This window comes from Aegilops tauschii, chromosome 6 (assembly GCF_002575655.3).
Source record: "Aegilops tauschii subsp. strangulata cultivar AL8/78 chromosome 6, Aet v6.0, whole genome shotgun sequence".
NCBI lineage: Eukaryota > Viridiplantae > Streptophyta > Magnoliopsida > Poales > Poaceae > Aegilops > Aegilops tauschii.
The window spans coordinates 228,410,256-228,554,434 of record NC_053040.3 but is presented as its reverse complement, the minus strand read 5'-3'; positions in this window follow the sequence as shown (position 1 = coordinate 228,554,434).

The following is a 144,179-nucleotide window of genomic DNA, read 5'->3' as shown; positions in this document are numbered from 1 at the left end:
TACTCGTAGTAGTGGCTGCGCCAGAGCTCGCGTTGGTACTCCACCATCGATTCTGGATGGTCAGACTCTTCTCTACCTCGGCCTCGGCCTCGGCCACACGCAACTCCTCCTCCCGGCGTTCCTCGATCTCCGCCGCCTCCTGCATCTCCAGCTCCCGTTCGCCGAGCTCATGAGGAAGCAGGTGCTCCATGATCACCGCTGCCTTTTCGGACGTGGGTTGCATGCTGGAGTCCGAGGTGGCCTGGAATATCTTGGCGTGTGCATCCTCGATCATGGCATGGATGGCCCCGACCGGGCCAGGGTGACATCGACGGCACGGAGGCAGCTCGAGCACTCTCGGCGTTTGCAGCCGCCATCGCAGCAGCTGCTGCAACCGCCATCGCAGCAGCTGCTGCAGCCGTCTCAGCTGGTGGAGCTGCCCTGTCGGCTGCCACAGACACCCTCTCGGCGGAAGCGGCTACGCTCAATGTGGATACGACGGCACTCTCGGCGTAGGCGGCCGCGCTCTCGGCACAGGCGGCCGTGCTCGGGGGGGGGGGGGGCGACGGGGCCATCGTACGGACATTCACGAAGTGTTTCCACGGCGTCATCTTTGCAAGAAGGGGGTGCGGGAATGGGGATCAGGATTCATGGATTCAGGGGTTGCCGGCACTGGAGCAGATGAGCCGGCGAAGGTTAAGGAGGGAGAACTAAATAGACCCGGATATTTTCATCGCAAACGGTTCCTAGAAAACAACTGTGTGTGATGTTGTAGATATTTTTTATTAGCTGTGAAAGACAAATTTGTAGTAAAGTGGCAACGGATGGTGTTTTAAATGTACGAGAAATTTTGTAGTACTAATACAACTGTCATGTCAAATTTTGGAAAATTCCAGGGGTCATTTGACCTTTTAAGACATTTAAGTGATTTTCTAGCCATTTAGTGACCGTAATTGAAATTTGAACTACATGTACATGCAACAGCTAACCATAACAATTTGAAAACTCATATTTTGTCTACTTGTCAGATTTAATTCCATGGACACATGCATACGTATGCATGGAGTGACATGACATTTTAATTCCAAAAAATTAAAAAAATGTCAGAACCACATGAAACCTTGGTTGATGTAATGTCATGCCACCAAGATGATGTGTTACAAAAATTGGCATGTTTGGTGAAAGTTTGGACACACACCCCTCACAAACCAGAGCAACTCACTAGAAGCCTCTTGGTTCCGAGAGGGAACAATGCATGTTTGATGACGAACAGGAGATAGCTTCCTCTTACGGTCTTCAATTTTTTTTCTACGTCTAACGTGCACTACTACAACTGTAATGGGAAATTTTGGAAAATTCTAGGGGTTATTTGACCTTTTAAAGACATTTAAGTGATTTTCTAGCCATTTATTGACCGTAATTCAAATTTCAACTACATCTACATGCAACGACTAACCAAAACGGTTTGAAATATCATATTTGTGTACTTGTGTGCGAGTTAATTCCATGTGCAGTAAATTAGAAGGAATTTTCAAACATATTTGTCTCACGACATGGACACATGCATATGTATGCATGGAGTGACATGGCATTTTAAGTCCAAAATATTTAAAAAAATATCAGAAACACATGAAACCTTGGTTGATGTAATGTCATGCCACCAAGATGATGTGGTAAAACAAATTGGCCTGTTTGACGAAAGTTTGGACACACACCCCTCACAAACCGAAACAACTCACTAGAAGGCTCGTGGTTCCGAGAGGGAACATTGCATGTTTGATGACCAACGGGAGATAGCTTCCTCTTACGACCTTCAATTTTTTTCTACGTCTAACGTGCACTACAACTACTGTAATGGGAAATTTTGGAAAATTCTAGGGGTCATTTGACCTTTTAAGGACATTTAAGTGATTTTCTAGCCATTTATTGACCGTAATTCAAATTTTAACTACATCTACATGCAACAGCTAACCAAAACGGTTTGAAAAATCATATTTGTGTACTTGTGTGTGTGTTATTTCCATGTGCAGTAAATTAGAAGGAATTTTCAAACATATTTGTCTCACGACATGGACACATGCATATGTATGTATGGAGTGACATGGCATTTTAATTCCAAAAAATTAAAAATATCAGAAACACATGAAACCTTGGTTGATGTACACCAAGATGATGTGGTAAAAAATTGGCCTGTTGGACGAAAGTTTGGACACAAACTGGAGCAACTCACTAGAAGGCTCGTGGTTCCGAGAGGGAACAATGCATGTTTGATGACGAATGGGAGATAGCTTCCGCTTATAGCATTCAATTTTTTTTCTACATCTAACGTGCACTACTACAACTGTAATGTGAAATTTTGGAAAATTCTAGGTGTCATTTGACTTTTAAAGACATTTAAGTGATTTACTAGCCATTGAATGATCGTAATTCAAATGTGAACTATATCTACATGCAACACCTAACCAAAACGGTTTGAAAAATCATATTTGTGTACTTGTGTGCGAGTTAATTCCACGTGCAGTAAATTAGAAGGAATTTTCAAACATATTTGTCTCACGACAAGGACACATGCATACATATGCATGGAGTGACATGGCATTTTAATTCCAAAAAATTAAAAAAATGTCAAAAGCACATGAAACCTTGGTTGATGTAATGTCATGCCTCCAAGATGATGTGGTAAAGAAATTGGCCTATTTGACGAAAGTTTGGACACACACCCCTCACAAACCGGATCAACTCACTAGAAGGCTCGTGGTTCCGAGAGGGAACAATGCATGTTTGATGACGAACGGGAGATAGCTTCCTCTTACGGACTTCAATTTTTTTCTACGTCTAACACTCACAACTAAAACTGTAATGTGAAATTTTGGAAAATCCTAGAGGTCATTTGACCTTTTAAAGACATTGAAGTGATTTTCTATCCATTTAATGACCGTAATTCTAATTTGAACTATACATGCTACGGCTAACCAAAACGGTTTGAAAAATCATATTTGTGTACTATGTGCGAGTTAATTCCATGTGCAGTAAATTAGAAGGAATTTTCAAACATATTTGTCTCACGACATGGACACATGCATATGTATGCATGGAGTGACATGGCATTTTAATTCCAAAAAATTAAAATATATCAGAAACACATGAAACCTTGCTTGATGTAATGTCATGCCACCAAGATGATGTGGTAAAAAAATTGGCATGTTTGACGAAAGTTTGGACACACATCCCTCACAAACCGGAGGGACTCACTAGAAGGATCGTGGTTCCGAGAGGGAACAATGCATGTTTGATGACGAACGGGAGATTGCTTCTTCTTACGGCCTTCAATTTTTTCACGTCTAACACGCACTACTACAACTGTAATGTGAAATTTTGGAAAATTCTAGGGTCATTTGACCTTTTAAAGACATTTATGTGATTTTGTAGCCATTTAATGACCGTAATTCAAATTTTAACTACATCTACATGCAATGGCTAACCAAAATGGTTTGAAAAAAAAAATCATATTTGTGTACTTGTGTGCGAGTTAATTCCATGTGCAGTAAATTAGAAATAATTTTCAAACATATTTGTCCAACGACATGGACACATGCATATGTATTCATGGAGTGACATGGAATTTTAATTCCAAAAAATTAAAAAAAAATCAGAAACACATCAAACCTTGCTCGATGTAATGTCATGCCACCAAGATGATGTGGTAAAAAAATTGGCCTGTTTGACGAAAGTTTGGACACACCCCTCACAAATCGGAGCAACTCACTAGAAGGCTCGTGGTTCGAAGAGGGAACAATCCATGTTTGATGACGAACGGGAGATAGCTTCCTCTCACGGCCTTCAATTTTTTTCTACGTTTAATGCGCACTACTACAACTGTAATGTGAAAATTTGGAAAATCCTAGGGGTCATTTGATCTTTTAAAGACATTTAAGTGATTTTCTAGCTATTTAATGACCGTAATTCAAATTTGAACTACATCTACATGCAACGGCTAACCAAAACGGTTTGAAAAATCATATTTGTGAACTTGTGTGCGAGTTAATTCCATGTGCAGTAAATTAGAAGCAATTTTCAAACATATTTGTCTCACGACATGGACACATGCATATGTATGCATGGAGTGACATGTCATTTTAATTCCGACAAATTAAAAAAATATCAGAAACACAAGAAACCTTCCTTGATGTAATGTCAGTCCACCAAAATGATGTGGTAAAAAATTGGCATCTTTGACGAAAGTTTGCACACACACCCCTCACAAAACGGAGCAACTCACTAGAAGGATCGTGGTTCCGAGAGGGAACAATGCGTGTTTGATGACGAACGGGAGACAGCTTCCGCTTACGGCCTTCAATTGTTTTCTATGTCTAACGTGCACTACTACAACTGTAATGTGAAATTTTGGAAAATTCTATGGGTCATTTGACTTTGAAAGACATTTAAGTGATTTTTCGGTCATTCAATGACCGTAATTCAAATGTGAACTATATGTACATGCAACGGCTAACCAAAACAGTTTGAAAAATCATTTTCGTGTATGTGTGTGCGAGTTAATTCCATGTGCAGTAAATTTGAAGGAATTTTCAAACATATTTTTCTCACGACATGGACACATGCATACGTATGCATGGAGTCACATGACATTTTAATTCCAAAAAATTTAAAAGAATGTCAGAAACACATGAAACCTTGGTTGATGTAATGTCATGCCACGAAGATGATGTGGTAAAAAATTGGCCTATTTGACGAAAGTTTGGACACACAACCCTCACAAACCGGAGCAACTCACCAGAAGGCTCGTGGTTCCGAGAGGGAACAATGCATGTTTGATGACAAACGGGAGATAGCTTCCTCTTACGGCCTTCAATTTTTTCTATGTCTAACATGCACTACTACAACTGTAATGGGAAATTTTGGAAAATTCTAGTGGTCATTTGATCTTTTAAAGACATTTAAGTGATTTTCTAGCCACTTAATGACCGTAATTCAAATTTGAACTACATCTACATGCAACGGCTAACCAAAACGGTTTGGAAAATCATATTTGTGTACTTGTGTGCGAGTTAATTCCATGGGCAGTAAACTAGAAGGAATTTTCAAACATAGTTGTCTCACGACATGGACACATCCATATGTATGCATGGAGTGACATGGCATTTTAATTCCGGAAAAAAAAATATCAGAAACACATGAAACCTTGGTTGATGTAATGTCATGCCACCAAGATGATGTGGTAACAAAAATTGGCCTGTTTGACGAAAGTTTGGACACACACCCCTCACAAACCGGAGCAACTCACTAGAAGGGTCGTGGTTCCGAGAGGGAACAATGCATGTTTGATGACGAAGGGAGATAGCTTCCTCTTACGACCTTCAATTTTTTTCTACGTCTAACGCGCAGTACCACCACCGTAATGTGAAATTTTGGAAAATCCAAGGGGTCATTTGACCTTTTAAAGACATTTAAGTAATTTAATAGCCATTTAATGACCATAATTCAAATTTGAACTACATCTACATGCAACGGCTAATTTAATGACCATAATTCAAATTTGAACTACATCTACATGCAACGGCTAACCAAAACGGTTTGAAAAATCATACTTGTGTACTTGTGTGCTAGTTAATTCCATGTGCAGTAAATTAGAAAGAATTTTTTAACATATTCTCTCACGACATGGACACATGCATACGTATGTATGGAGTGGCATGGCATTTTAATTCCAAAAATTTTAAAAAATGTCAGAAACACATGAAACCATGGTTGATTAATGTCATGCCACCAAGATGATGTGGTAAAAAAATTGGCATGTTTGACGAAAGTTTGGACACACATCCCTCACAAACCGGAGCAACTCACTAGAAGGATCGTGGTTCCAAGAGGGAACAATGCATGTTTGATGACGAAGGGAGATAGCTTCCGCTTACGGCCTTTATTTTTTTTCTACGTCTAGCGTGCACTACTACAACTCTGATGGGAAATTTTGGAAAATTCTAGGGGTCATTTGACCTTTTAAAGACATTTAAGTGATTTTCTAGACATTTAATGACCGTAATTCAAATGTGAACTATATCTACATGCAGCGCCTTACCAAAACGGTTTGAAAAATCATATTCGTGTACTTGTGTGCGAGTTAATTCCATGTGCAGTAAATTAGAAGGGATTTTCAATCATATTTGTCTCACGACATGGACACATGCATACGTATGCATGGAGTGACATGACATTTTAATTCCAAAAAATTAAAAAAATGTCAAAAACACATGAAACCTTGGTTGATGTAATGTCATGCCACCAAGATGATGTGGTAAAAAAATTGGCCTGTTTGACGAAAGTTTGGACACACACCCCTCACAAACCGGAGGAACTCACTAGAAGGATCGTGGTTCCGAGAGGGAACAATGCATGTTTGATGACGAATGGGAGATAGCTTCCGCTTACGACCTTCAATTTTTTTCTAGGTCTAACGTGCACTACTACAACTGTAATGTGAAATTTAGAAAAATTCTAGGGCCATTTGACCTTTTAAAGACATTTAAGTGATTTTCTAGCCATTTAATGACCGTAATTCAAATATGAACTACATCTACATGCAACGGCTAACCAAAACGGTTTGACAAATCATACTTGTGTACTTGTGTCCGAGTTAATTCCATGTGCAGCAAATTAGAAGGAATTTTCAAACATATTTGTCTCGCGACATGGACACATGCATACGTATGCATGGAGTGACATGGCATTTTAATTCCCAAAAATTACAAAATATCAGAAACACATGAAACCTTGGTTGATGTAATGTCGTGCCACCAAGATGATGTGGTAAAAAATTGGCATGTTTGACAAAAGGTTGGACACACACCCCTCACAAACCGGAGCAACTCACTAGAAGGCTCGTGGTTCCGAGAGGGAACAATGCATGTTTGATGACGAAGGGAGATAGCTTCCTCTTACGACCTTCAATTTTTTTCTACGTCTAACGCGCACTACTACCACCGTAATGTGAAATTTTTGAAAATCCTAGGGGTCATTTGACCTTTTAAAGACATTTAAGTAATTTAATAGCCATTTAATGACCATAATTCAAATTTGAACTACATCTACATGCAACGGCTAATTTAATGACCATATTTCAAATTTGAACTACATGTACATGCAACGGCTAACCAAAACGGTTTGAAAAATCATACCTGTGTACTTGTGTGCGAGTTAATTCCATGTGCAGTAAATTAGAAGGAATTTTCAAACATATTTTTCTCACGACATGGACAGATGCATACGTATGCATGGAGTCACATGACATTTTAATTCCAAAAAATTTAAAAGAATGTCAAAAACAGATGAAACCTTGGTTGATGTAATGTCATGCCACCAAGATGATGTGGTAAAAAAATTGGCCTATTTGACGAAAGTTTGGACACACAACCCTCAAAAACTGGAGCAACTCACTAGAAGGCTCGTGGTTCCGAGAGGGAACAATGCATGTTTGATGACGAACGGGAGATAGCTTCCTCTTACGGCCTTCAATTTTTTTCTACGTCTAACGTGCACTACTACAACTGTAATGGGAAATTTTGGAAAATTCTAGTGGTCATTTGACCTTTTAAAGACATTTAAGTGATTTTCTAGCCATTTGATGACCGTAATTCAAATTTGAACTACATCTACATGCAACGGCTAACCAAAACGGCTTGGAAAATCATATTTGGGTACTTGTGTGCGAGTTGATTCCATGTGCAGTACACTAGAAGGAATTTTCAAACATAGTTGTCTCACGACATGGACACATCCATATGTATGCATGGAGTGACATGGCATTTTATTTCCGGAAATAAAAAAATATCAGAAACAAATGAAACCTTGGTTGATGTAATGTCATGCCACCAAGATGATGTGGTAACAAAAATTGGCCTGTTTGACGAAAGTTTGGACACACACCCCTCACAAACCGGAGCAACTCACTAGAAGGGTCGTGGTTCCGAGAGGGAACAATGCATGTTTGATGACGAAGGGAGAAAGCTTCCTCTTACGACCTTCAATTTTTTTCTACGTCTAACGCGCACTACTACCACCGTAATGTGAAATTTTGGAAAATCCTGGTGGTCATTTAACCTTTTAAAGACATTTAAGTAATTTAATAGCCATTTAATGACCATAATTCAAATTTGAACTACATCTACATGCAACGGCTAATTTAATGACCATATTTCAAATTTGAACTACATCTACATGGAACGGCTAACCAAAACGGTTTGAAAAATCATACTTGTGTACTTGTGTGCGAGTTAATTCCATGTGCAGTAAATTAGAAGGAATTTTCAAACATATTTGTCTCACGACATGGACACATGCATACGTATGCATGGAGAGACATGGCATTTTAATTCCAAAAAATTACAAAATATCAGAAACACATGAAACCTTGGTTGATGTAATGTCATGCCACCAAGATGATGTGGAAAAATTGGCATGTTTGACAAAAGTTTGGACACACACCCCTCACAAACCGGAGCAACTCACTAGAAGGCTCGTGGTTCCGAGAGGGAACAATGCATGTTTGATGACGAAGGGAGATAGTTTCCGCTTACGACCTTCATTTTTTTTTCTACGTCTAACGCGCACTACTACCACCGTAATGTGAAATTTTGGAAAATCCTATGGGTCATTTGACCTTTTAAAGACATTTAAGTAATTTAATAGCCATTTAATGACCATAATTTAAATTTGAACTACATCTACATGCAACGGCTAATTTAATGACCATAATTCAAATTTGAACTACATCTACATGCAACGGCTAACCAAAACGGTTTGAAAAATCATATTCGTGTACTTGTGTGCGAGTTAATTCCATGTGCAGTAAATTTGAAGGGATTTTCAATCATATTTGTCTCATGACATGGACACATGCATACGTATGCATGGAGTGACATGAAATTTTAATTCCAACAAATTAAAAAAATGTCAAAAATACATGAAACCTTGGTTGATGTAATGTCATGCCACCAAGATGATGTGGTAAACAAATTGGCCTGTTTGACGAAAGTTTGGACACACACCCCTCACAAACCGGAGCAACTCACTAGAAGGATCGTGGTTCCGAGAGGGAACAATGCATGTTTGATGACGAATGGGAGATAGCTTCCGCTTACGACCTTCAATTTTTTTCTAGGTCTAACGTGCACTACTACAACTGTAATGTGATATTTAGAAAAATTCTAGGGTCATTTGACCTTTTAAAGACATTTAAGTGATTTTCTAGACATTTAATGTCCGTAATTCAAATATGAACTACATCTACATGCAACAGCTAACCAAAACTGTTTGACAAATCATATTTGTGTACTTGTGTGCGAGTTAATTCCATGTGCAGTAAACTAGAAGGAATTTTCAAACATATTTGTCTCACGACATGGACACATGCATACGTATGCATGGAGTGACATGGCATTTTCATTCCAAAAAATTACAAAATATCAGAAACACATGAAACCTTGGTTGATGTAATGTCATGCCACCAAGATGATGTGGTAAAAAATTGGCATGTTTGACAAAAGTTTGGACACACACCCCTCACAAACCGGAGCAACTCACTAGAAGGCTCGTGGTTCCGAGAGGGAACAATGCTTCCGATTACGACCTTCAATTTTTTCTCTAAGTCTAACATGCACTACTACAACTGTAATGTGAAATTTAGAAAAATTCTAGGGTCATTTGACCTTTTAAAGACATTTAAGTGATTTTCTAGCCATTTAATGACCGTAATTCAAATATGAACTACATCTACATGAAACGGCTAACCAAAACGGTTTGACAAATCATATTTGTGTACTTGTGTGCGAGTTAATTCCATGTGCAGTAAATTAGAAGGAATTTTCAAACATATTTGTCTCACGACATGGACACATGCATACGTATGCATGGAGTAACATGGCATTTTAATTCCAAAAAATTACAAAATATCGGAAACACATGAAACCTTGGTTTATGTAATGTCATGCCACCAAGATGATGTGGTAAAAATTGGCATGTTCGACAAAAGTTTGGACACACACCCGTCACAAACCGGAGCAACTCACTAGAAGGCTCGTGATTTCGAGAGGGAACAATGCATGTTTGATGACAAAGGGAGATAGCTTCCTCTTACGACCTTCAATTTTTTTCTACGTCTAACGCGCACTACTACGACCGTAATGTGAAATTTTGGAAAATCCTAGGGGTCATTTGACCTTTTAAAGACATTTAAGTAATTTAATAGCCATTTAATGACCATAATTCAAATTTGAACTACATCTACATGCAACGGCTAACCAAAACGGTTTGAAAAATCATACTTGTGTACTTGTGTGCGAGTTAATTCCATGTGCAGTAAATTAGAAGGAATTTTCAAACATATTTTTCTCACGACATGGACACATGCATACGTATGCATGTAGTCACATGACATTTTAATTCCAAAAAATTTAAAAGAATGTCAGAAACACATGAAACCTTGGTTGATGTAATGTCATGCCACCAGGATGATGTGTTAAAAAAATTGGCCTATTGGAAAGTTTGGACACACAGCCCTCACAAACCGGAGCAACTCACTAGAAGGCTCGTGGTTCCGAGAGAGAACAATGCATGTTTGATGACGAACGGAAAATTCTAGGGGTCCTTTGACCTTTTAAAGACATTTAAGTGATTTTCTAGACATTTAATGACCGTAATTCAAATGTGAACTATATCTACATGCAGCGCCTAACCAAAACGGTTTGAAAAATCAATTCGTGTACCTGTGTGCGAGTTAATTCCATGTGCAGTAAATTACAAGGGATTTTCAATCATATTTGTCTCACGACATGGACACATGCATACGTATGCATGGAGTGGCATGGCATTTTAATTCCAAAAAGTTACAAAATATCAGATACACATGAAACCTTGGTTGATGTAATGTCATGCCACCAAGATGATGTGGTAAAAAATTGGCATGTTTGACAAAAGTTTGGACACACACCCCTCACAAACCGGAGCAACTCACTAGAAGGCTCGTGGTTCCGAGAGGGAACAATGCATGTTTGATGACGAAGGTAGATAGCTTCTTTTTCTACGTCTAACGCGCACTACTACCACTGTAATGTGAAATTTTGGAAAATCCTAGGGGTCATTTTCACTTTTAAAGACATTTAAGTAATTTAATAGCCATTTAATGACCATAATTCAAATTTGAACTACATCTACATGCAACGGCTAATTTAATGACCATAATTCAAATTTGAACTACATCTACATGCAACGGCTAACTAAAACGGTTTGAAAAATCATACTTGTGTACTTGTGTGGTAGTTAATTCCATGTGCAGTAAATTAGAAGGAATTTTCAAACATATTTCTCTCACGACATGGACACATGCATACGTATGCATGGAGTGGCATGGCATTTTAATTCCAAAAAATTAAAAAAAAGGTCAGAAACACATGAAACCATGGTTGATGTAATGTCATGCCACCAAGATGATGTGGTAAAAAAATTGGCATGTTTGACAAAAGTTTGGACACACATCCCTCACAAACCGGAGCAACTCACTTGAAGGATCGTGGTTCCGAGAGGGAACAATGCATGTTTGATGACGAAGGTAGATAGCTTCTTTTTCTACGTCTAACGTGCACTACTACCACTGTAATGTGAAATTTTGGAAAATCCTAGGGGTCATTTTCACTTTTAAAGACATTTAAGTAATTTAATAGCCATTTAATGACCATAATTCAAATTTGAACTACATCTACATGCAACGGCTAATTTAATGACCATAATTAAAATTTGAACTACATCTACATGCAACGGCTAACCAAAACGGTTTGAAAAATCATACTTGTGTACTTGTGTGGTAGTTAATTCCATGTGCAGTAAATTAGAAGGAATTTTCAAACATATTTCTCTCACGACATGGACACATGCATACGTATGCATGGAGTGGCATGGCATTTTAATTCCAAAAAATTAAAAAAAAGGTCAGAAACACATGAAACCATGGTTGATGTAATGTCATGCCACCAAGATGATGTGGTAAAAAAATTGGCATGTTTGACAAAAGTTTGGACACACATCCCTCACAAACCGGAGCAACTCACTTGAAGGATCGTGGTTCCGAGAGGGAATAATGCATGTTTGATGACGAAGGGAGATAGCTTCCGCTTACGGCCTTTAATTTTTTTCTACGTCTAACGTGCACTACTACAACTCTAATGGGAAATTTTGGAAAATTCTAGTGGTCATTTGACCTTTTAAAGACATTTAAGTGATTTTCTAGACATTTATTGACCGTAATTCAAATGTGAACTATATCGACATGCAGCGCCTAACTAAAACGGTTTGAAAAATCATATTCGTGTACTTGTGTGCGAGTTAATTCCATGTGCAGTAAATTTGAAGGGATTTTCAATCATATTTGTCTCACGACATGGACACATGCATACGTATGCATGGAGTGACATGACATTTTAATTCCAACAAATTAAAAAAATGTCAAATACACATGAAACCTTGGTTGATGTAATGTCATGCCACCAAGATGATGTGGTAAACAAATTGGCCTGTTTGACGAAAGTTTGGACACACACCCCTCACAAACCGGAGCAACTCACTAGAAGGATCGTGGTTCCGAGAGGGAACAATGCATGTTTGATGACGAATGGGAGATAGCTTCCGTTTACGACCTTCAATTTTTTTCTAGGTCTAACGTGCACTACTACAACTGTAATGTGAAATTTAGAAAAATTCTAGGGTCATTTGACCTTTTAAAGACATTTAAGTGATTTTCTAGCCATTTAATGACCGTAATTCAAATATGAACTACATCTACATGCAACGGCTAACCAAAACGGTTTGACAAATCATATTTGTGTACTTGTGTGCGAGTTAATTCCATGTGCAGTAAATTAGAAGGAATTTTCAAACATATTTGTCTCACGACATGGACACATGCATACGTATGCATGGAGTGACATGGCATTTTAATTCCAAAAAATTACAAAATATCAGAAACACATGAAACCTTGGTTGATGTAATGTCATGCCACGAAGATGATGTGGTAAAAAATTGGCATGTTTGACAAAAGTTTGGACACACACCCCTCACAAACCGGAGCAACTCACTAGAAGGCTCGTGGTTCCAAGAGGGAAAATGCATGGTTGATGACGAACGGGAGATAGCTTTTTCTTACGGCCTTCAATTTTTTCTACGTCTACCGCGCACAACTACAACTGTAATGTGAAATTTTGCAAAATTCTAGGGTCATTTGACCTTTTAAATACATTTATGTGATTTTCTAGCCATTTAATGACCGTAATTGAAATTTTAACTACATCTACATGCAATTGCTAACCAAAAATGTTTGAAAAATCATATTTGTGTACTTGTGTGCGAGTTAATTCCATGTGCAGTAAATTAGAAGGAATTTTCAAACATATTTGTCTAACGACATGGACACATGCATATGTATCCATGGAGTGACATGGCATTTTAATTCCAAAAATTAAAAAAATATCAGAAACACATCAAACCTTGCTCGATGTAATGTCATACCACCAAGATGATGTGGTAAAAAAATTGGCCTGTTTGAGGAAAGTTTGGACACACACCCCTCACAAACCGGAGCAACTCACTAGAAGGCTCGTGGTTCCAAGAGCGAACAATCCATGTTTGATGATGAACGGGAGATAGCTTCCGCTTACGGCCTTCAATTTTTTTCTACATCTAACGTGCACTAGTACAACCGTAATGTGAAATTTTGAAAAATTCTAGGGGTCATTTGACTTTGAAAGACATTTAAGTGACTTTCTAGACATTTAATGACCGTAATTCAAATGTGAACTATATCTAGATGCAGCGCCTAACCAAAACGGTATGAAAAATCATACTCCCTCCGTTCCACAATATAAGGTGTATTGGTTTCTGTGCAACTCAACCATTTGAAAGTTTGACCAAGATGATAGAACAAAATAGAAATATATGCAATACCTAATATATAAAATATGAAATACCTCGTGATCGACCAAATGATATAAATCTCATATTGTGGATATTGATATATTTTTCTATAAACTGGGTCAAACATGCACTCGTTTGACTTTTCAAAAAACAAATACAACTTATATAAAGGAATGGAGGCAGTATTTGTGTACTTGTGTGCGAGTTAATTCCATGTGCAGTAAATTAGAAGGAATTTTCAAACATATTTGTCTAACGACATGGACACATGCATATGTATCCATGGAGTGACATGGCATTTTAATTCCAAAAATTAAAAAAAAATCAGAAACACATCAAACCTTGCTTGATGTAATGTCATGCCACCAAGATGATGTGGTAAAAAAATTGGCCTGTTTGATGAAATTTGGACACACACCCCTCACAAACCGGAGCAACTCACTAGAAGGCTCGTGGTTCCAAGAGCGAACAATCCATGTTTGATGACGAACGGGAGATAGCTTCCTCTCACGACCTTCATTTTTTTTCTACGTCTAACGCGCACTACTACAACTGTAATGTGAAATTTTGGAAATCCTAGGGGTCATTTGACCTTTTAAAGACATTTAAGTTATTTTCTAGCTATTTAATGACCGTAATTCAAATTTGAACTACATCTACATGCAACGGCTAACCAAAATGGTTTGAAAAATCATATTTGTGTACTTGTGTGCGAATTAATTCCATGTGCAGTAAATTAGAAGCAATTTTCAAACATATTTGTCTCACGACATGGACACATGCATATGTATGCATGGAGTGACATGGCATTTTAATTCTGAAAAATTAAAAAAATATCAGAAACACATGAAACCTTCCTTGATGTAATGTCATGCTACCAAGATGATGTGGTAAAAAATTGGCATGTTTGACGAAAGTTTGGACACACACCCCTCACAAACCGGAGCAACTCACTAGAAGGATCTTGGTTCCGAGAGGGAACAATGCATGTTTGATGACGAACGGGAGATAGCTTCGCCTTACGGCCTTGAATTGTTTTCTATGTCTAACGTGCACTACTACAACTGTAATGTGAAATTTTGGAAAATTCTAGGGGTCATTTGACTTTTAAAGACATTTAAGTGATTTTCCGGTCATTCAATGACCGTAATTCAAATGTGAACTATATCTACATTCAACGGCTAACCAAAACGGTTTGAAAAATTATTTTCGTGTACTTGTGTGCGAGTTAATTCTATGTGCAGTAAATTAGAAGGAATTTTCAAAAATATTTTTCTCATGACATGGAAACATGCATACGTATGCATGGAGTGACATGACATTTTAATTCCAGAAAATTAAAAAAATGTCAGAAACACACGAAACCTTGGTTGATGTAATGTCATGCCACCAAGATGATGTGGTAAAAAAGTTGGCCTATTTGACGAAAGTTTGGACACACACCCCTCACAAACCGGAGCAACTCACTAGAAGGCTCGTGGTTCCGAGAGGGAACACTGCATGTTTGATGACGAACGGGAGATAGCTTCCTCTTACGGCCTTCAATTGTTTTCTACGTCTAACGTGCAGTACTACAACTGTAATGGGAAATTTTGGAAAATTCTAGTTGTCATTTGACCTTTTAAAGACATTTAAGTAATTTTCTAGCCATTTAATGACCGTAATTCAAATTTGAACTACATCTACATGCAACGGCTAACCAAAACGGTTTGGAAAATCATATTTGTGTACTTGTGTGCGAGTTAATTCCATGTGCAGAAAATTAGAAGGAATTTTCAAACATAGTTGTCTCACGACATGGACACATCCATATGTATGCATGGAGTGACATGGCATTTTAATTCCAAAAAATAGAAAATATCAGAAACACGTGAAACCTTGGTTGATGTAATGTCATGCCACCAAGATGATGTGGCAAAAAAATTTGGCCTGTTTGACAAAAGTTTGGAAACACACCCCTCACAAACCGAAGCAACTCACTAGAAGGCTCATGGTTCCGAGAGGGAACAATGCATGTTTGATGACGAACAGGAGATAGCTTCCTCTTACGACCTTCAATTTTTTTCTACGTCTAACGCGCACTACTACAACCGCAATGTGAAATTTTGGAAAATCCTAGGGGTCATTTGACCTTTGAAAGACATTTATGTGATTTTCTAGCCATTTAATGACCGTAATTAAATTTGAACTACACCTACATGCAATGGCTAACCAAAACGGTTTGAAGAATCATATTTGTGTACATGTGTGTGAGTTAATTCCATGTGCAGTAAATTAGAAGGAATTTTCAAACATATTTGTCTCACGACATGAACACATGCATACGTATGCATGGAGTGACATGGCATTTTAATTCCAAAAAATTAAAGAAATATCAGAAACACATGAAACCTTGCTTGATGTAATGTCATGCCACCAAGATGATGTGGTAAAAAAATGGGCATGTTCGACGTAAGTTTGGACACACACCCCTCACAAATCGGAGCGACTCACTAGAAGGATCGCGGTTCCGAGAGGGAACAATGCATGTTTGATGACGAACGGGAGATAGCTTCCTCTTACGGCCTTCAATTTTTTCTACGTCTAACGTGCACTACTTCAACTGTAGTGGGAATCTTTGGAATGTTCTAGGGGTCATTTGACCTTTTAAAGACATTTAAGTGATTTTCTAGCCATTTAATGACCGTAATTCAAATGTGAACTACATCTACATGCAACGGCTAACCAAAATTGTTTGAAAAATCATATTTGTGTACTTATGTGCGAGTTAATTCCATGTGCAGTAAATTAGAAGGAATTTTCAAACATATTTGTCTCATGACATGGACACATGCATATTTATGCGTCGAGTGACATGGCATTTTAATTCCAAAAAATTAAAAAATATCAGAAACACATGAAACCTTGCTTGATGTAATGTCATGCCACCAAGATGATGTGGTAAAAAATTTGGCCTGTTTGACAAAAGTTTGGACACACACCCCTCACGAACCGGAGCGACTCACTAGAAGGCTCGTGGTTCCGATAGGGAACAATGGATGTTTGATGACGAACGGGAGATAGGTTCCTCTTGCGGCCTTCAATTTTTTTTCTACGTCTAACGCGCACTACTACAAATGTAATGTGAAATTTTGGAAAATTCTGGGGTAATTTGACCTTTTAAAGACATTTATCTAATTTTCTAGCCATTTAATGACCGTAATTCAAATTTTAACTACATCTACATCCAACGGCTAACCAAAACGGTTTGAAAAATCATATTTGTGTACTTGTGTGCGAGTTAATTCCATGTGCAGTAAATTAGAAGGAATTTTCAAACATATTTTTCTCACCACATGGACACATGCATATGTATGCATGGAGTGACATGGCATTTTAATTCCAAAAAATTAAAAAAATATCAGAAACACATGAAACCTTGGTTGATGTAATGTCATGCCACCAAGATGATGTGGTAAAAAAATTGGCCTGTTTGACGAAAGTTTGGACACACACCCCTCACAAACCGGAGCAACTCACTAGAAGGTTCATGGTTCCGAGAGGGAACAATGCATGTTTGATAACGAATGGGAGATAGCTTCCTCATACGGCCTTCAATTTTTTTCTAGGTCTAACTTATGTCTTCTACACAACCTTATTCTTGTAGACCTTGTTGGGCCTCCAAGTGCAGAGGTTTGTAGGACAGTAGCAGATTTCCCTCAAGTGGATGACCTATGGTTTATCAATCATTGGGAGTCGTAGGTTGAATATGGTCTCTCTCAAACAACCCTGCAACCAAATAACAAAGAGTCTCTTGTGTCCCCAACACACCCAATACAATGGTAAATTGTATATGTGCACTAGTTCAGCGAAGAGATAGTGATACAAGTGCAATATGGATGGTAGATATAGGTTTTTGTAATCTGAAAATATAAAATAGCAAGGTAACTAATGATAAAAGTGAGCACGAACGGTATTGCAATGCGTTGAAACAAGGCCTAGGGTTCATACTTTCACTAGTGCAAGTTCTCTCAACAATAATAACATAATTGGATCATATAACTATCCCTCAACATGCAACAAAGAGTCATTCCAAAGTTACTAATAGCGGAGAACAAACGAAGAGATTATGGTAGGGTACGAAACCACCTGAAAGTTATCCTTTCTGATCGATCTATTCAAGAGTCCGTAGTAAAATAACACGAAGCTATTCTTTCCGTTCGATCTATCATAGAGTTCGTACTACAATAACACCTTAAGACACAAATCAACCAAAACCCTAATGTCACCTAGATACTCAACTGTCACCTCAAGTATCCGTGGGTATGATTATACGATATGCATCACACAATCTCAGATTCATCTATTCAACCAACACAAAGAACTTCAAAGAGTGCCCCAAAGTTTCTACCGGAGAGTCAAGACGAAAACGTGTGCCAACCCCTATGCATAAGTTCACGAGGTTACGGAACTCGCAAGTTGATCACCAAAACATACATCAAGTGAATCGTGTGATATCCCATTGTCACCACAGATAAGCACATGCAAGGCATACATCAAGTGCTCTCAAATCTTTAAAGACTCAATCCGATAAGATAACTTCAAAGGGAAAACTCATTCCATCACAAGAGAGTAGAGGGGGAGAAAGATCATAAGATCCAACTATAATAGCAAAGCTCGCAATACATCAAGATCGTACCACCTCAAGAACATGAGAGAGAGATCAAACACATAGCTACTGGTACATACCCTCAGCCCCGAGGGTGAACTACTCCCTCCTCGTCATGGAGAGCGCTGGGATGATGAAGAGGGCCACCGGCGAGGGTTCCCCCCTCCGGCAGGGTGCCGGAACAGGGTCTCGATTGGTTTTTGGTGGCTACAGAGGCTTGCGGCGGCGGAACTCCCGATCTAGGTTATGTCCTGGTGGTTTCTGTATATATAAGAGGTTTTGGCGTCACGAACAAGTCAGGGCGGTCACCGGGCTGTCCACGAGGTAGGGAGGCGCACCCAGGGGGGTGGGCGCGCCCCCCACCCTCGTGGGCAGCCCGGGACTCTTCTGGCCCAACTCTTTTACTGCATGGCCTTCTTCTGGTCCAAAAATAAGTTCCGTGAAGTTTCAGGTCAATTGGACTCCATTTGGTTTTCCTTTTCTGCGATACTCAAAAACAAGGGAAAAACAGAAACTGGCACTGGGCTCTAGGTTAATAGGTTAGTCCCAAAAATCATATAAAATAGCATATAAATGCATATAAAACATCCTAGATGGATAATATAATAGAATGGAACAATAAAAATTATAGATACGTTGGAGACGTATCAGCATCCCCAAGCTTAATTCCTGCTCGTCCTCGAGTAGGTAAATGATAAAAACAGAATTTTTTATGTGGAATGCTACCTAACATATTTATCAATGTAATCTTCTTTATTGTGGCAAGAATATTCAGATCCATAAGATTCAACACAAAAGTTTAATATTGACATAAAAATAATAATACTTCAAGCATACTAACCAAGCAATTATGTCTTCTCAAAATAGCATGGCCAAAGAAAGCTTATCCCTACAAAATCATATAGTTGGGCTATGCTTCATTTTCGTCACACAAAAATGCTCTCATCATGCACAACCCCGATGACAAGCCAAGCAATTGTTTCATACTTTAGTATTCTCAAAGTTTTTTCAACTTTCACGCAATACATGAGCGTGAGCCATGGACATAGCACTATGGGTGGAACAGAATATGATGATGGGGGTTGTGTGGAGAAGACAAAAAGGAGAAAGTCTCACATTGACGCGGCTAATCAACGGGCTATGGAGATGCCAATCAATTGATGTCAATGCGAGGATTAGGGATTGCCATGCAACAGATGCACTAGAGCTATAAATGTATGAAAGCTCAAAAAAGAAACTAAGTGGGTGTGCATCCAACTTGCTTGCTCACGAAGACCTAGGGCATTTGAGGAAGCCCATCGTTGGAATATACAAGCCAAGTTCTATAATGAGAAATTCCCACTAGTATATGAAGGTGACAAAACAAGAGACTCTCTATCATAAAGATCATGGTGCTACTTTGAAGCACAAGTGTGGAAAAAGGATAGTAGAAATGTCCCTTTTTTCTCCTTTTTTCTTTCTTTTTTTCTCTTTTTTTGGACCTTTTTTGGCCTTTCTCTTTTTTGGGGATAATGCTCTATTAATGATGATCATCACACTTCTATTTATTTACAACTCGATACTTAGAACAAAAAATGACTCTATATGAATGCCTTCGGCGGTGTACCGGGATGGGCAATGAATCAAGAGTGACATGTATGAAAAATTATCCATGGTGGCTTTGCCACAAATACGATGTCAACTACATGATCATGCAAGGCAATATGACAATGTTGAAGCGTGTCATAATAAACGGAACGGTGGAAAGTTGCATGGCAATATATCTCGAAATGGCTATGGAAATGCCATTATAGGTAGGTATGGTGGCTGTTTTGAGGAAGATATAGGGAGGTTTATGTGTGATAGAGCGTATCATATCATGGGGTTTGGATGCACCGGCGAAGTTTGCACCAACTCCCAAAGTGCGAAAGGGAAATGCACGGTACCGAAGAGTCTAGCAATGATGGAAGGGTGAGAGTGCATATAATCCATGGACTCAACATTAGTCATAAAGAACTCACATACTTATTGCAAAAGTCTACAAGTCATCAAAAACCAAGCACTACGTGCATGCTCCTAGGGGGATAGATTGGTAGGAAAAGACCATCGCTCGTCCCCGACCGCCACTCATAAGGATGACAATCAAAGAACACCTCATGTTTCAAATTTGTCACACAACGGTTACCATACGTGCATGCTACGGGACTAGCAAACTTCAACACAAGTATTTCTCAAATTCACAACTACTCAACTAGCATGACTCTAATATCACCATCTTCATATCTCAAAACAATCATAAGGAATCAAACTTCTCATAGTATTCAATGCACTTTATATGAAAGTTTTTATTATATCCCTCTTGGATGCCTATCATATTAGGACTAAATTCATAACCAAAGCAAATTACCATGCTGTTATAAAGACTCTCAAAATAATATAAGTGAAGCATGAGAGTTCATCTATTTCTTCAAAATAAATCCACCGCCGTGCTCTAAAAGATATAAGTGAAGCACTAGAGCAAACAACAAACTACTCTGAAAGATATAAGTGAAGATCAATGAGTAGTCGAATAATTGTGCAACTATGTGAAGACTCTCTAAAATTTAAGAATTTAAGATCTTGTTATTTTATTCAAACAGAAAGCAAAACAAAAGAAAATAAAATGACGCTCCAAGCAAAACACATATCATGTGGTGAATAAAAATATAGCTCCAAGTAATGTTACCGATGAACGAAGACGAAAGAGGGGATGCCATCTGGGGCATCCCCAAGCTTAGGCTCTTGGTTATCCTTAAATATTACCTTGGGGTGCCTTGGGCATCCCCAAGCTTAGGGTCTTGCCACTCCTGATTCCATAGTCCATCGAATCTTTACCCAAAACTTGAAAACTTCACAACACAAAACTCAACAGAAAACTCGTAAGCTCCGTTAGTATAAGAAAATAAATCACCACTTAGGTACTGCTGTGAACTCATTCTAAATTCATATTGGTGTAATATATACTGTATTCCAACTTCTCTATGGTTCATACCCTCCGATACTACTCATAGATTCATCAAAATAAGCAAACAACACATAGAAAACAGAATCTGTCAAAAACAGAACAGTCTGTAGTAATCTGTATCAAACGTATACTTCTGGAACTCCAAAAATTCTGAAATAAATTGGTGGACCTGAGGAATTTGTCTATTAATCATATGCAAAACGAATCAACCTAAAAGCACTCTCCAGTAAAAAAATGGCAGCTAATCTCATGAGCGCTAAAGTTTCTGTTTTTTACAGCATGATCATAAAGACTTCACCCAAGTCTTCCCAAAGGTTCTACTTGGCACAAACACTAATTGAAACATAAAAAGACATCTAAACAGAGTATAGATAAATTATTTATTACTAAACAGGAACAAAAAGCAAGGAACAAAAATAAAATTGGGTTGCCTCCCAACAAGCGCTAACGTTAACGCCCCTAGCTAGGCATGATGATTTCAATGATGCTCACATAAAGGATAAGAATTGAAACATAAAGAGAGCATCATGAAGAATATGACTAGCACATTTAAGTCTAACCCAATTCCTATGCATAGGGATTTTGTGAGCAAACAACTTATGGGAACAATAATCAACTAGAATAGGAAGGCAAAACAAGCATAACTTTAAAACTTTAAGCACATAGAGAGGAAACCTGGTATTATTGCAATTCCTACAAGCATATATTCCTCCCTCATAATAATTTTCAGTAGCATCATGAATGAATTCAACAATATAACCAGCACCTAAAGCATTATTTTCATGATCTACAAGCATAGAAATTTTATTACTCTCCACATAAGCAAAATTCTTCTCATTCAAAATAGTGGGAGTATCATAAGAAACTCGAATACTATAAATTGTTTCCACATTAAAAGAGTAATGTTCAGAAAGAGGGTAATCATAATCATGACAAGTTTTATAAATATAATCATCACTACCTTTTATAGCATAAGTGTCATCACAATAATCATCATAAGTAGCAACTTTGTTCTCATCATAATCGATTGAAACCTCTTCCAAGATAGTGGAACCATTACTAAATTAAGTCATGACCTCTCGAAATCCACTTTCATAATTGTCACAATAAGATTCAACACCCTCCAAAATAGTGGGATCATTACTTCCGAAAGATGACACTCTTCCAAACCCACTTTCATCAATATAACCATCATAAATAGGAGGCATGCTATCATCATAATAAATTTGCTCATCAAAACTTGGGAGGCTAAACATATCATCTTCATAAAACATAGCATCCCCAAGCTTGGGACAAACATTAATTTCAGCAAATATATTCTCAAACTTGTCATTCTCATCAAACATAGCATCCCCAAGCTTGGACCTTTTCATATCATAAGCATAATCACTCTCATCATTAATAGTATGGATAGCACCAATAGTATAGCAATTATCATCATCACAATGAGTAATAGGAGCAACATCATTTGGGAGGGATACCTTTCCACCTTTGCTTCTCCGTCTTTTCTTTTTCTTCTGCATATCATGTGTGGGTTTAACCCTCTTTTTTGAGATCCTTACTAATGAGATTGGTTGAATAGAAAGCTCCTCCTCGTTACCTGATTCATCATAAGAAATAATAGGAGGATATTGGGAAGTCTCTTCCCTTTCATTAGTATTCTCTCCATCTTCTATTTGTTTTCATTTCTTTATGTAATTGGCAATATAAGGATTTTCAATGCAATTCACCGCACAATACATAAAAATTTCTTCTAGATCAAAATCAAGAACTTTATCAAGGACAAATTCTGGCATTTCCTTAGTTATACGTTTCATTTCTTCATAACCCAAAAGCAAACTAAGTTCATTATGATGTGCAAGGGAAATCAAGTCATCACAATTTTTGGACACGATTACATCATGAAACAATTTGCATTGGAGATTTAAATGATCACGTTCATTACAAAGTTCACAAGGATGTCAAAGAAATTTTAAATTTTCAGCACAAACATCTAGCCTTTCTTGCAACCGTTTAGTTTCTAAATACTTATGCCTCTTGCAAATCTATCTTCCCTATTTGGTGTGTACTTGCAAGCTCTATGTATTCCACAAAAGTTGACATGCTTATAAGAGACATTTTCATCATGACTAGTGCAATCATGATTAGTACTATGGATATTCAAAGAGTTCATACTAACAACGTTGCAATCATGCTCATCATTCAAAGATTTAGTGTCAAACATTCTAATGCATTCTTCTTCTAGCATTTTGGCACAATTATCGGAATCCTTATTTTCATGAAAGATATTAAAAAGATGAAGCATATGAGGCACCCTCAATTCCATTATTTTTTGTAGTTTTCTTTTATAAACTAAACTAGTGATAAAACAAGAAACTAAAAGATTCGATTGGAAGATCTAAAGATAAACCTTCAAGCACTCACCTCCCGGCAACGGCGCCAGAAACTGCTTGATGTCTACTACACAACCTTATTCTTGTAGACCTTGTTGGGCCTCCAAGTGCAGAGGTTTGTAGGACAGTAGCAAATTTCCCTCAAGTGGATGACCTAAGGTTTATCAATCCGTGGGAGGCATAGGTTGAAGATGGTCTCTCTCAAACAACGCTGCAACCAAATAACAAAGAGTCTCTTGTGTCCCCAACACACCCAATACAATGGTAAATTTTATAGGTGCACTAGTTCGGCGAAGAGATGGTGATACAAGTGCAATATGGATGGTAGATATAGGTTTTTGTAATCTGAAAATATAAAAACAACAAGGTAACTAATGATAAAAGTGAGCACAAACGGTATTTCAATGTGTTGAAACAAGGCCTAGGGTTCATACTTTCACTAGTGCAAGTTCTCTCAACAATAATAACATAACTGGATCATATAACTATCCCTCAACATGCAACAAAGAGTCACTCCAAAGTTACTAATAGCGGAGAACAAACGAAGAGATTATGGTAGGGTATGAAACCACCTCAAAGTTATCCTTTCCGATCGATCTATTCAAGAGTCCGTAGTAAAATAACACGAAGCTATTCTTTCCATTCGATCTATCATAGAGTTCGTACTAGAATAACACCTTAAGACACAAATCAACCAAAACCCTAGTGTCACCTAGATACTCCAATGTCACCTCAAGTATCCGTGGGTTTGAAAAATCATATTTGTGTACTTGTGTGCGAGTTAATTCCATGTGCAGTAAATTAGAAGGAATTTTCAAACATATTTGTCTCACGACATGGACACATGCATATGTATGCACGGAGTGACATGGCATTTTAATTCCAAAAAATTAAAAAAAAAGTCAGAAACACATGAATCCTTGGTTGATGTAATGTCATGCCACCAAGATGATGTGGTAAAAAAATTGGCATGTTTGATGAAAGTTTGGACACGCACCCCTCACAAAACGGACCAACTCACTAGAAGGATCGTGGTTCCGAGAGGGAAAAATGCATGTTTGATGATGAACGGGAGATAGCTTCTGCTTACGGCCTTCAATTTTTTTCTACGTCTAACGTGCACTACTACAACTATAATATGAACTTTTGGAAAATTCTAGGTGTCATTTGACTTTTAAAGACATTTAAGTGATTTTCGAGCCATTTAATGTCCATAATTCAAATGTGAACTATATCTACATGCAACGCCTAACCAAAACGGTTTGAAAAAACATATTTGTGTACTTGTGTGCGAGTTAATTCCATGTGCAGTAAATTAGAAGGAATTTTCAAACATATTTGTCTCACGACATGGACACATGCATACATATGCATGGAGTGACATGGCATTTTAATTCCAAAAATTAAAAAAATATCAGGAGCACATGAAACCTTGCTTGATGTAATTTCATGCCACAAAGATGATGTGGTAAAAAAATTGGCAAGTTTGACGGAAGTTTGGACACACACCCCTCACAAACCAGAGCGACTCACTAGAAGGATCATGGTTCCGAGAGGGAAGAATGCATGCTTGATGACGAATCGGAGATAGCTTCCTCTTACGGCCTTCAATTTTTTCTACGTCTAACGTGCACTACTACAACTGTAATGGGGAATTTTGGAAAATTCTAGGGGTCATTTGACCTTTTAAAGACATTTAAGTGATTTTCTAGCCATTTAATGACCGTAATTAAAAGGTGAACTACATCTACATGCAACGCCTAACCAAAACGGTTCGAAAAATCATATTTGTGTACTTGTGTGCGAGTTAATTCCATGTGCGGTAAATTAGAAGGAATTTTCAAACATATTTGTCTCAGGACATGGACACATGCATATGTATGCATCGAGTGACATGGCATTCTAATTCCAAAAAATTAAAAAAAATATCAGAAACACATGAAACCTTGCTTGATGTAATGTCATGCCACCAAGATGATGTGGTAAAAAATTGGCCTGTTTGACGAAATTTTGGACACACACCCCTCACAAACCGGAGCAACTCACTAGAAGTCTCGTGGTTCCGAGAGGGAACAATGCATGTTTGATGACGAACGGGCGATAGCTTCCTCTTACGACCTTCAATTTTTTTCTACGTCTAACGGGCACTACTAGAACTGTAATGTGAAATTTTGGAAAATTCTAGGGTCATTTGACCTTTTAAAGACATTTAAGTGATTTTCTAGCCATTTAATGACCGTAATTCAAATTTGAACTACATCTACATGCAACAGCTAACCAAAACGGTTTGAAAAATCATATTTGTGTACTTGTGTGCGAGTTAATTCCATGTGTAGTAAATTAGAAGGAATTTTCAAACATATTTGTCTCACGACATGGACACATGCATATGTATGCATGGTGTGACATGGCATTTTAATTCCAAAAAATTAAAAAAATATCAGAAACACATGAAACCTTGGTTGATGTAATGTCATGCCACCAAGATGATGTGGTAAAAAAATTGGCATGTTTGACGAAAGTTTGGACACACCCCTCACAAACCGGAGCAACTCACTAGAAGGTTCGTGGTTCCGAGAGGGAACATTGCATGTTTGATGACGAACGGGAGATAGCTTCCTCTTACGGCCTTCAATTTTTTTTCTACGTCTAACGCGCACTACTACAACCGTAATGTGAAATTTTGGAAAATTCTAGGGGTCATTTGACCTTTTAAAGACATTTAAGTGATTTTCTAGCCTTTTAATGACCGTAATTCAAATGTGAACTACATGTACATGCAACGGCTAACCAAAACGGTTTGAAAAATCATATTTGTGTACTTGTGTGCGAGTTAATTCCATGTGCAGTAAATTAGAAGGAATTTTCAAACATATTTGTCTGACGATATGGACACATGCATATGTATGCATGGAGTGACATGGCATTTTAATTCCAAAAAATTAAAAAAAATCAGAAACACATGAAACCTTGCTTGATGTAATGTCATGCCACCAAGATGATGTGGTAAAAAATTGGCATGTTTGACGAAAGTTTGGACACACACCCCTCACAAACCGGAGCAACTCACTAGAAGGATCGTGTTTCCGAGAGGGAACAATGCATGTTTCATGACGAACGGGAGATAGCTTCCTCTTACAGCCTTTATTTTTTTTCTACATCTAACGTGCACTACTATAACTGTAATGTGAAATTTTGGAACATTCTAGGGGCCATTTGACTTTTAAAGACATTTAAATGATTTTGTAGCCATTTAATGACCGTAATTAAAATGTGAACTATATCTACATGCAACGCCTAACCAAAACGGTTTGAAAAATCATATTTGTGTACTTTTGTGCGAGTTAATTCCATGTGCAGTAAATTAGAAGGAATTTTCAAACATATTTGTCTCACGACATGGACACATGCATACGTATGCATGAAGTGACATGGCATTTTAAGTCCAAAAAAATAAAAAATGTCAGAAACACATGGAACCTGGGTCGATGTAATGTCATGCCACCAAGATGATGTGGTAAAAAAATTGCCATGTTTGACAAAAGTTTGGACACACGACCCTCACAAACCGGAGCAACTCACTAGAAGGATCGTGGTTCTGAGAGGGAAAAATCCGTGCTTGATGATGAACGGGAGATAGCTTCTGCTTACGGTCTTTAATTTTTCTCTACGTCTAACATGCACTACTACAACTGTAATGTGAAATTTTGGAAAATTCTAGGTGTCATTTGACTTTTAAAGACATTTAAGTGATTTTCTAGCCATTTAATGACCACAATTCAAATGTGAACTATATCTACATGCAACGCCTAACCAAAACGGTTTGAAAAACCATATTTGTGTACTTGTGTGCGAGTTAATTCCATGTGCATTAAATTAGAAGGAATTTTCAAACATATTTGCCTCACGACATGGACACATGCATACGTATGCATGGAGTGACATGGCATTTTAATTGCAAAAATTAGAAAACAATCAGAAACACATGAAACCTTGCTTGATGTAATGTCATGCCACAAAAATGATGTGGTAAAAAATTGGCATGTTTGACGAAAGTTTGGACACACTCCCCTCACAAACCAGAGCGACTCACTAGAAGGATCATGGTTTCGACAGGGAACAATGCATGCTTGATGACGAATGGGAGATAGCTTCCTCTTACGGCCTTCAATTTTTTCTACGTCTAACGTGCACTACTATTACTGTAATGGGAAATTTTGGAAAATTCTAGTGGTCATTTGACCTTTTAAAGACATTTAAGTGATTTTCTAGCCATTTAATGACCGTAATTAAAAGGTGAACTACATCTACATGCAACTCCTAACCAAAACGGTTTGAAAAATCATATTTGTGTACTTGTGTGCGAGTTAATTCCATGTGCGGTAAATTAGAAGGAATTTTCAAACATATTTGTCTCACGACATGGACACATGCATATGTATGCATCGAGTGACATGGCAATTTAATTCCAAAAAATTAAAAAATATCATAAACACATGAAACCTTGCTTGATGTAATGTCATGCCACCAAGATGATGTGATAAAAAATTGGAATGTTTGACGAAATTTTGGACACACACCCCTCACAAACAGGAGCAACTCACTAGAAGTCTCATGGTTCCGAGAGGGAACAATGCATGTTTGATGACGAACGGGAGATAGCTTCCTCTTACGGCCTTCAATTTTTATCTACGTCTAACGGGCACTACTACAACTGTAATGTGAAAATTTGGAAAATTCTAGGGTCATTTGAACTTTTAAAGACACTTAAGTGATTTTCTAGCCATTTAATGACCATAATTAAAATTTGAACTACATCTACATGCAATGGCTAACAAAACGGTTTGAAAAATCATATTTGTGTACTTGTGTGCGAGTTAATTCCATGTGCAGTAAATTAGAAGGAATTTTCAAACATATTTGTCTCACGACATTGACACATGCATATGTATGCAAGGAGTGACGTGGCATTTTAACTCCAAAAAATTAAAAAAATATCAGAAACACATGAAACCTTTGTTGATCTAATGTCATGCCACCAAGATGATGTGGTAAAAAAATTGGCCTGTTTGACGAAAGTATGGACACACACCCCTCACAAACCGGAGCAAGTCACTAGAAGGTTCGTGGTTCTGAGAGGGAACATTGCATGTTTGATGAGGAACGGGAGATAGCTTCCTCTTACGACCTTCAATTTTTTTCTACGTCTAACGCGCACTACTACAACCGTAATGTGAAATTTTGGAAAATTCTAGGGGTCATTTGACCATTTAAAGACATTTAGGTGATTTTCTAACCTTTTAATGACCGTAATTCAAATTTGAACTGCATGTACATGCAACGGCTAACCAAAACGGTTTAAAAAATCATAGTTGTGTACTTGTGTGCGAGTTAATTCCATGTACAGTAAATTAGAAGGAATTTTCAAACATATTTGTCTGACGACATGGACACATGCATACGTATGCATGGAGTGACATGGCATTTTAATTCCAAAAAAATAAAAAAAATCAGAAACACATGAAACCTTGCTTGATGTAATGTCATGCCACCAAGATGATGTGGTAAAAAAATTGGCATGTTTGACGAAAGTTTGAACACACACCCCTCACAAACCGGAGCAACTCACTAGAAGGATCGTGTTTCCGAGAGGGAACAATGCATGTTTCATGACGAACGGGAGATACCTTCCTCTTACAGCCTTTATTTTTTTTTCTACGTCTAACGTGCACTACTATTACTGTAATGTGAAATTTTGGAACATTCCAGGGGCCATTTGACTTTTAAAGACATTTAAATGATTTTGTAGCCATTTAATGACCGTAATTCAAATGTGAACTATATCTACATGCAACGCCTAACCAAAACGGTTTGAAAAATCATATTTGTGTACTTTTGTGCGAGTTAATTCCATGTGCAGTAAATTAGAAGGAATTTTCAAACATATTTGTCTCATGACATGGACACATGCATACGTACGCATGGAGTGACATGGCATTTTAATTCCAAAAAATTAAAAAAATGTCAGAAACACATGAATCCTTGGTTGATGTAATGTCATGCCACCAAGATGATGTGGTCAAAAAATTGGCATGTTTGACGAAAGTTTGGACAGACACCCCTCACAAACCGGAGCAACTCACTAGAAGGATCGTGGTTCCGAGAGGGAAAAATGCATGTTTGATGATGAACGGGAGATAGCTTCTGCTTACGGCCTTCAATTTTTTTCTACGTCTAACATGCACTACTACAACTGTAATGTGAAATTTTGTAAAATTCTAGGTGTCATTTGACTTTTAAAGACATTTAAGTGATTTTCTAGCCATTTAATGACCATAATTCAAATGTGAACTATATCTACATGCAACGCCTAACCAAAATGGTTTGAAAAACTATATTTGTGTACTTGTGTGCGAGTTAATTCCATGTGCATTAAATTAGAAGGAATTTTCAAACATATTTGTCTCACGACATTGACACATGCATATGTATGCAAGGAGTGACGTGGCATTTTAACTCCAAAAAATTAAAAAAATATCAGAAACACATGAAACCTTGCTTGATCTAATGTCATGCCACCAAGATGATGTGGTAAAAAAATTGGCCTGTTTGACGAAAGTATGGACACACGCCCCTCACAAACCGGAGCAAGTCACTAGAAGGTTCGTGGTTCTGAGAGGGAACATTGCATGTTTGATGAGGAACGGGAGATAGCTTCCTCTTACGACCTTCAATTTTTTTCTACGTCTAACGCGCACTACTACAACCGTAATGTGAAATTTTGGAAAATTCTAGGGGTCATTTGACCATTTAAAGACATTTAGGTGATTTTCTAACCTTTTAATGACCGTAATTCAAATTTGAACTGCATGTACATGCAACGGCTAACCAAAACGGTTTAAAAAATCATAGTTGTGTACTTGTGTGCGAGTTAATTCCATGTGCAGTAAATTAGAAGGAATTTTCAAACATATTTGTCTGACGACATGGACACATGCATACGTATGCATGGATTGACATGGCATTTTAATTCCAAAAAAATAAAAAAATCAGAAACACATGAAACCTTGCTTGATGTAATGTCATGCCACCAAGATGATGTGGTAAAAAAATTGGCATGTTTGACGAAAGTTTGAACACACACCCCTCACAAACCGGAGCAACTCACTAGAAGGATCGTGTTTCCGAGAGGGAACAATGCATGTTTCATGACGAACGGGAGATACCTTCCTCTTACAGCCTTTATTTTTTTTCTACGTCTAACGTGCACTACTATTACTGTAATGTGAAATTTTGGAACATTCCAGGGGCCATTTGACTTTTAAAGACATTTAAATGATTTTGTAGCCATTTAATGACCGTAATTCAAATGTGAACTATATCTACATGCAACGCCTAACCAAAACGGTTTGAAAAATCATATTTGTGTACTTTTGTGCGAGTTAATTCCATGTGCAGTAAATTAGAAGGAATTTTCAAACATATTTGTCTCATGACATGGACACATGCATACGTACGCATGGAGTGACATGGCATTTTAATTCCAAAAAATTAAAAAAATGTCAGAAACACATGAATCCTTGGTTGATGTAATGTCATGCCACCAAGATGATGTGGTCAAAAAATTGGCATGTTTGACGAAAGTTTGGACAGACACCCCTCACAAACCGGAGCAACTCACTAGAAGGATCGTGGTTCCGAGAGGGAAAAATGCATATTTGATGATGAACGGGAGATAGCTTCTGCTTACGGCCTTCAATTTTTTTCTACGTCTAACATGCACTACTACAACTGTAATGTGAAATTTTGTAAAATTCTAGGTGTCATTTGACTTTTAAAGACATTTAAGTGATTTTCTAGCCATTTAATGACCATAATTCAAATGTGAACTATATCTACATGCAACGCCTAACCAAAATGGTTTGAAAAACTATATTTGTGTACTTGTGTGCGAGTTAATTCCATGTGCATTAAATTAGAAGGAATTTTCAAACATATTTGTCTCACGACATGGACACATGCTTACGTATGCATGGAGTGACATGGCATTTTAATTCCAAAAATTAAAAAAAAATATCAGAAACACATGAAACCTTGCTTGATGTAATGTCATGCCACAAAAATGATGTGGTAAAAAAATTGGCATGTTTGACGAAAGTTTGGACACACGCCCCTCACAAACCAGAGCGACTCACTAGAAGGATCATGGTTCCAAGAGGGAACAATGCATGCTTGATGACGAACGGGAGATAGCTTCCTCTTACGGCCTTCAATTTTTTCTACGTCTAACGTGCACTACTACAAATGTAATGGGAAATTTTGGAACATTCTAGGGGTCATTTGACCTTTTAAAGACATTTAAGTGATTTTCTAGCCATTTAATGACCGCAATTATAAGGTGAACTACATCTACATGCAACGCCTAACCAAAACGGTTTGAAAAATCATATTTGTGTACTTGTGTGCGAGTTAATTCCATGTGCGGTAAATTAGAAGGAATTTTCAAACATATTTGTCTCACGACATGGACACATGCATATGTATGCATCGAGTGACATGGCATTTTAATTCCAAAAAATTAAAAAAATATCAGAAACACATGAAACCTTGGTAGATGTGATGTCATGCCACCAAGATCATGTGGTAAAAAATTGGCCTGTTTGACGAAATTTTGGACACACACCCCTCACAAACTGGAGCAACTCACTAGAAGTCTCGTGGTTCCGAGAGGGAACAATGCATGTTTGATGACGAACGGGAGATAGCTTCCTCTTACGGCCTTCAATTTTTTTCTACGTCTAACGGGCACTACTACAACTGTAATGTGAAATTTTGGAAAATTCTAGGGTCATTTGACCTTTTAAAGACACTTAAGTGATTTTCTATCCATTTAATGACCGTAATTCAAATTTCAACTACATCTACAGGCAACGGCTAACCAAAACAGTTTGAAAAATCATATTTGTGTACTTGTGTGCGAGTTAATTCCATGTGCAGTAAATTAGAAGGAATTTTCAAACATATTTTTCTCACCACATGGACACATGCATATGTATGCATGGAGTGACATGGCATTTTAATTCCAAAAAATTAAAAAAATACCAGAAACACATGAAAACTTGGTTGATGTAATGTCATGCCACCAAGATGATGTGGTAAAAAAATTGGCCTATTAGACGAAAGTTTGGAGACACACCCCTCACAAACCGGAGCAACTCACTAGAAGGTTCGTGGTTCCGAGAGGGAACATTGCATGTTTGATGACGAACGGGAGATAGCTTCCTCTTACAGCCTTTAATTTTTTTCTACGTCTAACGCGCACTCCTACAACCGTAATGTGAAATTTTGGACAATTCTAGGGGTCATTTTACCTTTTAAAGAAATTTAAGTGATTTTCTACCCTTTTAATGACCGTAATTCAAATTTGAACTACGTGTACATGCAACGGCTAACCAAAACGGTTTGAAAAATCATATTTGTGTACTTGTGTGCGAGTTAATTCCATGTGCAGTAAATTAGATGGAATTTTTAAACATATTTGTGAGACGACATGGACACATGCATATGTATGCATGGACTGACATGGCATTTTAATTCCAAAAAATTAAAAAAAATCAGAAACACATGAAACCTTGCTTGATGTAATGTCATGCCACCAAGATGATGGGGTAAAAAAATTGGCATGTTTGACGAAAGTTTGGACACACACCCCTCACAAACCGGAGCAACTCACAAGAACGATCGTGCTTCCGAGAGGGAACAATGCATGTTTCATGACGAACGGGAGATAGCTTCCTCTTACAGCCTTTATTTTTTTCTATGTCTAATGTGCAGTACTAGAACTGTAATGTGAAATTTTGGAACATTCTTGGGGTCATTTGACTTTTAAATACATTTAAATGATTTTCTAGACATTTAATTACCGTAATTCAAATGTGAACTATATCTACATGCAACGCCTAACCAAAACGGTTTGAAAAATCATATTTGTGTACTTTTGTGCGAGTTAATTCCATGTGCAGTAAATTAGAAGGAATTTTCAAACATATTTGTCTCACGACATGGACACATGCATACGTATGCATGGAGTGACATGGCATTTTAATTCCAACAAATTAAAAAATGTCAAAAACACATGAAACCTTTGTTGATTAATGTCATGCCACCAAGATGATGTGGTAAACAAATTGGCCTGTTTGACGAAAGTTTGGACACACACCCCTCACAAACCGGAGCAACTCACTAGAAGGCTCGTGGTTCCGAGAGGAAACGATGCATGTTTGTTGACGAACAGGAGATAGCTTCCTCTTATGGCCTTCAATTTTTTTCTACGTCTAACATGCGCTACTACAACTGTAATGTGAAATTTTGGAAAATTCTAGGGGTCGTTTGACCTTTTAAAAACATTTAAGTGATTTTCTAGCCATTTAATGACCGTAATTCAAATTTGAACTACATCTACATGCAATGGCTAACAAAAACGGTTTGCAAAATCATATTTTTTTACTTGTGTGCGAGTTAATTCCATTTGTAGTAAATTACAAGGAATTTTCAAACATATTTGTCTCACTACATGGACACATGCATATGTATGCATGGAGTGACATGGCATTTTAATTCCAAAAATTAAAAAAAAATATCAGAAACACATGAAACCTTGCTTGATGTAATGTCATGCCACAAAAATGATGTGGTAAAAAAATTGGCATGTTTGACGAAAGTTTGGACACACGCCCCTCACAAACCAGAGCGACTCACTAGAAGGATCATGGTTCCAAGAGGGAACAATGCATGCTTGATGACGAACGGGAGATAGCTTCCTCTTACGGCCTTCAATTTTTTCTACGTCTAACGTGCACTACTACAAATGTAATGGGAAATTTTGGAACATTCTAGGGGTCATTTGACCTTTTAAAGACATTTAAGTGATTTTCTAGCCATTTAATGACCGCAATTATAAGGTGAACTACATCTACATGCAACGCCTAACCAAAACGGTTTGAAAAATCATATTTGTGTACTTGTGTGCGAGTTAATTCCATGTGCGGTAAATTAGAAGGAATTTTCAAACATATTTGTCTCACGACATGGACACATGCATATGTATGCATCGAGTGACATGGCATTTTAATTCCAAAAAATTAAAAAAATATCAGAAACACATGAAACCTTGGTAGATGTGATGTCATGCCACCAAGATCATGTGGTAAAAAATTGGCCTGTTTGACGAAATTTTGGACACACACCCCTCACAAACTGGAGCAACTCACTAGAAGTCTCGTGGTTCCGAGAGGGAACAATGCATGTTTGATGACGAACGGGAGATAGCTTCCTCTTACGGCCTTCAATTTTTTTCTACGTCTAACGGGCACTACTACAACTGTAATGTGAAATTTTGGAAAATTCTAGGGTCATTTGACCTTTTAAAGACACTTAAGTGATTTTCTATCCATTTAATGACCGTAATTCAAATTTCAACTACATCTACAGGCAACGGCTAACCAAAACAGTTTGAAAAATCATATTTGTGTACTTGTGTGCGAGTTAATTCCATGTGCAGTAAATTAGAAGGAATTTTCAAACATATTTTTCTCACCACATGGACACATGCATATGTATGCATGGAGTGACATGGCATTTTAATTCCAAAAAATTAAAAAAATACCAGAAACACATGAAAACTTGGTTGATGTAATGTCATGCCACCAAGATGATGTGGTAAAAAAATTGGCCTATTAGACGAAAGTTTGGAGACACACCCCTCACAAACCGGAGCAACTCACTAGAAGGTTCGTGGTTCCGAGAGGGAACATTGCATGTTTGATGACGAACGGGAGATAGCTTCCTCTTACAGCCTTTAATTTTTTTCTACGTCTAACGCGCACTCCTACAACCGTAATGTGAAATTTTGGACAATTCTAGGGGTCATTTTACCTTTTAAAGAAATTTAAGTGATTTTCTACCCTTTTAATGACCGTAATTCAAATTTGAACTACGTGTACATGCAACGGCTAACCAAAACGGTTTGAAAAATCATATTTGTGTACTTGTGTGCGAGTTAATTCCATGTGCAGTAAATTAGATGGAATTTTTAAACATATTTGTGAGACGACATGGACACATGCATATGTATGCATGGACTGACATGGCATTTTAATTCCAAAAAATTAAAAAAAATCAGAAACACATGAAACCTTGCTTGATGTAATGTCATGCCACCAAGATGATGGGGTAAAAAAATTGGCATGTTTGACGAAAGTTTGGACACACACCCCTCACAAACCGGAGCAACTCACAAGAACGATCGTGCTTCCGAGAGGGAACAATGCATGTTTCATGACGAACGGGAGATAGCTTCCTCTTACAGCCTTTATTTTTTTCTATGTCTAATGTGCAGTACTAGAACTGTAATGTGAAATTTTGGAACATTCTTGGGGTCATTTGACTTTTAAATACATTTAAATGATTTTCTAGACATTTAATTACCGTAATTCAAATGTGAACTATATCTACATGCAACGCCTAACCAAAACGGTTTGAAAAATCATATTTGTGTACTTTTGTGCGAGTTAATTCCATGTGCAGTAAATTAGAAGGAATTTTCAAACATATTTGTCTCACGACATGGACACATGCATACGTATGCATGGAGTGACATGGCATTTTAATTCCAACAAATTAAAAAATGTCAAAAACACATGAAACCTTTGTTGATTAATGTCATGCCACCAAGATGATGTGGTAAACAAATTGGCCTGTTTGACGAAAGTTTGGACACACACCCCTCACAAACCGGAGCAACTCACTAGAAGGCTCGTGGTTCCGAGAGGAAACGATGCATGTTTGTTGACGAACAGGAGATAGCTTCCTCTTATGGCCTTCAATTTTTTTCTACGTCTAACATGCGCTACTACAACTGTAATGTGAAATTTTGGAAAATTCTAGGGGTCGTTTGACCTTTTAAAAACATTTAAGTGATTTTCTAGCCATTTAATGACCGTAATTCAAATTTGAACTACATCTACATGCAATGGCTAACAAAAACGGTTTGCAAAATCATATTTTTTTACTTGTGTGCGAGTTAATTCCATTTGTAGTAAATTACAAGGAATTTTCAAACATATTTGTCTCACTACATGGACACATGCATATGTATGCATGGAGTGACATGGCATTTTAATTCCAAAAAATAAAAAACAGAAACACATGAAACCTTGCTTGATGTAATGTCATGCCACCAAGATGATGTGGTAAAAAAATTGGCATGTTTGACGAAAGTTTGGACACACACCCCGAAGGCTCATGGTTTCGGGAGGGAACAATGCATCACTTGTGCGCGTCGGTCCTAAACAAACGGTTTTTAACCCCTTTCTGCGATGGCATTCGGAACCGTCGCCAAGTGAGTATGGATAATAGGGGGTCTTTCCCACACTACCCAGAAACCATTGGGGATATGCCCTCCTGGCACACACGCTCGGCAAAATGAGGTCATGTGCGACCGGCGAGCACTCAAATGCAGAAATACGTACAGTAGTGCTAAAAAATACAATTATACATGTGAAATCATTTTCGGTCATAAGTACATCCCACACAGTCAGTCACCACTAAACGTTTCCGTTCGTATATACATCCCACACAGTCACTACAAGGAACAAGTTTGCGCAAGGTGGCGTAACGCAAACAGTTTTGAAGAGAATGTAGTGTGTGATTGTTCATTGATCCAACACGGTTTATTCCTAGAAACTATGTGCGTTGCCTGAGGTCATCGCCCACGGTGGTTTCTCATTAACCGTTTGCAATAGGAAAACCCAATTCTCAAGCTAATTGGCCAATTAGCGGGCTACTTGCCCTATTATTAATAATCCATTTACTAATCTAATTGACATTCATATTAAGCACATAATATATTCCATTTCTGTCGTGGAATTGTGACGGTAGATGTCCTAGAGTGAGGACTTAGTCGTGGAGCCATAGCAACGTGATTAGCTTAAAGGGGTTAAGCAGGACAAAGGACACGAGGAGTTTATACTGGTTTGGCCCTTGTGGTGAAGGTAAAGGCCTAATCCAGTTTGAAGGTGGTATTGCTAAAGTTTCGACGACCAGGGAGCAAATACGCTTAGCCCGGTTCTCGATGTGTTGTTTCTTGTACTAGGTCGCCGCCGGGTCGTCCCCTTGTATACACGGGTTGACGCCCTGCGGTTTACAGAGTCCCGGCCGGATCATACAACGTGTCCGGCTCGGTGACTTATCTTACTTGCCTTACAACACAAGTCTACTTATACATGGCGGTTTATAACCATGGGCCTTAAGCCGCCTTTGGGCTTGGGCCCTCTACTCAGCCTATTTATGAACTGCCATTCTGATTACGCTCTTGGGCTTCATAGAGATGAATCGTCATAAGGATGACCCGGCCCCTCCTGGCGGGTCATGCCTGATAGTCATATCCCCAACATTACGCCCCGGGTTGATTTGAACTTGTTCATGTCAATCTTCAATATTAAGAAAAATCCTTCCTCATCTTGTCTGTGAAATATTGTAACCCGCCATGACGTCATCTCCTGAATTTTCAGTAACCCGCTGTGACGTCACCTGTCATTAATGCTTCACAAAACCAAAATCTTAATAAATCTCTTACTTTACTGTCTTTCCGGAAATCGAGGTGCCCGCGTCGTCACTTATCCATTTTTTGCCTCCTTGATTTTCGAGCCTGTCGTTTGTCCTTCCAGGCTTTATAAATAAGACCTCGGGCTCTCCTCTCATTCCCCCCTCTTTCCTTCCCATTTTCTTCTTCCTCCTTGCGACGCGCCGACCTGCACGAGCTCCGCCGCCGTCGACCTCCGCCTCCGTCTTCAACTTCGGCCGCTGCATCACCCTGAACGGACCAGAGAACCGCGACACCTCCCCGCCATCTCATCAGCACCGATAAGCCCTTCTTTCCTCCACCATAGATCTGGCATTAGGGTTTCGGTGTTCTTCAGTGTTCGTCGGTGCTTGTCAGTATACATCGCCGCCCATCTTTATTATTTGTCTACATCCATGGATTAGATCCACAAACCACACAAATCTCGCGCAATAGTAGTTTAGCATCTATTTTTAATACTAGAATATACCCTCATCGCTGCAGATCCCCTTTAGAGCACCTATGCTTTTCCACTGTCACCTCTGTAGGTTTCAAATTTATTCCCTTTTTCTGCACAGTTTCAGATCCAAATCCCTAACTGTAATCTGTGAAACTTGTTTGTCCAACACTTAGTAGAATTTTACCCTCTGTCAAATTTTGAATACCTAGACCCTTCATGGCAGCTTACACATCCGGCTTACAATTATTCATATACCATTAGTCCTCACTTAAGCCGCCATCCTGAATGTATACTGTCAGCACTTAAACTGTGATTTCACCGATTAACTTAAACCGGCAATTTTTCTTTCCTTTAGGTTTTCTTTCACAATGCCGCCCAAAACAGTGTACACATGCAATTGGGTCCCTTCCATCGTCACCGAGAGCACTTTCAAGGACTTTTTCAAAACCGGGTATTTGCCCACCAAGAGTGTGATGCATTATCGTGCTCCTAACCCGGGCAAAGAGAGACCTCAGCCGAAGGACGGTGAAGTCATTGTTTTTACTTATCACGTGAGCCGGGGCTTCTCACCGCCCGGCTCTAAGTTCTTCCGAGACGTTCTGCACTTTTTTCAGCTCCAACCTCAAGACATCGGACCCAATTCCGTGTCAAATATTTGCAGCTTTCAAGCTTCTGTGAGGTGTACCTTCAAGAGGAGCCTAGTGTTGAACTCTTTAGAGAGTATTTTTACTTAAACCGCCAGATTGAATTCACCAATGGTCCTAGCTTGGAACTCGGCGGAATTTCAATTCAACGTAGAAGAGATGCCATCTTTCCTTATGCCTGCTTGCTGAGTCACCCCAAAGACTGGAACCAGACGTGGTTTTATTGCAAGGACACTTCTCCGGCTGATGAAAATCCACTGCCGGGTTACCGTGTTTAGCGCCTGAACCCAAAACATAATCTTCCTGAAAAGCTTACTGCTGCTGAACGGAAGAAGATTGCACCTACTATCATGAAGGTCAAAGCTCTACTAGGAAACGGGCTGACCGGTGTTGATTTAGTCAGGTGTTGGGTTTCTTGGCGGATCATCCCGTTGAGCCCCCGTACCGGCTTAATGTGTACCTACACTGGTGATGAGAAAGATTCACTACGCCAAAGCTCCACGCCATTAACTGAGGAAGCAATCAATGAAATGGTGAAGTATTTTCTGAATGAAGACCCGGAGGATTGCATCAAAGTGGGTCTGGCCCCTTTCAGCAAGCTTAACCCGCACCAGATGTAAGCCTTTGAACTTACTTTATCTTCACCTTATGATTTGAATATCTTATTAACTCGACCTTTGATAACTTTTGCAGGCTAAGTCGGAGTTCTGGAAAGTGGAGTATGATCACGAGGCTGCTAAGAAGGCCAGGGCTACCAAGAAAGCTGGTAGGAAAACCGCCAAGAAAACCACCAAGAAGAAGAAGAAACCAAGCGCCTCTGACATGCTCAAGCTGGATGATACCTCTGACTCGGAGGTAGCCCTTGACTCTCTTGGCTTGTTTTTCAACCATCTTATTGACACTGATTATTATCAGGCTGACACGGGAGCCAGCCAAGCAGCTGAAGAAGAGGTAACTATTATTTCCTCCGGCTCAGAATCTTTGCCAAGACAGAAACTTTGACAAGTAACCCGGAAAGTAAGGTTTTCACACCCCTTGGCTTATTTAGATCCTCACTTTCTTTTGAAACAACAGCAACACGAAAACCGTCGTCAGACTCGGACTAGTGGAGGTGATGAATTGTCCTCCGGCTTACCGAACACCCCTGCTCCTCGGAAATGTCGAAACGAGGTGCTTTCTTAAACCTTGAAATTCTTCTCATCTGCTGACGGGTCTTACTTGTCTGTCACTTAACTCTTTTTAATGATCATTGACTAGGAACTTGCTCGTTCTTCTTCGGACGGCTCATCACAAACTGAGATGCCGGCTTTCAAGACTGCCCCTGGGTAATAACAATTAGTTTTACTCTATAACCTCGTATACTCTTATATTAATACTAACTTGTCATAACCTCTGCAGCGGCCAAGCAAAGCCAAACAAGAAGCCTAAGGTGATCAAGCCAGCAGAGGCACCTGAAATTACTGAGCCGAAACAACAAGTCCCTGTTCCCGAGGCTTCTGATAAACAGCCGGAAGAACCTGTTACTGTCACCCCGCCTGAGATTCCAGATCTTAGTGTTGATGGCACTGCTATTAATCCTTCAACTTCTGTCCCCTCGGTTCGCCTAAACCGTCAGGACCTCAAGATGATGATGTGTTGATTACTGGCACCGGCTTTGTAGAGCCGGGAAATCCAATAGCTCTGGCCAAACATACTGCCAAGCAAGAAGTTATTAGGAGGCGGAAACAGAAGTTTGACATTTCTCATTACACGCAACTGAGCAGTAATGAGATCTTCTCCGGTTATCTCAGCCCGGTCCACTCCAGTCGCAACCTCGAAATTGACATGGTGAAGCAAATGCACCAAAAATATGAGGAATGACCTTCAACTTTAAGTAATTTATACACATATCCTGCCAGCTCCCAAGTCTACTGGCTATGACAAGATTGAATAGGTTGTAGACTTTTAGAAAAATCCATAACTTCTGTCCTAGAATCCCTCCTTGGCTGGTTTAAATGTAAACAGGATGTTTACACAAGGTGAGTTTTCCGTCCGTAGCCCCCAAGGGCCGGTTTAATCCACATGAATGAGTCGGTCCTATTTGTCTTTGTACAAGAAGAAAGATCTTGACTGCATAGCCCCCATGAGTCGGTTTGGACTGTTACATCACTTCCGGCTCATGATGAAGAAAAACAAATGTTATGCATTAGCCCCCAAGTGCGAAGTAGTCTTGCTTGCAAAGTACTTGGGACTTAATTCATGAAAGCCGTTGTCTTGAAATTTTTTCATTGATAGACATTAGCCCCCAAGTGTCAAGTGTTGTTGCTGGCAAAATATTTGAGACTTGTACTCTTATAACCTTGATATAAATGTTGATATCTCTATACTTTATATAGGCTGGCACTACTGAACTAGAGTGCCAACTGAATGATGCGAAGACCCGGCTGGCGACTCAGGAAACTGCGACCCGGAAGGCGGAGTCAAAATTTCACTTAAGTGTGGCTGAGTCGGAAAAACTAAAAACTAGCTTTGAAGCAGAGAAAAAGACATGGGCAGATGAAAAGACGGCTTTGACCCAACGTGCTGAAAAGGCAGAGGCAGCGCTTCAAGAAGTGGCCAATGAGCTTACCGGTTGAAAAAGTCGTGTAAATCACATGGTTTCAGCTATTTTTGGTGAGTCACCTTGCCAAGCATCAGAAGTGAATCATTATTGTAATCATATAACCCACCATTTAATCATTCCGCGATATGTCCAGGTCCCAGGAGCAGCAATCTCAATCAAGACATGCTTGTGAAGCTTAAAGTTGTCTATACACTTGTTGAGAAGTTGTACACCTGGACTCAACGTGCACTAGCCGCCATTTCACCAACAGGTCAAGCACCAACTATGCTGATAGATGTCTTGAAAAAACTCTCTGTGCTGCCTGTTAGATTTGATGAAATAAAGCGATCATCTGCAAGAGCCGGCGCCGTGACAGCTTTGAGCCGGGCCAAGGCATGGGTACCAGAGCTTGACCCGTCTGAGGTAGCTACTGGTTACCCAAGTTTGAAAGAAGATGGTATCATTTTTGATCAGAAAGACTTCTCAGCCTGTGTAAAAGAAATTCGTCGAACAACCACGATGATTGCCAATGACTCAGACCTCTCCAAGTACCATCCAGCTTATGATCAGGAGAATAAGAAGATGCCAACTCTGGCTTACAAAGTGATGGACTTAATCCCGCCAATCTGTAAGCACACCTTTGCTCCTGAAGTCGATCCGTCTGAGCTTATAGATGATGAGGCTGAATTTGAAGCTTTATTTGGCATCGATTGGTCATCACCAACTTTTCAGCCAGCGGAAAAAGACGAAGAGCCGGCAAAGGATGATGCAGAAGACTCCGAGCATCAGGGCCAAGAAGACTGAACCGCCGGGCGGCTCTAAACACTTGAGCTTTTGAAAAAACACTTTGATCTCATTTAGCCCGTGGAGGCTTGTAATAGAGTAGTAAAACTTTGAATATGTCGTGCCATCGTGCACGTTCCGCTTTGCATGAAACTGCCAATTGAATATCTGCCACTGATGTTTATAATATCAGCTTTTTGAATCTGTTCGTGTATACAAAAACAAATCACGAGTGTCCCACGGTTTACTGTAGGACGGTTCATAATGCCCAATATATAAAGCTATAGAGAAATAGTCATAAGTTGTAACCAAAGCTGGACTTAGGAATAACCATATATTTGAGCATATAGCATACCCGTAATATTTGATCACACTGTTGGTTTATCAAGCCAGTGAAATAAGGGTGATAACCCAAAATTTGAGCACGGGTAAGTATATATTGCTGGCTTATGAACAAAACTAGGCCGGGTTAATAAACACCGGATATAATGTTACCTTATACTGGCGACTTATAGTAAAAAACCAGGCCGGGTTAATAAACACCGGATTTTACCTTAGAGCATCTCCAGCCGCCCCCCAAGTGCCACCCCCAAGGCCACTTTCTATGCGCCGACATCGTAAAAGGGGCAAAAACAGCCCAGCCATGCCCCCCAAGCGCCCCCAAGACCTCATATTAGCGCCGGCTAACCCAGCGCGCTTGGGGGCTCCTGGGGGCGCCGGCGGAGGCAACGGCCAATCCTACTCCATGCATTCTTTTTCCTGGCCCACTCAATCACTTTGTGCCTAGCGATATTTCTGAGGACGCCAACAACTGGAAACAAGGGTTCATGAAGGCGCCGGTGGAAGCGTTTTGCCCCCAGGACGAGCTATTTTCGGTCCGGCGATTGTCCTGGGGGCTCCAACGGCTGGAGATGCCCTTATCATGTACTAACGACTTATAATCGAAAGCCAAGCCGAGTTAATAAACACCGGCGAATTGTGATAATAAAACCTTATAATCCTTAAAACCTCAAAAAGTTGTCGAATAAAAACCAACGAAAAATGAGGCTTTTCATGGGCTGCCAGGCCGAAATCCGAGGCTTTTCACGGGCTGCCAGGCCACTGAGTTAAACTGTTTTACAAACCTTATAAGATGGACCTCACATAACCAATCGTCGTTTTAACTTTGACAAGTTTAGGGTCTGCAGTAGATTGACTTGTCAAACGTTCGGCGGGTCATACCAGGAATACCTGGGCGGAGTGGCTTACTTAAAAAGGCAGGATAACCCGGGGTTTTAGGTGAATACACCTGGCTTCCAAGCCTGGCTTTTAAGCCTATCACAAGGGTTATAGGAACTCTGGTTCTTTAGAACAAAAGAGCCCCCAACCAATATTTCTGAGCTATGCTCCATGGGCACCTATGTTTGAGTTATGCTTTCGCAACAAACTCTCTTTGGTCCCTTTAATCTGGGTAGCAAGCCCCCAATTTTTTTTGTGGCCGATAAGCCGGATCAAAGGGTAATCACAACTTTGCTCTATAAAGCAGAAGCCCCCAAGTGACCAAAAACTCATTATTTAAGAGAAAACGACAGAGGCCCTGCTTTAACAGGGATGCCGACTTTATTATATTGATCATAATATATACATTATCATAATATGTACATCAGAAGAGTCGGTGGCTGAAGTGTAATAAGGTCGAAGGGGAGCAATATTCCAGGGCCGGTGGGTCTCCTCCTCCGACTTACGTGAGTCTTTGTGCTCTCGAACATCGATAAGGTAGTATGACCCGTTGTTCAGATTCTTGCTGACCACAAAGGGTCCTTCCCAAGGTAGGGATAACTTGTGCATATCCGTCTGATCCTGGATGAGTCGGAGCACTAAATCGCCTTCTTGAAAATTTCTGGTTTTAACCCGGCGGCTGTGGTAACGGCGCAGATCTTGCTGGTAAATCGCTGAACGAGCCACTGCGATGTCACGCTCCTCGTCTAACAGGTCAAGTGCTTCCTGACGTGCTTTTTCATTGTCAGCTTCAACATAAGCCGCCACACGAGGTGAGTCGTGACGGATGTCACTAGGCAGAACTGCCTCTGCTCCGTAGACCATGAAAAAAGGTGTATAACCTGTAGACCTATTGGGGGTGGTATTAATGCTCCATAACACAGAAGGTAACTCCTCCACCCAACAAACCGGTGTTCGCTGCAAAGGAACCATAAGCCGGGGTTTGATGCCTCTCAAGATCTCTTTATTGGCTCTCTCCGCTTGGCCATTAGATTGGGGGTGAGCCACTGATGATATATCAAGCCGGATATGCTCATGTTGACAAAATTCTTTCATAGCACCCTCGGAAAGATTAGTGCCATTATCTGTTATAATGATGTGTGGAAACCAAACGGAAGATCATCTTCTTCATGAATTGAACCGCCGTGGCTGCATCACACTTGCTGACCGGCTCTGCCTCGACCCACTTAGTGAACTTATCAACCGCCACCAAGAGGTGGGTCTTCTTATCTTTGGACCTCTTGAAAGGCCCAACCATATCTAGCCCCCATGTTGCAAATGGCCAAGTGATTGGGATCATCCTCATCTCCTGAGTCGGAACATGAGCTCGACGTGAAAACTTCTAACAACCGTCACATCTTTTGACCAAGTCCTCAGCATCAGCATGAGCCGTCAGCCAATAAAACCCGTGACGAAAAGCCTTGGCCACCAGGGATCTAGAGCCGGCATGATGACCACAATCTCCTTCGTGGATCTCACGTAGAATCTCACAGCCTTCTTCAGGAGAAACGCAACGCTGAAACACTCCTGTAACACTGCAATGGTGCAACTCCCCATTGACAATTGTCATTGACTTAGACCGTCGGGTTATCTGCCTGGCCAAGATCTCATCCACAGGTAACTCACCCCGAGTCATGTAAGCCAAATAGGGCACTGTCCAATCAGGAATAGCATGAAAAGCCGCCACCAATTGTGCCTCTGGTTCAGGAATAGCAAGGTCCTCCTCCGTAGGCAACTTGACCGAAGGATTGAGTAGAACATCCAGGAATGTATTCGGTGGCACCAGCTTACGCTGAGAGCCTAGCCAGCTTAAATTACCAGCCGCCTCATTCTTCCTTCGATCGATATGTTAAACTTGGTAACCCTTGAAGTAACCTGCAATGGCATCGACCTCTCGACGATAAGCCGCCATAAGCGGATCCTTTGAATCCCAAGTACCAGAGACCTGTTGGGCTACCAAATCTGAATCGCCGAAGCATCTCACCCGGCTTAAATTCATTTCCTTAGCCATCCGAAGACCATGGAGCAGGGCTTCATACTCAGCTACATTGTTACTACAAGACAACTCCAGCCCCCGAGCCCTCCAGCTGTCTAGACCCGTCAAAGTGAATAGTCCAATACGTGCTATCCGGCTTTTCCTCTGGTGCTTGCAACTCTGTCCAATCATTGATGAAATCCACGAGTGCTTGAGACTTGATAGTCGTACGAGGCACATATTTTAGCCCATGTGGTCCAAGCTCAATGGCCCACTTAGCAACCCGGCCAGTTGCTTCCCTGTTTTGGATGATATCCCCCAAAGGAGCAGAGCTAACCACAGTGATTGGATGACCCTGAAAATATTGCTTAAGCTTCCGGCTTGCCATGAAACTCCATACACAAGCTTCTGCCAATGTGGGTACCTCTACTTGGACTCAATGAGCACCTCACTGATATAATAAACCAGCCGTTGAACCGGATATTCCTTGCCTGCCTCCTTCCTTTCTACCACAATGGCCACACTGACAGCCCGGCTATTAGCAGCCATGTATAACAACAGAGGCTCCTTATCAAAAGGGGCAGCAAGCATGGGCGGCTCAGCCAACTGTTTCTTTAGATTGTCAAATGCTTGGTTAGCCGCATCACTCCAAACAAAATGATATGTCTTCTTCATCATTTGATAGAGGGGGATAGCCTTCTCACCCAGCCGGCTTATGAACCGGCTCAAAGCTGCAATACGACCCGCCAAACGCTGAACATCATTAACGCACGCCGGTTTAGCCAAAGAAGTAATAGCTTTGATTTTCTCCGGGTTAGCTTCAATGGCTCTGTTAGAAACCAAAAAACCCAAGAGCTTTCCTGCGGGCACGCCAAAGACACATTTAGCCGGATTAAGCATCATCTTGTAGACCCGGAGATTATCAAATGTCTCCTTCAAATCATCAATCAGTGTCTCCTTCTTTCTTGATTTCACCACAATGTCATCGACATAAGCACGAACATTGCGCCCAATCTGATTGTGAAGGCAATTTTGCACACACCGCTGATAAGTCGCCTGGGCACTCTTGAGCCCAAAAGGCATAGACACATAGCAGAAGGCTCCAAACGGAGTAATGAAAGCTGTCTTCTCCTGGTCCTTAACTGCCATCTTGATCTGATGATAACCAGAATAAGCATCCAAAAAACTCAGACGCTCACAACCCGCCGTAGCATCAATGATTTGATCAATACGAGGGAGAGCAAACGGATCAGCCGGGCAAGCCTTGTTCAAGTCCGTGTAATCGACACACATCCGCCAAGTGCTATTCTTTTTGAGTACTAGCACCGGGTTAGCCAACCATTCAGGATGGAAAACTTCAACGATAAACCCGACTGCCAAGAGCCGGGCCACTTCCTCTCCAATGGCCTTCCACCTCTCCTCATTGAATCGGCGGAGAAATTGCTTGACCGGCTTAATCTTTGGATCAATATTAAGAGTGTGCTCAGCGAGTTCTGTCGGTACACCTGGCATGTCTGAAGGTTTCCATGCAAAGATGTCCCGGTTCTCACGGATGAACTCGATCAGCGTGCTTTCCTATTTCGGATCCAGATTGGCACTGATGCTGAACCGTTTCGATGAAGCGCCAGGAACAAAATCAACCATCTTAGTGTCATTTCCCGACTTAAATTTGAGCGGAGGATCCTGCTCTGTGGTTGGCTTCTTTAGAGACGTCATGTCCGCCGGGTCAACATTATCTTTATAAAATTTTAGCTCCTCCGTTGCACAAGCAGATTCAACATAAGCAGCGTCTCCTTCCTCACACTCCAAGGCTATCCTCCGTCTCCTATGCACCGTGATAGTTCCCTTGTGACCCGGCATCTTGAGTTGCAGATACACATAACAAGGCCGCGCCATGAACTTGGCGTAAGCCGGCCGTCCAAACAGAGTGTGATATGGGCTGTGGATTTTGACTACTTTGAAGGTCAATGTCTCCGACCTAGAGTCATGATCATCCCCAAAGGCAACCTCCAGAGCTATCTTACCAACATGATAAGCCGACTTACCAGGCACCACACCATGGAAAACGGTGTTTGACGGCTTAAGGTTTTTATCTATCAACCCCATGCGGCGGAAGGTTTCATAATAAAGGATATCGATGCTGCTCCCTCCGTCCATGAGTACCTTGGTGAACTTATATCCTCCGACCTGAGGTGCGACTACCAGAGCCAAGTGAGCCGGATTGTCAACCCGGGGCGGGTGATCATCCTGGCTCCATACAATGGGATGCTCAGACCAGCGCAAGTAACAGGGAACCGCCGGCTCAGCGGCATTGACTGCCCTTTTATGAAGCTTCTGGTCGCTCTTACATAAGCTAGTGGTAAATACGTGATACTATACACTATTCAACTGCTTCGGGTTGCTCTGATAACCAGACTCTTGCTGTTGATTCCCCTGATTATCCTGCTGATTGTAACCACCCTGGTTGCCATGATTGCCTTGATTTCCTTGAAACCTGGAGTTAGAGCCGCCACCGCCATAACCCGGTCCATGAAAGTCGGATCTTGAGCCGCCACCCGGCCCATGACTGTCTTGGAAAAGATTCAAATTTTTGAACTCTTTCATATTGAAACAATCCTTCTAGAGGTGCCCAGATGGTCTTTCTCGCGTCCCGTGTCTTGGGCAGGGTTGATTTAACAGCTGCTCAAGATTGATGCCTGATCCTCCATTCTGTGGAGGCGACTTACCCTTACGACGCTGACCATTATTCTGCGCATTGGCGTTAGCCACAAAGTCAAAACTATTATCAGCCTTGCGCGTACCGTTGCCTCCCTGGTTCGCCGGGTTATGCTGATGCCCCTTGCCGTTGCTGCTCTTCTTTCCCTTCCCCGGCTTCTCGTCGTCAGACTCGGGGTCCTTGGTACCATCAAAGTCAGCATACTTAACCAGAGCCGCCATGAGTGTCCCCATGTCATTGCAGTGGCGTTTGAGCTGCCCTAATTTCTGCTTTAGGGGCGTGAACCGACAATTACTTTCCAACATTAAGACCGCTGAGTCGGCCTTGATGCGATCCGACGAATGCAGGATCATTGAGACCCGGCGCTCCCAATGAGTCGTTGATTCACCTTGTTCTTGGATACAGGAGGCTAAATCCACAATTGACATGGGATGCTTGCATGTATCCTTAAAATTCTAGATAAACTGGGCTTTTAACTCGGCCCATGACCCAATAGAGTTGGCGGGGAGCCCCTTCAACCAAGTACGGGCCATTCCTTCCAACATCAGGGGAAAAATTTGACACACGCCGCTTCGCTAACATCCAGCAATTCCATGGCCATCTCATAACTCTTGATCCATGCCTCAGGAGGTAAGTCGGCTGTGTAGGTAGGCACTTTGCGAGCCCTTGAAATCCTTGGCCAGTCGCTCATTGCGCAGAGCCGGTACCAAACATGGCACGCCCAAATTCCTAGAGGTCATGCCCGGCTCTACCGAAGTCGTTGGACGAGCTGGAGAAAATTGACGGGCCGCATATTGAGCCGCCAGCTCGGCCTCCCGACGTGCTCTACCTTGATCCACTACGTTCTGAGCATCAGCACCCCCACCCGCCGGGTTATGTCCATGGGGCGGGTTATGGTTCCGTCCACTGCTTGACACAGCCGGCTCATCAATATGCCTGATGTAACTCCGGCTCGGGCGAGGGGTGGAATGAATCATGTCACGACTGTAAGAATAAGCCTGCTGCTGAACCAAAGCAGTCTGAAGGAGCTCTCTAGCCCTCCGTGTTTCAACCGTCGTCAGAGATTTGCCTTCAACCGGGAGAGCCGCCAATCGCGACGCCACAGCGATCATGTTATCCAAAGGGTTAGAGTAATGACCCGGTGGCGTCGGCACGTGTTGCGGCGGGTTATTGCTCTGAGGAGGCGGGTCCGTCGTACGTGGCTGAACCGGCGTGCCCGTCCCGGGTGTCTCGACCCGGTTTACCACTGCCGGGTTACTGGTTCCTGCTCTTGGCGTGTCGAAGAGATTTCTTGCCTCGTAAACCGGGGGCAGATGACTCGGATGCCTCCTTCTCATGACATCATTTGAAGCGTTCTGATCTAGCATGAGCCGGTACAACTCCGACTGAATCTGCTGCGCCTGAGCATTGAAAGCGGCTCGCTCCTCAGCCATCCTCGCGTTTTCCGCGTTTAGTTCCTCATTGGCCTGCGCTATCTCATCATGCAATTTTGCAACCGCCGCATTGTGCTGATCCCGATCCGCCGGGTTAACCATCATTGTTAACAATGCTGTCAACTTATCCAGCAGGTCAATTAAAACCTGAGCCGGCGGGCGCACAGGGCCTCCTGCCCCGGCAGCCGTCGTTGCTGCTGACCCGGAAATCAGTGCTGCTGCAGTCAATGAGTGCAGCACCGGCTGTGTACCGACCATAAAGAGCGCAACCCGGTTCGGCGGCTCGTAGGGGTCCGGAATACTGTCACCATCGGAAGAGCCCCCAAGCCGGCCATCTTGCAGTTGGTACAATGGCTCGGTCTCACCGGTGGATGATTCTCCATCTGAGTAGACAACCGTCTCGCCATTAGATATCGATTCAGATTTCCCACTGTTAATGAATCCCACGAAGGCACGCATCATGGCGGGCTGAACTCGTGCAGGTCTTGCACGCTAAGCCATCTCAATGATGTCCGTGCAGATGTCCGGCTCAGGGCCCGGTTCGCCGATCTTGCCAATGAAGACGTGAATTCCACCGAAGGGGACCCGGTACCCGTACTTGATTGAGCCGGCCTCGGGACCCTAGTTTGCGTCGTCGATGTAGAGCTTGCCGCGACGACTCTTAGTCATCCGGCCCACAACGTATCCCTTGAGCCCTTTGAAGTCGCCCTCTAAGAACCTGAAACCATCGTGCGATAGCCCCACGGTGGGCGCCAACTGTCGTGGAATTGTCACGGCAGATGTCCTAGTGTGAGGACTTAGTCGTGGAGCCATTGCAGCGAGATTAGCTTAAAGGGGTTAAGCAGGAAAAAGGACACAAGGAGTTTATACTGGTTCAGCCCCTTGCGGTGAAGGTAAAGGCCTAATCCAGTTTGAAGGTGGTATTGCTAGAGTTTCGATGACCAGGGAGCGAATACGCTTAGTCTGGTTCTCGATGGGTTGTTTCTTGTCCTAAGTCGCCGTCGGGTCGTCCCCTTATATACACGGGTTGACGCCCTGTAGTTTATAGAGTCCCGGCCGGCTCATACAATGTGTCCGGCTCGGTGACTTATCTTACTTGACTTACAACATAAGTCTACATATACATGGCGGTATATAACCGTGGGCCTTAAGCCACTTTTGGGCTTGGGCCCTCTACTCAGCCTATCTATGAACCGACATTCTGATTACGCTCTTGGGCTTCATTGAGATGAATCGTCATAAGGATGACCCGGCCCCTCCTGGCGGGTCATGCCTAATAGTCATATCCCCAACAATTTCCATATTAAGGAAGCATGATTTCATAATTAAAATACATCGGAGTACAACATGATATAGCTTCAGCACTCAGCTACCCCATTACACAACTGCACCAGCTGCAAGTTTCACATGCAACATCTAGAACCTTTCGAAATTAGCATCATAGACAGTACATAGAGAGATGCATCTCATCTGGAGAACTGCTAAAGCGAAAGGCGAATATTGAGCCTTCATTCATGTTGAAGGTCTTTGCAACTTTAGGCCAGTGCCTGTGGATGATTGACCGTCCATCCTTCAACCTCTTCAGGAACACTTCAATATTGAACCGTGGGTGTTGTATGAAAACTTTCCTCGCCTCCTGACCACAGAGGTGGTTTGAGAGGTAATCGTCAGTGAAGCCCGAAAACAAGGATGTGCATAAATATCTTCTCTATATTGGAATCGAGGCAAAGGAATACAAAATGGCAAGGTATAATAGTTAGTACCATCTTGTAAACCTCAGAGCTTCCCATTGTTTCCCTGCAACACATATAAGGTAGTTAGTCATCAGGTTAAGTAAGGGTTCGCATGCTATCAGTAAAATATGTTGATGATAAATAAGCACATTGCAGATTCATCAGATTAATTCAAGCCACATGGAAAACCCATTTATCCAAACCAAGCATGATTCAGAACTAGGAAATATAGCACTGGTATATGTTTCTCATGTATTAAGTGCAGCCAAATTTGATTTATTCTTCACATGGTATACAATAACAGAATGCAGCCACAACAATTGAACATCACATTGTAGAATTGAACCAAGTAGTTAACTAAACACCACAACAAATGAACCAAACGTTAACTGAGCACCACATTGCACAATATAACATACTCCTAATAGAAGACCAGACAGTTAACCAAACCAAGCATGCTTAACAACTTGGAAATATAGCAATTGTATTTGTTTCTCATGTATTTAGTACATCCAAATTCGATTTATTCCTCACATGGTATACAATAAGAGAATGCAGCCACAACTTTGAACATCGCATTGCAGAATTGAACCAAGCAGTTAACTAAACACCACAACAAATGAACCAAACGTTAACTGAGCACCACATTGCACAATATAACATACTCCTAATAGAAGATCAGACAGTTAACCAAACCAAGCATGCATAACAATTTGGAAATATAGCAATTATATTTGTTTCTCATGTATTTAGTATAGCCAAATTCGATTTATTCCTCACATGGTATACAATAACATAATGCAGCCACAACAATTGAACATCGCATTGCAGAATTGAACCAAGCAGTTAACTAAACACCACAACAAGTGAACCAACCCACAACAAATGAACCAAGCAGTTAACTAAACACCAATTGAACAATATAACATACTCCTAATAGAAGATCAGACAGTTAACCAAACCAAGCATGCTTAACAACTTGGAAATATTGCACCCTGAAGAATTTAACATCACATTTGCAGAATTGAACCAAGCAGTTAATTGAACACCACATTGCACGACATATAGAACATATACACTATAGCAGAAGATTGCATGGCGAAAGTAGATAGCACAATTCACTAGAATTTGTTAAGGAAAGGCAGTAGCTAGCAAACTGAACAAGGGTCCTTATAGTGAGCTAATAAGACAAGCTACTCCTCATTGTCGGAGATATCAATGACGATTGGCTCCTTGCACATGGAAGAGGGTGAGGCCTCCGCATCGTGGGTGCCTCGTTGTAGTGGTGAGTTGCCTGAGCCGCTCCGGGCACCAACCTTCTGGCTCTCGAGATGAGGTAAGCATGTGCACGCTGAGAAAACACCTCGTAGTCTTCGTTGAAGGCACCGACGGTGGCCTCGAGAAAACGCCACGAACTGTCGTTTAAAGCAGCCAACCGCGTCGCGGCGTCAGCATGCGAGGCATCAACGGTGGCCTCGATAGCGAGGTGCTCCTCCAAGATCTAGGGGTCGGCACGAATGGCAGCCATCGCGACCTCATCCGCGCGTGCGGCCGCGATTTGCTTCTCCGCTGCCAAATGCTCCTTGTGGTCCTGGCTATACTGCGTGCACCATGGCTTAGGCCGGCGCTTATTTGGTGGAGGGGTCGGTGATTTGGGTGGAAGGTGTCGCGCTCGCGCCGGCGGCTGGGGCATGTGGGATGTGGAAGGAGGAGGAGGATGGGGGTCGGGTGTGGATTACCTGCTTGGATGGGCGAGGCCGAGCAGCATGAAGGAGGGTCGCCGGCGAGGAGGCGGCGGCGCTGCAAGCAAGGAGTGAAGGTTTCAACTTGGAAAGGAAGGCGAAAAGAGGGGAAATGTGGCTTTTGGTAAGGGGGCAGGGGGCAGGGAGGTAGATATTTCCGCGGAAGCCAAAAATTTGGAATCTCTTCACCCAAAAAACTAGCGCGCAAAGTGTCATCAGACACGGTCCCTTATTCAAACACGGTCCAAAGATATTTTGTGCTGCATCTCACATGGTTGGTTATAATAAACTATGTGGGATCTACTTGATTTTTGGTCTTGATTTGAATTACATAATGGGGTCACAGCGGCCATGGACGGTGTTTGAATTGCTAGACCTTTTATCTGCAGTGATCATAAGAGAGTTGGAATTATTTAGGGTTCGTTTGGACATTTTTATGCATTAAGTGAGTTTTCAATGCATTTATGTGCATAATTCAAATTTGAACTACATGCACATGCTCCAGTGCATATATATTCGTTGAAAAATCAAATCTTTGTCCTTGGGTGCATGCTTAGGTCCCATGCAAGAAATGGGAATGAATTTCAAACACCATGGCACCATTGATTGCCAGCAACACATTGAGATGCCTGGTTTGTTAATTCCACTAAATCCAAAACTCGTCTGAAATTCATGAAACTTGGCATGCTATCATGGAAGGGCACCCAACATTTGTCCCATTTGGGGCAGGTTTGGGTATATGCTTCTCACAAACTGGAGCTTCTCACAACAAGCATGATGGTTTTCGGTAGGGAACGTCCCACCTTTGGGGACGAAACGATATCCATTGCCTCTTACTGCTTTCAAATTTTCTTCTCGTGTCAACATAGAACAACAGGAGTGTTGTGTGATTTTTTGTGATTTTTTGGGGTTCGTTTGGACATTTTTATGCATTAACTGAGTTTTTAATGCATATATGTGCATAATTCAAATTTTAACTACATGCGCATGCTCCAGTGCATATAAATTTGTTGAAAAATCAAATCTGTGTCCTTGGGTGCATGCTTAGGTCCCATGCAAGAAATGGGAATGAATTTCAAACACCAGGGCATCGTTGATTGCCGGCAAAACATTGAGATGCCTGGTTTTTAAATTCTAGTAAATCCAAAACTCATCTGAAATTCATGAAACTTGGCATGCTATTATGGAAGGGCACCCGACATGCTATGGTATTTTTCTAGTCCATTTTGAGAGAAGGCGCACTCGAATAATGACAGCCAACAAAGGCATTTTGAAAAAAATAGCTGCCACTTTAATATCTTAAATGTTTGTATAATTCAAATCATGTGTGTTCGGTTAACCATTCACGTGACGCCACGTGTCTTGGTTTTAATGGCTATAGGAGGTGTCGTGTGGACAGCTGCTTGACTGAACGGGAGGCGTGCGAGCATAGTCCGGTGCGCAGGTTCACCAGGAAGCATACAAGCTGTTCAACGCAGGATCTGTGCATCTCTTCAACGCAAACGGTTCAGATTACGGTATGCAAATTAAGGCCAGACTTCGGCGCTAAGCCAAGAGACACTGTGATTTGTCAAAATATGCAACTAAAAATCAATATCACTATCTATTTTTTGCAACTAAAATTCAGTAATTAAGCATAGATTTCATTCATACTAGAGATTAAGAAGTCGTACTCACTGGGAAGCGAGACAGCCTTTGTCACGCCCAAGATGCGACGCTATCCTAAAGGAACTCGAAGGTCCCACCAAGGATAGAAGCGCATCTTGAAGACGCTTTTGCAAGGTGGATATCATTACATCAAACCATTACATAATAGTTGGGGATACATACATAAGGCACAAACGCCCCAAGAATACATCAACATCATACATAAGATCAACATCCGACTACGGATGAAACACAAACAGAAGCTCAAACGACATCCACCCTGCTAGCCCAGGCTGCCGACCCGGAACCTAACCCAAGATCGACGGAGAAGAAGAACTCCAACACGAGTAAACATTGCTCTCGCGTCATGATCATCGGATAACCTGTACCTGCAACTGTGGTTGTAGTAATCTGTGAGCCACGAGGACTCAGCAATCCCATTACCATGGGTATCAAGACTAGCAAAGCTTAATGGGTAAGGAAGGGGTAAAGTGGTGAGGTTGCAGCAGCGACTAAGCACAGTATGGTGGCTAACTTACGAAACAAGAGCGAGAAGAGGAGCTAAGCAAACGGTCGCCAACTAGTAATGATCAAGAAGTGATCCTGAACTCCTACTTACGTCAAACATAACCCAAAAACCGTGTTCTCCTCTCGAACAACCCCGAAAAGAGACAATCACGGTTACGCACGCGATTGGTGTATTTTAGAAGAGTTTACTTCAAGTTTACTACAACCGGATATTAACAAATTCCCATCTGCCACATAACCGCGAGCACGGCTTTCGAAAGTTCAAACCCTGCAGGGGTGTCCCAACTTAGCCCATGATAAGCTCTCACGATCAACGAAGGATATTCCTTCTCCTGGGAAGACCCGAACAGTCTCGGAGTCCTGGTTACAAGACATTTCGACAATGGTAAAACAAGACCAGCAAGACCGCCCGATGTGCCGACAATCCCGATAGGAGCTGCACATATCTCGTTCTCAGGGCATCACCGGATGAGACAGACTACGAGTAAAACCAGACTTTGAGTTTCCCCAAGGTGGCCCCGCAGGTGGCTCGGTTCGGACCAACACTTAGAGAAGCACTGGCCCGGGGGGGCTAAATAAAGATGACCCTCGGGTTAATTACTCCCAAGGGAAAGGTAATAGGTTGTTAGGCAAATGGTAAAACCAATGTTGGGCCTTGCTGGAGGAGTTTTATTCAAGGCAAACTGTCAAGGGGTTCCCATAACACCCAACCGCGTTAGGGATGCAAAATCCGGGAACATAATACCAATATGACGGAAACTAGGGCGGCAAGAGTGGAACAAAACACCAGGCATAAGTCTGAGCCTTCCACCCTTTACCAAGTATATAGATGCATTAGTAATATAAGAGATATTGTGATATCCCAACATGGAGCAATCTTCATCTTCACCTGCAACTAGCAACGCTATAAGAGGGGCTAAGCAAAAGCGGTAACATAGCCAAACAACGGTTTGCTAGGAATGGTGACAAAGGTTAGAGGTTCATGGCAATTTGGGAGGCTTGAAAAGCAAGTGGTAGGTAACGCGGCATAGCGATAGCATCGAGGCAACTTGCATAGCAATGATAGTAATGAGATCCAAGGTGACGGTCATCTAGGCTGACATCCCACTAGGAAGAAGAACGAGTCCATAAAGAAGATGAAGCCACGAGCGAACCAAGCGTAGACGAACGAATCCTCACGATCGCAACGAAATGGGAACTATCGAGAAGAAGCACACAACATGGTAAACACACCACACATGAACAAGGCATGATGATAGAGGCAAAGGTGTCCTGTCTTTCGATGAGATGATGGATATCGCTTTGATGGAAGTCGACTTTGACGATCCGACTACGAACGTGCGAGGACGTCGCTCCTTAGCAATCGCTAAACTAACTCCGAGAGGTTATTGACCACGCCGGAGCACGATCAACCTGACCACGAGGGTCTGTTTCCTGCGAGCAAACGAAGAACAAGCAAGAAACTGAGACTGCAATCTGGATATTGCGAATATAAGATGAAAGCTTTATTGATCAAGGTGGGGTTCTGTGACGCCTTTGTCTGGTCGTTGAACACAAACGAAGTACGCGAAGTTGCAGCTATGGCAAACTTTTAATCTAAACAAAACCCAAAGCCTAAACGGTGCCCTAAGGGCTGTATATATGGAGGAAGAGGGGGGAATTTCGTGGCCCTTGGAGAAGGGGTCCGAAACCAACCCTATCTCTTGTTTCCCCACACATACGGACTCTAAAAACAGCCTATACTAATGTATTTCGAAATTACATGGGCCCGGCCCAATAATAAGGTGACGCAGCACCTGGAATAGCCTCTGGACGAAATTTATGAAGTGGCATCTTGTATATTTCGTCCAAGGCTTCAGTCACTCCTTATGGTGGCTTCAAAGTCCTGAAATCCTCACTGGTAACTCCGTTCTTGTTCCCCTTGCGCATGCCATCAACTCCATGCTTGTTCTTGCTCCAATGTTCATCCTTCTCCAAGCCAGGCCCTTCATTTGTAAGCCAAACAAAAGTATCCAATTTAGGCAGCATCATATTCTCATGAACATTAGAATCATTACCAAGAAACGAAAGTACCTGGTAATTTAATTGGCGTGCGCGAGCTCTAGTAGTTGGTCCATTATATGTAACAGTAGGGGTTGTGGGTGTAACAATGGTATTGATGTCCTCATCATCCTCCCCTTCTTGAAATGAAGTCGTCCTCGACGGAAGCTCATCTTCCTCACCCAAATAAGGCTTCAAATCTGCAATGTTAAAAGTGGGACTAACCCCAAAATCTGCAGGTAGCTCAAGTTATATGCATTATCATTTATTTTCTCTAACACCTTAAAAGGACCATCAACACGTGGCATTAGCTTTGATTTGCGCAAATTAGGAAATCCATCCTTACGCAAATGTAACCAAACAAGATCTCCAGGTGCAAACACAACATCATGCATTTAGCATTCATACGCTCAATGTTATCCTTAGTTAACTCATGCATTTTTAAAATCAATTCAGCACGTTCTTTAGCATCAAAATTAACCTTCTCCGAAGATGGAAGAGGCAACAAATCAATTGGTGCACGAGGTAGGAAACCATACACAATTTCAAAAGGGCACATCTTAGTAGTAGAATGCAATGAACGATTATAAGCAAATTCAATATGAGGCAAGCATTCTTCCCACATTTTCTTATTATTCTTCAAAACATCCCTAAGCATAGTAGACAATGTTCTATTGACTACTTCAGTTTGTCCATCAGTTTGGGGGTGACAAGTAGTACTAAAAAGTAGTTTAGTCCCCAACTTAGCCCATAAACATCTCCAAAAGTGGCTAAGAAATTTAGTATCACGACCTGAAACAATAGTATTTGGCACACCATGCAAGCGAATAATTTCACGAAAGAACAAATCAGCAACATTAACAGCATCATCACTTTTATGACATGGTATAAAGTGTGCCATTTTCGAGAATCTATCCACGACAACAAATATGCTATCCCTCCCCTTCTTTGTTCGAGGTAAACCTAAAACAAAGTCCATAGGTATATCCTCCCAAGGAACACTAGGTACAGGCAAAGGCATATATAAACCATGAGGATTGAGTCGTGACTTAGCTTTTTGACATGTAGTGCAGCGAGCAACAAAACGCTCAACATCCCGTCTCATCTTTGGCCAAAAGAAATGTGTAGCAAGTACGTCCTCCGTCTTCTTCACACCAAAGTGTCCCATTAATCCTCCTCCATGCGCCTCCTACAACAACAAAAGACGAAGAGAGCTAGCTGGAATGCATAGCTTGTTAGCACGGAACACAAATCCATCATTAATGACAAACTTGTTCCAGGTTCTTCCTTCTTTACAATTCTGCAATACATCTTTAAAATCAGCATCATGCACATATTGATCTTTGATGGTCTCCAAACCAAAAATTTTGAAGTCAAGTTGTGAAAGCATAGTATAGCGACGAGACAATGCATCAGCAATAACATTTTCTTTACCCTTCTTGTGTTTAATGACATAAGGGAAAGTTTCAATGAATTCAACCCATTTAGAATGTCTACGATTCAGTTTAGCTTGACTTTTAATATGTTTCAAAGATTCATGATCAGAATGTATAACAAATTCTTTGGGCCATAAATAATGTTGCCATGTTTCTAAAGTCCGAACAAGAGCATATAGTTCTTTATCATAAGTAGAATAATTCAAACTAGGCCCACTCAATTTTTCAGAAAAGTATGCAACAGGTTTGCCATCTTGTATAACACACCTCCTAATCCAATTCCACTAGCATCACATTCAAGCTCAAAAGTCTTATTAAAATCAGGAAGTTGGAGTAAAGGAGCATGTGTCAACTTATCTTTCAATACCGTGAAGGCTTCTTCCTGTGCGGTACCCCAAACAAAAGGCACATCCTTCTTTGTAAGCTCGTTGAGAGGTGCAGCAATGGTGCTAAAAGCTCTCACAAAACGCCTATAGAAACCAGCGAGTCCAAGAAAACTCCGCACTTGTGTGACCATTTTGGGCTGCGGCCAACTCTCAATAGCTTCAATCTTGGCTTTATCAACTTCAATTCCCTGTGGAGTAACAACATAGCCAAGAAAAGATACTCGGTCGGTGCAAAAGGTGCACTTCCCAAGGTTACCAAACAAACGTGCATCACGTAGAGCAATAAAAACAGCATGTAAATGTTCCAAATGTTCTTGCAAAGATTTGCTATAAATCAGTATATCATCAAAATAGACTACCACAAATCGTCCAATGAAAGCACGTAAAACTTCGTTCATTAGTCTCATGAAAGTACTAGGTGCATTAGTTAACCCAAATGGCATGACTAACCACTCATATAAACCAAACTTAGTTTTAAATGCAGTTTTCCATTCATCTCCCAATTTCATACGAATTTGATGGTATCCACTACGCAAATCAACTTTGGAGAATATTGTAGAGCTACTCAATTCATCAAGCATATCATCTAGCCTAGGAATAGGATGACGATAACAAATAGTAATATTATTAATGCCTCTACAATCAACACACATACGCGACGTACCATCCTTTTTAGGCACTAGTATAATAGGAACAGCACAAGCACTAAGAGATTCGCGTATATAACCTTTGTTGAGCAGCTCCTGTACTTGACGCATAATCTTCTTCGTCTCCTCTGGATTGGTACGGTATGGTGTACGGTTTGGTAGCGATGCACCGGGAATTAAGTCAATTTGATGCTCAATCCCTCGAATAGGTGGTAATCCCGGTGGCACGTCTTGTGGGAAAACGCCAACGAACTCCTGCAAAATGTTAGTGATAGCAGGGGGCAAAGAGGAAGGCACGTCCTCGAATGAAAATAATGCCTCTTTGCACACAAAAGCATAGCAAACAGATTTGCTGAAATCTAGCTCATCAATATCAGATTTTGTGGCAAGTAAACATGCACTTTTCAATTTAATTTCAGAAACAACACTAGATGGTTTATTATTAGGTTTCATTTGTTGCTCAAATTCTTTTGCCACAATCTGGTTTTCACTCTTATTTTTCTCCTGTTTTGCTTTATTAGCTCTATTAATGTCATCTTTCAAAATGGAATCAGGAGTCATAGGAAGCAAAGTAATATTTTTATCCTTATGAACAAGAGTATACATATTGTTTCTACCATGGTGTACAGAATTTTTATCAAATTGCCATGGTCTACCAAGTAATAAGGAACATGCTTGCATGGGTACCACATCACAATCAACATAATCAGCATATGTAGAGATACTAAAATGCACACGAACAGTACGTGTTACCTTAACCTTGCCGCTGTTGTTGAACCATTGGATGTAGTAAGGATGTGGATGTGGTCTTGTGGTGAGAGATAGCTTCTCCACCATCTCCATGCTAGCCAAGTTGTTACAGCTCCCTCCATCTATGATGACGCGAACAGAACGTTCCTTCACAACTCCCTTTGTATGGAACAAATTATGCCTCTGCTTTTGCTCTGTTTGTGTGACCTGCACACTCAAAACACGTTGAGCAACTAAACATTCATACATGTCAGCGTCTTCAGGAGCCATGTATTGCGTCTCATTTTCAGAATCATCTCCACCATGTTCTTCACGTGTAATAAGAGCCAAAGTCTCCTCATCATAGTTTCTAGCGGACTCATACCCACCATCCTCAGTAGCAATCATTACACGCTGAGATTTGCATTCTCTCGCATAATGTCCTCTTCCCTTGCAACGACGACAAATAATATCACTTGTGTGCCCTGTCGATGCCATGGAAGAAGAAGAGCTCTGTGCAGGACCGGCAGGTGCGCTCTTGGCAGATAGTGGTGGTTGTGCCTTCTTTCTTGTATCACGGCTGGAGGTGGAACCTGATGGAGGTGCTGGTGCAGTGGAAGTAGAAGATGCACGCGGTGTCCATGATGAAGGTCGACCTGCAGAAAAGTTAGTTCGCGCCAATGGCTGTCGATCCTGCACTTCACGTTCAGCTTTCCAAGCAAGATGGAATAAACGAGTGATATTATTATAATCCTTATACTCTAGAATGGTCTGAATCTCTTTATTTAATCCACCCATAAAACGTGCAAGCATAGCTTCATTCTCCTCAACAATACCACATCTAATCATGCCAGTTTGTAATTCCTGATAATATTCTTCTACAGAAATTTTTCCTTGTCTTAAGCGCTGCAATTTTTGAAGTAATTCACGTTGATAATATAGTGGAACCCAACGAGTACGCATAGCAGTTTTCAAAGCAGCCCAAGTAGCTGGAACAGGATATAATCTACAATGTTCAGACCACCAAACACATGCAAAGCTAGTGAAAGCACAAACAGCAGCAGGAACACGTCTCTCCTCAGGATATTGTAAACATGTAAATCGTTGTTCAGTTTCTAACTCCCAAGTAAGATATATATCAGGAACATATCTACCCTCAAATGGTGGAATATTCAATTTCAGTTTAGGGAGATGGTCATGATCTCGTACCTGAGGTGGTGGTGCCGGCCTACCATTGCGAATATATACCTGAGGTCGACCTGCTGGTGGTGGTGCTGGTGGCTGCACGTAGTTCTAATTTTGATCAACCTCATCCTCATAATCGCCCGCATAATTGTCATCCTCCTCAGCCGCCGCAGTAGCAGGAGCCAAAGAAGCATCAACAGTAGGTGCAGCGGCACCCGAATTTTGACCAGTCTCAATTGGAACGCGATGTGCTCGTCCCACTTGATTTGGAAGGCGGCGTTGGAGATGTGGTTGTTGTTGTTGTAGAGGTGCGACATGTGCAGCCGGTGGTGGTTGGGGAAGACGCTTGAGTAATTCAGTAAACTTGTTATCCAGCTTTGTCTCGAACGACTTCTCCACGGCATCTATCTTCTCCATAGCCTCTTCAAATCTGTTTAGCACATCTCCCACCTGGTCACTCATCATTTGCTGAAATTTATCATGCAACTCCTTGTTCGTCATGTTCTCCCAATCAGTCTCATCGGCTTGTGATCCTGCCATAGTTAGCAGCAATAGAAACACAAAAGAATATGATCCTGCAGACTACTAGGAAGTGGTGGTGATGGTGGTGTGTCACAAAACCTTCAAGCGAATCGCAAATTCTTACCAGTTCTTACCCAGCAGCAGGTGGTGATCGGCAACCTTTGTAGTCAAAACTCTCAAAGCTTGGATAGAGCGATTACCAGGGAGAGTCAAACGCACGATGTAGATGTATGTGGAGCTGGGAAGGCTTATAATATGGTAGCAAAAATGGTCAGCAATAATCAATTCAGAGATGCAAAGTTGAATAAACGCTCAACGACGGTACTGTGCTGGTCCTAGGCTAGACCGTGCTAGAGACGCGAGCCTAGAACACTAACAAAATCACGGCACTACACGTAAACAAGGGAAAAGCACACTCTGGAAAAAAATTCGCTCTTTTTTTCGCTCTCTTTTTTTTGCGCTCCTCTTTTTTTTGCGAAAAAATCAATAAAATGGCGAGTGTCTCAAAACTCTTCCCAGGTCAAACTGACAGGATGGGCACAAAATATTTTTGACTATTTTTTTCAGAAATCAGGGCAGCGATGACGAATAAGTGCGACAAAAAATCACTATGATGGCGAGTGTCTCAAAACACTCCCCGGGACCTAAAAATAGGATAGGGAAAGAATATTTTTGGTTGCCGAAATTTTGGCCTAAAAACTGCCCGGGGGTCTCCAGATTTTTTTTCCGAGACCTACTCAGGCAAGGAAACACGAAACGGAAAATAGATGGATCTCTAAAACAAACCGAATATGAAAAGAACTCGGATTGGTGGTGGATATATGGTGGTGGTATATGGTAGCGGTGGTGGTATATGGTAGCGGTGGTGGTATATGGATATGGATTGGTGGTGGTATATGGATACGGATTCAGAGCGGTGGCGGATAAGCAATGGTGGTAGATGGCAAGGCGATGATGATGGTGCGGCGGCTGCGTGACAACTTATGACCAGAAATCGAAACTCTAAAAGACTAGACTCTAAGACCAGCAACTTGACACGATGATGCAACCGCAAATTCAACAAAGCAAAAACCCTAAAAAGATTATGCAAAGGCTCAGATTGGTTCGGATATACTGAACTAACCCTAATTTTTTTTGTGGCTTTTTCGTGGACTGTAGGTATGAAGAACAGACTCGATCTAAACTACGAAAAACTGTAAAATCTCACCGAGCAACCTGGAAATCTGATACCACTTGATAGAGGCAAAGGTGTCCCGTCTTTTGATGAGATGATGGATATCGCTTTGATGGAAGTCGACTTTGACAATCCGACTACGAACGTGCGAGGACGTCGCGCCTTAGAAATCGCTAAACCAACTCCGAGAGGTTATTGACCACGCCGGAGCACGATCAACCTGACCACGAGGGTCTGTTTCCTGCGAGCAAATGAAGAACAAGCAAGAAACTGAGATTGCAATCTGGATATTGCGAATATAAGATGAAAGCTTTATTGATCAAGGTGGGGTTCTGTGACACCTTTGTCTGGTCGTTGAACACAAACGAAGTACGCGAAGTTGCAGCTATGGCGAACTTTTAATCTAAACAAAACCCAAAGTCTAAACGGTGCCCTAAGGGCTGTATATATGGAGGAAGAGGGGGGAATTTCATGGACCTTGGAGAAGGGGTCCGAAACCAACCCTATCTCTTGTTTCCCCACACATACGGACTCTAAAAACAGCCTATACTAATGTATTTCGAAATTACATGGGCCTGGCCCAATAATAAGGTGACGCAGCACCTGGAATAGCCTCTGGACGAAATTTATGAAGTGGCATCTTGTATATTTCGTCCAAGGCTTCATTCACTCCTTATGGTGGCTTCAAAGTCCTGAAATCCTCACTGGTAACTCCGTTCCTGTTCCCCTTGCGCATGCCATCAACTCCATGCTTGTTCTTGCTCCAATGTTCATCCTTCTCCAAGCCAGGCCCTTCATTTGTAAGCAAAACAAAAGTATCCAATTTAGGCAGCATCATATTCTCATGAACATTAGAATCATTACCAAGAAGCGAAAGTACCTGGTAATTTAATCTGCGTGCGCGAGCTCTAGTAGTTGGTCCATTATATGTAACAGTAGGGGTTGTGGGTGTAACAATGGTATTGATGTCCTCATCACATGATGCTCAACCAAGTATGATGCATGACAAGGCTACATGAGGCTACGCATGGCAAGAGATGATGCATACAAGAACAACACATCAAAGCAAGTTTAAATGAGGCCGGAAACAACATATAACAATCCCGGTAAGTCCCCATATGCAAATTTCGAAATTGGTCCAGATCTGAATAAACCTTATGTTCAAGTTGTTAAACAACAAGTTAAGATGCACCAAAATGATCTACACAAAATTCTAGTCAAGTTTCATATAAAGTTCATTTAATTTGGAGCTACGGCCTAGAAGCTATGAGCAAAACAAGTTAAACATGACATTGATGCAAAATGCATTCAAACATCAAGCAAACACACTCAAAACATGGATGCAACAAGGTAACATGAAACTACATGCAAAACTAAGCAAGTTTCATATAGAGCACACTCAAAACAGAGCAACGGTTCAACACACACTCTATACAAGTTTAAGGGACAGCTGTCCAAAACAGCAGCTAGGCAACTTGCAAGTATCAAAACAACATGCTACATCACCTCAACATGAAAACAAATGACATGGACGTGATGTGCAGGTAAAACATTACAAAACATGAACACTGAGCTATCTCCAGAAATCACTAGAACATGCTCAAAAGGACATGGCAAGATTGCAAATAATAACAGTTTAACAGACTTGGCAGAAATCACTGGACATGGCAGAAATAACATCAGATTGCAAAGTTTAGAGCTATCAAACAACATGCCAGAGTAACAGATCATAGCAAACAAAGGCATGGCATGAATCTAATAATTGCATTGAACAAAAGTCTCTTACTGATCACGAGCCAAAAAGGCACAGAAGATATGATGGCACCCATGTAAACATAGCAAGTTTCACAAACAGATTCAGACTTGGCAGCAAAACTGAGCATGGCATAAACAGAATTATGACGGCATCTTTGCGAGCTCAAATCACTCATCACAAACCATTTCATGCCATGCGAAGTTAACTAGCAGTAAGAAGACATCTTCATGAAGCTAAGAATCGCAATATCATAATCATAGGGTGCATGGATCCCTAGCAGAACACATGAAAAAACTGAACTTAATGTTAACAGGCTGACAACAACATTATTTAGCAACTTGAGAGTAAGATTACAACAAGATACAGCAGGCTATAAATGCAACCAAAGGCATGGATTGATAGAGCATCACATTTATAAGAAACCATCCTTAGAGGACATCTCCAAAATATGCATGGATTAATTGGTAGCATCAAGCAAAGATAGCAACATGATATAACAGTTTCAGCATTGACAGAACATTAACAGCAAGTAGTCCACTTCACGAGCTTGCTGCACTCACCACAAGATACACAAAAATACATTAATTGCACCACTTTAAAGAAGGCATGAATATTCTCCTAAAACATGTAGACATCATGCTTAAAGGATGCACACACAAAAAGCAACGAAAAAGACAAATCACCAAGTTTTAACAAGTTTCAGCTGTTAACATCATATAGCACTCTTACAACGATGATTAGGGCATCAAGCTGAACTCAAACAAGAATGGCAAAATGGAATAAAATGAATACCATCTCATGATGAACATTTTGACATATTATATGCATGAAATGGAGCAGTACACATGGAGTTATGGCATGATGAACAGGGCATGAAAATGTTGCAGATCCGGGGACTTGGTGAGAAAACGAAGTCAACCTAGGGTTTGCACGGAAATTGATGCGGCGACGGATCTCGCCGGATCTGAGGCGACGGCGGCCAGTGAACGGCGGGGACGCGGCGGCGAGGCGCGTCGGGCAGCGACTGGAGCGGGGCGCCGCCGGCCAGGGACTTCCGGCGAGGCGGGGCGGAGCTCGCGGCGAGCTCGCCGGAGGGCGGATGCGGCGGGGTCGGGTTCCGGCGAGGCTCCGGTGGCCGGAGCTGCGACGTGCGGCGGCGAGGGACGAGGCGGGGCGGCGCAGATCGGGGCTGGCGACGGCGAGGCACGCCGGCAGGAGGCGCGGCGGCGGCGCTCGGGCTCGCGCGCAGGATCGGGCGCGGAGGCGCGGCGACCGGACCGGGAGGGCCGCGGCTGGGCCCTGCGGGCCCGCGCGGTGGTGGGCGTTGACCGGCGGCGGCGTCGAGGACGTGGCGCCCGCGGAGTGGAGGAGGGAGGCGGCGGAGGCGACGTGGCGCTCCACGATTGGCCGGGGCGACGTGGCTGGCAGCGGTGGACAAGTTGGCGGCGGGCGGACATGTCCGGCGGGCGAGAGGGAGGTTTGATCTAGGGTTTGCCCGAAATTTCGGGGGAGGGGCTAATTTATAGGTAGAGGGAGCTAGGAGAGTCCAAATGAGGTGCGATTTTCGCCCACACGATCACGATCCAACGACCAAGAGCATGGAGGGGGTTTGGGTGGGCTCACGGGCTGTGGTGAAGAGGGGTTGGGCTGCAAAGAGAGAGGGGTTTCGGGCTACGCGGTTAACCGTTAGGGCGTCAAACGAACTCCAAATGGAACGAAAATTGACAGGCGGTCTACCTACTCTAAAACAACACCGCACGCCAAGTTTCATCCCATTCCGAGAACATTTAAATGCCACTCACAAAACGAGGTCCGAGAGGGGCAACGGGCGCGTGTGAGAGTGAGAAAGGGCTCGGAACGAACAACAGAAGGAGCGGGAAGACCGGGACGGATGCAAGTTTTGAAAAACATGATGATGCAATGCATATGATGACATGGCAAAATGCAACACGCAAGCAAATGACATGGCAAAGACGACGAATAAACGGAAGACACCTAGCGCATCGGATCCGGGGCGTTACAGCCTTGGACCGCCGCCCGCCTCGCTCCCACTGGTCTATATTAATGGCGCCGCCGAGAGGCCGCACTCCCACATCCTCGCCACACACACAATTCCTCTCTCTCCGCCCGCATCCTCGATGCCGCTCTAAGTCCTCAAAGCCGTCAGTGTACGAGGATGCCGCCGAAGCGCCCCATCGGAGGGAGTGGCGACACCGGGGATGCTGAAGCACCGGAGCACGGCGTGAATATGGAGACAGAGGTTTCCGTCCCCGCCGACGAGGTGGAGAACGAGGCTGCCAACAAGCGGAGGCAGGTCGAGAAAGAACCGCAAGCGACTCCAGCACACCTAGACTTCATCAAAAACCTCCCCTATGATATGTTGATAGTCATCATATCCCTCCTCCCAGTCCAAACTCGGGCGAGGACGCCGTTTCCCGGCGTTGGCGCACCCTATGGCTCTGCACCCCTGTCGACCTCCTCCACGCCCACAAGCTCTGCCATGGCTATCGCCGAAGCTTGGATGCATTCTCCCAGATCCTCGGCATTCACCATGGCCCAATCAAAGGCCTTATCGCGGGCAAGTTCCGTTCCAATGGCAAGGAGCGAGCCAAGCTTGACGAGTGGTTCCGATCCCGCGCCATAGATCAGCTCGAGAAGCTAAGTTATAATGATGGGCATATGAGCTTGGTGCCAACGTCGGCGCTCCGCTTCGCGCCCACGCTGCGCCTCGCCAAGTTCATGAAATGCCATCCCCCCTTAATGACGCGCCCGCTCTTTTTCTACCATCACTGAAGCACCTCGAGCTCGTCGCCATCCGCATCCCAAAGGATGACATGGAGCGCCTGCTCCGCGGCTGTACTGCACTTGAGTTCCTTCGTCTTCAGGCAATGAATTGGTCGAGTACCTTGCACATCACCTCCAGGACTCTCCGCACTATTTATGTGTGTTGCTGGTGCTGCAACGAGAGATCACAAAAGGTGGACCACAATATGGTCATCCAGAACACACCTTCACTTGAGAGATTACTTGTAGTTGATCAACAAGGTCCAACAAGAATCAATGTCATTTCTACGCCGAAATTGAAAGTGGTGGGCTACTCGTCTGTCAAATACTACAACTTTCAGGTACAAGAGTCGCCTTATATACCTCTCCTTCTTGATATCAACGTTATTTCTAGTTTTGAAGATGTATGTTCGTCTGTCATAGCGAAGCTTCACCCAGACTCTGGGAACAGTGAAGGTCTTGGCACTAGAATCTGTTATCCCCAACCTGGACCAAGTTTTCAGTTGCCTGAGATGCTTTCCATGCCTAAAGAAGCTGTATATCGAGGTGATGTTCCTTTCCTGTTAAATGTTAACCATAAGGGAGTTAATTTTTTTGCACCTTTTCCCAAGTTTACAATGACTATGTACTACGATTTCTGAAGGAATTTTGGAGGATTTTAGAACATACACCCCCACCCCATATTGGTTGCTTCATTCATATGGTTACAATCGTCCTCTTGTGAAGAAGGCTACATGTTTCTAGATTGTAATCAAATTAATGCCCATGTTAATCATACCAGATCAAAGATGACACGTTGGTGCATTTTACAAATCCTGCAAACCAAATGGGTGTGTAGCAGTGTTCAAAACTACATGTAGGCACTAACACGTTCTCTTCTTTTGCAGTGCATATTAGGCCTGGTGGAAGATGTTGATAACGACAATCACATCGAATGCCTGGATCTGCATCTCTCAAATATTACTTTGAACTCCTACCGAGGGACCCCATCGGAGATTACACTCGCTATGTTCTTTCTTGCCAGAGCAAAGGTGCTGAGGAAACTGAGGTTGAACACGCATTTAATTAGGAAAGATCAATAGTATGATTATCAGAGGCGGCTGGTACTGCGGAATGGAAGTGCCTCCAAAAATGCCAAACTTCATATTGGAAGAGCATATGGCGAAGCAATTGGAAGTTATTGTGTCAAACCCATACATGACTTGTCAGCGGCTGATCCCTTTTCAGAAATGACGCAACTTGCAATGTTTGAATTTTGGCGTTGTAATCTTTGAACTTGAACCTTGCAATATTTATGGTATTTGTTATATTGAACCATTTTTGTTCTCTTGTCTCAACGCAAATAGTTCATCCGGGTGAACCGCATGTCCTACATCGCACACACCTTGATCTGGCTGACCGTTTCTTTTGTGTTACCTAATCACAAACAGTTCATCCGAGTGACCTGTATGCTGTAGATCGCACACACCTTGATCTGGCTGACCGTTTCTTTTGTGTTGCCTAATCACAAAGAGTTCATTCGAGTGAACCCTATGCTGTACATCACACACACCTTCATCTGGCTGCCCGTTTCTTTTGTTTCTCCTCATCGAAAATGGTTAATTGAACTGAACCGGATGCCCTGAATCACACACGCAACTAAAATCTGAACCTTGTTTGATGCATCCGTCATCGCAAACGTTTTGCACTTTTTTGACGGTTTTTACACCACCGTTTGCGATTATTGCATCGCACCCAGTTTCGTCGAAGGGTCTCTGTCGTAGTGTCGCGTTAGCAGCATCCTGCAGTAGTGCATGTTTGATGACGAATGGGAGATAGCTTCCTCTTACGGCCCTCAATTTTGTTCTACGTCTAACGTGCACTACTACAACGGTAATGTGAAAATTTGGAAAATTCTTGGGGTCATTTGACCTTTTAAAGATATTTAAGTGATTTTCTAGCCATTTAATGATCGTAATTCAAATTTCAACTACATCTACATGCAACGGCTAACCAAAACAGTTTGAAAAATCAAATTTGTGTACTTGTGTGCAAGTTAATCCCATGTGCAGTAAAGTAGAAGGAATTTTCAAACATATTTGTCTCACGACATGGACACATGCATATGTATGCATCGAGTGACATGGCATTTTAATTCCAAAAAATTAAAAAAAAATCAGAAACACATGAAACCGTGCTTGATGGAATGTCACGCCACAAAGATTATGTGGTAAAAAAATTGGCATGTTTGACGAACGTTTGGACACACACCCCTCACAAACCGGAGCAACTCATTAGAAGGCTCGTGGTTCCGAGAGGGAACAATGCATGTTTGATGACGAACAGGAGATAGCTTACTCTTATGGCCTTCAACTTCTTTCTACGTCTAATGTGCACTACTACAACTGTAATGTGAAATTTTGGAAAATTCTAGGGGTCATTTGACTTTAAAGACATTTAAGTGATTTTCTAGCCATTTAATGACCGTAATTCAAATTTGAACTACATCTACATGCAACGCCTAACCAAAACGGTTTGAAAAATCATATTTGTATACTTGTGTGCGAGTTAATTCCATGTGCAGCAAATTAGAAGGAATTTTCAAACATATTTGTCTCACGACATGGACACATGCATACGTATGCATGGAGTGACATGGCATTTAAATTCCAAAAAATTAAAAAATGTCAGAAACACATGAAACCTTGGTTGATGTAATGTCAAGCCAGCAAGATGATGTAGTAAAAAAATTGGCCTGTTTGACGAAAGCTTGGACACACACCCCTCACAAACCGGAGCAACTCACTAGAAGGATCGTGGTTCCGAGAGGGAACAATGCATGTTTGATGACGAATGGAGATAGCTTCCTCTTACGGCCTTCAATTGTTTTCTGCGTCTAACGTGCACTACTACAACTGTAATGTGAAATTTTGAAAAATTCTAGGGGTCATTTGACCTTTTAAAGACATTTAAGTGGTTTTCTAGCCATTTAATGACCGTAATTCAAATTTGAACTACATCTACATGCAACGGCTAACCAAAATGGTTTGAAAAATCATATTTGTGTACTTGTGTGCGAGTTAATTCCATGTGTAGTACATTGGAAGGAATTATCAAACATATTTGTCTCATGACATGGACACATGCATATGTATGCATGGAGTGACATGGCATTTTAATATCAAAAAATTAAGAAAAAATCAGAAACACATGAAACCTTGCTTGATGTAATGTCATGCCACCAAGATGATGTGGTAAAAAAATTGGCATGTTTGACGAAAGTTTGGACACACACCCATCACAAACTGGAGCAACTCACAGGAAGGCTCGTGGTTCCGAGAGGGAACAATGCATGTTTGATGACGAACGGGAGATAGCTTCCTCTTACGGCCTTCAATTTTTTTGTACGTCTAACGTGCACTACTACAACTGTAAAGTGAAATTTTGTAAAATTATAGGGGTCATTTGACTTTTAAAGATATTTAAGTGATTTTCTAGCCATTTAATGACCGTAATTGAAATTTGAACTACATCTACATGCAACGCCTAACCAAAACGTTTGAAAAATCATATTTGTGTACTTGTGTGCGAGTTAATTCCATGTGCGGTAAATTAGAAGGAATTTTCAAACATATTTGTCTCATGACATGGACACATGCATACGTATGCAAGGAGTGACATGGCATTTTAATTCCAAAAAATTAAAAAAAAACCAGAAACACATGAAACCTTGGATGATGTAATGTCATGCCACCAAGATGATGAGGTAAAAAAAATTGGCCTGGTTGACGAAAGTTTGGACACACACTCCTCACAATCCGGAGTAACTCACTAGAAGGTTCGTGGTTCCGAGAGGGAACAATGCATGTTTGATGACGAACGGGAGATAGCTTCCTCTTACGGCCTTCAATTTTTTTCTATGTTTAACGTGCATTAATACAACTGTCATGTGAAAATTTGGAAAATATCATGGGTCATTGACCTTTTAAAGAAATTTATTGATTTTCTAGCCATTTAATGACCGTATTTCAAATTTGAACTACATCGACATGCAACGCCTAACCAAAACGGTTTGAAAAATCATATTTTTGGTGTACTTGTGTGCGAGTTAATTCCATGTGCAGTAAATTAGAAGGAATTTTCAAACATATTTGTGTCACGACATGGACACATGCATACGTATGCATGGAGTGACATGGCATTTTAATTCCAAAAAATAAAAAAATCAGAAACACATGAAACCTTGGTTGATGTAATGTCATGCCACCAAGATGATGTGGTAAAAAAATTGGCCTGTTTGATGAAAGTTTGGCCACACACCCCTCACAAACCGGAGCAACTCACTAGAAGGTTCGTGGTTCCGAGAGGGAACAATGCATGTTTGATGACGAACGGGAGATAGCTTCCTCTTACGGACTTCAACTTTTTTTCCTACATTTAACGTGCACTAATACAACTGTCATGTGAAATTTTGGAAAATTGCAGGGTTGATTTGACCTTTTAAAGACATTTAAGTGATTTTCTAGCCATTTAATGATCATAATTCAAATTTGAACTACATCTACATGCAACGACTAACCATAACGGTTTGAAAAATCATATTTTGTGTACTTGTGTGCGAGTTAAAAAAATCATCAAATGATGTAAATATCTGGTGTTCAAAAAAGAAAATGTGAAGATCTGGCAAGAAACCGGCCCCCACATGATTGACACTCTATCTCGCGGCTCGAGGTTTGGTAGGTGAGTGGCGGGGATCATTAATCAGACACGGTTCTGTATTGGAAACTGCCAGCTATTATTTTCACACACGGATTATGCTGCGGGAATCGTGTGATAGAGGCAAAGGTATCCCGTCTTTCGATGAGATGATGCGTATCACTTTGGTGGAATTCGACTTTGACGATCCGACTACGAACGTGCGAGGACGACGCGCCTTAGCAATCGGTAAACCAACTCTGAGAGGTTATTGACCACGCCGGAGCACGATCAATCTGACCACGAAGGTCTATTTCCTACAAACAAACGAAGAACAACCAAGAAACTAAGATTGCAATATGGATATTGCGAATATAAGATGAAAGCTTTATTAATCAAGGTGGGATTCTGTGACGTCTTGGTCTGGTCGTTGAACACAAACGAAGTACGCGAAGTTGCAGCTATGGCAAACTTTTAATCTAAACAAAACCCAAAGTCTAAACGACGCCCTAAGGGCTGTATATATGGAGGAAGAGTGGGGAATTTCGTGTCCCTTGGATGAGGGGTCCGAAACTAACCCTAACTCTTGTTTCCCCACACATACGGACTCTAAAAACAGCCTATACTTAAGTATATCGAAATAACATGGGCATGGCCCAATAATAAGGTGACGCAACACCTAGAATAGCCTTTGGACGAAATTTATGAAGTGGCATCTTGTATATTTTGTCCAAGGCTTCATGCACTCCTTATGGTGGCTTCAAAGTCCTGAAATCATCACTTGTAACTCCATTCGTGTTCCCCTTGCGCATGCCATCATCTCCCTGCTTGGTCTTGCTCCAGTGTTCAGCCCTCTTATCCATGCCAGGCCCTTCATTTGTAAGCAAAACAAATGTATCCAATCTAGGCAGCATCATATTCTGATGAACATTACATCATTACCAAGGAACAAAAGTACCTAATAATTTAATTGGTGTGCGCGAGCTCTAGTAATGGTCCAGTATGTATAGCAGCAAGGGCTGTGGGTGTAACCATGGTATTTATGTCCTCATCATCCTCCCCTTCTTGAAATAAAGTCGTCCTCGACGGAAGCTTATCTTCCTGACCCAAATAAGGCTTCAAATCTGCAATGTTAAAAGTGGGACTAACCCAAAATCTGTAGGTAGCTCAAATTTATATGCATTATCATTTATTTTCTCTAACACCTTAAAAGGACCATCAGCACGTGGCATTAGCTTTGATTTGCGCAAATTAGGAAATCTATCCTTACACAAATGTAACCAAACAACATCTCCAGGTGCAAACACAATATGTTTTCTACCCTTATCTCCAGCAAGTTTATATTTAGCATTCATATGCTCAATGTTTTCCTTAGTTAACTCATGCATTTTTAAGATCAATTATGCATGTTGTTTAGAATCAAAATTAACCTTCTCCGAAGATGGAAGAGGCAACAAATCAATGGGTGCACGAGGTAGAAAACCATACACAATTTCAAAAGGGCACATCTTAGTAGTAGAATGCAATGGACGATTATAAGCAAATTCAATATGAGGCAACCATTCTTCCCACATTTTCTTATTATTCTTCAAAACAGCCCTAAGCATAGTAGACAATGTTCTATTGACTAATTCAATTTGACCATCAGTTTGGGGGTGACAAGTAGTACTAAAAAGCAGTTTAGTCCCCAACTTAGCCCATAAACATCTCCAAAAGTGGCTAAGAAATTTAGTATCACGATCTAAAAGAATAGTATTTGGCACACCATGCAAGCGAATAATTTCACGAAAGAACAAATCAGCAATATTAACAACATGATTGCTTTTATGACATGTTATAAAGTGTGCCATTTTCGAGAATCTATCCACGACAACAAATATGCTATCCCTCCCCTTCTTTGTTCGAGGTAAACCTAAAACAAAGTCCATTGATATATCCTCCCAAGGAACACTAGGTACAGGCAAAGGCATATATAAACCATGAGGATTGAGTCGTGACTTAGCTTTTTGACATGTAGTGCAGCGAGCAACAAAACACTTAACATCCCGTCTCATCTTTGGCCAAAAGAAATGTGTAGCAAGTACGTCCTCCGTCTTCTTCATGCCAAAGTGTCCCATTAATCCTCATCCATGCGCCTCCTGCAATAACAAAAGACGAACGGAGCTAGCTGGAATGCATAACTTGTTAGCATGGAACGCAAATCCATCATTAACGATGAACTTGTTCCATGTTCTACCTTATTTACAATTCTGCAATACATCTTTAAATTCAGCATCATGCACATATTGATCTATGATGGTCTCCAAACCAAATATTTTAAAGTCAAGTTGGGAAAGCATAGTATAACGACGAGACAATGCATTGGCAATAACATTTTCTTTACTCTTCTTGTGTTTAATGACATAAGGGAAAGTCTCAATGAATTCAACCCATTTAGCATGTCTACGGTTCAGTTTTGCTTGACTTTTAATATGTTTCAACGATTCATGATCAGAATGTATAACAAATTCTTTGGGCCATAAATAATGTTGCCATGTTTCTAAGGTCCGAACAAGAGAATATAATTCTTTATCATTAGTAGAATAGTTCAGACTAGGCCCACTCAATTTTTCAGAAAAGTATGCAACAGGTTTGCCATCTTGTAATAACGCACCTCCTAATTCAATTACACTAGCATCACATTCAAGCTCAAAAGTCTTATTAAAATCAGGAAGTTGGAGTAAAGGAGCATGTGTCAACTTATCTTTCAATACCGTGAAGGCTTCTTCCTGTGCGGTACCCCAAACAAAAGGCACATCCTTCTTTGTAAGCTCATTGAGAGGTGCAGCAATGGTGCTAAAATCTCTCACAAAACGCCTATAGAAACCAGCGAGTCCAAGAAAACTCCTCACTTGTGTGACCATTTTGGCCTGCGGCCAACTCTCAATAGCTTCAATCTTGGCTTTATCAACTTCAATTCCTTGTGGAGTAACAACATAGCCAAGAAAAGATACTCGGTCAGTGCAAAAGGTGCACTTCCCAAGGTTACCAAACAAACGTGCATCACATAGAGCAATAAAAACAGCACATAAATGTTCCAAATGTTATTCCAAAGATTTGCTATAAACAGTATATCATCAAAATAGACTACCACAAATTGTCCAATGAAAGCATGTAAAACTTCGTTCATTAGTCTCATAAAAGTACTAGGTGCATCAGTTAACCCAAAAGGCATGACTAACCAATCATATAAACCAAACTTAGTTTTAAATGTTGTTTTCCATTCATCTCCCAATTTCGTATGAATTTGATGGTATCCACTACGCAAATCAACTTAGGAGAATATTGTAGAGCCACTCAATTCATCAAGCATATCATCTAGCCTTGGAATAGGATGACGATAATGAATAGTAATATTATTAATGCCTCTACAATCAACACACATACACGACGTACCATCCTTTTTAGGCACTAGTATAATAGTAACATCACAAGGACTAAGAGATTCACATATATAACCTTTGCCGAGCAGCTCCTGTACTTGACGCATAATCTCCTTCGTCTCCTCTAGATTAGTACGGTATGGTGCACGGTTGGGTAGCGATGCACCGAGAATTAAGTCAATTTGATGCTCAATCCCTCGAATAGGTGTAATCCCGGTGGCACGTCTTGTGGGAAGACGTCAGCGAACTCCTGCAAAATGTTAGTGACAGCAGGGGGCAAAGAGGAAGGCACGTTCTCGAATGAAAATAATGCCTCTTTGCACACAAAAGCATAGCAAACAGATTTTCTAAAATCTAGCTCATCAATATCAGATTTGGTGGCAAGTAAACATGCAGTTTTCAATTTAATTTCAGAAACAACACTAGATGGTTTATTATTAGGCTTCATTTGTTGCTCAAATTCTTTTGCCACAATCTGATTTTCACTCTAATTTTTCTCCTGTTGTGCTTTATTAGCTCTATTAATATCATCTTTCAAAATGCTATCAGGAGTCATGGGAAGCAAAGTAATATTTTTAGTCTTATGAACAAGAGTATACTGATTGTTTCTACCATGGTGTACAATTTTTTTATCAAATTGCCATGGTCTACCAAGTAATAAGGAACAAGCTTGCATAGGTACCACATCACAATCAACATAATCAGCATATGTAGAGATACTAAAATGCACACGAACAGTACGTGTTACCTTAACCTTGCCACTGTTATCGAACCATTGGATGTAGTAAGGATCTGGATGTGGTCTTATGGTGAGAGCTAGCTTCTCCACCATCTCCATGCTAGCTAAGTTGTTGCAGCTCCCTCCATCTATGATGACGCGAACAGAACGTTCCTTCACAACTCCCTTTGTATGGACCAAATTATGCCTCTGATTTTGCTCAGCTTGTCTGACCTGCACACTCAAAACACGTTGAGCAACTAAACATTCATACCTGTTAGCGTCTTCAGGAGCCATGTATTGTGTCTCATGATCAGAATCATCTCCACCGTGTTCTTCATGTCTAATAAGAGCCAAAGTCTCCTCGTCATAGTCACTAGCGGACTCATACCCACCATCATCAGTAGCAATCATCACACGCTGAGATCTGCATTCTCTCGCATAATGACCTCTTCCCTTACAACAACGACAAATAATATCACTTGTGTGCCCTGTTGATGCCATGGAAGAAGAAGAGCTCTGTGTAGGCTCGGCAGGTGTGCCCTTGGCAGATAGTGGTGGTTGTGCCTGCTTTCTTGTATTACAGCTGGAGGTGGCACCTGATGGAGCTACTGGTGCAGTGGAAGTAGAGGATGCACGTGGTGTCCATGATGAAGGTCGAACTGCAGAAAAGTTAGTTCGCGCCAATGCATGTCGATCCTGCACTTCACGTTCAGCTTTACAAGCAAGATGGAATAAATGAGTGATAGTATTATACTCCTTATACTCTAGAATGGTCCGAATCTCTATATTTAATCCACCCATAAAATGTGCAAGCATAGCTTCAGTCTCCTCAACAATGCCACATCTAATCATGCCAGTTTGTAATTCCTGATAATATTCTTCTACATAATTTTTTCCTTGTCTTAAACGCTGCAATTTTTGAAGTAATTCACGTTGATAATATGGTGGAACCCAACGAGTACGCATAGCAGTTTTCAAAGCAGCCCAAGTAGCTGGAATAGGATATAATCTACAATGTTCAGACCACCAAACACATGCAAAGCTAGTGAAAGCACAAACAGCAGCAGGAACACGTCTCTCCTCAAGATATTGTAAACATGTAAATCGTTGTTGAGTTTCTAACTCCGAAGAAAGATATATATCAGGTACATATCTACCCTCAAATGGTGGAATATTCAATTTTAGTTTAGGAAGATGGTCATGATCTCGTACCTCAGGTGGTGTAGCCCAACTGTTGCGATGATACGCATGAGGACGACCTGGTGGTGCTGGTGCTGGTGGTTGCACATAGTTCTGATTTTGATCAACCTCATCCTCGTAATGGTCCTCCACCTCTGCAGTTGCAGCAGGAGCTACAGAAGGATCAACAGTAGGTACAATGGCACCGGAAGTTTGACCAGGCTCAAGGGGAACGCGTTGTGCTCATCCCACTTGATTTGGAAGGCGATGTTGTTGTTGTTGTTGTTGTAGAGGTGCGACAGGTGCAGCGGCCGGTGGTTGTGGAAGGCGCGCGAGCAATTCATTAAACTTGTTATCGAGCTTTGTTTCGAACGCCTTCTCAATGCCATCTATAGTCTCCATGGCCTCTTCAAATCTGTTTAGCACATCTTCCACCTGTCCACTCATCATTTGCTGAAACTTATCATGTAACTCTTTGTTCGTAATGTTCTCCCAGTCAATCTTGTCGGCTTCTGATCCTGCCATGGTTAGCAGCAATAGGAACACACAAGAATATGATCCTACAGACTACTAGGAAGTGGTGCTGGTGTGTCACAAATCCGTCAAGCGAATCTCAAAATCTTACCAGTTCTTACCAAGCAGCAGGTGGTGATCGGCGACCGTTGTAGTCAAAACTCTCAAAAGTGTGGATAGAGCGATTGCAAGGGAGAGTCAAACGCACGACGTAGATGTATGTGGAGCTGCGAAGGCTTATAATATGGTAGCAAAAAGTGTCAGCAATAATCAATTCAGAGATGCAAAGTTGAATAAACGCTCAACGATGGTACTGTGGTGGTCCTAGGCTAGACCGTGCTAGCGACGCGAGCCTAGAACACTAACAAAATCACGACATTGCACGTAAACAAGGGAAAAGCACACTCTGGAAAAAAATTCGCTCTGGTTTTTTTGCGCTCCTCTTTTATTTGCGAAAAAATCACTATAATGACGAGTGTCTCAAAACTCTTCCCAGGTCAAAATGGCAGGATGGGCACAATTTATTTTTACTATTTTTTCGAAAATCACGGCAGCGATGATGAAAAAGTGCGACAAAAAATCACTATGATGGCATGTGGCTCAAAAGACTCAGAAAAGCCTAAAAATAGGATAGCGAAAAAAAATCGATCGCCGAAATTTTGGCCTAAAACTTCCCCGGGGTCTCCAGACTCTTTTGTTTCTGAAACCTACTCAGGCAAGGAAACACGAATCGGAAATTAGATGGATCTCGAAAACAAACCTAATATGAAAGGAACTCTGATTGGTGGTGGATATATAGTGGTAGGATATGGCCAGAACTCGAAACTCTAAAAGACTAGACACTAAGACCAGCAACTTGACACGACAATGGAACCGCAAATTCAAGAAACCAAAATATTGAAAAGACTATGCAAAGGCTCAGACTGGTTCGGATAGGATGAACTAACCCTAATTTTTTTTGGCTTTTTCGTGGACAATAGGTATGAAGAACATACTCGATCTAAACTACAAAAAACTGTAAAATCTCACCGAGCAACCTGGAAATCTGATACCCCTTGATAGAGGCAAAGGTGTCCCGTCTTTCGATGAGATGATGGATATCGCTTTGGTGGAAGTCTACATTGATGATCCGACTACAAACGTGCGAGGACGTAGCGCCTTAGCAATCGCTAAACCAACTCCGAGAGGTTATTGACCACGCCGGAGCACGATCAACATGACCACGAAGGTCTATTTCCTACAAACAAACGAAGAACAAGCAAGAAACTAAGATTGCAATCTGGACATTGCGAATATAAGATGAAAGCTTTATTGATCAAGGTGGGGTTCTGTGACGTCTTGGTCTGGTCTTTGAACACAAACGAAGTATGCGAAGTTGCAGCTATGACGAACTTTTAATCTAAACAAAACCAAAAGTCTAAATGACGCCCTAAGGGCTGTATATATGGAGGAAGAGGGGGGAATTTCGTGGCCCTTGGATGAGGGGTCCGAAACCAACCCTATCTCTTGTTTCCCCACACATACGGACTCTAAAAACAGCCTATACTTAAGTATTTCAAAATTACATGGGCCTGGCCCAATAATAAGGTGACGCAACATCTAGAATAGCCTCTGGACGAAATTTGTGAAGTGGCATCTTATATATTTCGTCCAAGGCTTCATGCACTCCTTATGGTGGCTTCAAAGTGCTGAAATCATCACTTGTAACTCCATTCTTGTTCCCCTTGCGCACGCCATCATCTCCATGCCTGGTCTTGCTCTAGTGTTCATCCCTCTTATCCATGCCAGGCCCTTCATTTGTAAGCAAAACAAATGTATCCAATTTAGGCAGCATCATATTCTCATGAATATTAGAATCATTACCAAGAAACAAAAGTACCTAATAATTTAATTGGCGTGTGCGAGCTCTAGTAATTGGTCCAGTATGTATAGCAGCCATGGTTGTGGGTGTAACCATGGTATTGATGTCCTCATCAATGTCTGTAATTCAAACTACAATACTCGTAAATTCCGGCGACCAGCGTGTGTACTGTCCCCGTCGATCTAGATTTCGGCCGTCAATAAATACTTCCTTGCTCACGTCGTCCCGCCTGCATTCTCATCTACATCCTCCCCTCGCTCGCCCTCTCTCTCTCTCTCTCACTCAAATCTCTGCCATGGCACCGCCAGTCTGCCCACGCGCCGACGAGGAGTCGCCCCCCCCCCCCCCCGAGGACGCTCACTCGAATAGCAGCGACGAGGACCCCTGCGCGCCGCCTGACGAGGTTGCACCGGAACCCCCAACTATGGATTGGTTTTGGGGGCAGTACAATCTTTGTTTGTGGAAGTTGCTGCCGCCGGCTGAGAAAGCCAGGAAAGTGGCATTCAAGAAGGAGATGGCGGAGGAGGAAGCCAAGTACCAGGCGGCCTCTGAAGCCAGTGATGCCGCCTGGAAAAAGGAGGCGGCGGAGCTTTGGGGGCGGGCGCGTCGTCATGCCGAGGAGGTGTACGAAGACGGGTACTTCGCGAGGAAGGTCATAGGAGCTGGGTGCCTCGTCGCCGCGTGGAGGTGGGCCGATAAGCTCCAGCATGCCACCGACGAGGAGCTCCGGTGGGCGCCCAACGAAATGGCAAGATCGTTCACGCACGTCCGCCAGCAAGAGGCAGATCGGTACGTCAAGCACTGCGAGGCGAAGGAGTCGGAGTACTGCCTCCGCACTGGGAAGACGCCGCGCACCAGGGAGCTGCTGGCGAGGGGATGCCGGAATACTGGCCCAAGGAGGGATTATTAGTTTTAGTATTGTTCGTTTTCAATTTTATGCATTGTACCTAGTAGTTAAGTATCATCACGTATATGTGATGATATTATATATATATATATATGTTCTGTGATGAACTAATGAACAATTAATATATATATATATATTATGAATTCCATTTTCCATCTGTTTTTGTATACTAATTTGAATCTAGCTGTTACCATCCACATATACAGAATGGAAAGCGTATATAGACACATTGAAACAGAACATATAAGAACGTAAAATAGAGTACACACATTGAAACAGAGGAAGAAACAGAGCAATACTATGATTGTTGTGAATACATAGCTATCCATGTCGAAACGACTCAACAAAATAAAACGCGTCCATGAGACCATGAACAACAGCCCTTGCCTACGGTACCTCTTGGCTCTGCCTAAACTCATGCAGACGTTCGTCCAAGCAGTCGACACGCTCGCTGTACATCTGGAGCGCGATCTCAAGCTCCAAGTTGGCTATTTCATCAGAGATCACCAGCTCGAGGATGCGACGACCATGCTCCTCTACTGCGCCCAGGTGGACACCTGGGCCAAGGAGGCGGTCAAACCTATGGGCCAGCGCGTTGGCATCCTGCGGGCCACGGACAAGGTGAACAGCAGCACCCATGCGAACGACGCGGTGGGCATCTGGTACAAGTACGGTGCGGCCGGCCTCTGGTGCAAGTACGGCGCTAAGGGCCTCTGCCCACTCCTGGCGAGGAATGGGGGTACTGATGGGACGTGTACCCAGCTGTGATGCCGTGTCGACAGCAGGCAAGCGCCGATGGATCCTCTCTTGCTGTGCGGCGCGCCGCGCCTCTCGCTATGCGGCGCTCCAATGGTCTCGCCACGCGGCGAGCCGCAACCTATCGGCACGGACGCGCCTAGCTTGCTCTGCGGCTCACCATCTGCTCAACCCTGGCGATGACGCACATCACTGCATTGTCCATCGTGTTGTCGGGGAGTGCCTCGGTCTCGATGGGCCGTGGCGCCTGCTCGTTTTCCTCGTCGACGAGGTTGATGGCAGAGGCGGCGCTTTGGTGGGTTGGCATGCTTGGAAAAGGTGGATGTGCTACAGGTTGCGCTTGTCGCCTCCGTGCATCGCACGCCGCCTAGGTTTATGCGCAATATCACTGGCTGGCGGGAAACAGGTGAAGAAATGGCAAGAAATGGGGGCGTGTTCATAAAACGCCATCAATTAATGGAAACTTAGCATAGAAGGAACATCGAGCTAGCACAAGAAGTAGATGATGATCAGATGAACAAAGACCACACTAGGGAACCCGTCGGTGATGAATTCATCAGTCGCAAATGGTTGAATACTAGCAAGCGTTTGCCCACAACACACATGGCTTATTCCATCACAAACATGTCGGATGGATCAACTGTATGCCATCTATCGCACATTGTCAAAAAGTAATGCGGTAGACCTTCTTTAACATGTGTTATAAAATAAAAAAATAAAAAACAAGGACCTCGAGGTTAAATTAACTCATGGGATGGGTCATATCAGTCATTTAATTTGACAAATACGACCCATCCTATCAGTTAATTTAACATCAACAGAACTTCCCATCCAGTCACCCATCTGATGGCTGCTCCAGCGTGAGCACACTTAACTTGAGAGTTCTCTTACATGAGCTACTAGTGGAACAACTAGTCCTTGATAATATAGGATGCCTCTTCGCATCCTTATGGCGTATCTGGATGACCGCCCGTCCCCCAATGGCCAATAGATGTTGTGTAGACAGAGCATATCACATACGTCTTATTAGAAGCAATCGTCTGTGTTATTATCGGTCTTCGCACACATTTCTGATGACAGACCTGTTTTCCGCGTATCACACACATCTTGTTAAGTTGAACCATTTCTGTTCTCATGTCTCAACGCAAACAGTTCATCCAAGTGAACCGTATGTTGTACATTGCACACACCTTGATCTGGCCGACCGTTTCTTTTGTGTTGCCTAATCACAAATAGTTCATCCGAGTGAACCGTAAGCTATACATCGCACACACTTTCATCTGGCTGCGCATTTCTTTTGTTCCTCCTCAATGCAAACGGTTTGATTGAACTGAACCGTATGCCCTGCATCGCACAGGCAACTAAAATCTTAACCGTGTTTGATGCATCCTCCATCGCAAACGTTTTGCACCCTTTTGACTGTTTTTTTATACCACCGTTTGCGATTATGGCATCACACACAGTTTCCTCGAAGGATCTCTGATCGTAGTGTCGCGTTAGCAGCATCCTGCAGTAGTGTACCACCCACGCACCAGTGGAAGCCCCATGCTCCGGATTGGCGGACGACACGGTCGGTGAGCGACTATGTCCACACACCAGTGGAAGCCCCATGCTCCGCGCTAGCGGACGACACGGTCGAGGAGCTACTATGCCCAAGCCAAGTGGAAGCACCATGCTCCGCACTGGTGGATAAACAATTGAGGGCGCCCTAGCGGCTGCACCAACCTCAGGATGGCCTTCTCGGCCATTCGTACGGTCTTATCGTGTAGCTTTCCCCACCGAAGGTACGCGCGAGGGGGCTGGACACGGGGGATGTGCTCAGGCCAGGCTTGGCACATGCCACCCTACCAGGTCCGGGTACCTGGTCTTCTCGCGCCCCCCCAGGTGAAAGCTGGCGAGGAAAGGTATGGAGGACTCCGGATTAGCTTAGACGCTACTTGTGTTTCCTTCATGAGGGTTGTTTGCACGTCAAGGGGGCCCCTGAGCATCACGACTCAGGAGCCTCACTAGTCACTTAGCCCCTCGCCCCTTGGTCTCGTCCTGGTGATCCGGACGCCCCTACGGTGGTCGAGGCATGCGAAGGGCTGGGCCCTGTTGACGCAGAACACTAAGGCAAACAAGAAGGAAATCAAGCACAGAAAGAAAATCGCGGAGTTCTAGCAATTATTACAAAATACGTAGTGTTCCACAAATTCAAGCAGAAGTCTTTACGCCTCCACGAGGCATGGTGTAAATGTTGCAGGTTGAAACTAGGAAGAAGCACCGCCGCTGCCTTGGCCATCACAGCCGCTTGTCCTGGTCGCCGGGAGCCCATCCTTGACATCGCTGCCGCCATCCTCACCGCCGCCAGTCTCCATCACTGGACCCCCGAAATTGGGGATGCAGAGGAACTTCTTCAGCAGGGCATCTACCTGATCCTTCACGGCCTTCGCGACAGTGGTGCGGGATTCAGGAACCACCGGGTGGATTAGCATGTCGAGGTTGAAGCTTGGGTCCTCGAGGTAGTGATGGTTGATGACGCGTGTCGCAACCGCGGTGAAGAGCGAGCGGCACTCCTCCTCCAAGGAGTCCACTTCAGTGGCGACACCCCTAAGCGCTTCGGCAAGCTTGGGGAAGAGCCCTAAAAGTCCATCTTTGGGGGTGGCCAGCGGCTCTTCGTACCCTCCCCCGTGGATGGAGCACAGCGCCTGGCGAAATCCGAGCTCAAGGGAAAGGAAGGCCTCACATCCTACGGGTGCTTTCTTCTCGCCGGCGCCAAGGGCCTTCCCCTGGCCTCCAGCTGGGCTGCCACCTCAGAGATGTGCCGAGCGTGGGATGCCTGGGCATCGTCCACCTCTTTCTTCAGCGCGTCCAGGCGGCTGCGCTCCGCAGCCTGGTCGGTGGCCACCTGGGCAAGCTCGGCGTAGCGATCGGCGAGCTTTGCCTTGCGGGTCTTCAGGTCTTTCTCCCGCCGTTGGAGCCTTCGGCTGTACGAGGCTTGTTCTTCCTGGAGGGCCTTCAGCTTGGCCTCCGCCTCGGCATGGCGCTCCTCGGCGGATGCAACGTTTGCCAGCACTGCGTCACGAGCATCCTTGGCTTCGGCGGCCTCCTTCCTGCTTTCCGCAGTAGCGGCCTCGGCCTGACCCCAGGCCGTCTTAGCGGATGTGTCAACCTGGAGCCACCCGGAGATAAGCCCCAGGCGCTCCCTCATGATGCACCTGCCGCATCCTGAAGATCAGCCTGGAGCTGCTCGAGCGCGGCGTGGGCATCGTCTAGAGTGCCTGGCCCGATGAGGGGGATATAGTCCACCAGCGCAAGGGCCCAGGGAGGAGGCATCACCAGCCCGTCGGCTCGCGTCATCGCCAGGGAGGCAGTAACGAGGACAGCTTGGGGTGCGGGAGGCTCCAAGTCACCCTTGGGCATGACAAGGATGGATGGTTCCGTGACCTGTTTGCCCATGGGGGCAGGCTCCTCTCGAGGCTACACCACCATGTCCTGAGGGGCCTGCTCCGCCACGAGGAGACGAAGGACGTCCTCCCCCGCCTGTGTCCGAGTCGCTGCAGCCGTAGCAAGACATGGCACCTCCGGAGTCCAGGCTCCTTCCTTCCTCTTCTTCACCACGACACGCATCCTGGTCCTGAGGAGTGGAGCGCCGTGAGCATAGTGCTAGTGTGTGCCAAACAAAAAAAGGTAAGGTACTTACTCATCGGGGTCGATGTACGCCCTCTTCTCCTTCCTGGCTGGGGCTGGGGCACCTCCGCTCTTCCTGGGCGCGACCTTCGTCGTGCTTGGGGAGTTGGCAGGGCGCACTTCGGCCGGCCCCGGCACGGCGCCGCCACTTCGCGAGGTAGAGGCGTCGCCCTGAGGGGGGGTGCCGCCCCGCCCTTCTTTGGGGGTCGCCTAGCCTGACCTTCGCGGGGCCCAAGGAGTGGCTCCTTGATAGAGGCGAGGGTGTCCCGATCTTTCGATGAGATGATAACTATCGATTTGGTGGAGACGACTTTGACGACCCGACTACAAACGTGCACGATGTTGCGCCTTAGCAATCGCTAAACCAATCTCCTGAGGTTACAGACGATGCCGGAAGCACAATCAGCCTGACCACAAAGGTCTATTCCTACAAGCAATCGAAGAACGAGAAAGAATATGATAAAGCAATCTGAATATTGCGAATATATATGAAGTTGATAATGGTGGGGATCCGTAAGCGGTCTTGGTCTGGTCGTTGGACACAAACGAAGTACACGAAGTTGCAATGGCTAACTTTTAACTAAACAAATCCCCAGGAAAAAGCTACTAGATGGATCTACGTATATAGGGGCAAGGGGTGATGGCCAAGGAGGTGGAAGGACGTCCCAAGGCAGCCTAAAACTAACCCTAGGTCGTACAAGGCTCATGGGCCGAAGTGGAGCTGATGCAACACTTTTGGACTTGTTGTTTGACTCGGATTCTGCTGCAGCGTCAGATTGTTTCGTTGATATCTCAATGCTCCGGACCAATTTGAAGGTGAATCCAATTGGGTTGGAAAGAGCACGAAATCTATTTTCCAACAGAAAAAGAATCACCCTATTCGGAGTCCGTATGAAAAAGTTGTTGGCGTTTTCAGTCAGGTATGTCTGTACAGTCCGAATCTGAATCCAGAACGTGAGAGACTTGGACTCTATCTTCTCTTGGCCCAAAAGTGACGTGAGAGGACTTTTTGAACAGAACCTAAACTTCTCCTTTCCCCTTATCTTCATATGTGGATTGTACAAATGTCCCATACACCTGCAATTAGACAAAACACAAAAGTGTGTGAAGTATTTTTGTTCTGGATAACATAAATAGATTATTGAATAGTTTGCACTAGAAATCACCTCACAAATATGCATGTATGCAATATTTTTGTTCGTATCCAAGGTAGTCATGTCCTCATCATCCTCACTTTCTTGAAAACAAAGCCGTCCTCGGCATTGCTTAATCTGAAATGTGGCTAACAAAAGAGACAAGGTGTACATCTTGTATATGTATATGTCATCCATTTTTACTTCCCCTGATTTTTGCACATATGACACATGTATACATGAGTAACTTTCATAGATCATAAAATATAAAGCCAAAATATTATCATAAGTAGAAGGCATGAAAATATTGCAACTTAGTTTGCACATATAAGTGAAGCTCTTATTCATATCAAAACATTGACAATATTCATCATTAAACCATCCCAACATTGGTGAATAAACCTTACGTGCATCGAATTTACATGCTACAACATGCTTAAATAAGAAAACATGCAATAAGTCATTTGACACAGAATGATCACCAAGATTAGATGTCATATCAAAATGATTAAACATTGGCACAATTATGTTAAAATGTATTTGATCCAAATCTGATTTATTTCCTGATTCACATGGTTCTTTGACATCAATAGTTAATTCAATGGGCGCACTCAAAATTGTTGGTATTTTAGTTGTTTGATCACATGATGCATTCATGACAGTAACATGATTCTCTAAAATAGGTGGCGTGCTCAAATCAACAGGTAACTCAACACATGATGTGTTTAAGTTAACTAGGCATGCATCATTCTCATGTGAAGTTATATCATCAATACCTTTACGGTTACCTTGTCGCAAAGACGTAGCTGATGTAGGTATGGACAATGACAATGTACCATACACTTGAGATGATGTCGCATTCACAATCTGAGGTGTGGCTGCTCTAGTAGGTGCAACGGTGGAGGAATCAACCGATGGTAGTGAGCATGAATTGGAATAGTAGTTGTTGTAATCACCCTATGCATCCTGCTGTAACTGTCTCTCAAAGGTACAAGCATGGACATACATACCAGTAATGCAACGAGGAATATACTGAAATCTTGCCTGAATATCATGGTTCAAGCCACCAAAAATCTATTCATTGTATCATCCTCAGATTCTTCTATGCCACAATGATGCATATAAGATTTGAACTCTTGGTACTAAGCATGAACAGTGTTGTTGCCTTGTTTAAATTTTTCAAATTTGCGAAGCAATTCACGACGATAGTAAGGAGGGAAAATTTGTTGTCTCATTACATCTTTCAAATCTTTCCAAGTTGTGGGTTGGTTATCAATGTTTTTATTACAATGCACACTCCACCAAACAGAAGAAAAACCAGTAAATGCTCTAGTGGCAGCTCGTACTCGCTCAAGTTCAGAAAAGTCATGGTGACTAAAAACTTGTTCTACTTCAAGCTCCCAAGCTAGATAAATAACAGGATTAAATCTAGCCTCAAATGACGGTAAAGAGATAACTTGACCATGTGCTTGTGTGTGTTGTCCCAACTCTCGTGATGGTGAAGATGTGCCCGTTGTCCAAGAACTTCTATCTCCGGAACCTGTCATGATTAGTAGAAACAAGAAACAAAATTAGAGAATAATGTTCCTATTAACTACTAGGTTGTGGTTGTAAAGTGCGCACAGTAAAGAAAATACCAATATCTTACAAGTTCTTACCATGCGGCAGGTGGTGACAGGCAACCAGCGGTTTCAAATAACTCCGAAGATTGTGTAAAGCGATTGCCAGGGGAACGTACGTATACACAGTGTAGAAATATGTGGAGCTGGTTTGGCTATATATGGTAGCAAAAGATTAGCAGTAATCAATTCAAAGATGCAATGTTGAATAAACGCTCAACGACGGTACTGTGCTGGTCCTAGGCTAGACCGGACTAGAGACGCGAGCCTAGAACACTAATGAGGTCATGGCGTAGCACAACTAGCATCAATGAAGAATACTAAGTAGCTCTGGACAGCAAGATATAAGTGAAGATCACAACGGCAGTAAAGATAATGATTAAAAACAGATGCCAAGCAGGATATACAACAACTCTCTCTCCAACTTTCCTCTTCAAAAGTTTGAGCCAATTTTTTGATAACTATTTTCAATGAATGCTACTAACTCAAGCTACCAATGCAAAAAGAATCACTCAATTCCGAATTGATATGGGAGTCAAATATTTCTAAAACTGGCCTGAAAAACTGGAACAAACTGTACGCGCGAACTTCGGAGGGCAAAAAGACCTATTTAGAAGCCGATTTTGAGATGCCAAATATTGAACTTGCTTTTGCAACTATTCAGATGCACCTCGTCGCTAGCTTTAATTCAGATGCCAAAATGGACGTCGTATGAAAAAGATATGCCTGTTTTACTGAACACTACGTAAAACAGATTCCAATCCGAATTCAGGTACGAGATTGATTTTAGATAGATCCGTATTTTCTTTTTTTTCTTCCCTTTTTTTCTCTCACTTTTTTTTTCTTTTTCTTTTTCTCTTTTTTTCTCTGACTTTTTTTACCTTTTTCTCTTTTTTTTCTCTCTGCCTTTTTTTCTCTCCCTCTTTCCAAGACAAACTAGATAAGATGCAGATTGGATCAAGCAAAGATGTGAACGACCTAAACTATGATTGTGACAATGAACTATGGGTAGCATGTGGTGGAAATTGATGGGTGGTGTGGCGGACATCACAAGGGATAATGATGCAGCGGCGATGTGACTAATGTGAACAGAACTCGAAACTCTAAACGAACTAGACACTAAGACCAGCAACTCGACACGACGATGCAACCAATAATTTAATAATGCAAACAATGAAAGAAAATTGCAAAGGCTAGGACTGGCTTGGACAAAGGATGAATAGATCTAACTTTTTTTCGTGGCTTTTTCTTGGGCAATAGGTAAGAAAATAAATCTAATCTAGGGAAAACTGGAAATTCTCACCGAGCAACCTGAAAACTGATAGCACTTGATACAGGCGAGGGTGTCCTGATCTTTCGATGAGATGATAACTATCGATTTGGTGGAGACGACTTTGACGATCCGACTACAAACGTGCATGACGTTGCACCTTACCAATCGCCAAACCAATCTCCTGAGGTTACTGACGATGCCGGAAGCACGGTCAGCCTGACCACAAAGGTCTATTCCTGCAAGCAATCGAAGAACGAGAAAGAATATGATAAAGCAATCTGAATATTGCGAATATATATGAAGTATTGATAATGGTGGGGATCCGTAAGCGGTCTTGGTCTGGTCGTTGAACACAAACGAAGTACACGAAGTTGCAATGGCTAACTTTTAACAAAACAAATCCCCAGGAAAAAGCTACTAGATGGATCTACGTATATAGGGGCAAGGGGTGATGGCCAAGGAGGTGGAAGGACGTCCCAAGGCAGCCTAAAACTAACCCTAGGTCGTACAAGGCTCATGGGCCCAAGTGGAGCTGATGCAACACCTTTGGACTTGTTGTTTGACTCGGATTCTGCTGCAGCGTCGGATTGTTTCGTTGATATCTCAATGCTCCGGACCAATTTGAAGGTGAAACCAATTGGGTTGGAAAGAGCACGAAATCTATTTTCCAACAGAAAAAGACTCACCCTATTCGGAGTCCTTATGAAAAAGTTGTTGGCGTTTATAGTTAGGTATGTCTGTACAGTCCGAATCTGAATCCAGAACGCGAGAGACTTGGACTCTATCTTCTCTTGGCCCAAAAGTGACGTGATAGGACTTTTTGAATAGAACCTAAACTTCTCCTTTTCCATTATCTTCATATGTAGATTGTACAAATGTCCCATACACCTGCAATTAGACAAAACACAAAAGTGTGTGAAGTATTTTTGTTCTGGATAACATAAATAGAATATTGAATAGTTTGCACTAGAAATCACCTGACAAATATGCATGTATGCAATATTTTTGGTCGTATCCAAGGTAGTCATGTTCTCATCACCCCTGACCTCATGAGAACCCCGGTGGAGCGTGGGAATTCCCTGGCCGGGGGCTCGTCGGCGTGATCTTCAATGGCGAAGCCACAGAGAAGCTCGCTCCGTGATGGGGGGATAGCTCCGCCACGTCATCCTTGGTCGCCTCGGAGTCCTCCTTTCCCTCTTCGCCGGCACTGTCACCGGAGGGCACCGGCACTGTGGCGTTGGGGTGCTCAGGCGACACAAGCCCCAGCTCTTGAAGACAGGCATGGCGGCGATCAACGCCTCCCTATTGGCGCGGCGGTACAGTGGGGCGTAAGCCTCCGGAAGGTCCCCGGGCTCGCCCTCGAGCAGGGTGTTCATGGCCATGTCCATCTCCTCGCCTGTCAGGCTCCCCGAGTGCAGCCTGATGTCGTCCACCGCATGCCGGAGCTCCCACATGGGGCGCGTGTGCGACTAGAGCAGAGCCAAGCGCTGCGTCAGGAACTCCTTCACGAGCACGCCCCCCGTTAACGCCCTGGCGTCCACGTCTGAGGTCATCTTCCTCAGGACAGGCGCTGCCGGGGGGCCAGAGAACTTCTCGTGGCTCCACCTCTCGAGCCGTTTGGGCAGCACGGTCGGTAGCTCCAACCGCTCGTTAAGGCTCTGGGTATCCACGAAGACCCAGCTGCGTTGGAAGTTTTCCACCTTCTTCCCGGACCTCATGAGCACATTGATCTTATGTACCACGATGAAGGACACGCAGCTGGAGCGCTGGACCGGATCGTGCAGCCGCAGAGAGAAGAAATGTCGTAGGAGTGGCACGGAGGGCCTCACACCCACGAAGGCCTCGTAGTAGAAGGCAAAGATGAACAGAGGAGGATGGAGATGGGATGAAAATGCAGGGCCTGGACCTGGTAGTGGTCGAGGACGGCGGTGAAGAACTCGGAAAGAGAGGGACGAGCCCCGCAAAGATGGTGTGGACGAAGAAGGGGTAAACTGTCTACGCCAGAGTCCACTGCTTGGTGGAGCCAACCCAGATTACGGTCTCCTTTCACTCGTACTCGTCGCTTGCCGTGTATGGGAGAACAAGGGCAAGGTTCCCCTCTTCGGTGATGGAGGACGTGTTGAGTGCAGGCGCAGGAGAGGAGGAAGAGCTTGCGGCATGCGCCGCGGGCAGCGACTTCTTGGGAGCCACCAGCGAAGTCACCGGTGCCGAAGTTGGAAAAGGAAGGGGAAGTCGGGCTCGATTGGATCTGGAGAGGTCCTTGGCGGAGGAAAGGGGATCTGAGGCGAGGCAAGAATGAGTAATGATGTCCTGGCGGGGTGAGCCAGTCTTTTGTCAGTCCTGATAGTTGCCCAGGCGAAGTGGGGAAGCGGAGGCGCACATGTCCCGTCAAGCGCCACGCGTCAACCTGGCCCGCAGGCGATTGGGGCCCGCGGTGCTTCGCCCTTGCCCTTTGGCTTCACCTCGAAGCCAAGCCCGAGCGCGCCTTGGGCCCGATGGCTACTGTCGGCGTTCTGGGAACCAGGGTACCCAGACTTGCCTGCCTGCGACCCACGGTGTGGCTCACTCGACGGCCTGGTACGACCCATCTTCAAGATCGCCAAGACAAGACCCTCGCGAGGGGCCAAGCCTCGCGAGGCGGACGACAGCAAGACCTCCCGATGGAGCGTAGATTTCTATGCATGTACCCGGCCTCATGAGGCTACGATGACGTGAGCCATGACGACTAAGGCAGGCGGGCGCCAGCTGGCTCATAGGAGGCAGTTTCCTCTTTGGTGCTAAGGAGGCAAGGACAGGCGTGGGTTTCCGAGGAATCTAGCAAAGGTTTCCATTCCGGTGCAACGAGACCAAGACCACCAGCATGGCAGGATGGATGTCATCGCCGAGCCCACCTCTGCGTCACGACCAAAAGCTTTGCAGGCGACGACCACCTTTCTTCAGGATAAGATGTACTACTTGTGCCCTTTCAAATTGGCCACTGTGGGATTCCTTCCCGCCTAAGTTTTGGGGGAAGAGGACTAAAGCCACTATAAATACAAGTTAGCCACCACGGTAGTGGGGATGAAATCCTACCCCTTCCACCCTCACCAGAGCAGCCCTCGCAAGGTTGTTCAGTCGCTATATTAGTTCATCATCGGCCCCACGTGAGGCCAATCCACCACAAAGAAGGAGTAGGGTCTTACACTGCAAGGTGGCCCGAACCTGGGTAAACTATCGTGTTCATCTTCTTCCTTGCTCGCGCGAATCGGGCTAGGCCATGGGCGACGAGTTGGTAGGCTTGAGAGGTTGAGTTTTTCACACACGCCCCAGAGTTCGAACCTTCTTGGGTCCGCGGAGCCCTGAATCCGATACAATTTGCACTGCTCCTGCAAAAGTGGACCAGCGCTCTTTAACCCAAAGGGCATCCGTACGAAGCAGTACATGCGACATGGGGTTATGAAAGCGGTCTGCTCCTCATCTTCCTTGGACATGAATATCTAATGGTACCCAGAGTATGCATCCAAGAAGGAAAGCAGATTACACCCGGAAGTGGAATCCACAATCTGGTCGATACGCGACAAGGGGAAAGGGTCTTTTAGGCATGCCTTGTTCAAATCTGTGAAGTCTATGCAAAGCCTCAATTTCCCATTCGCCTTGTGTTGGGGATATAACTACTGAGTATAAACCGCCCAGGAGGGGCTGGGTTATACCTGTAATGAGTTATCCATATTGAAGCCCATGAAGACAAGGAATATGGCGCTTTACTGTAGAGATCTAAAGGCCCGGGGCCCAAAGGCGGATTAGGGCCCATAGACATAAACCGCCATATGATGTGTAACTTGTGTTGCAAGATAGGAAAGGGTAGAAACAGAGCCGGACACGTTTATGAGCCGGCCGAGATTCTGTAAACCGCCGGGTGTCAACCTGTGTATATAAAGGGACGACCTGGCGGCAGTTCAAGGACAACAGACAACAACTCGAGAGCCAGGTCAAGCGGATTCGCTCCCTGGTCATCGAAACCCTTGCAATTCCACATCAACTGGATTAGGCCTTTACCTTCACCGCAAGGGGCCGAACCAGTATAAACTGCTTGCGTCCTTTGTCCCGCTTTAACCCCTTTAAGCTAACCCGTCGCGATGGCTCTACGACTAAGTCCTCACACTAGGACATCTGCCGTGACAAAACTACGACAGTTGGCACCCACCGTGGGGCTATCGCACGATGGTTTCAAGTTCTTAGAGGGCAGCTTCAAAGGGCTCAAGGGATACACTGTGGGCCGGATGACCAAGAGTCGTCGTGGCAAGCTCTACATCGACGATTTAGGCTGGGGCCCCGAGGCCAGCTCAATCGAGTATGGGTACCGGGTCCCCTTCGGCGGTATTCACGTTTTCATTGGCAAGATCGGCGAACCGGGCCCTGAGCTAGACATCTGCACCGACATCGTCGAATCGGCTCAGCGTGCGAGACCCGCCCGGGTTCAGCCTGCCATGAAGCGTGCTTTCGTGGGAGTCGTTCACGGAGCGGAATCTAAGGATAGATTGGTATCTGGTGGTAAAACCGTTGTTTACTCTAATTACGAGTCATCTACCGGAGAGACCGAGTCATTATACCAACTGCAAGGTGGCCAGTTTGGGGGCTGTTCCGATGGCGACAATATTCCGGACCCCTTCAATCTGCCTAACCGAGTTGCGATCTTCATGGCTGGTACACAGTCAGCACATCACTCTTCGACCGCAGCGGCGATGATCTCTGGTTCAGCGGCGGCGACAGCAGCTGGGGTAGGAGGCCCTGCGCAGCCGCCGGTGCAGGTTTTGTCTGATTTATTCGACACTTTGGCAACACTGCTGGCGGCTGAAGTTAACCCGGCGGATCAGGATCAGCATAACGCAGAAGTTGCGAAGGTGAAGGATCAGATAGCTCAAGCCAAGGCAGACCTGACAGCTGACAACACCAGGATGGCTGCAGAGCGGGCCGAGTTGGATGCACAGGCTTACCGGCTTATGTTGGACCAGAACGTGTCAAATGATGTAATGAGGAGAAGGTACCGATCTCACCTACCTCTGGTTTATGAGGCAAGGAATCTTTTAACATGCCAGGAGCAGGAAACAGTAACCAGCCAGTGGTAAACCGGGTAGAAGCACCTGGAACGGGGGCGCTGGTTAAGCCGCGCACAATGGATCCGCCTTGTTAGAATGTCCCGTCACAGCACGTGTCAACACCTCCGGGTCATTACTCCAACCCCTTGGACAACATAGTCACCGCCGCTTCACAATTGGTAGCCCTCCCAGTCGAAGGCGAGTCCCCCGTAGCGGTTGAGACGCGACGGGCTAGGGAGCTCCTTCAGACGGCTTTGACTCAGCAACAGGCTTATTTGTACAGCCGCGAGAGGATTCATTCCACCCCCCGCCCAAGCCAGAGTGACAACTTGCATATTGACGAACCGACTGTGTCAAGCAGTGCACGGAACCGTAACCCGCCTCGAGGACATAACCCGGTGGGCGGTGGTACTAATGTTCAGGACGTGGTGGATCACGGTAGAGCACGCCGAGAAGCCGAGTTAGCAGCGTAGTACGCGGCCCGTTAGATTACTCCGGATCGTCCAACGACTTCAGTGGAACCAGGTGTTGCTTTCAGTTCTTTGGGGGTGCCATGTCTCACCCCGGCTCTACGTAATGTGCGGCTGCCCAAGGATTTGAAAGGTCCTCGTAAAGTGCCCAATTACACTGCCGATTTACCCCCCGAGTCATGGGTGGAGAGCTATGAGATGGCGATGGAGATGCTAGATGTGGATGATGCGGCATGTGCTAAATACTTCACCATGATGTTGGAAGGAACAACTCGTACTTGGTAGAAAAGTTTACCAGCTAACTCCATTGTGTCATGGGCCGAGTTAAAGGCCCGGTTTATCCAGAACTTCAAAGATACGTGCAAGCAGCCCATGTCAATTGTGGACTTAGCCGCCTGTGTCCAAGAAGAGGGTGAATCGATAACCCATTGGGTGCATCAGGTTTTAGCGATTCTGCATTCATCAGACCGCATCAACGCTGATACAGCAGTCTTAACGTTGGAAGGCAATTGCCGCTTCATGCCTCTCAAGCTGAAGTTAGGGCGGCTTAAGCGTCACCGCGGTGACATGGGGACACTTATGGCAGCTCTGGTTAAGTATGCCGACTCTGATAGCACCAAGGACCCCGAGTCTGACGATGAAAAGCCGGGGAAGGGAAAGAAGAGCGGCAACACCAAAGCGCAACAGCATAACCCAGCGGGCCATGGAAACAACGGTAAGCGCAAAGTGGATAACAGCTTGGATTTTGTGGCTAACACCAACACACAGAATAATGGTCAGCGTCGTAAGGGTAAACCGTCCCCGTGGAGTGGAGGATCAGGTGTCAATCTTGAGCGCCTGTTAAACCAGCCTTGCCCGAGGCACTGGACGCGAGAAAGACCAGCTAGGCACCTCTGGAAGGATTGCTTTATTATGCGGGAGTTCAAAAACTCGGATCTTTTCCAATATGATCATGGACCGTCCGGCGGTTCAGGACCCAGTTCTCATGGGCTGGATTATGGTGGAGGCAGTTCTGGCTCAGGTTTTCAAGGTAATCAAGGCGGACATGACAATCAAGGCAGTTAGGGCAACCAGGGTGGTTATAATCATCAGGGGAGTCAGCAGCAGCAATAGTCGGGTTACCAGAGCAACCCGAAGCAGTTGAATAGTGGGCAGTATCATGTCTTTACCACTAGCCTGTGCAAGCGTGATCAGAAGCTTCATAAAAGGGTAGTGAACTCCATTGAACCGGCAGTGCCCCGTTACTTGCGCTGGTCTGAACAGCCCATTGTGTGGAGTCGAGAGGATCATCCGCCCCGGGTTGATAATCCAAGTCATCTGGCATTGGTGGTGGCGCCTCAGGTTGGAGGGTATTAGTTCACCAAGGTGCTCATGGATGGAGGGAGCAGTATCAATATCCTTTATTATGAAACCTTCTGTCACATGGGGTTGACAGATAAAAATCTTAAACCGTCGAACACTGTTGTCCATGGTGTGGTGCCTGGTAAATCGGCGTATCCAGTTGGCAAGATAGCTCTGGAGGTTGCTTTTGGAGATGATCATGACTCAAGATCAGAGACATTGACTTTTGAAGTGGTGAAAATCAAGAGCCCTTATCATGCCCTGTTTGGACGGCCGGCTTATGCTAAGTTCATGGCAAGGCCCTGTATTGTTTATCTGCAGCTCAAGATGCTGGGTCATAAGGGGACCATCATGGTACATGGGAGCCGTAAGATAGCTCTGGAATGTGAAGAAGGTGATGCGGCCTATGCTGAGTCGGTTTGTGCAACAGAGGAGTTGAAGTTCTACAAGGACAATGTTGATCCGGCGGATATGACTTCTTTGAAAAAGCCAACTACAGAGCATGATCCGGCCTTGAAGTTTAAATCGGCTGATGAGACTAAGCTGGTCGATTTCGTTCCTGGTGATTCATCCAAGCAGTTTAGCATCAGCGCTAACTTGGATCCGAAATAGGAAAGCGCGCTCATCGAGTTCATCCGTGAGAACCGGGACATCTTTGCATGGAAACCTTCTGACATGCCAGGTGTATCGAGGGAACTCGCTGAGCACGCTCTTAATATCGATCCCAAGTTTAAACCGGTCAAGCAGTTTCTCCGCCGTTTCAATGAAGAAAGACACAAGGCCATTGAAGGAGGTAGCCCGGCTCTTGGCAGCAGGGTTTATTGTGGAGGTTTTTCACCCTGGGTGGTTAGCTAACCCGGTGCTAGTACTTAAGAAGAACGACACTTGGCGTATGTGTGTGGACTACACAGATTTGAACAAGGCTTGTCCAGCTGATCCCTTTGCTCTCCCTCGTATTGATCAAATTATTGAAGCTACGGCGGGTTGTGAGCGTTTGAGCTTTCTGGATGCTTATTCTAGTTATCATCAGATCAAAATGGCAGTTAAGGACCAGGAGAAGACAACTTTTATAACTCCCTTTGGAGCCTTCTGCTATGTATCTATGCCTTTTGGGCTCAAGAGTGCCCAGGCGACTTATCAGCGTTGTGTGTAGAATTGTCTTCATAATCAGATTGGGCGCAATGTTCATGCTTATGTGGATGATATTGTGGTGAATTCCAGAAAAGAGGAGACGTTAATAGATGATTTGAAGGAAACTTTTGATAATCTCCGGGTCTATAAGATCATGCTTAATCCGGCCAAGTGTGTTTTTGGTGTACTGGCAGGCAAGCTCTTGGGTTTTCTAGTGTCTAACAGGGGCATTGAAGCTAATCCGGAAAAGATCAAAGCTATTACGTCTCTGGCTAAACCGGCGTGTATCAACGATGTTCAACGTCTGGTGGGTCGTATTGCAGCGCTGAGCCAGTTTATCAGCCGATTGGGAGAGAAAGCTATCCCTCTATATCAGATGATGAAAAAGACAGACAATTTTGTCTGGAGTGATGCTGCTAATGCGGCGTTTGAGGACTTGAAGAAACAGTTAGCTGAGCCACCTGTCCTTGCTGCTCCGGTCGATAAAGAGCCGCTGTTGTTATATGTGGCTGCCAATGCCCGGGCTGTCAGCGTGGCCATTGTGGTAGAGCGCAAGGAGGCTGGCAAGGAGTATCCGGTTCAACGACCGGTTTATTATATCAGTGAGGTGCTTATTGAGTCCAAACAGAGGTACCCACATTGGCAGAAGCTAGTGTATGGAGTTTTCATGGCGAGCCGGAAGCTTAAACAGTATTTTCAGGGTCATCCCAACACTGTGGTCAGTTCTGCCCCTTTAGGAGATATAATCCAGAATAGGGAAGCAACTGGCCGGGTTGCCAATTGGGCCATTGAGCTTGGACCTCACGGGTTAAGGTATATGCCTCGTACGGCAATCAAGTCCCAAGCGCTTGTGGATTTCATCAATGACTGGACAGAGTTGCAGGCGCCGGAAGAAAAGCCGGATAACACTTATTGGACTATTCATTTTGATGGGTCCAGGCAATTGGAGGGCTCGGGGGCTGGAGTCGTGTTAACTTCCCCACGAGGTGATAAGTTTTGTTATGTTCTCCGTTTAATGTTCCCTTGCACTAACAATGTAGCTGAATATGAGGCCTTACTCCATGGTCTTCGAATGGCTAAGGAGATGAATTTAAGCCGGGTTAAGTGCTTTGGTGACTCGGACCTAGTAGCTCAACAAGTGTCTGGTACTTGGGATTCCAAGGATCTGCTCATGGCCGCATATCGACGAGAGGTGGATGTTGTGGCTGGTCACTTCAAGGGTTATTAGGTTGACCATGTGGACCAGCGAAAGAACGAAGCGGCAGACGCTTTAAGCCATTTGGGTTCCCAACGTAAACCGGTGCCACCCAATTTTTTCTGGATGTCTTGCATAACCCGTCGTTCAAGTTACATAAAGAGGATGATTAGGCTATTCCTGACCCGGAGGCTCAGTTGGTGGCAGCTCTTCATGTTATCCCAGATTGGACAGTCCCATATTTGGCGTATATGAACAGGGGCGAGTTACCGGAGGATGAAACTTTGGCTAGGCAGATAATCCGACGGTCCAAGTCAATGACCACTGTCAACGGAGAATTGCATCATTGCAGTGTCACAGGGGCATTTCAGCGTTGCGTATCTCCTGAAGAAGGCTGTGAGATTTTGCGTGAGATCCACGAAGTAGATTGTGGTCATCATGCCGGTTCAAAGTCCCTGGTAGCTAAAGCTTTTCGTCACGACCTCTATTGGCTGACGGCTCATGTTGATGCTGAGGACTTGTTGAAAAAGTGTGATGGTTGTCAGAAGTTTTCACGTCGAGCTCATGTTCCGGCTCAGGAATTGAGGATGATTCCAATCACTTGGCCGTTTGCAACTTGGGGGCTGGATATGGTTGGGCCCTTTAAGAGGTCCAAGGATAAGAAGACCCACCTTCTGGTGGCGGTTGATATGTTCACTAAATGGGTGGAGGCAGAGCCAGTCAGTAAGTGTGATGCAGCTACGGTGGTTCAATTCATCAAGAAGGTGATTTTCCGGTTTGGTTTTCCACACAGCATCATAACTGATAATGGCACTAATCTGTCCAAGGGTGCTATGAAAGAATTTTGTCAACGTGAGCACATCCGGCTTGACGTGTCATCAGTGGCTCACCCCCAATATAATGGTCAAGCGGAGAGAGCCAATCAAGAGATACTAAGAGGCATCAATCCCCGGCTTATGGTTCCTTTACAACGGACGCCGGGTTGTTGGGTGGAGGAGTTACCTTCTTTGTTATGGAGTATCAATACCACACCCAACAGATCTACGGCTATACGCCTTTTTTCATGGTTTACGGAGCAGAGGCGGTTCTCCCTAGTGACATCCGTCATGACTCGCCCCGTGTGGCGGCTTATGTTGAAGCTGACAATGAGAAAGGACGTCAGGAAGCACTTGACCTATTAGATAAGGAGCGTGATATTGCAGCGGCTCATTCGGCGATTTACCAGCAAGATCTGCGTCATTATCACAGCCGCCGGGTTAAAACCAGAACTTTTCAAGAAGGCGATCTGGTGCTCCGGCTCATCCAGGATTAGACTGATATGCACAAGTTATCCCCGCCTTGGGAAGGACCATTTGTGGTCAGCAAGAATCTGCACAACGGGTCATACTACCTTATCGGAGGAGGACACCCACCGGCTGTGGAATATCGCTCATCTTCGGCCTTACTACACCTGAGCCATAGGCTCCTCTTATGTACATATTCTTGACAATGTTTATATTATGATCAATATAATAAACTGGCATCCCTACTAAAGCAGGGCCTCTGCCGTTCTTCCTTAGCTTCTGATTACTTGGGGACTTCTATTTATAAAACGGAGTTCTGATTGCCCATTGACCGGCTCAAAGGCTATAAAAAAGAAAAGCTTGGGGGCGTGTTACCCAAAGTCAAAAGGGGCCAAAGAGAGTGTTGCAAAAGCATAACTCAAACATAGGCACCCATTGAGCACAGCTCCAAATATTTCTCGGGGGCTCTTTGCTTCTACAAGAACAAAGAGTCTATAACCTTGTAATAGGCTATAAAAGCCAGGCTTGGAAGCCAGGTGTATTCACCTAAAACCCCAGGTTATCCTGCCTTTTCAAGTAAGCCACTCCGCCCAGGTAATCCTGGTACGACCCGTCGAACGTTTGACAAGTCAATCTTATAAAGACCCTGAACTTGTCATAGTTAAAATGACGATTGGTTAATGTGAGGTCCATCTTATAAGGCTTTGCAAAATGGTTTAACTCAGTGGCCTGGCAGCCCATGAAAAGCCTCGCCTTTTTGCATGGTTTCTTCTGAAATTTTTCTTTTAGCAGTTTATTTTGATGAGGTTTATGTTAATCCGGTGTTTACTGACCCGGTCTGGTTTTTGAGTTGCCAAATACAAAATTACAAAATGATCGGTGTCAATTGACCCGGCTTGGCTTTCAACTATAAGTTGTCAGTGCACGATCAATTATAATCCGGTGTTCGTTGACCCGGTCTGGCTTCGACTACAAGTCGCCAGTATGATATACGGATAATCCAGTGTTTACTACAACCCGGTACGGCTTTACTATAAACCGGCAAAACATGGGAGGAGTTATCATCACTCAAGTTTGGGTTATCACCCTTACTACAATAAGTTGGTAAACCAACGATGTGATTCAATGTCACAAGTATGATTTCATATTTAATTATTCTTAAAATACAGCCTTGGTTATAAACCATGGATTTATGTTGGGCATTATGACCCGTCCGGCGGTAAACCGCCAGGACACTTTAAACATGTTGTATGCAGGAACAGGTCGAATAAGCTGTTCAGAATCATAAGCAGGCATAACATATCTTAAATCATGGCGGATTAACAGTGTCATGCAAAGTGAATACGTACGATGGCGTAGCAGACCAAGTATTTAAACTAGCCTATTACAAGGCGCTTTGATGCCCAAAAGGATAATTGTTTATCACGCGCATTGCTGTGTGCAGAAGCTAAACCGGCCTCCGGATCCTGATTCTTCACCAGGCTGACTTGAAGGTTGTGGATCATCCTGCGCTGGTTCATCCTCCTCCTCTCCACCAAGTGGCTGGAAGTCAATGGTTGCCCAGTCAATCCCAGTTAAGGCTTGGAAGACAGCTTCATCACTTATAAGGGTGGACGGTTCAACATCAGGGGCGTAGGTATGCTGACGGATTGGCGGGATAAGATTTTGCACATCATAAGTTGGTGCGTTAACCCGTTTGTTGTTGGCGTCATAAATCGATTGGTAATATGACAAATCAGTGTCTTCAGCAAATTTGCTTGCCAGTGGACGCATTTCCCTTGTTAGGGCCCTGAGGTCATCATTATCAAAATCTGACCCGTCCTCTTTTTGGCTTGGATAGCCGTTTCCAATATCTTCCGGATCAAGGTCAGATATCCATGCCTTGGCCCGAGTCAATGCAGTAAGAGTACCGGCCCTAGCAGCTGATTTCTTCAGTTCCTCAAACCGGGCAGGAATCATAGATAACATTTCCAACATTTCCTTGATTAAAGTTGGGGGTGGTTTATTATGTGAAGCTGTACAGATGAGCCGTTGAACGCCGGTATATAATTGCTCTATCAGTGTATAAGCAGCCTTCAGTTTTTTGCGCATGTCCGAGCCAAGATGAGTAACACGGCTACCTGCAATGGTCAAAATATTGGTAAACCGGCAGTTTCATGGATGTTGCTTATTTAAAGCTTATGAAGAGGATATTTACCGAAGACAGCAGTGGTCATAGCATTGATTTGCCACTTCAAGCCAGTTAGTTCTTCTGCTACCGGATTAAGGGCTGCTTCAGTGTCCTCCGCCCGCTTTAGCAGAGTTGCTTTTTCAGCGTCCCATCCTGCCCGTTCGCTTTTAAAGCTTTCATTTCAGTTGTTCCATGGCTTTTAAAGCGCTGGTCAGCTCTTCTTTAGCCTTGGAAGTTTCTGCTTGCTGGGACTTGATATTTTCTTGAAGGTCGGCGATTTGAGATTCCTTTTTGCTCAGATCAGCCTGCAAGAGAAATTTAATGAGTTGGCTGTGCATATTTGAAGTCCCAAGCACATAACAAGTTATACACTTGGCACTTGGGGGCTAATGCATATTGCTTCTTATCAACTGTCATTTTAAGTCCCAAGCACATAACAAGTTATAGAATTGGCACTTGGGGGCTAATGCATATTTGCTCAAGTCAAAGTTATGGATTTTTCCTCCTCAATCGGATTACAAAGATGATTATCAAGAATTTTGGAAGCTTCATGACAGAAAGGTACCGGTTCATCCTAAAGGTATAAACCGGTCCCTGGGGGCTACGCAAGCAAAATTAAAAATTGATTCTGTTACAAGTCCCGGCTCACATTAATATTATGAACCGGCCCTTGGGGGCTACTGGAATTGATAGTCTAAGCTGGTCATAAGGAAAGAAACTTATGCAGAGTGAGTGATATTTACCTCATACCGCTCCTTCATCAGGCCCACTAAAGCGGCTTCATAGTCGCGGCTTGTGTACAGGCGGTTTAAGAATCCAGAATGAATATCTTGGGCACTGAGGTGGCCATAGCTTGATAAATCTGTTTTCCACTTGCTCTTGTCCATTGCAGAAAGTTCTTCCTTGGCAATATGCTTTGATAAAGAGATAGGATTGCCAGGGGTGGTGTGGCCGACGCCGGTAATCATGATATCGTCTGTGTTGTCATCAGCAGCTTTGGCTGGACTTGACGGTTTATCAGCCGTTTTTGCTGGGCTTGGCGGATCAGCAGCCTGACTCGTCGGATGTGTCTCCACCGGCTCAACGAAAGTATCCTAAACTTGAGGTACCGAATCATCCAAGATAGAATCAGCATTTGGGTCCAGTGGTTCTGGGGTCTTCTCCGGTTCAGTGGCCGGGTTATCATTAGTCAATTTATTCAGTTTGGCCTTTTTGCTGGGTCTGGCCTTGGCACTGAAAGGAACAGACATAAAGGTTAGTATAATAAAAAAGTATAAGGCATAAAGGGTTAAGTTTAATATGCTCACCCAGGAACAGTCTTGAGGGGAGGGAGTTGTGTGGACGTTGACTCGCCGGATGATGAATGAGGTGTTCCTTGATAGTTTGAATCAGACGGATTAAGAGGTTGTCGGAAATAACCCGCCTTGGGATAAGAAGCATCAGAAATATATGAGACCTCTGATCGACGTTTCCAGACTGGAGTATTCGGTAAACCGGCTGAAGTAACTACATGGCCGCTATGCCGGGTTGTGCGGCGAGCTTCGTGTTTCTGCTTCTTCAAAAGAAAGTTTGGGTCCAAGTGAGCTAGGGGGTGAGAAAATCTTACTTTCCGGTTTGCTTGACGGGTTTTCTTTGTTGGCAGAGGATCTGAACCGGAGGAAAGAATAATTACCTCTACATCATAAGCATGGTTGGCTTCAGCGTCATCCTGATAATAGTCATTGTCAATGAGGTGTATGAAAAAAGAGCCAAGAGAATCAAGTTCTACATCTGACTCCGGATTATCCAGATCATCATCAACGTTTAACTCCGAGGATTCAGCGGTATTCTTCTTGGCAGGTTTTTTGGTAACCTTAGTCTTGGGGCGAGGCGTCTTTGCCGGTTTATCCTGAGGTTTCTTCTTCCAGAACGGATCATCACCCTATCAAAGATTGACAAAATTTTGAGGGAATATTTAAAAGGATCGGATTAAAGCAAGAGTTATATGATTCTTACAGCTGGCGGTTTATTGGAAGCGCAGAAGGGACTTAGCCCTGTTTTGCTGCAGACAGCCTCCGGTTCATTCAGTATCTTCTTGACAGCTTCAGTAATTTCAGCTTCAGTTAGCTGAATGTCAATATGCCATTGAGAGTCTTTTAAGTCCTCTGTGTACTCGCACATTAAACCGGGGCGTCGGCTTAAAGGCAGAATACTCCAGGAGATCCAACAACGAACAAAATCAATGCCTGTTAAACCGTTTGCAATGAAGGCCCGAAGCTTTGAAAGCTGTGGCGCGTACTTGGCTCGTTCTTTGGCGCTAAGTCGTTGGGGAAATGGATGTGTATTGGTAAGTCGGTCAGGACGGTAACCTGGCAGAGGATTCTCATTAGTTGGAGACGTATCTCGGCAGTAAAACCAAGTCTGATTCCAATCCTTGGGGTGACTATGATGCTTGACATGAGGAAAACTGGCATCTTTCCTCTTCTGGATTGAAACCCCGCCAAGTTCAGTATTGGGCCCATCTGTAAACTCAGTACGGCGGTTTAAATAGAAGAAGTCTCTGAACAGTTCAACAGTGGGTTCTTCCTGCAGATAAGCTTCGCAGAACACTTGAAAATTACAAATATTGGACACAGAGTTAGGTCCAATATCCTGAGGGTGGAGTTGGAAGCTAGCAAGCACATCACGGAATTTTTTTGATCCGGGAGGGCTAAACCCTCGACCCAGATGATCAACGAACACGATTACTTCTCCATCCTTGGGCTCAGGAGGATTTTCTGGACCAGGGGCCCTCCAGTGGATAACTTCCTTTTTTGCTAAAGCGCCGGTCGCGACACATCCGTTTAGTTGCTCTTCAGTAACCTGGGAGGGGACCCAGTTGCAAGCATAGAATTGTTTGGCCATTTCAATGAAAAGCTGAAAAAAGATCAATGCCGGTTTAAGATTCATGACTAACAAGTATAATGCGTCACAAGGTCAGAGGGAGAAGATGTTGAGGCATATATACATGTTAAACCAGATTCTGACATTGGCAGGGTTACAAAAATGATGAATCGGCGGTTTAAGAGAGGGCTAATGGTACCTGGCGGATTATAATTTTCTAAAATTAAACCGCCTACATTGGTATGGAAGGTACAGATCTGAAATAACTAAGTGATGGAAAAACAGGTTTCACAAATTGGCATTACAAATCTAGATCTATCGTGTGTCAGAAAATGGAAAAATATTCAGGGTTAAATGTTCTGGCATTGGAACAGTTGAAGGATCCAGATGGGGTTTTCTACTTAAATGAGATGTAGTAATGGAAAGGAAGGATCATGGCTATCTCTATACAGGATAAACATCAAAGTTTAAATCAAGAACTGTTGCGTAGAGACGAACAATGACGAACACTGATGAACACCGATGGGTACAGAAACCCTAATGACAGATCTAGGGTGGAAGGAAAGAAGACTTACTGGGGTCACAGGAGCAGCGGAGAGGCGCTGCAATTCTCTGGTAAGCTCAGGGTGATGCAGCGGCCGGAGTTGAGGTCGAGGACGAAGATTTGGCGGCGGCGGCTGAGCTTGAGTGCTAGGTCGACGCGAGGAAGAAGAAGAAGTGGAGAGGCATGAGGGGAAAAGGTGAAAATGACCCTCGGCCTTATTTATAAGGCGAAGGGATAAGCGACAGGCGCGATAATCGAGGAGCCCAAAAGATGGATATGTGACAGAACTGTCGCCTCGATTTTCGGAGGCTCATTACTAAAAGTGAGGTATATACGGGTTTTTAGTAAACAGGTGACGTCATGACAGTTTACTGTAATCTTGGAAGACGACGTCATGGCGGATTACAAGGTTTACGCTAAGGTGCTGAAGAAGAAATTTTCCTAAGTGTTGAAGATTGACATGAGCAGGTTCAAATCAATATGGGGCCTAATGTTGGGGATATAACTACTGAGTATAAACCGCCCAGGAGGGGTTGGGTTATACCCGTAATGAGTTATCCATATTGAAGCCCATGAAGACAAGGAGTATGGCGCTTTACTGTAGAGATCTAAAGGCCCAGGGCCCAAAGGCGGATTAGGGCCCATAGACATAAACCGCCATATGATGTGTAACTTGTGTTGTAAGATAGGAAAGGATAGAAACCGAGCCAGACACGTTTATGAGCCGGCCGGGATTCTGTAAACCGCCGGGTGTCAACCTGTGTATATAAAGGGACGACCCGGCGGCAGTTCAAGGACAACAGACAACAACTCGAGAGCCGGGTCAAGCAGATTCGCTCCCTGGTCATCGAAACCCTAGCAATTCCACATCAACTGGATTAGGCCTTTACCTTCACCGCAAGGGGCCGAACCAGTATAAACTCCTTGCGTCCTTTGTCCTGCTTTAACCCCTTTAAGCTAACCCGTCGCGATGGCACCACGACTAAGTCCTCACACTAGGACATCTGCCGTGAAAAAACTACGACACCTTGCGCACCACCAGTGGGTTTGCCAACCAAGTTGGATGCAATACTCCTCTGACCAAACCAGCCACTTTGAGTTTCTTGATCTCTTCGGCAATGAACTGCTGCCGCTCCGAAGCTTGCTTCCTGACCTTCTGCTTGACGGAACGGGCATGAGGGCAAACAGCAAGGTGGTGCTCGATTACCTCCCTGGGAACGTCGGGGATGTCAGATTGTTGACATACAAACAGATTGACATTCGCCCGCGGGAAGGTAATGAGCGCACTTTCCTATTTGTCGTCAAGGGTGGAGTTGACTGTGAATGTACCATCAGCGCCAACCAGCCCTGTCGGGACCCTCTTCACAGCAGGTGTAGCAACCTTGGATCTCTTGCTAGTGGAACTCTCTGGCAAGTCATCGACAGGCGCAGGGCACTATGGAGAGGGGCGCTTCCCGGATTCCTTGCTGGCATCCCGCTAGCTTTCCTCCCTTTCTTGTTTTCCTTGGTGGGAACTAGGGCTTCCGCGGCCTCGGCAGCGACCGCATCCCAGTACATCTTATCCACGCATATGATTGCGTCCTTCTTTTCTAACGGGGTGGAAATGACGCCCATTGGTCCTGGCATCTTCAGGGTATTGTAGGCATAGTGGGATGTCGCCATGGACTTTGCCAGGGCTGGTCGACCAAGAATCCCACTGTATGTCCAAGGAAGCTCGACCGCGTCGAACACAATCTTCTCGGTCCGATAGTTCAACTCTCCTCCAAATGTCACCGACAGTGTGATATTCCCCTTCGGAAGATTCTTGCCGGGGTTGATCCCTTTAAACGTGCCAGTAACCTCGAGCTCTTCATCTGATATTTGCAATTTGCTGATTACCTTGGGGGAAGTCAGATTCAACCCTGCCCCGTCGTCAACTAACATATTTGTGACCTTAAGGTTGCAGATTGTTGGAGAAACCAACAATCGCAAGCACCCTCCCACGGTGGTGCGGTCAGGATGATCCTCTTCGTCAAAGACGATGGGCGTGCGGGACCACTTGAGTGGTTTCCCGGGAATCTGCCGCTGGTTACAACAAAGATGCCTACACATCTCATTGATTCCCAGCTTGCAAGATTCAGAACCAACAAATGCCACTCAAATAAAAAGTACAACAAAGATCCCTACACATCTCATTGATTCCCAGCTTGCAAGATTCAGAACCAACCCATTATAGCCTTTTGATAAAGTGAATATCGGGATTAAATCCATCTTGGCTAGCCATGTCATACAACCCAAGAACTTGGCGAATGCTCTTGACCATCACAACATCTGTAGTTGAGTATTCCTATTTGCACAGATAAGAAAGAGCATGATTACTATAATAGTGGCACTAGTTGAAGTTAACCTGCAGCTCCACTCGATGGTTCAATTCATGCGACTTTTTCTGCAGTTCACCTGAAATGAAGCAAAGATTGCATCATTCAGCTAGCAAGAAGTACTTGCTCTCATGAGCTGGCAGGTTCTTCTTTAGTAGTTGCACTAAAATTGAGCAACGTTAATGTTGGTTGTCCTGCTCATGTAAGGTGCAACTATAATTTGCTTATCCTTTTGTGGAGTTCCACTAAAATAAACTGCCATTGTGGTAACAGTGACGGCTCATCTTGCAAAGTCTAATAAAATGTTGCAAGAGATTACCAGCAGAATTTGACGGAGATTTTGGAAACTCCAATCACCATTTTGTGCAGTTCCACCAAAATTGAGAGATGTTACCCACGGGACATTTTAGTTGAACTACACAAGACACTCATTCCAAAAAAAGTGTTTTGTGCAGTTCACCAAAAGGTCACAATAGCAACAAGGTGAAATGGATATCCATATCTGCACAAAAAGATAGAAAGAAAATAGGTGTTGGTCAATAACAAGATATGAAACATACACGAAATGAAAAGAAGCATCTTGATTATGTTCATGGCAATCACGCAAGGACAGTAGAGTATTTAAAACGCCAGCAATGCTTCATGTTACCGGAAGCATTGCGATCAATAATGACATTCGTCAAATATGGGATTACTTTAATGGTGGCATTGCTTGTTTACCATATACAGTAGATCAACAACAGCTAAAGAATTGGCTTAAGGGCATGGGACCGCGGGGACACTAGGACACTCAACAGCGTAAAGAAGCAACTTACTTATCATACTGGGGAAAACCGCAGGAGTACCATTTGTAACACGGTTTAATTGCATCATATCACTGGAGGCATTAGATTACAATAACACTGGTTAGACATGTCCTTAAGGTAACAGTGTGATCGCTTCATTTTACATGCGCTCTTACATTAACAATAGCAAAAAGATGGTATAAGGACATGCGATAGTGGACACATCAGCACAATGTACCTACAAGGAGGCATACGTGGTGATGTTGAGTTTGTTCATACTCTGTGAGGGCAGCAAATCTAATCCTGGAGACCTTTTACTATGTGAGGGCAACAAATCTAATCTTGGACATACTCTGTTGACTTGTCCACCAGCCGCCACTTTCAATCCCTTTTTCAACCAATAATAGATCCTTTCCTTATCTAGTTTGTACTGCCTTTTCCCTTTATTTCCCTTTTCAACCAAGAGACCGGTTGGGTATCCAGTCTCTACTACTTCCCCCATGTTATTTCCTCTTTGAATCAAGTCCTAGATTCATGCTACGACTTCCCTCCCTTTATTCATTATTTGAACCAAGTCCTAGATTCGACTGCATGAAGTAGCTTTACCTCCAATAATACAAAAAAATTAGGTGGCTTTGGAAGAGCTGATGAAAGTAGAAAAAGATGCACATGCAGACACGTGGGGAGCTGGGGCAGTAGAGCAAGGCCACTTTCGAAGAACTTATACTTGAGGGTTGGCGGGAAGTCAGTGGAAGCTGATGTCTACTACGGAACCTTCTCTTTGTAGACTCGGGTTGGGCCTCCAAGCGCAGAGTTTTCTAGGACAGTAGCAAATTTCCCTCAAGTGGACGACCTAAGGTTTATCAATCCGTGGGAGGAATAGGAAGAAGATGGTCTCTCTCAAACAACCCTGCAACCAAATAACAAAGAGTCTCTTGTGTCCCCAACACACCCAATACAATGGCAAATTGTATAGGTGCACTAGTTCGGCGAAGAGATGGTGATACAAGTGTAATATGGATGGCAAATATAGGTTTTTGTAATCTAAAAATATAAAAACTTCAAGGTAACTAGTAACAAAAGTGAGCAAAAACGGTATTGCAATGCTAGGAAACAAGGCCTAGGGTTCATACTTTCACTAGTGCAAGTTCTCTCAACAATGATAACATAATTAGAAAATATAACAATCCCTCAACGTGCAACAAAGAGTCACTCCAAAGTCACTAATAGCGGAGAACAAACGAAGAGATTATTGTAGGGTACGAAACCACCTCAAAGTTATTCTTTCTGATCGATCTATTGGGCAATTCCTATAAGTGTCACAAACAGCCCTAGTGTTCGTACTAAACTAACACCTTAAGACACACATCAACCAAAACCCTAATGTCACCTAGATACTACAATGTCACCACAAGTATCCGTGGGTTTTATTATACAATATGCATCACACAATCTCAGATTCATCTATTCAAACCAACACAAAGAACTTCAAAGAGTGCCCCAAAGTTTCTACCGGATAGTCAAGACGAAAATGTGTGCCAACCCCTATGCATAAGTTCACAAGGTCACAGTACCCGCAAGTTGATCACCAAAACAAACATCAAGTAGATCACGTGAATATCCCATTATCACCACAGATAAGCACATGCAAGACATACATCAAGTGTTCTCAAATCCTTAAAGACTCAATCCGATAAGATAACTTCAAAGGGAAAACTGAATCCATTGCAAGAAGGTAGAGGGGGAGAAACATCATAAGATCCAACTATAATAGCAAAGCTGTAGGATCGGAAGTATGTCTAGGGGGGTGATTAGACTACTTGACCAAATAAAAATCTAGCCTTTTCCCAATTTTAGTTCTTGACAGATTTTTGCAACTTAGCACAAGTCAAGCAATCAACCTACACATGCAATTCTAAGAGTATAGCAGCGGAATGTAAAACAATTGCATATGAAGGTAAAGGGATGAGTTTGAAAGAGCAAACGCAAAGTTGACACGGAGATTTTTTATCCGTGGTTCCGATAGGTCGTGCTATCGTACATCCATGCTGATGGAGACTTCAACCCACGAAGGGTAACGGTTGCGTGAGTCCACGGAGGGCTCCACCCATGAAGGGTCCATGAAGAAGCAACCTTGTCTATCCCACCATGGCCATCGCCCACGAAGGACTTGCCTCACTCGGGTAGATCTTCATGAAGTAGGCGATCTCCTTGCCCTTACAAACTCCTTGGTTCAACTCCCCAATCTTGACGGAGGCTCCCAAGTGACACCTAGCCAATCTAGGAGACACCACTCTCCAAGAAGTAACAAATGGTGTGTTGATGATGAACTCCTTGCTCTTGTGCTTCAAATGATAGTCTCCCCAACACTCAACTCTCTCTCACAGGATTTGGATTTGGTAGAAATGAGATTTGAGTGGAAAGCAACTTGGGGAAGGCTAGAGATCAAGATTCATGTGGTTGGAATGGAATATCTTGACCTCAACACAAGTGTAGGTGGTTCTCTCTCAGAAAATATGTGTTGGAAGTGTAGGCATGTTCTGATGGCTCTCTCTACGAATGAAGAGAGGGTGGAGGGGTATATATAGCCTCCACACAAAATCTAACCGTTACACACAAATCACCAAACTAGGTGGGACCGATTCAAAGAACTCCGTCGGACCGATTTGGTTCATAATGTGACCGTTAGGCATTTCGGTGGGACCGACTGGATCAACTCGGTGGGACCGATGTGGTAGGGTTAGGGCATAACGTAATCTCGGTGAGACCGATTACACAAACTCGGTGAGACCGATTTTGGTAATAGTCAAGCAGAGAGTTGGTCAGGCAAACTCGGTGGGGCCGATTCGCTCATCTCGGTTGGACCGAAACATTATGAAAGGGAAACAGAGAGTTTGCATTGCAATCTCGGTGAGACCGATCGCTCGTCTCGGTTTGACCGAAACGTTACGAAAAGGAAACAGGGAGATTACAACCCCATCTCGGTGGGACCGAGATCCCTATTGGTGAGACCGAATTGATTAGGGTTTCTGGCAGTGGCTATGTCAACTGAACTCGGTGGCTCCGGATATGAAATTTCGGTGGGGCCGAGTTTGACTTTTTGGATTAGGACATATGAGGAAGTGAGAAAGTAGTGGAGGGTTTTGGAGCATATCACTAAGCATTTTTAGCAAGAGCCTCATTAAGCAACACCTCATCCCTTCTTAATAGTATTGGCTTTTCCTATAGACTCAATGTGATCTGGGATCACTAAAATAGAAAATGTAGAGTCTTGTGCTTTGAGTTTGAGCCAATCCTTTGTCCTTAGCATTTTGAAGGGTCCACTTTCTAATCCATGCCATGTCAATCATTGAGCTTTCATGAAATATTTATCTTGGAATAGCATTAGCTCAATGAGCTATATGTTGCTAGGAATTACCAAAACCACCCAGGGATAGTTGCACTTTCAATCTCCCCCTTTTTGGTAATTGATGACAACATATAGATCAAAGCTTCGACAAATGATAATAAGACTGAGGAAACATCGTCGTTTGAGAAGTATGTGATAAGCAAGAGCTGCCCCTAAATTTGTGCATTATTTAAGATTTACTTTTGAATGCAAATGCACAATCGATTAGGATCATGGGTTACTCTTCCATGTCACATACATCTTGGTGGAGCGCTCAAAATGATAGAGATTAAAAACATGCACTCATCACCAAGCAAAGTGAATGATCATAATAGGATATAAGAGATAACATTATCCAACAAGCATTAAGGGTAGCATATGATCAAACACATGATCAAACAAGTATCTCACAAGTAACTCACACAAGCACGCAATAAAGTTTCAAACCAAACCAAATAAGTGCAAAGAGAGATAAAAACCAACACACTCTCTCTCTCGAAGCCAATGATCTATACATTTTCTCCCCATTTGGCAACAAGTTACCAAAAAGTTTGAAAAAGCATAGTGCTAAACGACTCTCAGGCTTGATCTTCGGGAGGTGGTGTTGAGAGAACTCCAAGGACGAAGGCTTCTGATGAAGTAGCTGGAGCTGGTGGAGTAGCTGCTGGAGTTGGAACTGGAGCTGTAGCTGCTGGTGCTGATGTTGTAGCTTTGGTGTTAGTCACTGGCACTACTGCAGACCTCTGTCCTCTGGGCACTCTAGCAAATGCATCTGTGGTAGACTTTCCCTTCTTCTCCTCTGCTTCCTTGTAACGCCCACGATGCGGCTATATCTCTCACGTGTCGAGGCACGACTTAGAGGCATAACCGCATTGTAGGTTTTGTCGCAAGAAGGGTCATCTTCACACAATCCCATGTAATGAACAAGAATGGGATAAAGAGTTGGCTTACAATCGCCACTTCATGCAATACATAAATAAATTCATACATCATTAAAGATACACACATAGACCGACTACGGTCAAATACAGATAAAAAGAAGATAACCCCAAATGCTAGGTCCCCGATCGTCCCAATTGGACTCCACTACTGATCATCAGGAAAACGAAACATAGTAACGACCCAGGTCCTCGTCGAACTCCAACTTGAGCTCGGTTGCGTCACCTGCACTGCTATCATCGGCACCTGCAACTGTTTTGGTAGAATCTGTGAGTCACGAGGACTCAGCAATCTCACACCCGCGAGATCAAGACTATTTAAGCTTATGGGTAGGAAAGGGTAGTGAGGTGGAGCTGCAGCAAGCACTAGCATGTATGGTGGCTAACATATGCAAATAAGAGCGAGAAGAGGAGCAACGCAATGGTCGTCAACTAGTAATGATCAAGAAGTGATCCTGAACTCCTACTTACGTCAAACATAACCCAAAAGCCGTGTTCTCTTCCCGGACTCCGCCGAAAAGAGACCATCACGGCTACACAGGCGGTCGATGCGTTTTAATTAAGTCGAGTGTCAAGTTCTCTACAACCGGGTATTAACAAATTCCCATCTGCCACATAACCGCGGGCACGGCTTTCGAAAGATATTAACCTACAGAGGTGTCCCAACTTAGCCCATTATAAGCTCTCACGGTCAACGAAGGATATTCCTTCTCCCGGGAAGACCCGATCAGTCTCGGAATCCCGGTTACAAGACATTTCGACGATGGTAAAACAAAACCAACAATCCCGATAGGAGTCGCACGTATCTCGTTCTCAGGACACACCGGATAAGCGAAGCGTACAGGTACCGACGTAACCCAAGTTGCCAAGGGATGGTCCCGCACGGTGCTCTAGTTTGGACCAACACTTAGACAAGCACTGGCCCCGGGGGGTAAAATAAAGATGACCCTCGGGATGCGCGACTCCCAAGGGAAAAGGGCTAGGTGAGGCAAATGTAAAACCAAGGTTGGGCCTTGCTGGAAGAGTTTTATTCAAAGCGAACTGTCAAGGGGGTCCCATAAATCACCCAACCGCGTAAGGACGCAAAAATCAAGGAACATAACACCAGTATGACGGAAACTAGGGCGGCAAGAGTGGAACAAAACACCAGGCATAAGGCCGAGCCTTCCACACTTTACCAAGTATATAGATGCATTAATTAAATAAGAGATATTGTGATATCCCAACATATCCATGTTCCAACATGGAACAAACTTCATCTTCACCTGCAACTAGCAATGCTATAAGAGGGGCTGAGCAAAAGCGGTAACATAGCCAAACAACGGTTTGCTAGGAAAGGTGGGTTAGAAGCTTGACATGGCAATAAGGGAGGCATGATATAACAAGTGGTAGGTAGCGCAACATAGCGATAGAGCGAACAACTAGCAAGCAATGATAGAACTGATTTCGAGGGTATGGTCATCTTGCCTGAGATCCCGCAAGGAAGAAGAACGAGTCCATGAAGACAAACAGACGTAGTCGAACGAACCCTCGCAACTCCGGAACGAAACCGAAGCTAACGAGAGAAGCAAACCGGAAAGAAGCAAACAACATGGTAAACACTCAATCATAAACATGGCATGATGCACAGTCAAGTATGATGCATGTCCGGTTTAAATGAGGCATGGCATGGGAAAATGCAACAAACAATACTACAAATTAAGTGGAGCTCAATATGCAACGAGTTGCATATTGACAAAACACCACATCAATTATTTAGTTCTCTTCCGTTTATGTACCCAATAAAATTAACTGTGGTTAAGCATGGAAAGATGTGAAGTATAATAAAACTATCTATTTAGGCAAGTTTAAATGAGGCCGAAAATAACAAACAACAATTCCGGAAAATCCCCATATGCATATTTAGCAATTTAATGGAAACAACAAATATAAACATTTTAAATGTTTTTATCATGATGCGGATGACATTTACAATATTTATGCAATTTATGAAAATGTTGACATAAGCATGTTATGAAGCATTTGGTCACCATGGCGGAACGAAAGGGGTGCCACGGCAACGGAAATGACAACGGAAACGGTGCCACGGCAACATTCCGGTTCCGACAACTCATTGAGATATCGATGCAACAGAAGCAAGTGCGCGGATGTGCGGAACATGCTAGAGATGGTGGGGTGATCCCGATTACCGGATTCCCACATGTTGGTGGCATGGAAAACGAGGAGTAACGTGCAAGGAACAACTCGGACACGGTGCAAACACGAACATCTCATACAACATCCATTCGTTCATCGCGGTCATCTCGGGGTTATACCTTTGAGGCGTGACTTTTCGGAACGGGTCAAGTTCGTAGTGGAAGTATACGTTCTCGCGATGGTGGTGGAAGTAGTGGTACACGTTTCGTAGTCACACACATTCCGTAGATGTTCGGGGTCACGGCGAGGAACTTGACGTCCACGGAGTCTTAAAGGGTCGACGGTAGTGGTACACACGTTGTCGGGGTACTTGTCGGTCCGGTCTTGGCGACTGTAGTTGTAGACAGGTCGTAAAGGAACTTGATGCATCTGAGGTCTTCGGGTTCGTAGTTGTACTTGGCGTTCGGAGTCCGGGTCTTGTCGGTGGTGTACTTGGTGCTTGAGGTTCCGATACGGGGGTGCATGCGTCCACGGTAACACTGGATGATGCGTAGAGGCGACAACCTGGACATCGGGATGACGGGCGTGCTCGCTCGGGCATGGAGCTGGTCGCGGTCAACGCGCGAGGCGCGCGTGCAGGCAGATCGAGCAGGCAGCAACGCTGCTCGTCCTCCTCGGTCGAGGCCGAGGCGAAACGGGGCAGAGGAGCTTGGCGGATGCAAGCAGCAGCACAGGGCTGGCAGAGGTGACGCGGGTTGAAGGAGAGGAAACAGCAGCGCGATGCAGGGGCTTGGCGAGGCGGGTACCGCGCGGGAAGGATGGAGTCAAGGAGCATCGGCGAGCGGGACTTGGCGAAGGGCGGCGCGACAAAGGACTTGGCGCTGTTGAGGACGACGGCCTCAGGTCAGGGGAAACTCGGGCGCAGAGAAGGCACTTCTCGTCGTCCTCCCGCTCGATGCAAAGGAGGCGACGGCGCGGGCCTGCGGGGCTCCGACGGGAGAGTCTTGAGGCGCAGGGGTGGCGCGCTTGAGCAAATTCGACGGGGACGGGGCACCGAAGAAGGGACGGCGATGGTTTTGGTGAAACTTGGGGACGAACTCCCGGCAACGAGACGTCTCGTGCAGGGAACGAGAGGGCCAGGCAGGGAACCCAGCGCCCGATGGCTTGAAGATGGCGGTGCGACGGACTTGGTACAAGGACCTTGGGGCTCCGGTAGCGCCGGGAACGGCGAAAATGGACGAATCCGGTCGGTGGCTGGTGAGGGGAACGGGCGCGAGCGCTGCCCTCCGCGTGCGTGCGTGTGGGTGGCGGCGGAGGGGTAACGAGAGGGAGAGAGTGGAGAGGATGAGAGATGGGATCGGTCTGGCTAGGGTTAGAGCTGGAGCGCGGCTGGGCCTAGGGATGGGCCTTAGCGGCCGGCCCAGTAAAGAGGGAAGTGGCCAGAGGCCTGGCGGCTAGGCTCTCTCTTCTCTCTCTTATTTTCTAAGAAACAGAAAATAACAAAGCAGAGAAGGAGAAGAAAGGAGGTGTTGGGGAAGAAGTTTGACACGCGGATAATCTTCCTGGATTCGCAAAAATGCGCTTGGTCTGAGAAAAGAGAAGTTGGCACGAATGCAAGATTTAAATTCAAACACATTTGAATTTAATTCAAATGGTTTGAACTAGGACAAGGTTTAGGAGTGGCCAAAATGTTGAGATTTTTGGTGGAGCTCCCGAAAGTGAAGAAAGAATTTATGGGAAAAGTTTGAGGTCAAGAATATTGAGATAGAAAAGGCATGGAATTAAATTGCACGTGTGTTATGGTGTACTCCCATTTAATGGAATATTTTAATATAGCTCCCTAATAATATTGGGAGGATATATGTTATAAAGAGAAATCACCATGTTGTAGCGACCCGACCCGAATGGATCAAGTCTCTATGCTTAAGTGTCATCCCTGGATCGGTATGCTGACACACACAGTACTCGAGGATTTATAACAGAGGTAAATCACATGTATAAAGTAATGTAAATACTATTACCTCAATCCAAATAGCGGAAGTAACAAGGTTGTGGATTCCCATCAACACCAACGGCAAAGTTGAGTGTAGAAATCGTAACCCTAACGAATCACTTACTCGTCGTAAGATATCCTGCAACATGAAACGTTGCAGCCCGAAAACGGGTCAGCACATGGAATATGCTGGCAATGTAACACATAGAGAGTAATGAACAGAATAATGCTATACTACATGCATATATGGCTGGTGGAAAAAGCTCTATGGTTATAATGTTTTTGCGAAAAGCCAATTTTTCCCTACTTCAAAGGAATAAATTTTATTTAACTATCATGGTGGTTGTGAAACATTGAGATGGTTGACAGCATCTCAATCCCAATTAAGAACGTGATTAAACCCAAATCAAATTTAAATTAAGTAACATGATGAGATCAACGGGATAATCCAAGAACTAGATACTCAAGATGTCCATAACCGGGGACACGGCTAATCATGATTAGTTTATACACTCTGCAGAGGTTTGCGCACTTTTCCCCACAAGACTCGATCGCCTCCGCTTGATTATCGCACTGCCTGATGTTTGAGAAATGGATGACCGAGACACAGTCTTTCAGAAGTGTTTGCACCTTACGTATGGGTAGACAGTTACACCTACTTTCCCCTACATCTGCTAGTCTACCACTGTAAGAGTTCACACAACTTAGTCAACTATGCTAGAGCCCATAATAGCTTGCGGCTGCACACGGAAGTTTCTAGCATGAATAATCTCATGATCCCTTTGAACCTGGGTGGCGGTCCAAAAGAAAAACAGGCAATCCTGGAATACCCAGGTACCTCAATCCACCCAGATGTGAGTTTTAGTTGCCACCTTAAGTAAACCATTAATTAACAACCTCACATCTGTCATGGAAATCTCTCAAACCCAATCCACGTCTACGAGCATAGCATGGCAATATAATAGCAGCGTAGAAGTAACTCCCAAGGGTTTGATAAATAAAACAGGTAATAGGTACTACGTCAACTACTTCCCAATACCCACAATTTAAATTTGATCCTAACCATGCAATGTTTGAGGAATAGAACTAATGCAATAAAAACTGGGTATGGAAGGTATATGATCAAAGTGTTACTTGCCTGCAATGTTGAATGAAGATGATTCGCACTCAATACTCTGGATAGATCTACTCGTCACACTCAGGTCAATCTATCGAGAGCAAGCAATGGCAACCACACATAAGCAATCACTCAAAAGATCAGAAAGAACGAGGAAAACAATTCGGAAAACTTCAAAACCAAGCAAATAACTCTTGCAACATAAAACAATTTCTAACAGTACCAAAATTATGTGAATTTGGCCTTATCAGAAAGTTTAGGTCAAGAGCTTCGCTTTGCAAAAAGAATCAACTCAAACGGAGTTACGGAACTTAAGTTATGAGCAAAAGAAGTTTGAATACAAATCTGTTTGAATTCAAATTTTAAAACTTTCAAAAACATGTTTAAGTTGGATTACTGGATAGAGGAGATCATAACGAAGACGTGGGCGTTGGTTTCGTTGGATTTGGACAAACGAGTAAAAAGTTGTAGACGTTTGAAGAACAGGGACTAAACTGTAAATAAAATCAGCACAGATAAGTCCCTGGCGAAAAACTATAATAAAAGAAAAAGACTAAATAGCGAACGTTCGCTACACAGATCTACAGAACGAAAACGTTCACTAAAACTAACTAAACAAAAACGTTCGTTAAATAACTAAAATAAAAAAAACGGGTTTCTAAACAAAAACCGAACCTTAAAATAAACCGTTCGGATCGGTTGGTTTATCTCCTGTTCAAGAGAAAAGACCGGGGCGGCGGCTACTCCGGCGGCGAGGCGGACGGCGGCGACGTCGGGCGCGGCTGCGGACGGCGGCTCCGGCGAGAGGAAGCGCGGGCGGTGGTGCGGGGCAGCGGCGCGGGCTGCGGCAGCAAGGCGGCGGCGTGCAGCGGCGAAGCAGAGGCGAAGCGCGGCACCGGCGGCGAGCAACTGCGGCGGCAGCGGAGCGGCGATCTGCGGCTGCGGCGCGACAGGGGGGAGGAGAGAGAGGGGCCCGGGGCTCCGGCTTTTAAGAGGGGGGGCGAGGAGGTGGCGTGGAGGAGGGGTAGGAGGAGGCCGGGGCGGCCACGGCGAGCGGCGGCGGCGGCTCGGACTCGGGGAGGAGTCCCGCACGGGGACGACGGCGGTGCGCGGAGCTGGGCCTTGGCCTGGCAAGAGCTGGGCCGGCCCAGTTCGGGAGGGTGGAAGTTTTTTTTTAACAAAGAGAAAAAAGAAAAGAAATAGAATATAAAATAAAATATTATATAGGCATATAATATATCAAAATTTTCAGAAAAAGATTTCCAACAACATGGACATTTTTGTGAATTCAAATAAAATCCTCACAAATTTACATAAAGCCAAGAGTGCTACTGCCTTAATAAAATCCAATAAAAATCATTTTTAAAAATACCAAAATGAATTCCAATTTATTTCTCTCCAATTTTCTGTTGTAGGGAATCATGTTACCCTATTTTCTGTATATTTTATTTTTGGAGAAAAATAATTTGAATTGAAAAATAATTGCAATGGGACTTTGAATAAATCCTTTGAAACTCCCAACTCATATTTCATTTGTTATGAAGAAGTCATTTTATCTTCTCTCGTGAAAATCATTGAGTTGCATAAAGTTTCAGAAATGGGAAATATTTTCAAATGAAATTCAAATATTTTCAACACCCCTTGTCATTTAAATAAATGGAAGAAGTCATGTCATCTTCTCTCCAGGGTTTTGTGGTGAAAAGAATTTGAATTCATGGAGATCATAAAAGAAAAATGAAAGTTTGGGAAAGTCCTTTTATTCCCTCTCATTTAACTTTCAAAAGATTTTGAATTCCACTCACTTTCAGTCAATCAATCAAACAATCAATCCAATCTATCTGTTATTATAACATTCCAAAATTTAGAATTTTGGGATGTTACAAACCTACCACCCTTAAAATGAATCTCGTCCTCGAGATTCGGAGAGGCTAGCAAGAAATAGGTTAGGGTTTGGGGGTCTTCTCAAAATCCATCGATTATCACCGGGGTCTGGGGTGCTACCACCCTTAGAATCATTGTTACGGTTCCATCAAAACTCGTATACTCCATCCTTATTGTTGACAGTGTCGGTCTTCTCAAATTCTCAGAAAAATTCCTTCTCTGGCTCTTTGGGTAGCGGCATAACCTTTTCCTCAATTCTTCTGTCTTACATCTCGGTAAGGTTATTCCGAGACTGGGTCTTCTTAGCTGACGGGTCAGGCGCCAATACTAAACAACTATCGACATCTCCTGTAGGTCAACAATTTATGGTTTTCCTGCAGAAAATGGGTCTGGGTTGATCCTCACCGTATAACCTACGATTGGCAACAACTGCCGTGTACAAGGGAAACATTCTTATACCATTCTAAGGTTCAAGCAACGTTTAATACCGTCGTCTCTCTACTATAGGTAGGTCACTCAGATTTGCCATACCATATAGCAAAGCGAACAATAAGAGTAAGTCGGTATGGTGATCAATCCATCCCGCACCCAAATCATTTCCTTGTACATGGTTTAGCGAATCTCGCATTCTAACACTCGGTCATCCTCACAAGCATTGCAGAATTTCTCTTGTCGACGAACCAAGTTCGGATAAATCCATGGATTCTGCAAGCCAAACAAACATCTATCGTTCCTTCCCAACCCTCAGGTTTTGCGTAACTCCAATAAGATCGTCTGCTGATAAAATCGTAACTTCTTCCAGGGTCTTTCCTTCAGTAAGAGTGTGCTTGCTTCTTGGCAGGTCCTGGGGCCTGTGGGTTATGGCCCATCTCATCACTGGTAAACCTTGAACTCATCATCGGGCAACTGATCATTAATCCAACATCCAACTTCCTGGTATTCTTAAATCCATCCAATCGTACTGTCTTCCTTCCTTCTATTGGCACCAAATTAAGACATGATTACTCAGACTCATCATGGAATTTCCATTGATCCATATTTCCAACATCATACCTCCTTTATATCCAATAGTAGTTCATCCTCGTGGGATATCCACATACCGAGATAAAAAAAAACACTTATACTATGAAGTCCATACTCCACTTCGTGGAACATCATTATCCTTTCCAGGGTCATTCATCCTTACAGGGGAATATTGGCCATCTCTGCATGGCATTTCTTTAACTGGGAAACATGAAACACATCATGAACTCCTGACAGTCCTTCGGGTGACTCCAACTTGTTGGCCACTTCTCCCATACGCTCCAAACTCGGTATGGTCCTACAAATCTCGGGGCTAACTTTTCCTTAACTCCAAATCGTTTAACTCCTCGCAGAGGGAACACACGAAGACATGCTCCGTCTCCAATTTCATAGACTACCTCCTTTACATCCAATAATACTCCATACCCTCATATTCTTGGGGTATCCAACATATCGAGATAAAACTCATACTTATTTTCTTCGAAATCCACTTCGTGGAATATCATTACCTTTTTCCAAGGGTCAAGTTTCCTCACGGGGTACTACCACCTTTAAAATGCACAAACTTCCATAGACCATATTTCTCATATCCTCGAAAATGGTCAAAATCTTTCTTCATAGAGTAACAACTCATAAAATCCAAATCAATACCAATGATGCTAACTTTATTGATTCTCAAATTATTACAATCTCCTGCATTCCATTACATTGCCTCAATCCGACACCTCACTAATAAAAGAAATGTCCACACTACTACTACTATATTTCTCGTTGCACTCAACTATTTATCACAAGTCTCCGTCTCCTTGGGGCATTCTCTGGCAAAGTGCCCTGCTTCATCACAACGGAAACATTATTACTTCTGACGTATCTCGGGTTTTCCTTGTGATTATATAGCCTCCTGGGGTCCTCATCTTCCCTTTTGGGCAATCATTGTGGTAGTGTCCTGAATTTTTGCACCTGTAACATGTGATATGACTCAGGTCTCTCTTTGTAGAAATTGGGTTGTTCCTGGGATCCAATCTACTTTTCTTCCTGGACTTTTCCGTTCCAATCAGGGCTTCTATTTCCTGTGGGTCATACTCTACTTCCTCTGTCGGGAATTCTACTAAATCCCCATTCAGACAATTTTGGGAGATGTGTCCTTCTTCTCCACATGAATAGCATGACTTGGTGCAGTGTTTAATTGGTTCTTCTTTGGGTGTGTCCTCCACCTCTTCCTTCATCACAGATTCCTCTAAAATTTCCATGAGGGCTCTTTTCATTGCTTCTTTCTTCTGCTGGACGGTCCTTTGTACCATGGGGTAGATGTGACACTGAGCAGGGTAGTGGGTAGTCCCTTCACACAAGAAACAAGTGATCTGCCTAGTTGGGCATTCTTCAGCTAGGTGACTTCCTTCACAATTAGGGCATTCATCCTTGTGTTCCTTATGGTTGTGTCCTATTTCTCCACAAGGTTTGTATGCACAAGGTTTCTTCATATCCTTTCCATAAGGCTTCAATTTCTGGGACACAAGACGAGATCTTTGTAGAGTCCACTTAAATTCTTTCCAAGTGGTTACTTCTTGCCATCCATTGGTGGTTTGGTGCATCCTCCACCAAGTAGCAGCACCTCTTTCAAAACGTTGAAGAGCATGCCGGGTCATATCCTTTCCGACTATAGGGTTATTCTTCATGTGATCCTCCATGTTCTGAATCCATCAGTCCGTCTCCAATTGACTCATCGGTCCAGAAAATACAAGCTCATCTCCATTCATCCTCTATTGGGTCCATGGGTTTGGGGTGAGATAAGAGAGGTCGAGAGGGATTCACACAATACAAACAATAGTTTTGAAAAGACAGATTTTTATTGTGGCTGTCGGAAAAACAACAAACAAATGATAGCTCACAAACGTCGCATCTAACGTAGGCATAAAACAGGGGTTGGGTCTTCTAGAGGTCAAAAATCTTCAAAGTCGCCAAACTCTTCAAGTCTTGTTCATGTCTCCGATGGCTTCTTGCAATCATGCTTGTCCTTCTCAAGTTCTTTTGCCAAATCATCTCTGTTGACGCGAAGTCTCTCGTGACGTCCTTTAATATTTCTGGAGTTGCGTTCCAAACTTCTGGGTTTCATCAACCTCGACATGGACCATGATCCTACTGTCCTTCAGGTCATGACGAATCTTTGATGTCTCGAGGTTTTGCTCCTCCATCCTGGCTACTTTCAGCTTCTGGGTCATGAGTCCTTCATGAAGTGCTTACTTGTCGAATACTGCTTCCTGAAGGTTCATCTTTAAACTTCCTGATGTAATGCTCCAGATCCTGGTGATACACCAGCTAAGGTTAAAACTGCATCCTTTGCTGATAGATGCTCCATCAGCTTTCTACCATCCAATCCTTCCATGCATCTGCATGCTTAACTCCGCACGGTGACAATAGCATAAACGGGTAATAACACCATGGTCAGTCGTGTCTATGCCCATGTTACTGCCATGAGATTTCATTCCATAACTGATATCTCCTGTCTTTGGGTTTTCTTAACAAAAACTTTGAGTTCTAATGCTCCATGTTTCGGTCTTTCTCCGATACACCTTGGTCTCGGGCATTGACGGCTTCCATAGTTTGCCAAGTTCCATAAGGGTAACCTTCCTAGGTCATACACATCTGGCAATTCTTCAGAGCCTTCAAATTCTCCCAGTCTTCGGAGTCTTCAACCGTTGTAGTTTCCATTATCATAATGCACGGTAAAATCCTCTTCATTCCGAATGGTCTTAGTTGTCCGATATCTTGTACTTCTTGAACTGGTCTCATCCGTCGAATCTTCGAGTGGTCCAAAAGGAAAAAGGGTATGGTCTCACTAAAAGGGAATATTTGAATAAGACTCGGAAAAGAAGAGAGGTAAAAGATCTTTTTGGAAAGGAAAGTTTTTTGAGAAAATCCTTCCTATGGGCTTGCCAGTTTCTAGGGTCACGTCCTACAGTCAACATGTGCTCTGATACCATCTTGTAGCGACCCGACCCGAATTGATCAAGTCTCTATGCTTAAGTGTCATCCCTGGATCGGTATGCTGACACACACAGTACTCGAGGATTTATAACAGAGGTAAATCACATGTATAAAGTAACGTAAATACTATTACCTCAATCCAAATAGCGGAAGTAACAAGGTTGTGGATTCCCATCAACACCAACGGCAAAGTTGAGTGTAGAAATCGTAACCCTAACGAATCACTTACTCGTCGTAAGATATCCTGCAACATGAAACGTTGCAGCCCGAAAACGGGTCAGCACATGGAATATGCTGGCAATGTAACACATAGAGAGTAATGAACAGAATAATGCTATACTACATGCATATATGGCTGGTGGAAAAAGCTCTATGGTTATAATGTTTTTGCGAAAAGCCAATTTTTCCCTACTTCAAAGGAATAAATTTTATTTAACTATCATGGTGGTTGTGAAACATTGAGATGGTTGACAGCATCTCAATCCCAATTAAGAACGTGATTAAACCCAAATCAAATTTAAATTAAGTAACATGATGAGATCAACGGGATAATCCAAGAACTAGATACTCAAGATGTCCATAACCGGGGACACGGCTAATCATGATTAGTTTATACACTCTGCAGAGGTTTGCGCACTTTTCCCCACAAGACTCGATCGCCTCCGCTTGATTCTCGCACTGCCTGATGTTTGAGAAATGGATGACCGAGACACAGTCTTTCAGAAGTGTTTGCACCTTACGTATGGGTAGACAGTTACACCTACTTTCCCCTACATCTGCTAGTCTACCACTGTAAGAGTTCACACAACTTAGTCAACTATGCTAGAGCCCATAATAGCTTGCGGCTGCACACGGAAGTTTCTAGCATGAATAATCTCATGATCCCTTTGAACCTGGGTGGCGGTCCAAAAGAAAAACAGGCAATCCTGGAATACCCAGGTACCTCAATCCACCCAGATGTGAGTTTTAGTTGCCACCTTAAGTAAACCATTAATTAACAACCTCACATCTGTCATGGAAATCTCTCAAACCCAATCCACGTCTACGAGCATAGCATGGCAATATAATAGCAGCGTAGAAGTAACTCCCAAGGGTTTGATAAATAAAACAGGTAATAGGTACTACGTCAACTACTTCCCAATACCCACAATTTAAATTTGATCCTAACCATGCAATGTTTGAGGAATAGAACTAATGCAATAAAAACTGGGTATGGAAGGTATATGATCAAAGTGTTACTTGCCTGCAATGTTGAATGAAGATGATTCGCACTCAATACTCTGGATAGATCTACTCGTCACACTCAGGTCAATCTATCGAGAGCAAGCAATGGCAACCACACATAAGCAATCACTCAAAAGATCAGAAAGAACGAGGAAAACAATTCGGAAAACTTCAAAACCAAGCAAATAACTCTTGCAACATAAAACAATTTCTAACAGTACCAAAATTATGTGAATTTGGCCTTATCAGAAAGTTTAGGTCAAGAGCTTCGCTTTGCAAAAAGAATCAACTCAAACGGAGTTACGGAACTTAAGTTATGAGCAAAAGAAGTTTGAATACAAATCTGTTTGAATTAAAATTTTAAAACTTTCAAAAACATGTTTAAGTTGGATTACTGGGTAGAGGAGATCATAACGAAGACGTGGGCGTTGGTTTCGTTGGATTTGGACAAACGAGTAAAAAGTTGTAGACGTTTGAAGAACAGGGACTAAACTGTAAATAAAATCAGCACAGATAAGTCCCTGGCGAAAAACTATAATAAAAGAAAAAGACTAAATAGCGAACGTTCGCTACATAGATCTACAGAACGAAAACGTTCACTAAAACTAACTAAACAAAAACGTTCGTTAAATAACTAAAATAAAAAACGGGTTTCTAAACAAAAACCGAACCTTAAAATAAACCGTTCGGATCGGTTGGTTTATCTCCTGTTCAAGAGAAAAGACCGGGGCGGTGGCTACTCCGGCGGCGAGGCGGACGGCGGCGACGTCGGGCGCGGCTGCGGACGGCGGCTCCGGCGAGAGGAAGCGCGGGCGGTGGTGCGGGGCAGCGGCGCGGGCTGCGGCAGCAAGGCGGCAGCGTGCAGCGGCGAAGCAGAGGCGAAGCGCGGCACCGGCGGCGAGCAACTGCGGCGGTAGCGGCGCGGCGATCTGCGGCTGCGGCGCGACAGGGGGGGAGAGAGAGGGGCCCGGGGCTCCGGCTTTTAAGAGGGGGGGGCGAGGAGGTGGCGTGGAGGAGGGGTAGGAGGAGGCCGGGGCGGCCACGGTGAGCGGCGGCGGCGGCTCGGACTCGGGGAGGAGTCCCGCACGGGGACGACGGCGGTGCACGGAGCTGGGCCTTGGCCTGGCAAGAGCTGGGCCGGCCCAGTTCGGGAGGGTGGAAGTTTTTTTTTTAACAGAGAGAAAAAAGAAAAGAAATAGAATATAAAATAAAATATTATATAGGCATATAATATATCAAAATTTTCAGAAAAAGATTTCCAACAACATGGACATTTTTGCGAAGTCAAATAAAATCCTCACAAATTTACATAAAGCCAAGAGTGCTACTGCCTTAATAAAATCCAATAAAAATCATTTTTAAAAATACCAAAATGAATTCCAATTTATTTCTCTCCAATTTTCTGTTGTAGGGAATCATGTTACCCTATTTTCTGTATATTTTATTTTTGGAGAAAAATAATTTAATTGAAAAATAATTGCAATGGGACTTTGAATAAATCCTTTGAAACTCCCAACTCATAGTTCATTTGTTTTGAAGAAGTCATTTTATCTTCTCTCGTGAAAATCATTGAGTTGCATAAAGTTTCAGAAATGGGAAATATTTTCAAATGAAATTCAAATATTTTCAACACCCCTTGTCATTTAAATAAATGGAAGAAGTCATGTCATCTTCTCTCCAGGGTTTTGTGGTGAAAAGAATTTGAATTCATGGAGATCACAAAAGCAAAATGAAAGTTTGGGAAAGTCCTTTTATTCCCTCTCATTTAACTTTCAAAAGATTTCGAATTCCACTCACTTTCAGTCAATCAATCAAACAATCAATCCAATCTATCTGTTATTATAACATTCCAAAATTTAGAATTTTGGGATGTTACACATGTGCAACTCCCTCGATTTAAATGGATCGAAGATCCATGCAATTTACATAGTTGAGTTTTTTAAAAATTAAATGACATGATGGCATGATGACATGATGCAATGCAAAATAAATAGAGCAAGCAAAAGGAAACACACGGTGATCACGAAATATATGGAAGTCTTCTGAATCACCGGTCTTGGGGCGTCACAACACTCCTCCACTTACAAGAGATCTCGCCCCGAGATCTAGGGATGGCACCGAAGAGAAATGAAAGAAGAAGAGGTAAAACAAAGTTGCTTCCTGACAAAAGAGTGAAACCACGAACCTTGAGAGGTTAACCAATTTCAAGGAAAGAATACGGCGGAGATGAATGAAGTTGAGAACACTCCATTACATAAGAGGAACATGGAATACAACGAGAACCAAGAGGTTAAGGGACAAGATAGATTTTGAAGCCACTCCGGTTAAAACAAGATAGAGTAGGATTAAGAATGATATAATTTGGACAGCACTCCGACTGAAAATGGAAGGAATTAACATGAACTTGAGAAGATGGGATGATACTTGATGAAATCGACAATACACTGCCTCCGGAACTATTGAAAAATGGCACAAGGGGTAAGAAAGATTTCAGACAGCCCTCCGGTTGAGGAAGGAGACAAAACTTGATAAGATGAGAGAACTCGAATGAAAACACGACACTCCGGCTAAACGGATAAGAAAGGAAAAATTACATGATCTTGACAAAACAAGATGATTGGTCGAAGAGAGCAACATCACAAAGCCTCCGGAAACAATGCATGACAGTTAGATAGTTGGAGTGAATAGAACGAAGAATGAAACCAACATCTCCTACCATAAATGAATTTTAAAGAGCATCCATACGAAGTAGGATTGAACGGAGTTGTTGGAAAACCAACAACGAAAAGAATAAGCTTGTAGTGGGCTTATGGAAACATCTCAACATTATGAGGTGACAAACGGCCACTAAAGGAAGCCATTGGTTTGAGTAAGAGCACCAAGGCGATGAAAAACTTCTTTCACCAAGAGGATAGGAGAACACTTGGATCATTGATAAGCACCATAATAGCAACATTCCTTAGGGAAGGCTTTAGGTGAAACATGACACAAGATAAATCCAACGAAGAGATTGGTGGATTTAAAATATCTCATTCTTGACAACATGTGAATCATGAAACGCGAACTCAAATTGTCAAGAATGACATAACACCACCTCAAATGATAAGGTAGAACGAATTGCACTTTAGAATGCAAGATGAAGAATGCTTGGACTCCACAAAACAAAACATGTGTTGAACACCATGTTTATTTTAGAGTATAGCTTGGCGGATCTTAACTCCGAGAGAAATCTTGAAGAACAATTGAAGAATGAAAAGAATCCTTGTAACGATTTAGATGGAGCTTCGCGCGAGTTAACTGAGAGAGATTGGAACTCCGGAAACAAAAGGTGAACAACTTAGACCCGACAAATTGATATCACGAATGAACTCCAAAAGAAGGGATTAATCACTTGGATGAAACAAGAATAAGAATTATGTTATGTGTATCCTTCACCAATTTAGATTGATGACAAGCAACGGATTTGGCATACTACTTATTCTCGTATAAAGGATTAAGAGAGATATAGCGTAAACTTGGGAAGGTCTTCATCGAACCACCGGTAGGATTGAAACAACGAATAAATTGATATGTGACGAAGGAAGAGAAATCTTGAATGAACCACCGTAAGAATCTGAAAATCAACGAAGATAAGATAAAGAAACACCGGGAAGAATTAGAAAACGAATAAAGATACTTGACAAAATTTAGATACAAGTGAAACGAAGAGATCATGAACTGATTAGAGAATACTTGAATGATGCACCGGAAGCATATGGAGATGAACGAAGAGACATCAATTTTTTAGAATAATTGGAGAACGAGGCTGAAAACTTAGAACGAAGAAATCTTCTGAAAACATGGCATTTGGATGATCAAGAAACGAAAACAACTCATGAAATGCTCCGGATGGGTATGAGAAGAATTCTCACAATCGAAAACAATTATGAGAGGATGGCATAAACTAGAACTATGAATCTTCAAGAGAATGGACCAAGATTTAGGAGAAATTCTTCTTCGGTCTTCAAATGTTGAGAATGATGATGCGAAACACCACCATGAATTATTGAGGCACTCCGGGACCATGAAGAATAGAAAGGTTGGATCAACAGTGAAAAGAATTTGAAAGATCTTGGAGAAAGACATATGACTGATGATAATTCATTCTTACGTCAAACTTTGCAATGAATTTGAGAATAACTCCGAAAAGAATTAGAAGGGTCAGGTAAGATCCTGGGAAAAGACCTGTGGGTTAGGGCCCACTCAAAAGAAACACCGTTGAACAATTTAAAAGAGAGATTGCGCCGGTTGAATTAAATGGCTTGAATGAGATAACAACCTCGAAATAGCTTGAACGGATCTTGAATTAAAACACGAATCTCCTGAGATATCTTCAACACTCCGGAACAAAAGAATAGCGAGCGGTGAAAGATTAAGAGATACACCGTCATACGTAAGCACTTGAAACGGGGAAGGGGATAAGATCAACACCTGCAACTTGAATTGAATCCACCGAAAAAGAATACGAGAATGAAGAATGATACACTTGAAGCTTCGTTAGTATCTTCCTTAGAATCAACGGATAAAAACATTGACGGAAAAGAATGGTGAGACTTCCCATCAATAAAATGATACTTCATTAAGAAATATGAGTCCTTGAAGAAAAGGGTGGGAGGGTGGGAAAACAAAGGCAACTTGGGTCGGATGAAACGAACACCGTTGATAAAAAGCTTAGAACTGATCTTGCGAATGTTGGAAAGACTGGATGCACTTGAAGAGAAACACGCCGGTTGGAAAGAATTGGGATGACAATCTCGATGATCAAGAAGGATTGGTATTCACATAGAAGTATGAGAACACCGCTTAGGAAAGGTAGGGAATCAACACTTGACTTCGACGCATTCGAATACCACAAACCAAAACAAAACAAAGGATTGGCTTAGGAAATAAGCCGGAAACAAACATATGATAGATCCCATATCGTATCATGTGTGTGTTGGAAAGATAATCTAGGATCTACTTGAATTCCCACTTATAAACTCCCGAAACTTTCTGGTTATGCAATCAGGTGTTGGGGATACAGGGGACACAATATATCTCACCCAAACTAACAATACCTAGATCTAGCTGTATCCATCCTTCAACACAAAACCAAGAAACCTTCGGGAATCATTTACCTCAACCTTCGAAAAGCATCCGTTATACGAGCTATGGCAATTTTCCCGAACTCCCGCCCCAGTACTGGGTGGTGTCGAGGTGATCTCACCAACAACTACATAAAAGAGATTTTCGATGTCGGCGAAACTCAGGTATTCCAGAACTGCGATGATAAAATTGTGACGACAACACCTCGGAGCTCAACTCCCCGGGACACTGCCACAACCCCTAAATGTCAGGAGGGACCAAGAACAATGTTCTCGTCACAAAACCATCGGAACGATTCCAAGATACCCGCGTGATCCTAAATTTTTTTTAGTGAAATTTGAGGAGAGGAGAGTCAAAACTTCTACGTCAGGAGACCTCACCAGAGCGACGAAGGGACTGAGGAGTAAAAAGAATCCTACTCTCCGATATATATAATCCTAAGACTCAAAACATTTTTTTCTAGACTCAATAACGCCAGCGATTCGATCAAGCAGGGCGCTCCTAAGTCGGGGATGGCTCTGATTACCAACTTGTAACGCCCACGATGCGGCTATATCTCTCACGTGTCGAGGCACGACTTAGAGGCATAACCGCATTGTAGGTTTTGTCGCAAGAAGGGTCATCTTCACACAATCCCATGTAATGAACAAGAATGGGATAAAGAGTTGGCTTACAATCGCCACTTCACACAATACATAAATAAATTCATACATCATTCAAGATACACACATAGACCGACTATGGTCAAATCCAGATAAAAAGAAGATAACCCCAAATGCTAGGTCCCCGATCATCCCAACTGGGCTCCACTACTGATCATCAGGAAAACGAAACATAGTAACGACCCAGGTCCTCGTCAAACTCCCACTTGAGCTCGGTTGCATCACCTGCACTGGTATCATCGGCACCTGCAACTGCTTTGGTAGAATCTGTGAGTCACGAGGACTCAGCAATCTCACACCCGCGAGATCAAGACTATTTAAGCTTATGGGTAGGAAAGGGTAGTGAGGTGGAGCTGCAGCAAGCACTAGCATGTATGGTGGCTAACATATGCAAATAAGAGCGAGAAGAGGAGCAACGCAATGGTCGTCAACTAGTAATGATCAAGAAGTGATCCTGAACTCCTACTTACGTCAAACATAACCCAAAAGCCGTGTTCTCTTCCCGGACTCCGCCGAAAAGAGACCATCACGGCTACACAGGCGGTCGATGCGTTTTAATTAAGTCGAGTGTCAAGTTCTCTACAACCGGGTATTAACAAATTCCCATCTGCCACATAACCGCGGGCACGGCTTTCGAAAGATATTAACCTACAGAGGTGTCCCAACTTAGCCCATTCTAAGCTCTCATGGTCAACGAAGGATATTCCTTCTCCCGGGAACACCCGATCAGTCTCAGAATCCCGGTTACAAGACATTACGACGATGGTAAAACAAAACCAGCAAAGCCGCCCGATGTGTCGACAATCCCGATAGGTGTCGCACGTATCTCGTTCTCAGGACACACCGGATAAGCGAAGCGTACAGGTACCGACGTAACCCAACTTGCCAAGGGATGGTCCCGCACGGTGCTCTAGTTTGGACCAACACTTAGACAAGCACTGGCCTGGGGGGGTAAAATAAAGATGACCCTCGGGATGCGTGACTCCCAACGGAAAAGGGCTAGGTGAGGCAAATGTAAAACCAAGGTTGGACCTTGCTAGAAGAGTTTTATTCAAAGTGAACTGTCAAGGGGGTCCCATAAATCACCCAACCGCGTAAGGGACACAAAATCAAGGAACATAACACCGGTATGACGCAAACTAGGGCGGCAAGAGTGGAACAAAACACCAGGCATAAGGCCGAGCCTTCCACACTTTACCAAGTATATAGATGCATTAATTAAATAAGAGATATTGTGATATCCCAACATATCCATGTTCCAACATGGAACAAACTTCATCTTCACCTGCAACTAGCAACGCTACAAGAGGGGCTGAGCAAAAGCGGTAACATAGCCAGACAACGGTTTGCTAGGAAAGGTGGGTTAGAGGCTTGACATGGCAATAAGGGAGGCATGATATAACAAGTGGTAGGTAGCGCAACATAGCGATAGAGCGAACAACTAGCAAGCAAAGATAGAAGTGATTTCGAGGGTATGGTCACCTTGCCTGAGATCCCGCAAGGAAGAAGAACGAGTCCATGAAGACAAACAGACGTAGTCGAACGAACCCTCGCAACTCCGGAACGAAACCGAAGCTAACGAGAGAAGCAAACCGGAAAGAAGCAAACAACGTGGTAAACACACAATCATAAACACGGCATGATGCACAGTCAAGTATGATGCATGTCCGGTTGAAATGAGGCATGGCATGGGAAAATGCAACAAATAATACTACAAATTAAGTGGAGCTCAATATGCAACGAGTTGCATATTGACAAAACACCACATCAATTATTTAGTTCTCTCCCGTTTATGTACCCAATAAAATTAACTATGGTTAAGCATGGCAAGATGTGAAGCATAATAAAACTATCTATTTAGGCAAGTTTAAATGAGGCCGGAAATAACAAACAACAATTCCGGAAAATCCCCATATGCACATTTAGCAATTTAATGGAAACAACAAATATAAACATTTTAAATGTTGTTATCATGATGCGGATGACATTTACAAGTTTTATGCAATTTATGAAAATGTTGACATAAGCATGTTATGAAGCATTTGGTCACCATGGCGGAACGAAAGGGGTGCCACGGCAACGGCAACGACAACGGAAATGGTGCCACGGCAACATTTCGGTTCCGACAACTCATTGAGATATCGATGCAAAAGAAGCAAGTGCGCGGATGTGCAGAACATGCTAGAGATGGTGGGGTGATCCCGATTACCAGGTTCCCACATGTCGGTGGCATGGCAAACGAGGAGTAACGTGTAAGGAACAACTCGGACACGGTGCAAACACGAACATCTCATACAACATCCATTCGTTCATCGCGGTCATCTCGGGGTTATACCTTTGAGGCGTGACTTTTCGGAATGGATCAAGTTCGTAGTGGAAGTAGACGTTCTCGCGACGGTGGTGGAAGTAGTGGTACACGTTTCGTAGTCGCACACATTCCATAGATGTTCGGGGTCACGGCGAGGAACTTGATGTCCACGGAGTCTTCAAGGGTCGACGGTAGTGGTACACACATTGTCGGGGTACTTGTCAGTCCGGTCTTGGCGACGGTAGTTGTACACAGGTCGTAGTGGAACTTGATGCATCCGAGGTCTTCGGGTTCATAGTTGTACTTGGCGTTCGGAGTCCGGGTCTTGTCGGTGATGTACTTGGTGCTTGAGGTTCCGATCCGGGGGTGCTTGCGTCCACGGTAACACTGCATGGTGCGTAGAGGCGACAACTTGGGTGGTGCTGGGCATCGGGATCAGGGGCGTGCTCGCTCGGGCATGGATCTGGTTGCGGTCAACGCGCGAGGCGCGTGTGCAGGCGGATCGAGCAGGTAGCAACGCTGCTAGTCCTCCTCGGTCGAGGCCGAGGCAAAACGGGGTAGAGGAGCTTGGCGGATGCAAGCAGCAGCACAGGGCTGGCAGAGGCGACGCGGGTTGAAGGAGAGGAAACAGCAGCGTGATGTAGGGGCTTGGCGAGGCGGGTACCGCGCGGGAAGGACGGAGTCAAGGAGCATCGGCGAGCGGGACTTGGCGAAGGGCGGCGCGACAAAGGACTTGTCGCTGTCGAGGACGACGGCCTCTGGCCAGGGGAAACTCGGGCGCAGAGAAGGCACTTCTCATCGTCCTCCTGCTCGATGCAGAGGAGGCGACGGCGCGGGTCTGCGGGGCTCCGACGGGAGAGTCTTGAGGCGCAGGGGTGGCGCGCTTGAGCAAATCCGATGGGGACGGGGCACCGGAGAAGGGACGGCGATGGTTTTGGCGAAACTTGGGGACGAACTCACGACGACGAGGCGTCTTGTGCAGAGAACGAGCGGGCCAGGCAGGGAACCCAGCGCCCGATGGCTTGAAGATGGCGCGGCGACGGACTTGGTACAAGGGCCTTGGGGCTCCGGTAGCGCCGGGAACGGCGAAAATGGACGAATCCGGTCGGTGGCTGGTGAGGGGAACGGGCACGAGCGCTGCCCTCTGCGTGCGTGCGTGTGGGTGGCGGCGGAGGGGGAACGAGAGGGAGAGAGTGGAGAGGACGAGAGATGGGATCGGTCGGGCTAGGGTTAGAGCTGGAGCGCGGCTGGGCCTAGGGATGGGCCTTAGAGGTCGGCCCAGTAGAGAGGGAAGTGGCCAGAGGCCTGGCGGCTGGGCTCTCTCTTCTCTCTCTCTCTCTCTCTTATTTTCTAAGAAACAGAAAATAAGAAAGAAGATAAGGAGAAGAAAGGAGGTGTTGGGGAAGAAGTTTGACACGCGGATAATCTTCCTGGATTGGCAAAAATGCGCTTGGTCTGAGAAAATAGAAGTTGGCACGAATGCAAGATTTAAATTCAAACACATTTGAATTTAATTCAAATGGTTTGAACTAGGACAAGGTTTAGGAGTGGCCAAAATGTTGAGATTTTTGGTGGAACTCCGGAAAGTGAAGAAAGAATTTATGGGAAAAGTTTGAAGTCAAGAATATTGAGATAGAAAAGGCATGGAATTAAATTGCACGTGTGTTATGGTGTACTCCAATTTAATGGAATATTTTAATATAGCTCCCTAATAATATTGGGAGGATATATGTTATAAAGAGAAATCACCATGTGCAACTCCCTCTATTTAAATGGATCGAACATCCATGCAATTTACTTAGTTGAGTTTTTAAAAAATTAAATGACATGATGGCATGATGACATGATGCAATGCAAAATAAATAGAGCAAGCAAAAGGAAACACACGGTGATCACGAAAAATATATGGAAGTCTTCTGAATCACCGGTCTTGGAGCGTCACATTCCTCCTGAAGTTGCTCAACTGCAGTTTGGATTTCAGTTACCTTGACATCAAGGTCATAGAATTTTGTCTCAATAATCCTTTCCAAGCTCTCCTGGTTATTGGTCAGGGTGGCCAAGCCCTGCTCAGTCCTCAGAGTGGATTGGATCAGATATCCAAGCTGGTCTTGCTTGCTCTTCAAGAATACCTGAGATGCCTCTTCCACAGTTGGCATCTTTGCAGCCTTCTCAGCTTTAGCTTTGGCTTTCTTCTCTTGTGCTTGCACAGATGATGGTTCTCAGTCATGACAACTGTGTTATCCTCAAATTCAGGGTAGATGGGCAGGTGCTCCTTATCCAAAATGTACTTTCCTTTGCCCATCTTTGAGTTGATGAGCTCCTGGATGTGTGGGGCATATCCACAACTTCTCTTCTAATCAGCTGCAGTCCTCTTGATTGTTTCCACAACCAGGCTCATAACCTTGAACTTCTGTGGGACATCAAATATGTGCAGCAAGTTGATAGCATGTCCTCTGATCATCTTGTGATCACCTGACTTGGGTAGCAGTGTGTGCCTTAGAATCCAATTGATAGTTGGTAGACCAGACAACAAATAGTGTACAGATCCAAACTTATGTGTATCCAAAGCAGCATCTGGGATCTCTTTGTACATGTTGGCCATAGAGTTGTGGTCTTTCTTGTTCTTTGCATAGATATCCAAGTCATCCTCATGTTCCTCAGGAGCATTTATGAGCTTGGCCCATTCTTCAATAGTAGACTGGTACCTAGTACCCTCAGACATCCATACAATCCTTCCATCTGGATAGAAGTGGGCAGTGGAGTAGAATTGCATGATGAGCTCATCATTCCACTTGGTGAACTTCTGAGCCACAAACTTATAAACTCCACATGCCTTGAAGCTGTCAAGCACGCCAGGGAAGTGATCCTCATTCTCCATAATGAACTCCCAGTCAACCCATCTCATGTCACACACTATGGGCTTCTTGTCAAGCAGAATTGTCTCATAGAAGTCCTGCTGTTCCTTACTGTGAAATCTATAGTCCACAGCAGTCCTTCTCCTGGTAGCATATGGATCAGACTCTCTCCATAGTCTCAATCCCGAACCCTTCCTCATTTTCATGTTCTCTGCAACTGGGTGTGCATCATTGTGATCAGGGATCTTGAGCTTCAGCTTTCTCAAAACAACAGAATCATCTTCTTCTTCTTCAGCAGCTTGAGGCACTGGGGCCTTGTTTTTCTCCTCAGTAGGGATGTTCCTAGTGCTCCTCTTGGGTTTTGACTTTGGAGCTGGAGCAGCAGCCTTGGGAGCAGCTTTGGGCTTAGATGGAGCAGCCCCTGATCTGTTTGCATCTCCCATGAGCTTTTGAGCTTTGGGTGCTGGTGCAACATCCTCTTCCTCTTCTTCAGAATCTCTCATCATTGATGGCTTCCCAATGACTCTGGCAATGGTCTTCTTGACCCTTTCTTTTCTCTTCTTGCCATATCCAGTTTCCTTGGGTTCAAGAGTGAACTCCATTGTTTCTCCCGCGGCAACTTTTCTTGGCTTAGACATGGGCTGTCTTCTTGCTGGCATCTTTGTTTTCAGACCTGGCTTAGTTGCAGCAGCTGAGCCATACGCTTTCTTCAGCATTTTCTTCTTGGAAGTGGCTTCATCTTCAACAGCCACATAATCTTCATCTTCAGAGTCAGAAGTCCTCTTCTTCCTTGTCCTTGTGGCAGCCTTTGGCAGATTGCTTGGAGTGCTCCTGCTGCCTTCATCATAGCTGCTAGAGGGACTAGTGCCCTCACTTAACTGAACCTGTTCCTCTGACTTGTTCTGGCTGTCACTTTGGTCAGACATCCTGCAGGCAAACTGTCAGCAGACCCTGTGAATAGGTTATAGATGAGGTAGAGTAGATGAGCACCACAAAGTACATGAGTTTTTGCAAAAAGGATGAATTAATAACTTAGTTTTAGTTCTTCACAGAAAGCATTTCGGATCTACCGATTTGTAAACTCGGTGATACCGAAGCAGCTTTTGGAACCTGAACTAGTGAACTCGGTCAGACCGAGTCATAGTTCAGTGGTACCGAGACTGCTAGGGTTTCACAAAGAATCGAACTCGGTCACACTGATTTGCAATTTTTGGTCAGACCGAAAACGCATGTGCTCTGGCCTAAGCCAAAATCGGTGAGACCGATTCTACAACTCGGTCAGTCCGAGATGAGTTCGGCGGAGACCTAACCCTAAATTTTCAAATCAAAACTAATCTACGGGATGATTTCACTGGACAGGATGATTTCAATCATGGCAAGAATCATGGCAAAGCAATGTGCTAAGAACCGAAGTTAGGGATTAGCACAATGATCAAGTTCATACCCAAGTTCGGCGATGAACTTGCTATGGCGGCAACGGCAGTGAAGATTTCCGTTTACGGCGGCGGAGACCAGTGGCGGGAGGTCGCTGGCGACGAGAGGATGATCCGGAGACCAGAGGAGGTAGAGTAGGTTACGCGCGGGCGAAGGGGTTCGGAGAAATTTCCAAAATTTTATATATAACGACCCTGTCGGTGTGACCGAGTTGAACGACTCGGTGGCACCGAGATGCAAAACTGCAAGCAGTTACTGCAACTCGGTGTGACCGAAAAGTTCTAATCGGTTGCATCGAGATTGAAAACCCTAGATCAACTTGGTGACTCGGTAGGACCGAAAAGGATGAATCGGTCAGACCGAGATGCCCAAAGAGGTTTTGGAGGTTTAAGTCTATGATGAATCGGGATCTCCGAGTGCTCCTCACACAGAGTGGTTCGAATCTGACTTGATCAAACTTTGTGATGTAGCATGAATAGAGTTTGAGACGAGAAAAGCATAGATAGCTAGAGGGTGTTCTTAGGCATTCTTGTCCATCCATTTGGCAAAAAGAGAAAAAGCCAAACAATCAAAGCAACAAATGGATGTCCTTGAATGAGTAAAATATGCAACCAACATGCTCACACAATAAAATGGCAAATGAAATATGTGACAAAGCATGCACAAACATTCCAGCATCTATCAAGCAATTGGCGATGACTAGGTCATCTATATATGAGTATATTGACTTAGGAGTCAAATGAGAACACTTGATCATAGGTCATACTCATCGTTTAAGCACAAGTGGGGTTACCACTTTTACATAAAGCACTGTTGTGATCACACCATTAGAGTTGCTTTAGCTCATTGGTTTGAGTAAAGCTCCCCCTAGATGTGATATCCCCCCTAAAAGGGATGAACTAACCTTGGGTTTTGTCGATGATGACTTCATGTAGGTGTTGAAGATGTAGATGCTCAATGTTGATGTAGATCATTCGGAGCAATCCTTTGGAGTGAGTTGCACTTTCAATACCTACACGGGTTAGTCCCACAAGGAACAAACAAGGATATCCATAGACATAGAGTGATGCACACACAAGATGATGTCCATGAAAGCATTAGGTTACCTTGTCCCTTGTCTTACCAACAAGAGGGTTTGTGACTCCTTGAACTAGTGCAAGATATGGAAGTTGTTTGCACTTGTCCTCACCAAAATGATAAGAGTGAAGTATGTTGGCGGAGTCACCCTCAAGAACTCTCTAGTTCTTCTTCTTCGGGATCCACATCATCTTGATGGGAATCCTTGGAATCGTAGTTGTGCTTGGTGAAGTAGAACTTGATGTAGTCTTGGGAACCCACTTGACCAAGGACTTAGGTGCTTCTTCAAATGCATCAATTTCCTCTTGAAGCTTGTCCTTGCCTTTTTGCTTGTGGTCTTGTGGTGGAAGATCATCTTGAGCTTGTGTTCCTTTGAAATAAGTAGGATCATACTTCTCTTGTTGAGGAACAAATTTCGTCTTGGGGTATTGACCTTCTTCCCACTCAACTCCATTGGCATTGAACTTTCGTTCAAAACCAACACCTTGATTCTTCCAGTGTCTTCCTTGCTTGCGCACTATTTCCTCAAATTGCTTACTTCCGGCAAGACTCTTGTAAACACCTTTCTCTATGATTCCCTTCAATAAGCTATTTTCTTGCTCAAGTGTAACTTGCCTAAGAGAATCATTAGTGGAATCAAGAGATCTACTAGAAGCAACAACATTGGATTTAGCATGATTGTTGTTACTACTAGATGAAGAATCTTTCTTGTTCTTGTTGCTAGATTTAACTTGTGGCATGTAAGTAGACAAGAGTAAACGCTTGGCAATATAAGAAGAACTTTTCTTGCGAAGATCATCATTGATTGCCTTTAAAAACTCATGCTCTTGCTCAAGGTAGAGCTTTTCAAAGCGTAGCTTATCATGAGTCTTTAAAAGTTCTCGATGATTTTCCAAGGTAGTTTCATGAGCTAACTTAAGAGTGTTTAGTTCTTGAGTTAGACGCTCAATCTCCTTCTTATCATCATCATTCGTTTTATCTTGATTAGCATGATTAATTGACGTTTCATCATAGTTTTCATCACTAGAGTTGTCAACAAGTAAATCATCATCACCTAGCAAAACATCTTCATCACTATTGAAATCAACATACTCGGGATGTGTTACCTTTGGACCTTTGGCCATGAAGCATCTTCCAATTCCTTCATTTGGTGAGTCAAATATGTCGTAGGAGTTGGTTGACACAAGTGCTAGACCGGCAACACCTTCATCTTGAGTATATTCGGAGTCGGAGTGATAACTTCTTTCGGAGTGATTGTCGGAGTCGGAGCCGGATACCCATTCACCAACATGAGCTTGATGTCTTCTTTTTGTGTAGCTCCTTGATGACTTTTCCTTCCTTTCCGAATCCTTGCTTCTCCGAGAGGGTCTTCGTTCATAACGATCATCTCTACTCCTCCTTTCTCTTGGTGGTGATTCTTCTCTTCTACTTCTTCTTTTGGGAGAATCTTGTCTTCTTTTGTAGGGGGGCGTACACTCATTGGAGTAGTGTCCGGGTCTTCCACAATTTTAACAATTTCGCTCACGACTAGAAGATCTTTTGTCATTGTAGGACCTTGACTTGGAGCTTCTTTCTTTGCTTCTACTCTTGTAAAACTTGTTGAAGTTCTTCACCATTAAGCTCAATTCTTCATTGAAGGTTTGCTTCTCACTTGATGATGTGGGAGCATCACACGAGGCTTTGTAAGCACCACTTGACTTGTTGTGAAGCTCTTCCTTATCCTTGAGTGACATCTCATGAGCAACAATTCTTCCAATGACTTCCGTTGGCTTGAGATCTTTGTAATTGGGTATCATTTGGATCAATGTGCACATGGTATCATATTTTCCATCCAAGGCTCTTAGGATCTTCTTGATGATGAATCTATCGGTCATCTCTTCACTTTCCAAGCCGGCAATCTCATTTGTGATGAGAGCAAGCCCAGAGTACATTTCAGCGACACCTTCACCATCCTTCATTTTGAACTTGTCAAGTTGACTTTGAAACACATTCAATTTGGATTCCTTGAAGGAGTCGGTACCTTCGTGCATATCAATCAAAGTATCCCAAATTTCCTTTGCATTCTCAAGACGGCTGATTTTGTTGAATTCTTCGGGGCACAATCCATTGAAGAGAATATCACAAGCTTGAGCATTCTATTGTAGCATCTTCAACTCTTCCGCGGTAGCTTCACGGTTCGGTTCTCTCCCATCAAAGAATTCACCTTGCAAGCCAATACACACAATAGCCCAAACGGCGGGGTTATGTCCAAGAATATGCATTTTCATCTTATGCTTCCAACTAGCAAAATTAGTACCATCAAAGTAAGGACCTCTACGGTGGTAATTTCCCTCGCTAGACGCCATACTCTCCTAGGTTGTGAAACCAAGGCTATGACCACCAAAAGCTATGGAAATCAAAGCAAATGGAGACCAAAGCTCTGATACCACTTGTAGGATCGGAAGTATGTCTAGAGGGGGGTGATCAGACTACTTGACCAAATAAAAATCCAGCCTTTTCCTAGTTTTAGTTCTTGACTGGTTTTTGCAACTTAGCACAAGTCAAGCAATCAACCTGCACATGCAATTCTAAGAGTATAGCAGCGGAATGTAAAACAATTGCATATGAAGGTAAAGGGATGAGTTTGAAAGAGCAAACGCAAAGTTGACACGGAGATTTTTTATCCGTGGTTCCGATAGGTGGTGCTATCGTACATCCACGCTGATGGAGACTTCAACCCACGAAGGGTAACGATTGTGCGAGTCCACGGAGGGCTCCACCCACGAAGGGTCCACGAAGAAGCAACCTTGCCTATCCCACCATGGCCGTCGCCCACGAAGGACTTGCCTCACTCGGGTAGATCTTCACGAAGTAGGTGATCTCCTTGCCCTTACAAACTCCTTGGTTCAACTCCACAATCTTGACGGAGGCTCCCAAGTGACACCTAGCCAATCTAGGAGACACCACTCTCCAAGAAGTAACAAATGGTGTGTTGATGATGAACTCCTTGCTCTTGTGCTTCAAATGATAGTCTCCCCAACACTCAACTCTCTCTCACAGGATTTGGATTTGGTAGAAAGAAGATTTGAGTGGAAAGCAACTTGGGGAAGGCTAGAGATCAAGATTCATGTGGTTGGAATGGAATATCTTGACCTCAACACAAGTGTAGGTGGTTCTCTCTCAGAAAATATGTGTTGGAAGTGTAGGCATGTTCTGATGGCTCTCTCTACGAATGAAGAGAGGGTGGAGGGGTATATATAGCCTCCACACAAAATCTAACCATTACACACAAATCACCAAACTCGGTGGGACCAATTCAAAGAACTCGGTCGGAACGATTTGGTTCATAATGTGACCATTAGGCATTTCGGTGGGACCGACTGGATCAACTCGGTGGGACCGATGTGCTAGGGTTAGGGCATAACGTAATCTCGGTGAGACCGATAACACAAACACGGTGAGACCGATTTTGGTAATAGTCAAGCAGAGAGTTGGTCAGGCAAACTCGGTGGGACCGATTCGCTCATCTCGGTTGGACCGAAACGTTATGAAAGGGAAACAGAGAGTTTGCATTGCAATCTCGGTGGGACCGATCGCTCATCTCGGTTTGACCAAAACTTTACGAAAAGGAAACAGAGAGATTACAACCCCATCTCGGTGGGACCGAGATCCCTATCGGTGAGACTGAATTGATTAGGGTTTCTGGCAGTGGCTATGTCAACTGAACTCGGTGGCTGCGGATATGAAATTTTAGTGGGGCCGAGTTTGACTTTTTGGATTAGGACATATGAGGAAGTGAGAAAGTAGTGGAGGGTTTTGGAGCATATCACTAAGCATTTTGAGCAAGAGCCTCATTAAGCAACACCTCATCCCTTCTTAATAGTATTGGCTTTTCCTATAGAGTCAATGTGAGCTTGGATCACTAAAATAGAAAATGTAGAGTCTTGTACTTTGAGCTTGAGACAATCCTTTGTCCTTAGCATTTTGAAGGGTCCACTTTCTAATCCATGCCATGCCAATCATTGAGCTTTCCTGAAGTATTTATCTTGGAATAGAATTAGCTCAATGAGCTATATGTTGTTAGGAATTACCAAAACCACCCAGGGATAGTTGCACTTTCAAAAGCTCGCGTTACATCAAGATCGTGCCAAATCAAGAACACGAGAGAGAGAGAGAGAGAGAGAGAGAGAGAGAGATCAAGCACATAGCTACTGGTACAAACCCTCAGCCCCGATTGTGAACTACTCCCTCCTTGTCATGGAGAGCGACGGGATGATGAAGATGGCCACCGGTGATGATTTCCCCCTCCGTCAGGTTGCCGGAACAGGGCCCCGATTGGTTTTTGGTGGCTACAGAGGCTTG